The 144,179-nt window shown below is 39.3% G+C and overlaps 6 protein-coding genes across 6 annotated transcripts; 1 reads left to right on the top strand and 5 right to left on the bottom strand.

Annotated features, from left to right (window-relative positions):
- The first annotated feature begins 24,736 nt into the window (after positions 1-24,736).
- On the top strand, positions 24,737-33,244 carry LOC139126417 (QRFP-like peptide receptor). Its single transcript, XM_070692481.1, has 2 exons — positions 24,737-24,851; positions 31,203-33,244. The coding sequence occupies exon 2, from the start codon at positions 31,210-31,212 to the stop codon at positions 32,443-32,445; it is 1,236 nt and encodes a 411-aa protein (XP_070548582.1). The 5' UTR covers positions 24,737-24,851; positions 31,203-31,209; the 3' UTR covers positions 32,446-33,244.
- Positions 33,245-34,692: 1,448 nt separating this feature from the next.
- On the bottom strand, positions 34,693-38,391 carry LOC139129933 (solute carrier family 35 member G1-like). The gene has a single exon (XM_070695627.1). It carries the CDS (start codon positions 38,009-38,011, stop codon positions 36,983-36,985), a length of 1,029 nt encoding a protein of 342 aa, XP_070551728.1. The 5' UTR covers positions 38,012-38,391; the 3' UTR covers positions 34,693-36,982.
- A 3,829-nt stretch (positions 38,392-42,220) lies between these two features.
- LOC139129266 (solute carrier family 35 member G2-like) lies at positions 42,221-43,255 on the bottom strand. Its single transcript, XM_070694908.1, has one exon. It carries the CDS (start codon positions 43,253-43,255, stop codon positions 42,221-42,223), a length of 1,035 nt encoding a protein of 344 aa, XP_070551009.1.
- Positions 43,256-47,587: 4,332 nt separating this feature from the next.
- LOC139129265 (uncharacterized) lies at positions 47,588-64,657 on the bottom strand. The gene is made up of 13 exons (XM_070694906.1): positions 64,398-64,657; positions 63,114-63,181; positions 62,527-62,637; positions 61,260-61,418; positions 59,645-59,829; positions 59,241-59,291; positions 58,685-58,844; positions 58,119-58,224; positions 56,614-56,776; positions 55,794-55,938; positions 50,663-50,828; positions 49,957-50,144; positions 47,588-47,652 (listed from the first exon to the last, which is right to left on the bottom strand). The coding sequence occupies exons 1-13, from the start codon at positions 64,655-64,657 to the stop codon at positions 47,588-47,590; spliced, it is 1,827 nt and encodes a 608-aa protein (XP_070551007.1).
- LOC139129932 (uncharacterized) lies at positions 48,806-108,669 on the bottom strand. The gene is made up of 49 exons (XM_070695626.1): positions 108,381-108,669; positions 107,959-108,023; positions 107,714-107,821; positions 106,910-107,186; positions 106,025-106,098; positions 105,588-105,698; positions 104,472-104,766; positions 102,953-103,026; positions 102,261-102,365; positions 101,272-101,548; positions 99,645-99,715; positions 98,921-99,025; positions 96,100-96,394; positions 95,144-95,217; positions 94,759-94,869; positions 93,320-93,617; positions 92,631-92,704; positions 92,192-92,299; positions 90,998-91,274; positions 84,629-84,699; positions 84,048-84,152; positions 83,472-83,500; positions 82,512-82,659; positions 81,164-81,280; positions 80,201-80,373; positions 79,433-79,574; positions 78,081-78,316; positions 77,218-77,316; positions 73,183-73,316; positions 72,323-72,457; positions 71,023-71,169; positions 69,896-70,058; positions 68,793-68,906; positions 67,836-67,900; positions 66,907-67,204; positions 65,828-65,895; positions 65,272-65,379; positions 64,398-64,689; positions 63,114-63,181; positions 62,527-62,637; positions 61,260-61,418; positions 59,645-59,829; positions 58,685-58,844; positions 58,119-58,224; positions 56,614-56,776; positions 55,794-55,938; positions 50,663-50,828; positions 49,957-50,144; positions 48,806-49,081 (listed from the first exon to the last, which is right to left on the bottom strand). Exons 1-35 carry the CDS (start codon positions 108,554-108,556, stop codon positions 67,093-67,095), a joined length of 4,965 nt encoding a protein of 1,654 aa, XP_070551727.1. The 5' UTR covers positions 108,557-108,669; the 3' UTR covers positions 48,806-49,081; positions 49,957-50,144; positions 50,663-50,828; positions 55,794-55,938; positions 56,614-56,776; positions 58,119-58,224; positions 58,685-58,844; positions 59,645-59,829; positions 61,260-61,418; positions 62,527-62,637; positions 63,114-63,181; positions 64,398-64,689; positions 65,272-65,379; positions 65,828-65,895; positions 66,907-67,092.
- Positions 108,670-113,545: 4,876 nt separating this feature from the next.
- Positions 113,546-136,237, bottom strand: LOC139129931 (coagulation factor X-activating enzyme heavy chain-like). Its single transcript, XM_070695624.1, has 22 exons — positions 136,093-136,237; positions 134,213-134,280; positions 131,685-131,804; positions 131,232-131,404; positions 129,647-129,785; positions 128,372-128,520; positions 127,485-127,583; positions 126,990-127,129; positions 124,651-124,788; positions 123,799-123,915; positions 123,383-123,547; positions 122,864-122,974; positions 122,379-122,442; positions 121,208-121,502; positions 119,167-119,234; positions 118,173-118,467; positions 117,073-117,143; positions 116,674-116,778; positions 115,968-116,253; positions 115,607-115,677; positions 114,918-115,025; positions 113,546-113,720 (listed from the first exon to the last, which is right to left on the bottom strand). Exons 3-11 carry the CDS (start codon positions 131,698-131,700, stop codon positions 123,448-123,450), a joined length of 1,071 nt encoding a protein of 356 aa, XP_070551725.1. The 5' UTR covers positions 131,701-131,804; positions 134,213-134,280; positions 136,093-136,237; the 3' UTR covers positions 113,546-113,720; positions 114,918-115,025; positions 115,607-115,677; positions 115,968-116,253; positions 116,674-116,778; positions 117,073-117,143; positions 118,173-118,467; positions 119,167-119,234; positions 121,208-121,502; positions 122,379-122,442; positions 122,864-122,974; positions 123,383-123,447.
- Between the last annotated feature and the right edge of the window lie 7,942 nt (positions 136,238-144,179).

Raw genomic sequence — 144,179 nt, 5'->3', positions numbered from 1 at the left:
AAGAGTACATTAAACTTTTATCACAATCGACGTTTAGCTGATGTTAATGGGCCAGCTTTTCCAAGAATCGACACAGTTATCCGAAAACGTAGCCTTTATATTCCAATGTCACTGAGAGTCACTAGCTGTCCTTGGTGCATATATCTCTTAACTTTTTTCTTTCACTTGGAGGGGGAAAAGGTTTATTGTTTATTTGCATTAAAGTTTAAACGAAAAATGAATCCGATTACCTTGCGGACAAAAACGTCGATGACTTGTCAAAGAGAAATGTTGACCAGCCACAAGTACGCAAACAAAAAAGCACTCGGTTTCAGCGTCTCTCTTGTTACGGAAGGTAGATATGGTGGTCAGTGATCTATTTGGTAGAATTACAAGTAAACTTCAAAACGCCAAAGATACATAAACGACCAATTGCCATACTTTCTGCAATACGCGGTATGTCCTGTCAAATCTCGGAAGGTTGTTGCCAATGATTGCTGACGATTTTCGTTGAGTTACGTATTCGTGTATCTATGCTGTTCATATCGTTAAGGCATTTCCAACAACAAATTGATGGCCAAATATAAGTCACCTTGGCCAATTCCAGAGAATGAGCCGAGCGAAACGCTCAAACATAAACACGTTCCTATCTTCACACTGTTTCCCGCCAAGCGTACATTTCTATCTCCTCAGTTTATCGGTTACCCATTTTATAAAACTGATCGTTGACCATGAATTATAAACGTGTTGTCGCGTTACAAGTAAGAAACGCGTATACCTGCAGACAACATGTGTAAATTCCGTGTCTACAACGTGTCATCAACTACAACACCATAGTGATTCTGGGTAACTCATATTAGTTCATTGAGTAGTTTGTGTTAACTTTTCCACCAGTTTCACAGATACCTGACCGCGAAATGACCAAAATAAACAAAAACAAAAAACAAACAAACAAACAGACAGACAGACAAACAAACAAACAAACAGACAAAAAAACAAACCAAGAGAGACGACACATACTCTTCGATTTTATCCGTTCTGTACAGAATGGGGAAGACAGATACCCATGATAGAATTTTGTTTTCGCTTAATATTTGTGGGGAAGAAATGCGTGTTTTGAGTAAATATGACATCAAATCGATTCCAGCATTCATTATCATTCAAGGCAAATAAAATTACCAGGTCCAATAAACAGTAAAAACAAACACACAAAGAAACATAAGATCACTGACAAAATCGGTAGTACAATCTTGAACCACTATATAAGTGGTGGTACCAGGTGTCCGGATGGGTAAGCGTACCCTGCTAGCATGCTACACCCGTCAAGATTGAACTAGTGTGACAAAGTTATTGTACGGTAATTCAGCTATCTGCTAAATTACCGTTCTGAGTCAAAGTCGGGAAAAACATGTCTTTTAGCAATTTAAGACGTGAAGATACAAAGGTACACATAGAAGCCACACAGGTGTGCTTGAACGGTAATTTAACATCATTGGCCTTTGCAAATCAAAGAAGAAATCATATGTTTTCGTAAACACCCTTAAGAAAGGCAAATGTATGCGGAAAAGTCTTCGCCGCTTTATAAGCGGAAAATATTATGAAGCGAAAGTATACGTTGTAAATGTATGAAAATACACAACAGCAATTCAAATATTCATCATTGATCAGAAAGATTGTGGGTATTGGTGAAAGGTTATAAGCCTCATTTAGAATTACACACAGTTAATGCCACTGGTATAGTGTACAGATGCTTCGGAAACCTTACACCAGATAACATTTTCAGCTATTCAGTATAACATACACCGTCGCCAGTACATTAAATTTTCAAACCAACTCGATGTTCAGCTGATTTTTTTATTGGAGGTTTCAAAAAGATTTTTATACACGTCTTACTAATCTTAGAAAATAATTACATTCCAGGATTCAAGAAAGTATTGAACATTAATCATACATTATCATGTGTCATTTCTGTTTTGCATGGGTGTCAGTGGATTCCCCACTTCTCATTATGTACAAACATTTTTTCCCTAAAGGTAATGTGAAACTCACTTTTTTGTACAGAGTTGACGTTTATGAGCCAGCATAACACGCTGTGTCCTGTCAAAAAAAGTTGTTGCCAATGGTTGCTGTCTATTGTCGATTTCGTTGAGCTACGTATTCGTGTACCTATGCTGTTCATGTCATTATGGCATTTCTCAGTGACAAAATAAATCACCTTGGCCATTCCCTGAGAATAAGCCTGGCGGAACGCCCGACCATAAACGCCTGCCTATCTTCACACTGTTTCCCGCCATGCGTACATTTCTATCTCCTCAGTTTATCGGTTACCCGTATATAAAACCTGATCGTTAACCATGAATTATAATCGTGTTGTCGCGTCTCAAGTAAAAAACGTATGCATGCAGACAACATGTGTGAATTCCTTGTGTACAAATTGTCGCCAACTACAACACCAAAGTGATTTTGAGTAACTCACATTAGTTCACTGAGTAGTTTGTCTTAACTTTCCTACTAGGTTCAAAGATGCCTGACCATGTGAGGATGAAAAATAAGGAAAAACATAACAAAACAAAAAAACAAACAAATAAAACACCAACAAACAGAGACGACACAGACACTTCCTCTTTATTCGTTCTGTTTACAATGGAAAGACACAGATACCCTTGATATAATTTTGTTTCTCTCAATGTTTGTGAAGAAGAATGCCTGCGTGAGTAAAAACATGCCTTCAAGCAATGTGAGTCGTGAAGGTACAAAGGTAGAGAGAGAAAGCCACACAGGTGTGCTTGAAAGGTAATTTAACATCTTTGGCCTTTGCAAATCAAGAGAAGAAGACATGTTTTGTAAACACACTTAAGAAAGGATACTTTATGCGGGAAAAGTCTTCCCACGTTTTAAGTGGAAAATCTTATGAAGTGAAAAGTATACGTAGAAAATGTATGAAAATGAACAAAAGCAATTGAAATATTCATCATCGATAAGAAGATTGTTGGGATTAGTGAAAGGTTATAGGGCACGTTTTTGAATTACTTAATTGGGTTAAATTTGATGCCACTGGTTACAGTGTAACGATGCTTAGGAAAACTTAAACCCAGATAACATTTTCAGTTGTTCAGTGTAACATACACCGTCGCCAGTACATTAAATTTTCAAACATACTCGATGATTAGCTGATGTTTACGAGCCATCATAACACGTTTTGTCCTTTCAAATCTCGGAAGATTGTTGCCAATGGTTGCTGACTATTTTCGTTGAACTACGTATTCCTGTACCTAAGCTTTTCATGGCATTATTGCGTTTCTCAACGACAAAGTAAATCACCTTGGCCGTTCCCTGAGAGTAAGCCAGGTGAAACGCTGACCATAAAAGCGTGCCTGTCTTCACACTGTTTCCCGCCATGCGAACATCTCTAGCTCCTCAGTCAATCGATTACCCGTAATAAAACCTGATCGTTGACCATGAATTATAAACGTGTTGACGGGTCACAAGTAAAAAAACGTATGCCTGCAGACAGCAGGTGTGAATATATTCAAGCAATGTAGGACGTAAAGATACAAAGGTACATATAGAAGCCACACAGATGTGCTTGAACGGTAAATGTAACATCATTGGCCTTTGCAAATCAAAAAGCAGAAGACATATGTTTTCGCAAACACCCTTAAGAAAGGACAATGTATGCTGAAAAGTCTTCGCCGCTTTATAATCGGAAAATATTTTGAAGTGAAAGTGTACGTTGAAAATGTATGAAAATACAGAAACAGCAATTGAAATATTCATCATCGATCAGAAAGATTGTGGGATTAGTGAAAGGTTATAAGTCACATTTTAGAATTACTTACAATTTATGTCACTGGGTACATTGTACAGATACTTAAACCCAGATATTAAACTTAAATCTTAAACCCAGATATATTTTCAGCTGTTCAGTGTAACATACACCGTCGCCAGTACATTAAAATTTCAAACATACCCGATGTTTAGCTGATATTTGTGCGCCGGCTTGTTCCCTGAATCGACATATTGTCCGAACATTACCTTGAAATTGCAATACCAATGAGAGTCACTGGTTTCCCCTGGTTCATATGTCCCCTAACTTTATTTGGTCTGTCAGTGGAAGGGAAACAGTCTAATTGTCTACTCAAATCTGATTACCTAGAGGACAAAAACGTCGGTGATTTGTTAACGCCTGTTTTGTCCAGAGATTTGTTTTGACAGACCCTCCTTATAAAAAATCGCTTTTTGGCTAGTGATAATGACCAGCCACAAGAACACAGACAGAACATATCATTCGGTCTCGGTGTCTCTCTTTGTTACAGAAGGTAAATACGGTGTCAATAATCTGTCTTTTTCAATTATAAGTAAACTTCAAAACTCCAAAGATATCTAAACTGTCAATTACTATACTTTCTGTTGTACACATTGTGTCTTGTCAATTCTCGGAAGGTTGTTGCCAATGTTTGCTGACTTTTTTCGTTGAGTTACGTATTCATTTATCTACGCTGTTGATGTTATTATTGCATTTCTCAACGTCAAAATAAGCCACCTTGACCATTCCTTAGAGTAAGCCAAGCGAAACGATCAAGCATGGACGCGTGCCTATGTTCACACTGTTTCCCGCCACTGTTACTCATATATAAAACCTGATCTTTGACCATGAATTATAAACACGTTGTCGTATTACAAGTAAAAAAGTGTACCTGCAGACAACAAGTGTGAATTCCATGTGTACAAAGTATCGTCAACTACAACACCAAAGCGATTTTGAGTAACTCATATAAGTTCACTGTTTATTCTAACTTTCCCACTAGTTTCAAAGACACCTGACCATGTGAGGACCAAAAGAAACAAAAACAAAAAACAAACAAACAAACAAAAAACAAACAAACAAACGTAAACCATCAGAGACGACACGTACTCTTCGGTTTTATAAGTTCTTTATATAATGGGGAAGACACAGATGCCTTTGATAGAATTTTGTTTTCGCTTAATGTTTGTGCAGAATAAATGCGTGTGTGAGTAAAATAACATGTCTTCAAGCAATTTAAGGCGTGAAGATACAAAGGTACATAGAAGCCACACAGGTGTGCTTGAACGGTAAATCTAACATGCTTTGGGCTGTACAAATCAAAAGAAGAAGAAACGTTTTATGGAATCACCTTTAAGAAAGGATAATGTAAGTGAGAAAGTCTTCACCCCTTTGTGAGTTCGAACCCGATTGAAACCATCGTATTCTCTACCCTGGGTTGATAGTTCTGCTGGTGGACAGAATTGTCCCCGAGGCTGTCTTCCGCCAGTTTAAGCGATGTATTCATTGCTTTGCTTCGATAAAGTTTGTGTGCGATGTATGATAGTGTGTGTACGAGCGTGAGTGCTTCACGAACTCTACAGCGTGTGGAGAGGACGCAGTCAGAATTGTAACATCTTAGCTCGGTTATTGAACCAATCTTTTTGAGATTGGGGATTTGGCAGAGCGGTTTTGTCTGTGGCTTCTCCGCTAGGTGATTGGGTACCGTACGTTGTGAGTTCGAACCCGATTGAAACCATCGTATTTTTAAGTGGAAAATATTATGAAGTGAAAGTATATGCTGAATATGTCTGAAATTCAAAATATACAACAGCGACTGAACTATTCATTATTGATCAGAAAGACTTCAGAATTTCAGAATTATTTCGAGGGTTACAGTTGATCCCATCGGGTACAGTGTACCGATGCTTCGGAAACCTTAAACCCAGATAACATTTTCAGTTGTACAGTGTAATATTCTGTACACCGTCGCCAGTACATTAAAATTTCAAACATATTCGATGCTAAGCTGATGTTTATGCGCCGGCTTATCCCTAAATCAACGCATAATCCGAACGTAACCTTTAAATTTCAATACCACTGAGAGTCACTGGATTTTCTCGGTTCACATATCCGCTAAAATTGTTAATTTTTTTCAGTGGGAGGGAAACAGTGTCATTGTCTACTCAAATTAAGTAATAAACGAAAATAAATCCGGTTACCTCGGTGACAAGAACGTCGATGATTTGTCAACACCTGTTTATGTAGAAAGTTTGTTTTGACAGACCCTTCGTATGAAAAATGATTTTGACCAGAGATATCAACCAACCACAAGAACACAAACAAAAACATGACTCTTTGTTTGCCTTGTTACAGAAGGTCTAGAAAATGTCAGTTATCTATATGCCATCATATGGTAAAACAGACCTGAAAATTGAGAAGATTTCAAAAACATTTTGTAAACTACCTGCAGAAGAATTTAGGTTTGACATTAAAAGTTTTACCCTACAGTAATTAGTATCCTCTTTTTTCCGAAGAAAGTTAGGATACACTATATAATCTGAATGCGTGTTCTATAAATCGAAAATAAAAGCGCGGGGAAAAACATGCACCGACTTGTGAAATGTTAGGGCGTAATACAGTGATGTGGATTCATCGTGATTGTTGACATAAAGGCTTGCCCAACACTGGCCAAAGTGCATCATGTTTAGTTTTAGTTTCTACAAATCCTATAAGGGAGGGAACCTCGTCCATTGTACTCTTTGGATGACCTTGCCTGACCGATGAAATTTTAAGAGTTCTTGTCTTAAGGTAGAAAGTGCCTCGGGGACACAAATATGGACTCTCAAACTTTTTCAATTCTTTTATGATCTACCACTTAAAGCCTTGTTGTAAGAAAACTTTTCAACCGACTTAGTTTTTCGAAATTAAAAGATTGTATTATTCTCCATAGAGTTAACAACGGATGGTGGCCATTTTGAATTTTTAATATTGATAAATTTGCACGATGACCCCCCCCCATTTTTATTCTTGATTTTGAAAGACAGTTGTTGAAAAAATCCTCAAGAAAAGTTTGAGCAAAAGTTTAAGTATTTCACTTTCGAGGCGCGAACTACCTTAAACTGAAAACTGACATATTCATTAAACACGCACTGTGACTAGAAATTAGGACGACGTTGAGATAATGTTTTCACTTTCAAAAGCAATGCTTTAAACATTAATGAAGTTTTATGGCTGCTTGTGATTAACATCGGTGCCCCAGAGAATATTATTTGCAAATCTTGATGATGTAAAGATAACCTTCAATCGAGACCTTTGAGGACGGGAATCGCTGTTTGACGTCACAGTGTAGCTATGGAAGTGCGTTTGGAGATTTGAATTGTGCATCAGTTGGTCAGGTGAAAGGCAATGGGATTATTCTCAAAACAGAGTGTGTAAACATAATATAATAAATGTTTCATGAAGGTAACGTCGAAATAGTCCCCTCTGAGGAGCTCAACGCGCAAAAGTAACATTTCAAGAGTGCTCTGTGACAGGTGTGCCTGTATATTGTTTGTGCGATGTTGTTCACCTATCAAAGCTGGTTCGACCCTGTGTTCCAGCTGCGTAAGATTAAATGAATTCATTGCCAGGAACTACATCGATAAAAACCAAGTTGTATAGCAGTGTGAAGCAGAATGGAGATCTCACAACTACATGCAATTGCTTGGCCAAGTCCGTCTGCCCTCTCAAAGAAGACTGCCAATCTAAACGTGTCGCTTACACGAACAAAATCTCTACAGGATTCAATATAGAGATATCGCACTTTGGACTCGCCAATGCTTCTTTCACGTTTTGATCATAATAATAAGGAAAGTTTTCAGCAAATGGCATTCACAAATTTACTGAATAATCAAAGTTTGTCAGGACATTCAGGCCAATGGCCGGGCAATTGGTCACTTGTTCGATTACGTCCACGGCAACGAGCCACTCCAACACGATTGGATACATATATTTTATTTATAGATAAGTATACCTATTATAAAGATACCTATTTTATATTCATAGATTAGTATATAACTAATCACAATGCTCTAAATTTTCACTATAAAATACATGCTTTGAGCTTTGCTAAAATCTGCCGCCTCAGAACTGTGCAGAGACAATTAATCGTACGATCAAGCCGTTTATATTGAGCAGCCTTATTCATTTCTGGAGTATCTGTCGTATGTATGTATGTATGTATGTATGTATGTATGTATGTATGTATGTATGTATGTATGTGTGTATGTGTGTATGTGTGTATGTGTGTATGTGTGTATGTATGTATGTATGTATGTATGTATGTATGTATGTATGTATGTATGTATGTATGTATGTATGTATGTATGTTATATATATATATATATATATATATATATATATATATATATATATATATATATATATATATATATATATATATATATATATATATATATATATATATATATATATATATATATATATATATATATATATACAACAGCAAAATACAAAATCTCTATTACTCGAGTTAGGCACTTCAACGGTTTTTGGACGAAATGCGAAATCGATAAACCTGGCTGGAAGACATTGTGATAGCTTTAATTTCTAATAGTTGCCCATTTAAATGTGCGCAAAAGGTCAATGCAGACGGTGACTTTATCGAGAAAGCATGTCGTTTACAAGATACCATGACCACGCCATGACGTGTTGTGTAAAAGGGATACCTTTTGGCGTAAATAATGTCGAGAGATAATCATGAAGTTGCAGTATTTTTAAAAAAAAAGTCGACCAGCCGACAGACAAAGGACTAAAGTAGTCAACGAAAAATGAGTGTCTACATGTAATGGAAAAATCGTTTTTCATACTTGCGTTTGTAATCTAAGCAACAACGATAGTAATGAAAGATCGAGTGCACTATTAGGTCCGATAGTGTTCTAGAACATAATCCGTGTTTTCATGGCTAAGGTAAAATCACATTTAGGCTATCAAATACACTCCATTTGTCATTGGAGTACACAAACAGGCATCATCGCTCTTCAATCTTTCTAACGCTATCGTATAATGTGTAAAATATAGCCAAGAGTCAAAACGTAGTTTGCCAAGAGTAGAGACTGCGCGATAAAAGACGTAAGAGACTGCGGTCATAGGCTGGCATTAATCACTCATCCGAGTGATTTCACGCAAGCAAAATTAGTTCGGCTATCATCACAGCAATCATCGCCTCCTTAGGGCATTTATGAAATTCGATACGCTCTATTTACTTTCAGCGCAGCGACCAACGAAGGAAATTGCTCGTTTTAAGCCGCAGACGCCCGAGAGTAAAGCTATGACCGTACTTCGTTAAGATATTCTCCCAACTTTAATTCGAATATCAAATTCACAGGTGTCCCTGATGGATAGGATAAAACGCATATCCAAATGTTTCTCGCTCTGTTTCAAAAATGATCGATCATTAATATAGTACTCGCCTCAACGAAGTTAAAAAGACATAAACTTATGCTCAAAGTTTCCCCAGTGGAACTTTACCAATATTTTTAAGTGAAGAATAGAAATCAGTGGTCATATTTGAAATTCAAAATGGCCGCCATCCCTGTGTTACTCTATAGAAAAAAAATAAAGTTTTCGATTCGTGGCACATCCTACCTTAAACAAGAGGTCTCTTACACAAACACGTATACCATAACAACACACTCGTCGTGTCTCTATAATTTGCAACCTCAACTAAAGTATTTTCATACGTATTTCTCAGCAGTTAAAATTATAACTGTCGATATTTGAGACAGTAAGAAAACGATCCATGTGATTTTCTTTTACATAAACACGGCCATTATTACCGAGAACGCGAGGGTGATTGGCAGACCGAATCCACAATATACTTCGTGTATGTACTTATTTAAACTTTCCCTCCATATTTACTGTGGTCAGCCAAAATAAAATCCCGCTGATTGCAATGCAAATCCAAAATCACTAAAAAGGAATGCAGCTAATTCAAAGTGTTTTACAGTATGGGTTGTTTCTCTGTACAACTCATGGCGCTTTCATCAACATTGCTTGTGACGTTTTAGGAGACGCCCGTACAGCGCATTCGCAAGCTGCACTGGAGGACATACCATACAGACATGACTACTTTCATTGTTTGGCTTCGCTGCATTTAAAAAAAATCGGAATTCCTGTGACCTTCGAAGAGAATATTTTCGTGTAACGCCATTTAATATGATGCACGAAAGCGCCTCGCTGTTTGGGGACTACATGTATTGATGTGAATATTCAGTAAATCAATATGGCAGCATGTTTCTCAGCCACTGAACTTTTGTTTCTTAAACGTTTTAGAAGGGGCGGCAAATAACAATAAATGAAAAGTTGCCCCACAAGCAGGATACACTTACAGTGCGACCTTCATGTGCACAATGTCGATTTCCATTCATTTTTTCAAAATATTTTTTTTCTTTGCAGCGATTCAAATTGCCATCCAAATTATTCCGTACAGTGGACAACAATTTTTATAACGTTTCTCTTTAACTTCAATTGCCACCATATTTTTCGATAGTCAATACGACCTTTGATGGAGTGACCGACGAATTTGGCAGTTTGAACTAAGTAACGCTTTCACTGGATGGATCCTTGCACTTTAATTTTAAACATGTGTTCAGACTAGGGTCGACTTTTGTTGTTGTTTATGGTGTTTCCATTCGCCTTGTCCTAACAAAGTCGAGTGGCAGCTTTACATCGTGCAAACAAACCCGGGAAGCAGTAGAGTCGTGTTAAATGTTATATGGGGTATTAAGTTCTTTGATTCCTACATTGTAAGCTACATCATGACGTTTACTGTTACTAACGTCAATGCAATTCAGATTTTATTTTTGCCGACAGCTACACTCTAATAGAAAAATGAGACGATATATCTCCTTACAGTTCGTTTGAAAACTGTCATCATCTGATAAGGTAGTGGTGGACGTTGCATTAGAGAGGTCGCATAAAGAAAAAAGGATTCAACTAAAAGGGGTTTAATAAGTGAAAACAGGCCCTTGAATAACAGCAAAATGTGTGTTGTCATTTCACGTCTTCGTCCGCCTTGCTAGGATGCTCGCATAACTGACCTTGACATTTCTTGCTAATTTCTTGCTCATTGGCATCAAAATTACTGAGACAAGGATACACAACAAAAAGACTCGTTAGGACTTTTAAAAAGTTCTACGGTCGATATGACAACATTGTGGCCAAATATGACATCTCGGTCACCCAAATGATTAGCGACAGCATATTCCAAGCTTTGACTTATTACAGTGATTCATATCCTGTACCGTATATATTTCATACAATAGATAATTTTGGGACCAATCCTGATGGGTGTACTATGTAGCATGCTAGCAGGGTACGCTTACCCATTCCGGACACCTGGTACGATCCACTAACTATCAGTGGTTCAGGATGGTCCTACTTAAATTTGTAAATCACAAATATCCCATGGACCTGGTAATAATTACCTTGAATGGAAATGATTGTTCGACCAGTTTAAAGTCATATTGCTAAAAAACACAATGTTAGTGGTACCTGTCAAGTAATGTATGTGCATTTCGCACTTGAAGTTCGGCAGTGTAGCTCAACTCAGAAATAACCATGATTATATCTTTATATATATATATATATATTATATATATATATATATATATATATATATATATATATATATATATATATATATATAGATATATATATATATATATATATATATATATATATCAAGCATTACAGATGTCTTTTTGGGAAATTATATGCTCTACGCGATTATAAAGCTCATTCATCCATCCAAACATCCATCATCTATCCATCCCTCCATCGATCCCTCCATCCCTCCTTCCCTCTCTCCCTCCCTCCCTCCATCCCTCCCTCCATCCATCTATCCATCCGTACATACATATAACATACATAGATACATAAATACATACATACATAGATACATAGATCCATCCCTCCATCCATAGATTGTTACATATGTACATAGATAGATACATTGATAGATACATACATAGATACATAGATACATAGATAGATACATACATAGATACATACATAGATACATACATAGATAGATAGATAGATACATACATACATACATACATACATACATACATACATACATACATACATACATACATACATACATACATACATACATACATACATACATACATACATACATACATACATACATACATACATACATACATACATACATACATACATACATACATACATACATACATACATACATACATACATACATACATACATACATACATACATACATACATACATACATACATACATACATACATACATACACACATACATACTTACATACATACATACATACATACATACATACATACATACATACATACATACATACATAGATACATAGATACATAGATACATAGATACATACATACATACATGCATGCATGCATGCATGCATGCATGCATGCATGCATGCATGCATGCATGCATGCATGCATGCATACATACATACATACATACATACATACATACCTACATACATACATACATACATACATACATACATACATACATACATACATACATACATACATACATACATACATACATACATACATACATACATACATACATACATACATACATACATACATACATACATACATACATACATACATACATACATACATACATACATACATACATACATACATACATACATACATACACGTGTACATATAAACATTTACTATAATACTATTTACCTATGGCGTCGAAGCGATATGCGGGGCTAAAGGTTTGTAAGTGCTTTGCTTTGTCATATCTGTCCGAACGCTTTTTGACAGAAACACCGTATCCAGAAGCCATAGACGATTTATTCGGTGATTCACAGAGTAGTTCAACACTGGGAAATAAATCTACGAAGAGAATACCCGCAGTTTGTCTCTCTCGATCAAATATGATCGAATATTGAGTATTCAATTCCATGGAAAGGGCCCTTTTGTGACGTCAAACATATCGCGATTCATCCGTTCCTTTGACATCATCCTAAATCATTCCCATTCTCGACGATGCATTTTTCATAGCTGAAGCCATCCCTGAGAAAAAAATGACTAAAACAGCTTTCGTCGCACTAAACAGGCGACCTATCTATTCGATATACTCTAAAAATTGCATTTTTTTTGTTATTATGATGGATATCATAGTGCGGAGTGATGGTACATCGCTTATATTTATACATTATTTATTCATCCTGACACACACAGAATCAATTCGGTTGTAGAATTCACCGTAAACTTTGTTCATTTTCTCAAAGCAGCTTCTTCTTATAAATAATTTAATCGTCAGCCGGAGTTGAATTTCATTTTTAATCGTAATGATCCCTGAAACAATAAAGAAATTGCACAGAGGCCCAGGTAATTCCAACCAATCTAAAACCTTTCATCACTATCAAGGTACGGTTCTCCGGTCATTTGAAGCGGACTAGGGCAATCTTCCTGGCTTTTCCTTAGGATTGTGATTGATTCCATTTGGCAATGCCTGAAACTAGAAACCTCCTTTCCCCGTTTTAGATTCCCTAGACGGCGTGACAAGATAGAAGTTACAATGTTTTCAGCATGTCGTTGATCTGTTGCTACTAAACTAATCTTCTGAGAGGCTTGGTTCGTTCTCCTCAGGGATCGATGAGATTGAAGATTTCTTTTCGGAAGCAGACTCCGAGTGACTTTAAAATGAAAAACCGAAGGACAATTGAATCAATACTAGTTAGGCAAATGTTTGCGCAAATATCTGTAATGATGTAGGACATTTTCGAGGTATGCAATTTCGAAATATGTGGGTCTTTATTTTTAAAAAAGTCAAAAGGTGTTTCTTATGTTAGATAAGCTTTAGTTTGAATAGCCCACGTGCTTTTTTATCTTAATTAATTTGAATATGATGTGAAAATATGATAAATACAATTCACATATCTTGCAGTTTAGCTCCTTTTGACCTGAGGGACAGAGGCACCTGTACGTTTACTAATGTTTTTTGCAATTGTCAGATTCAATTAAAATGAATGATATATGATATAAACTGAAAAAGTACGGTTGATTTAATGTCATAAATGATTACCATGACTTGTTTTAGCATTTGCATTTTATCAAAGAGTTGTAATAATGAATGAAATATGTAGGAAATACTTTAAAAAACAATTATTTATTTCTTGGAAAAAAAACTCCTCAATAACGGTTGATTTTAGTTAGATCAATGACGGTTGATTATAGATAGATTTAACTTCTGATATGAAACTGCACAATGTAGGATATTAAGTATTTACCTAGTTACAGCGAAAACGTGTTATTTCAGTTAAGTTTCTTTACCCTAGATTTCAAAACCAATTGACCAGAAAATAGAGATTTTGTAAACTGCAATGGGTGTGTGAATTAATCCTGCTGTGTGAATCACATTCTGAAGATAACTCCTTCATTTTCCTTACTCTAAATATTCAATTCTAATGTTTGCATGCACCTGTAAAGATTCAAAAACAGCAAATAAATGTCGGCAATCTTAAATGCAAGGCAATCCTCGCATTCGTGTCCAATCTTTGATCTATAGCCATCCCTCGTGATTAATTTTTGAAACTCTGAACATATGGAAAGTACTGAAATCGAAAGGTAAATTTGGCTCGCCGGCTCTTTGAGTTAATGACTTGCAGATTGCATAGGGCCATTAATCTGCCATGAATCACTCTCCCCTTGTCGTTTACAGATAAGTCTGCTCTTAAACCCATGCATGGTTTGTGAGAGAAACAGATAGCCGAGATCTTCTATGAACGCCTAGCCTGCGGGCAACTGCTCGATGTCTTTGTTCGAAGAACACACAGTCTTCTGGAGTTCGTTTTTGCATTTTAGTATTGGTTTTCAGAGGGTCATCGGAAAAATAGAGGCAATGTAAAGAAAATAATTTATATTGACAAGAGTGCCATGGCGAACAGAGTTTACTACGGAAAATGAGCTTTTGAAGGGTAATAGTGAATGACTTCAACTCTAGGTCGGGAGCGAGTGCTTTTATGTTGCTCCTCATCACTCATTCAACAGGGTCAGGAGAAATGCACTCGGCAGCGATGGAAATTAGCGGAAACTGTCCCTGAATGTTCCGAGGAGCTTACAATGGAGCTACAGAGACACAAATGTAAGTGTTAATAGCATGCTGTATATGAGACAAATTTGGTTCAGTGGGGTGTTGTGTAATCTAGTGTAATGTGCGGAGAATGTTGAGTGCAGTGTGTACTGGTGTAATGTAGTAAGGATTGATGTGGCATATCAAGTTAATGGAGTTGCTTTGAAGTTCGGGGTAATTCAGTGTAAGACATGCAATACTGTCGTGTATCGTTGCGTTCTGTGGTTTGGTTGAGTGTGGTGTGGGTTTGATGGGGTACTGCTGTGGAAGCGATGTGTAGTGTAGTGTAGTGTAGTGTAGTGCAGCGCAAGCGCAGCGCAGTGCAGTGTAGCGTAGTATAGTATAGCATAGTGTAGTGCAGTGTAGCGCAGCACAGTGTAGTGTAGTATAGTAAACACCAATTGCCTGGTCATGAGGGCAATAGCGCCCGTCTATTACACCGAGGGGCCGTGTGTGACCAGAAACACATCGCTATTCCCTGAGGCCGTAGGCCGAGGGGTTATAGCGATGTGTTTCTGGAAACACACGGTACGAGGGATAATAGACGGGCGCTATAGCCCGAATAAAGACCAGGCTATAGGTGTTTTATAACACACCACATGCTCATGTTGTATTGTTATATAGTTTTTAATGTGTTTTGATATTTTGTACCGCAACAATCCATTGTGACAAGTTTACTGGGCGATGTTTCCACAGCGGTTTCAGTTGTACGTGGTACCACTTTCTTTCAAAAAATATTCTAAGCATACATAGCGACATCCTTAGTTGCACTTTAATCTTTTCCGTCGATGAGCTGTTCAAGTTCCTACGCTGTTGGAATGTTGGAAAATGTTGGAAAATCTGTTTTAGAGAATGTGTCGTAACCTATCCCGGACGCACATCACGTTCTAGTCACCCGCCATTGTTGCAAAGCCGCAGACGACACTACGGTCACCTGACCGGGCACTTTTGACCGGGTACTTTTCCAAAATTGGTCAAAAATATTCCCTAGGGAAATAGTTTTTTTTTAAAATACCCTCTGACGTCACTTTTGTCGATCCGCTGGGGACTAGACGTGTCTATTTCTCGTCAACGTGACGTATTCTGGCCAATCACGACACGGAATGAGCAGTGTGGCGTGTTATAATATGGCATATAGTGTAGCACAGTGTAGCGCATCACAGTGTAGTTTAGTGTAGTGTAGTGTAGTGTGTAGTGTAGTGTAGTGTAGTGTAGTGTAGTGTAGTGTAGTGTAGTGTAGTGTAGTGTAGTGTAGTGTAGTGTAGTGTAGTGTAGTGTAGTGTAGTGTAGTGTAGTGTAGTGTAGTGTAGTGTAGTGTAGTTAGTGTAGTGTAGTGTAGTGTAGTGTAGTGTAGTGTAGTGTAGTGTAGTGTAGTGTAGTGTAGTGTAGTGTAGTGTAGTGTAGTGTAGTGTAGTGTAGTGCTGTGTGTCCTGTGCTTCCAAGTCAGTCGTTAAACACGCAGGAGTTTACACAGTCGTGGGAGTGTAGTATTTATGTGCCATGCATGATATCTGAAGAGTATGTTACCCGTTGTTATGCGTTTGACTTCAGAATTGGTCCCAGTCCGCATTGAATAGTTTTTTATAAAAAAATTCTGATGGAGAAGATGCTTAGATTGTGCTGCTCATATTCCGTCTGACAAAGACAAATCGAATAGCAAGTTTCTTGCGAGTTTAAGGTTTACCCTAGAAGGCATATTACTTTGTAGGATGAAGCGGCTTTTTAGCCACAGCTAAAGGTTATACGATGTCACGTTGGAGACAGCGATACGCTTTATTTCGTGCAGGAAAGATACAATCAGTCTTCCAAATATGTTTAGGATACAGTTACTCCTGCCATTGAAGTGGGACGCCTTCGCGTTGCAAGCAGACTTACATATGTTGGAAGTAATTCCATGGCGAGGTCATTGAATTCAAGAGGAAGCCTGGAGCGTGTGAAGATGAGTTCTCATGTCCCTATACTTGCAAAACACACATTAAAGAATGAAGTGTCTAGTTTTATGTTACATTCTGGTTAGCAGAGACCGTCTGGCAATTGTCCACAGTAGATGAGATTGGATTCTTTGATAGAAAGAACTCTCAAGCCCCAGGTTTAAACCCGTGTATTCAGTGTATTCAATTTTGTGAAATAGCTTGCCCATTAAAGAAACCTTCAACGGTAGGAACAGATGTTAGTTTGTGTCCCTTATTCAGTTTTATATATATATATATATATATATATATATATATATATATATATATATATATATATATATATATATATATATATATATATATATATATATATATATATATATATAGAGATACTGGAAAGGAAGATAATTCAAGATACCTGTCGCTGTTAGAATCATTGACCTACAGCTGCACGACGCATACGTTATCTGCGGTAGTATAGGGTCTGGGGGGAATGTAGAACTATTAGTGTGACGATATAAATCCCAGATCCCAAATAAATCGCGCCTTAATACTTTTTGCTAAAAAGTTTTATGTCACAATTCAAGCATTTATTGAAAGGGGGGAGAAGATTTATTCTTTCAGGCATAATCTTAATACCACACTTGTCGCCCCCGGAGAAAACTGCATGAGACTTTAATTTAAAATTGGAAGATTTCAGCAGCAGCAGTAGCATCAAATGACGACATCCTTCTCGTCTGATCGGATCTTAGCGGGAACCTAACGCGTGGACTACTCCCGCCATTAAACATGATTTACATGCATTTTGACAGGTGATCGGTTATTTACACACTCAATCCATTTACAGCTCGGGTTACCTTTATCCTGTACGCCACGGGAAGCGGAGAGACCCCTCTGGGCAGTGTGTGGTCGGGTGTCATTAGTGAAAAGCATCGAATTCCTCGTGGCCCCGGAGAGCCCCGCACAGTGAAATTTAACGGGCAGCTAATAGGAACGCCGGCATTGTTGTTATTGACTATTGGCGGCGATTTGGTGATCCGGTAATTAGCAGATAGGATACTAAACACTTAGAGCTACTGCTGACTTGACTCGAAATTAAAAACATTATCGTGTTTCAAGGTTGAGCTGAGATCTCACTGTCGTCACCCTAACTTTTCGCCATTGAAATATCTCCATTTTGGTTGCCAGGCGACGGTCCGATTAATGAGCGTAAGTCTTACAGAAGTTCAAAGTCATTCATACTGACAAGGCTTCTTAACGTGCGCGAGAGTGAATAATCAATTACCTTTATCACTTGCTTTGATTCGTCACGTCAGGTTCCTCTTATGTAATATTTGCAGATGTTTGCAATTTATTTTGCAAAGTGGCCACAAATATGCCGTTTTATGTCACTCAAACCTACAATGAGACTTGCAAACATCTGCCTCAACTTTAAAGAAACGTTTCACTTGTCTCTCCCATAAGCATAAACAAAATCAAATGTTACCTCGAAAATCCCCTTAATTAGATAATCAAATACAAAACATATATTACCGATATTTCACATTGAAAATATCCCCAATCAGTGTTTATTTAATGAATATCAAAAATACAACAGACGTTTTCGCCGAATTATTGTGATGAAACTGTTGATATCAGTTTTTTAAAAATGAATTCACAAAATCGTCGGCGGCGGATAAAAAAGTCTAGTTAACTGTTAGAGTCCGAAAATCAGCAGCTATCTTTTGGACAATCAAATTATACAGATTAACATCCATGGTGCGTATTTAATGGTACACTGTCCAAAACAAAACAAGGTACTACTAAAATCGAGAAAAGTTCGAGCATTTGGAAATGTCACCTCTCGCAGAATGTGGCAGCTGAAACCCACTACCGGAGGTCATTTCGCGGCATATGACGTATATTCTGTTTCTTATACGTATAATATACAATATTGAAATTCTCAAGAAAATGTCACTTTCGTGACTATCAAACAGTTTGCAGATAGTTTGCTTTGCCTTCTTAAGGGAAGCAAAAAACAATCCTTGAATTACCGGCTATGGCAACATTCCGTTATGTCTCAGGGGCTGAACTGATAGCATGCTTTTAAATGATTAAGCAATAATTTATTCATGATTTTCTTTACTGACAGAATATGTGTTCTGGACACTATTGGAACTTTAAGTAGGTTAAGTATCCAGTTTCTATTTTTGAGCTAATTTTCACGACAAAATCGCGCCATGAAAAAGGGTGTGCCACGAATTCAAATTGGCACAAAGAACAATCTCCTGAAATCTGAAAAGGGCGAAGCAGACGACAATAATAATCGCCAGAACATCAAAATATCATTAGTTACATACTAGCTAGATGTACACGACCTATAAAACTAATAGTACATACAGGAAATGTTTCAAAGCCACTAACATCATTAGCTTCGCTACACTTCGCTACACTTGTTCTCATTTCCATATAACTTCCCACCTCGCTTCTCAGATTAGACGTTATGTCAAAGGCACAGAGACATATTTAGGACCGACAGACAAGGAAATGGTAATTGCATTGCCATTAAAGTAAAACCGGATCAATTTAGACAGCATTATTCTCTATTTCAGTCACGGATTACATCTTACCGTCGCCAATCCCTGCTTCCGGTGTTTGAGAAGAGGGATTTCGAGTCGACACTCGACATCACATATGCTCTCATCCTCTACTTTCAGCCTGTGATATATGTCTGGCTATGCTGCATGACTATAGTTCAGGTGCCAGAGCAGAATACAGTCCGTTGGTAATACAGGGTTTGCTCAATTTGTTGGTTTAACTTCTTCCAGCAAAGACCAAAACAGTGAAAAGACAAGCTATCCAAAAAGTATTTCGAAACGATGTAGTCATTCTTGATGTCAAAGTAAAAAGGGTGGAATATATTTCCTGATAATCTCCTTTGAGAAAACCTCCGATTTAGCAACGTTTTTTTGAAATATGCGATTTTGTAATTTCTACATTGGTCAAGTGTCTGCATATACAAAAATCAAGAGTGGATTAAATGCTAGACAATTTTGAGCGGCAAGCAAATTATGCCGATACAATTATTAACATACTTCAGTCGTAACTAAGTTCCCTACTTCTGTTTAAGACTGAGATTTGCCATTATTTATCGTTAGGCTTATGAAACTAAAGATTTAGATGTATTTCCATACGATGAATCTAACAGGCTGGCTAGAATAAAAAGCTTTGCCTCAATTTTCGTAGTTATTTACTTCGACCTACACGAAGTGAAAATTTAAAGAACTCGGCTGTATATTGGGTTGTTGGTAGGATTCCTATTAACAGAAATATATGAACACAGTATAGAGGACTATCTGATTGGCTGCAATTCTGACAGTGGTCGGCGCGCACTACTGAGTAATGCTTCACTAGAATTTCGAGGCAAAATCACGTAAACATTGGAATCACAAAAACGGCACTATGATCAGTCTGTCCCAGCAACAAGCTCTTCTGAACCCAGGCTGCCGTTTCGATTCATGCCGCTTGAGTTGCTACATATTTTGATCCGACATCGTCGGGGTAAATTCAGCATCCCCTATATCGCCGACTGATTGGGGCAATTTTTGTAAAGACGCGGTCGTTCCCAAATTACCCAGAAGCACATGAGGAACGTCAGCGCGAAATGTTTCTTGGTAACGAAATATTGAATATGCCAGGGGGCCCCTCGGGTCGTGTTTTGACAAGACGACCGCCAATACCCTACTTTTCTCTCAAAACACATTTTATCGATAACGCTTTTACTGCTCTAAATGCTAACTATTTTCGGTTTATCAATGTCGCCACTAGCAAAGGACAGAAAGAAGGCATTCGAAATCGAAGTAAACCATGTTGTATACACTCAGCGTTTTCAATTTATCTGTCAAAGCATGACTGTTGTATCCGCCTGTTTTTGATCTGTTGCAGATAATTTTCCCATTCAAAATGAAGCACAAATATCTTTTCTGGTAACATCTGCACCGTAAATGTTTTTCTTCGATTAAGTACGCTAACAGCATGGACTTTTCGAGAGAACAATCAAAATTTTAAGGTTACACTTTCCGTAAATCCGCAAATTGTTCAAAATTTCAATTTTGATGATTCGTTCCTTTCATGAGAATGGCGATCTTTGTTTTCCTTTTTGTTCAGTGTAGCGACTGACGTCATTGCGACCGTCGCACGCGCATGATATGAGGCCGCTACAGAAATGTCAAGTATAGCGAGTATAGTACGAACAATTATCCATGTGGCTTTCTAAAGTGTTTGGTGAGAGTTCATCTGTATCACGGCATATTGAGTCAGCGCATTTCAGATTAAGATCAGTAAACAAATCCAATGTCTGCCCTGGGAACTAACGTAAGTTGGCCGAATACTTTGGCATTTGCACGGATCACGCAGCTGTACTCAACTCAACTCAACACACTGCTTCGTCATTGCGGACAATGGAATCGATTCGTGCCGCATGTTCTCACATGGCCACCTTTGGCAATTCCTTGTCCATTACTGTAATATCTGCCAACTCCTTTCATGAGTATTACATTTTAAGGAGAGTTGCATAGTGGACGATGATGAAACTTTCAATGCGTGAATTTTGTATCTGTCCAGACAAAAAGCTGCTGACCACTCTTGGCGCGTTCAGTAATGTTTGACGAGGTCGATCTTCCCTTTTATTCAGCCAAAAATGTAACGCGAATTTATTGACAAACTAAATAAAAACCTGCACTGCCGAAGTATCATTCTTTAAATCACAGTTTACCAACTGAAAGGCTTGCAGACAGTAATCAAAAATGATAAAACGTATTAATGCAAGCATAACGAAATTCACTTTCTCCGTCATTAGTCCAATCCGAAAACCCTGGGATTTACTGCCTAACTACATAAATAATAAATCGACTCGACGGAGTGACATTTCACTGAAAAGAATAGTGACATTTTATCAAAGCTGTCTACATGTAGTTATAAAGCCGTGTTGACAAAAGCCGTACAGACAACAGAATGAAAATTGACGAGCACTGTTATGAATAATTCTTTATACTTATAAAATGCCTAATTTTTTGTGTATATTTTGGTCTTTAGAACTGTTCGTCACGTGACCACATTTTCTTTATATACTGTCTATATGTAGAACAATAAAGCCGTGGTGACAAGCACTGTAATGAATGTTTATTAGATGTTTAATATTCTGAGTATATTTTGGTCTTTAGAACTGTTCGTCTCGTGATCATATTTTCTCTATCTTATATTTACCCGTGTCCTTTTCCCATAGAGTTAACTCAGGGATGGCGGCCATTATAAATTTCATACATAGGTAAACGTTTGGTAACCTGCTTCTCTTGTAGCTAAGGCTGCACGGCTTCGTACCCTGCTGATTTTATTCGTGATTTGGTGACAGAATGGTTTTAAACTTCGTTTGGGAAAGTTTGAGCCAAAGTTAACGTCCTTCACTTTCGAGGCGCATACTACAACTAAGCCGAGATAGTCGAGGTCCAGGTAGGCTGGATATTGACACGCAGCCAGTTTGTGTAGTAATGCGCCATCGCACTTCACTACCCGATGTGCGTGGGTGAGCAAGAACAACACTGTTTCCTGGGAAATGATCATATTAGGGTTGGAATGGAAGCAAACGTGACTTCTCAATTATTGGGTTTTTTTCCTTTCTTTCCGTGGGTCTATTATCACGCAGGTTAGAACAACAACTCGAGTCATAAATGTCCAAACATGACAAAAACACTCGCGCCAAAACAATAAAAGTTATTGCTCAACTGCTGATAAGTTCAGGTGCGTATCAGAGGTCTCGCTACAGTTGCAGTCAACGTCAAAAATAGTAAATGGCACATTTGACGTCGCGAAGTAGCCTATATTACTTTATCCCGCAAGAAGGCTGAAGGACGAGTTCATCTAGACTGCTACGTCATCGCTACCCTTTTCTAAATCAGCCCTTGAATGCGTCTCAATGTTTTCTCATCGACGAGATACTGCATTTGAAGTTAAACTGTCAATCTTAAGGTAGTATGCGCCTCGTAAGTGCAAGACTTGAAATTTTGCTCAAACTTTCCTCATTGAAACTGTAAACCATTATTATGCCAAAAAAAGAATAAAAAATACGGGGTCATCGAGCAACGTTTGGTAATACAAGAAACAAATTACCTTACATTTGACATTCAAAATGGGCCCGCCATCCTGTATTATTTCTGTGGGGAAAATAAAATTATCGATTTTCTGAGAAACTAAAATGCTGAAATTTTTCTTACCCCAAGAGCTATAAAATTAGCCCCAACACGTGGTTATTATCATAGATTAGAAAAGTATTGTGAAAATTTGAGATAGTCCGAGTATCTATCCCAGTGGTGCATTCTATCTGGAAGCGAGGACCTGACAGACCGGGTTGTACACGATGTTGAGAAAATTAGTTTTTTATACAAACGTTACAGCATTTCGTCTCCAAACAAAAGCTGTTTAAAATATCGCCGACCCTTGACGAGGATTATTGCATTGCTCCCCAATTACGGGCACCGTGATGCTGCATGTCGTGCTCATAGGATCTGAAATCTGTAAAAACTTTGATTAACATATTAAGCTTCTCTTAACATTCCGGGGGGCTTAATCTTTATTCAAACTACCTCGCTGCAACGCCAGTCGTGATAAGAATATCGTGCAAAATGTATTAGTGTATTTCAAAATGAAGTGAATTGAAAAGGACGAACAAGTGTGCAGCCTATAATCAAGGAGTTTACAATGCGATTTTGCAGGATAACATGATTAGCCTTATTTAAATATCTGTCGAGATTTCATTCTTGATTTTTAACCAATATCTATCACGTCCAATCATTTTCATCATTTTCCGATAGCAATCTATTTTGGGCTCTTTAAAAAGTTTCATTTTAACATTATGTCTGATTTACCTCTAGCTTGACATAATGATTACTTTCCACCTGTGTTATTTTATTGTGTCTCTGTCCCTATCTCTCTGTCTACATGTCGCTGTATGTATGTATGTATGTATGTATGTATGTATGTATGTATGTATGTATGTATGTATGTGTATGTATGTATGTATGTATGTATGTATGTATGTATGTATGTATGTATGTATGTATGTATGTATGTATGTATGTATGTATGTATGTAGTATGTATGTATGTATGTATGTATGTATGTAGTATGTATGTATGTATGTATGTATGTATGTATGTATGTTATGTATGTATGTATGTATGTATGTATGTATGTATGTATGTATGTATGTATGTATGTATGTAGTAGTATGTATGTATGTATGTATGTATGTATGTATGTATGTATGTATGTATGTATGTATGTGTGTGTGTGTGTGTGTGTATGTATGTATGTAGTAGTATGTATGTTGTATGTATGTATGTATTTATATGTGTGTGCGCGCGTGCGTGTGTGCGTGCGTGCGTGCGTATGTGTAGGAAGGTAGGTAGGTAGGTAGGTAGGTGTGTCCTTCAATTTTTATCTGGCTCCGTTACTGTCTCTCGTCGATATTTGAAAACTTATTGTGATGTGATACAGCTACAAAGTGTGTCTTGGAAATCAACAGAGGGAATCCTCCATTCACAGGAGTGTATTAATCAGGGCACATTAGAGCAAGTGATCGATAGGCACCAATATGCGAGTGACGTTGCTCAATATTATGTATAATTTCAATCTTAAAAGTGCACCTATTTTGCATTAAACTCAAATCAACGGGATGATATGAGCTATAGAGGTAGGCCACTGGGCGTGTATATTCGCATTTCTTACAAAAGAAATGATGGGCAACATCTTGTAGGATCAAACTGCGCATGCCTGGATATCATTACCCGAGCGCGCGAATAAATGATGCCAGTGCGTGTGCAAAGAGTAGAAAACATACTCTTTTGGGAATCAGCAGCTCAGAGTCTCCGTTGAGCTGAGCGCTGAACCAGGGATTGCAACTGCCGAGATGTGACACTTAGCGTAGTCGTTTCGCATGCAGCATTGCAGCCTTCGAGGTAGGAACAAATATTTCACTGTAGTTTTTTTGAGTAATTTGAAGGCACCGTGACTTCGCAAGAAAATTTATTGTTCTTTTAATGCGGCGAGAAACTAACACTTGTCAACGATTTTGTTGCTTTAATTTACTGTAGGTGGGTTCCCATAGGATGCGCTAGCCTCATTTAATTAACTGCACCGAGTCATGTGTACCAGTCAGTCTTATATCAAGATGACAGTGAAAATCAAAGCAAATAATGTGCAACCCTTTTATAAATGTCATCATTCCATCGAGTCATTAAGAAGTAAACACGCCCTGATCTTAAAAACGTGTGTAAATAACGTGGAGGGAAGCTATTACAATATAATTGCAAATTTTTAAATTTCTTTAAATGTTGTGGTGGGTAAATGAAATTTTGTCTGTAATGTTTACTTGCATCTCCGTCACTGCTCCTCCGCTTTCAACAATTATGTTATCACTACACGGAAAGTTATGCTGCGTACAACTACTCGTAAAATTCAACTACCTGAAAATAAGATGTGTAACCATATCACTCACTCAGATGCAACAGAATCAATATGAGCCTGTCACGAAGTTAAGATGAGACAAATCTGACATATATAGTGAATTACATAATTCATGCGAGAAAACATACAAAGAGACATACATAGATACATACATACCTACGTATGTATGTCTGTGCATACATGCAAACATAGATACATACGTGGTACGTACGTACACATATATATGCATGCATGCATGAATTCAAGCATACATACATACATACATACATACATACATACATACATACATACATACATACATACATACCATACATACATACATACATACATACATACATACATACATACATACATACATACATACATACATACATACATACATACATACATACATACATACATACATACATACATACATACATACATACATACATACATACATACATACATACATACATACATACATACATACATACATACAGTAGAAATACTGGTTGTTGAAGGATTCTACTCTTTTTTTCTTTCAAGCTGTTTTTAAAAAAAATTGATATATCGCCCCTGGAATTTGTGAACATCATGCCGGCTAATCCCATTTACCTTACTGTTATTGGTTGAACTCTCAAATGTACGGTTTTCCTCCGAGGAAAGATGTATACTGTAATTATTAAATGACTCCAAGGTGTTATTTATTTTGGTTTAGAAGGAGACATTTAGATTTCTCGTCGATGGAAATGGAGAATCGTGAATAAAATATGCAACATGATATATCGCCATATCAGATGGGATGACTGGGTCCATTTGTGAAACACGTTGCAATATTTAGACTCGGGCACAGCGTATTTTCATTGTCGTAACGATCGATCCTGAGATACACTAATGATGATAGCGTACAAAAGGGAAAACGCTGTTTTAGAGAGTCGAAAGAGCAAATATGAATCTGGTGAACTTTTGATTATTTGAGCTAGCCAGGATGATAAATGCTCTGAGATGCGTCGCTGACACCGTCATACCATGTAGGCTTTCACAGACCTGTCGACTTGGGGCTAATGGGGCAAGCCTGGAGAAGACATAATTGTAGGTGGCATTTTAACGAGAACGCAAGTACCAAGCCCCGCGGGTCTTGTCGTCGAGCGAGTACCGGCCATGTCATTATCCGTTTTGTCGTCCACAGACTGAGAGCGGTGTTACATGAACGTATTTTCTTGTCGCCTCTTTTCGCGCTGATAATTCCCTAAGGTTGTTACGACTGTGACCTCGCCGTCAGAGCACTAGTGACGTCTCAGGCTGACGCGCCTATCTCTATAACAACAGAAAAACACGGTCAAAATAGTGATATCAATAAAGTGGTTAAAGCCTGTTTGAGTTTACTTTACAAGAAAACTGAACTTGCATAAATTTTATGCCAAGCTATGCAAAATTTTACCATGATAAAATTAAATACAGCTTTAGGTATAAAAGGTTGGTAGAGGCACATTTTTAAAACATTATCTAATTTCATAAACTGTGATTAGATTTACAAACAAAGCGCCCTACATCTACGGCCAATGATGTCGGAGCCATACATTTCAGAAAATTACATTATCCCGGATGGATGATCTTTTATTCTGTTTAAAAGTGTGCCCTCGTAACCTCATTTATCAAACCGAGTCAAAAATAAATCACTCGTAACGGCAACCTGCAAGAAATTAAATGTTTTGATAATCCCTTTGATAGATTATCATACAGAAACGTGACAAATGGTCGTGTTTTACATCTGCTGTAGATCTGACTTACAGTCTGACAATTTGATTCGAAATTGAATCATAATATAAAGAATGCCTCTGAAGTCCCTATGGTTTTCATGCTATCTGATTTTGCTCAAATCCATTATATGTGGCGACGGCAAGCTAGCAATTAACGATATTTGCTCAGCTGAACAAATAGGTCAGGTGATTTATAGTCCTTTGTAATACAATACAGGGTGTTCTCTCTTTCAGTACGTTTGGATATGCACTTTGCGGAATAGAGGTACTGCTGCCTCGCCTCGCTCAGTATTTTGAATGTATTTGTCGCTCCACTTGTTCCTCTGAGGTTAGTTGTTCCACCTCATCAGCAAATATGGCCGTGATACGTCCTATATGTGGGTAAGAAAATTTGGTAACGGTAATACGATTAATCTGCCATTCTAAAAAACGCTAGCAATTACTTATACGCATGTTAACCAAATACTTATTCGCATGTTAATTAAAGGGACCCCGATCATTCAACCAACAACCTGTCTAGTCATCAGAGGCAAGATAATATATTCTACCCAGCATTACAAGACGCTACATCTCATTCTGCACACAGTCAATTTTTTGTCCTTTTCTCGTTTTGAAGAGGAGTGTTATTCTTGCTAGACACGTAGCATTATACATATTCTCTAATAGAATAAATTCAGATACAAGATACCACATTCTGCCAGGACCTTATCGGACGCCGTTCATCTTTCTGCAAATAGTTATGTATTGTCCCCTTTGGAAGAGAAACATAATTTTAATCAAGATTCAGTGACATAGAGGTGTATTCATTTTTCAATCATTAGGATTTAGACCAGTCAACAAAACCAATAGGGTCTCACGCAAATATTTCTTCATTTTCGCTGATGATCGAAGAGCCAGGTAAATCATACTTGCGGGATAATAAATAAAGCTGGCCGAACAGCTAGAGCTCTCGTCCAGTTCCATCACTTGATTTTTAAAGTAAACATCATGTCGCATAAAAATGTACTTGCCCAGTACTTTGTGAATGTACTAATAAAGGGACTGGACGTGTATGAAAAACCTTCAAGGTTAAATAGAAAGTCTGTGCCGTACTTAAATATTGTTGCATTCATGAAAATATGTAAAAATATGAATAAGTTTATAAATACGTCACGATCGCAAAAAGAAACAAGTAACTTTCGTCCTCTTGAACTAATAACACACAATGTCCCCGTTGTTGATATCGTATTTCCCGTTAAAATGAAGTAAAGAACCATAACATTACTTACCCTTGTGGTCTAAAACTTGTGTAGTTGAATTGCAGTAAAGGGGAAGTATGAAGGGAAGCAAACTCATGATAATGGGCCTTTAAAGAACACTAATAGCAACTCGATGACATGGAGCTACCTGTTTCATCAAAGAATGGATAATATCAGTTTTTCTTTTATCCTGTCTAGAGACATTTGAATGAGTTATGCTCAACTGATGTTGTCGTACATGAAACAAATTGTGTTTTATTTTTAGTTTTAGTTTTTCATTTTCACTTTTCGTACAATGTACAGTCCCTGTACCATATTGAAAGGCGGGGGGAGGGTTCTTACATGCCAGGATATTTTTGCAACTGACTCCAGACATATGATCTATCGCAATGTATATCGGTCTCTTTAACACATTCACATAATTTTGCCAGTAGGTGTCGAAAGACCGTAAGGAGGTGTAACATGATGAACGATGACTGCAGCTTCGAATAACTTTCCAGGTCGGTTCAAGCAGAGTGTGTCTCAGGAACAGACATTCGGACTCAAATTTTACAAAGTCTTTTCTGATCTTCCACGTGTTTTGGCTCATTTTAAAGCTCTTCGAAGAAATAAATATTTTCAAAGTCCTAGTTTTTTTTTTCGAAAATCGGATTGGATGTGGGCATCTTGAATTCAAAATATCGTTAAATGTTTTGATTGTAACTAATTTGTTTCTCTTGTGCCAAACTTTGCGCGATGTCCCCTGATTTGTATTCTTGATTAGTCGAGAGAATGGTTGAAAGTTTCGTTGAGGAAAGCTTGAGCCAAAAGTCTAAGACTTTCATTTTCTAGACAGATACGACCTTTTACATGTCCAAAGGCACCTTTAGCCGATGAGAGCACATCACTTAGGTACCAGAGAAGATGATATCGGCGCTACCGTTCACTAATCGCGGGAAGGAGGCAGCGATTGCGGATAACCAGTGGCACAGATTAGTGTGCAAAGTCCTTTCACAATCTTGTATATCACTCGCACAAATCTCTGCTCTATTAAATGACACAAAGGCCAGATGTTGTTGAAACATCAGTGGATTGGTTTCATTCGTCTGCTTACTGTAGTATACGCCTTGAAAGGGACAGACTTACACTTTTGCTCAAACTATCCTCACTGAAACTTTCTACCATTCGTAGATCGGAAAAGAATTGTAAAAATTTTAGAGTCAAATATCTCTTTCCGATTTGCGTTCTACATTATTAAGCCTTGGCTTGAGAGTAATCCTTAAATTAACTATTCATTTATAATTCTGCGCACAGAATTTGCTGTACCTCCGATTTTATAAATAAATTTTCAAAGTATATCATACATATTTCGCACTTATAAACTATTAGAAGCCACTCCTTAAGAATAGGTATTTACAAACGATTAATCAATCAATCCCCCTTCTCTTCGCCATTACACTTCTGTGCGAACGAGGTTCGACAACGCGACACACGGATATTTGTTGTGCAAATTTCCTACCCCTACCGTTGTAGCTGCAGAGTATTAAATGAACGGATTCGAAAGTATGCCAAGGCCAAAGCCTGACGACTCTCCTTCACAAAACCTGACCTTGCTGCCGAAAGGGAAATTCACGCTTAATAAACATTGCTCATGTATAAGTGTAGGATGTGTCATCTTTATAGGCGACAGCCTGTAACTTCATTTCTGAATTTCGAAAAGCGATCGGGAAAATTGACTGTCCTATAGCATGTATAGCAACGCCACGTGCAAAACCATGAAGCACAGAATTATTAACGGTCTAGCTGATCGCGTGAATCGGCAGTCTAGCTTAAAATGACACATTAGAAACCTGTCAGTTTGCCTTTAAGTTAATAACGTCCATTCATTTCCGTACTCACGAAGGTAAGTGCCATGAAAAAGCGCAATTTGTTCAGTTAACTATGCTCGCCTGAACACAGTCAAGAATTTAATTACATCATTCACATCACTTGTCGAATGAAAGGACACTTCCTGAAAGCATCTATATCTTTTTCATTACCGAGTACCGCGCTGCATATTATCTGTTTAGTTAGTTTAAGTTTTTGATTTGCTGAGAGGCAGTAATCTGAGCGCCACAAGAAAGAGAAAAAAAACTAGTACGTAGTATCATGTTTATTTGTGTGATCTGTTCGCCGCTAAACCCCCAGGAGTAGAGTGTTTGTTTTACCGGACGAGGAGAGATACAGACCCTATCAAAGTGGCAGGTACTATTCAGATTCGCGTTGACATTTAAAAAATCGCCCTAAAGCCTCGGATTGCTGAATGATTAGTGACGACCTAGTTACAAGTGTTTACTCACTACCGTCCTTCTGAAGACAACTTTGCCGAGTGGTTTTTTAACAGTTTTCTTTGTTTTTTTTAAAACAAATTCAATCAAGTTACACTTCCAGAGAGAGAGAGAGAGAGAGAGAGAGAGAGAGAGAGAGAGAGAGAGAGAGAGAGAGAGAGAGAGAGAGAGAGACCGGCAGACAGAGACAGACAGACTATTACTGAGTTTAAAAATTATGATGAAAGGTAGATCATGTATATTTATGATTAATTAATTCAATATCAAATGAAATGTTTTCCGTTTCCATTTATGTATTTGTTCACGCGTTGATCTCTCTCTCTCTCTCTCTCTCTCTCTCTCTCTCTCTCTCTCTCTCTCTCTCTCTCTCTCTCTCTCTCTCTCTCTTCTCTCTCTCTCTCTCTCAGTGTAATATATAGCTCATAAACATATGGCATACACGTTTCTGTTTGTCAAAAAGACAGTTTTATGTATGTGTGTATGTGTGCATGTATCTATCTATCTATCTATCTATCTATCTATCTATCATTTCAATATTGCATTTTCTTCCATTTTAGGGTAAGAATGGAAACCAACTTGACCGAAAGATTCTCGACAATCGGGTGGATGGTACGGGGAAATGATTCGGCCGATGTATTTCACATGCCCAGTCATTGGTACGTTCACAAGTCTGTTGTTTACTCTATGTACGGTTTTTGTATGATACTGATCGTCACGGGTAACCTCATGGTCATAATCGCTGTGCTGATGGAACCAAAGCTGCGGCGGGCGCCCACCAACATCCTGATAGCATCTTTGGCCGTGTCGGACCTCTTGGTCGGTTCATACTACATACCTTCGGTGATCATGTGGGACGAAGCTCTGCATCTGATGCTGAATCCGACGATTTGTAACATCGATGGTTTTATCCAGCTAACCAGCACCGGGGCGAGCGTTTTCAGTCTCATTGCCATCGCTTCCGATCGATTCCGAGCCATAGTAACGCCACTGAAGCCGAAGATAACGCGTGGCCAAGCTTGCATAATGGCGGCCATGGCCTGGGCATGCGCGATGAGTTACGCGTCTTACCTGCCGATCACGTGGGGATATCAGTTTGAAGTAAAAAGCTCTGGAAACGAAACCTACTTGACGCCATACTGCTTCATTCTGCCACACGTCCCGTTCAAATTAATCCGCACGATGGATTTCTTCGTTTTATTTCTGGTTCCGTTTTTGATTCTCAGTTGCCTGTATGCGCCCATGGTGTACAAACTCTGGTTTGACAAGCAGCCCGCAAGTTCAACAGGACACAAGAAGAAAAACGCGGTGAAGACCCTGTCAATGGTTGTGATACTATTTTTCACGATGTGGTTGCCGCACTACACTCTTTACCTCTACGTAAATTACGGGGACTTCAAGAACACTCGAGCGAATCTCCGAGCGGTGGCGCTGTTCGCCATTTTTCTGAACTTCTCGAACAGTTGGGTCAACCCGATCATATACGCCTGCTTCAACGAGAACTTCCGGAGCGCCTTCAAGAACACCTTGCTCTGCAAGATCTGGAGGATATCCCGAAGGGTTTACCCGATATCCGACCCCGAGTCCGACCATGGGGAAAGAAAGTGCATCGCCAGCCAACAGCAAGTCATTTCCTCCAGGAATACTTTGCTGACGACGGTGAACACGACATCTGCGCATAGCTTCGTCTCAACTACACCATCTGGCATGGCCTACATACAACCAGGCAAGTCCCCAACTGCACAGAATCAGCACTTGCTGTCGCCAAACATTTACATCACACGCAAGCCCAGTCTACAGTAGGACCAACACATTCCACGCCGCAGGCAGATGTACAGGTACAATTTTCGAAAATGAACTCACAGGCGAGTGTCAAGATGTAGAACAAAATGGCACGCTCGCAAAATCCTACATATAAGCAAACTCTCCTGTGGCGGAGGCTGCTGCTTATATATTACATCAGATTTTTTTACATTACATTACATTTTCTACATTACATCTACATTTTTATTTTTTCGGTAGTTTCAGTAGTTAAATATGAGAACTCAGATTTCACAATGAAGCAGATGTTATTATCATGCGGAATTTTACAGCCCTTACCGGTGCAATGAATATTCAACGCGCGAACTCGGCAAAGGTAGACGGTCTGCGTAACAGACGACAAAAAGTGACAAGTCTTGTTTTCCCTAACCTCATGCCAAGTTAACAGTGGTACGATAATGGAAAGGTTAAGTTTTTGTGATCATCATAATTTATTTAATCATTGAATTTTATTATAACCTTGAATGTTCATTTTTAGCTGTCCTTCATTTTGACATTCACATTTTATCATTAAGTGTACTGCAGTAGTATTGGCACTGTATACAACTATTTTCTCGTCATGACGTAAGTTCTCCTCCAATCAGAACGTCTCGCCGGCGTATTTAATACACGACACAACAATTTACAATTCACCAAATCATGATATATAAACCGCATTTACATAATCGTGTTTTTATTATTGAGAGTGTTTCGAATAGACTTTATGATGGAATGTACAATGTATGTAAATATTCTACCATTTATATCTGAGATTTTTCATGACGATTAAATCGAGATGTATAAAATCTATCAGAGTTATGATGTCTTGCTTCTTACAACAAGGTTTTGCGCCCTCACTTCGAACACTTTATCGAGAAACGCAGACGAGGCATATTACGATAATCGTACACGTTCACATGGTTTACGCTTTGCAACAGCTTCTCTGTTATACTTAGTGAAGGACGTGAGTCAATATCAGATCAAATAATGGCGAATTTCATCAAAGGACTGAAATATTGCATGGTACGTATCATTTCGTTGTAAACTATGGATTAAGAGACGTTTTGAATATCCCACAAAAAACCCGCGTGACTTAATAAACCATTGATCGTATAGATTACGTCATCGGAAACTGTGCGGCTAAGGATGAGACGCCATCAACAATCCTACTTTCCACTCTGGTATATCGATGAACTTGGGAAAACTCTGTGAACAAGCAAAAAAATGTCTCAGCAAAAAGATTTTGAGTGTTGATCAGAGCTTGAACTTGAAATCGTGAGTTTGAGACTTAGATTTTACATTGGCAATATGCCAACAGTATGGAATGAAAATCTAAAATTAAACCTAAAACAAGTGCATTTTGAAACTTAGTGTGGTAGGAAAAAAATTTTCTTGTAACGCAAATGTCACCTTTGGATATCACGACGAGATACTGCACACTAGTAATCAGTATACACGCACGATCACTCCACAAATACAGTGGAAAATAACGTTAGCCTGGAGTAATAGGCGGATCGTGGGGCGTGCTGGTTTAACGCTCGGGCGCCCGTTTCCATAGCGATGGAGTTAATATCACTATCAGCCAAATATATGCAAAGTACCATTAGAATTCTAGCTATTGTCAAAGGCGTTCAACAAAAGGCTAGTGTCAAGGATCCATTCCCCAAATAACTTTAAACTAGCGTCTGAATTTTATCAGTCTATTACACTGAGTCTATTACAACCACCTGACGAAAGTAGCCAGCTTTGCAGACAATATTACGAATCAAATTTTTTGTGGGAACGGAAACTGGTTTAAACTGGTAATATAGTAGTATAATTTAATATATATATATATATATATATATATATATATATATATATAATATATATATATATATATATCAAAATTGTACAAATGATATATTCGAACTGCTGAACGTTTCCGGATGGTGTCTAGTATTTTTAATGATTTATCTATTAATAGATTAATAGTTACATACGATGACGACGCACTGAGATTAAATTGACAGGGATGATGCGGGTAAGGTTTTAAGATGACATTTCGTGAAAAAGCTGGTAGCAAATTCATTTTCGAGATGAACTTGCCACTCGCTTAATTTGTACAATTAAAAACTAAAAAGAAATATGGGTATATAGAGTGGAATGACTTGACAAAAGATATTTTGCAGCTCAACACTTCAATTTATTATTCATATTTAACTTAACGACTTTCACGATGCAGGATACATCATTGAAAGGACGCAACCGAAGTTGATTATACGTGCTTCATAAATTAAATGCTACAAAGTCATAGCTACATTGAAAGGTGAGTAACTATAAGATGTCAAATAACTGTTGGCTTGCGTGTTTAACGAGCATTCACAGGTACGCGGATGGGAAAACTGGAGCAGCTCCGGTTATCTGGTTCACACGAGTTCACAAAGCTCCATTAATGATTGCAATTAATATCTGCACCAAATTAGTTAAAGGGTTGAATAGAAGTCGCAGTAACTTGTACCGACAAGATTCCGTGCAATGCGTGCACGAACTATTTAGAGATGTCCGGTGACGTTGCCGATTAACTTCCTGTCACTGATCACAAACACGGGAATGACGTGTCAAAATGACGTGTTTCACAAAAATACCTAAGTGTTGAGTCAAACTCGCTTTTAGCTCAGTGTAATGGAGTCTACGTCGAATACACTGCGACCGCGCATGCCTGTCCTTGCTCCTGGAATAAAGGCGTCGGATATCAGTAAACAAACATGGTCTGAATATATTTTTTGTTGGTAAAACCAAAGATACGCCCTTATAGGATTTTTAAAAGCTTACTACAACCAGAAGTACCTTTCCCTGAACTATAATCGTAAATGTATCCAAGCATTTGCACTTTTTCTTCACTCTTCTCCTGATCTGGCAATCGAGGAAGGTAGACGTGAAGACGCAGACCAACACCTCAGACTATGTCAGATTTTTTAACACAGGTGACGTTGAGGACGAGGACCACTGTCTCTTTATTTGTCTAATGTACAATCTTCTCAGAACATAGTTTTCTACCATGATTTGCATAATGTTGAGCCAAACCATACTAAACTTTGAGCATTAATGTCTGTGTCAGATAATAAGATACGCATCGATCTTTGCAAATGTGTATTTAAAGCCATAGAGCTGAGATCTTCAGTTTACCATATCTGCGTAAGTGTCTGTGTTTTCAAATGTAATTTCTTTCGCACACCTGGAATTAATTTCCCATCGGAAGATGGTCTCTGCCATATCACGTGATAAAAACGCCAAGCTTGGCGCTTTTTTCCCCATGATTCAAAATACATTGAGTTGATGAAGCCCCAAAATGCAACTTCCGCTGTTATTTTTATCTTTTTTGTAAAACAAATCGCCAAGTTATAACTGCCGAAAACAGCCGTTCCGGGATAAGTGACCCAAAAGCTAACACATATGTAAAAATCAGCCTTAGTGAACTTCTACAATTTCATATGCTACACAATGTGTCGTGAATTAAATGTATATGGTGGTATTGTTCGAGAGAGGAAAGCGAAAACTATATTTTTTAACAAACAAACTCACTAAAAATGTTGAAAAGCAATAGAAGCAGTGTAACATTAAAATTGTTCTTGTAATATATATCCAAAGAACAGTTCAGCGAAGTGCGAGTTCAGTCCGAATGGATGGCAATTTTGGGAAAAAACTATAAAAAGACTACAGAAGTGAAATGGGTAAACTATAGGACGCGTTTTTTAACCATTATATGACTCGATGTAATACACGTTTAGCTGATCGGAGAATGGAAAGGTGAAATGCATCTGAACGAACCAGAAAACAGGGAGACTTAGAATCTATCTCACAGAAAACACTATGAGAGCAAATGAAGTTGGTCGGGGTTTTCTGTAAGTATTGACATACTATATTTCGTACTCTTTAATCGTAAATGAGGACCAGACAAAATAAAAAAATATAGTATATGATATGGATCGTTATTGAATCATTAAAAGTTGCATATTCTTTCAACTGTGGAACAGACACATGACAAGACAAAGATTAATAATTCCAAAACGAGTGAAGTCACAAAGATGAAGACTGCGCCTGAACAATAGGAATAGTCAAGTTTTTATCTATGAATTATGACTGCGGATGGAATGAGCACGTACAAATACTCGTAAATGGTGCTCTTCGATGAAAATGATTATGATGGAGGCAATGTATTGGCAAGAAAATATCATGTAATTGACTTAAAATATGTCAGTTTGTCCTTTTGGGGTTCGCGTACTGTGCACAGTTGTCTGTCATATTTGCCAGTCGGTCTGCTGTCGTTGTCTGTCTGTCTGTCTGTCTGTCTGTCTGTCTGTCTCATCTACCTCTCTCTCTCTCTCTCTCTCTCTCTCTCTCTCTCTCTCTCTCTCTCTCTCTCTCTCTCTCTCTCTCTCTCTCTCTCTCTCTCTCTCTCCCCCCCCCAAATGATGTCTCAAGGAAATGGTTCAAAATTCCTCCACCCAACATGAACAACATTGAATGATGTACTGAGGTCTGACAAAGTCGTACGCCCTCATCCTCCGTCAGGTTGTTCTCCTTTCATATTGCTATACGCCGTTGCAATGACGATGATTACCGAACAGAATATGATTGCTATGGCACCGATGATATCGTATAGATTTGGCGTGTGGCGAAAGACGATGTACTCAGCAAGGTATGCAACAACAATCTGGATGTTAGCTAGCAAGACACATGTGCTTGGAGACTCCAACTGCAGGCTGCGAAAACGACATAAGAAAGTCAGCAAATAGGAGACGACCAATCCCGATAATAGCCAGATTGTTTCAAACTCAAGATTCCAGCTTAAAGAACCCAAAGAGAGGGCGAGTACGAGACTGATAATCGAACCTGCTACATTTTCATAAAAATTGATAACCAGTGTGTTGACGTCATCTCCGAGGGCAGAACACGACACGTAAGTTATCGAGAACGCCACTCCACCAATTCCACTGAGAAGGTAGCCAATCCATGCGTTTGGGGTTCCAATATTTCCATTCCTAAAGATGATGTCAGGTTGCGCGGTCAGAAGTATCCCGGCCAAGCATAAAACTGTGCCGATCAGATGGACCTTGGTAAAGGGTTTCTTCAGGAAGATCCTGGCAAACGCAGGTGTAATTATCGGTATTATGCCACGACAGATCGCCGTCATGTTACCAATCGGTATCATGGTCAGAGCGAAAACCTCACAAAAATCCGCAACCGTGTACCACACACCGATATTCACCAGGATCGCGCGCTGTTTCCAAGTCTCAGCAGCGATTGCTTTCAGACCATGTAGGCACAAGACCGCCGGGGTCATCGCGACAAGACTGCCTGCAAACATGATCAACAGCATTTGATACGGTTTGACGCCGAAAAATCGAGCCAAAACTGCGAATAGTGTGTTTTCGCAGGTGCTAAAAATCCCAGCTAGAAGAGCGAGTGAGATTCCAAGCATAGAATGGCAGAAACCAACCTTCGCTTTATCTGGAGGGATTTCTTTCTCTCGTTTTATGGCTTGTCCGTTCACCAGTCGTTCGAGTTCTCCGATGTCATTCGCCATTTGGTTTGTGCTAGGACGAACTGAGCAGAGGCTAAACGAGCTTGCTTAATAGCTTTTTGTCCGTTGTTACACAAACAACTGCAACTTTTCTCCAATAAGAGTATTCAATTCAACGTCTTACCTATCAAATTAGACCGCTGAATCAAGTGTCATCGATATCATTACAGAAGACCTTTCTCTGGTCAGAGCAACTGAATTCTGATGGGCTGTTTGGAATATTCCTCCAGCCAGATCACTTCGAGTCGGGTGAAATGTATAGCTCTTCCACGTCAAAGAATCTCGTATCAGAGTATCGGCGCCAAAGGAGTTGACTTGTTTTCCATCCATCAATAGCAGCAAATATATGTAACCTCATGAACTTATAGTTAAATACAAAAAGAATGCATTGAAATGTAAATGTAACTGGTACACTAAATAAATTGACTGTTGGTTTTCTTTATTGTTTCTATCATATATTTTAGGATATGTTTAACAGAGACTTGTAAAGACAGGTTTTCAACGAGGTCACCAAGTTGTTTCTTTGAAATATTGACGTGTTGCCGCTGAGTAAGCTCATCCACTCAAAATAGATAATTAATTTCCTCTGTAAAGAGATGTTTACGATTCACAATGACCATTTGCACAGTTGTTCAGAGTTGACTCAAATGCCAATAAACTTTACACTGTAGGCAAAACCGACCACGAGCCAATCGATGATCACCTTTTCAATATATTTATAGCTGACAGTTCAAGCTTTAAATTTGAATTCGTCGTCATCGATTGTCGATGTCATCATCCAGCAGCTAGCTGGCTGGCTGATACACATACTGGAAATCAAGCGAACGGCCCTTGGGGTGCACCGAGGATGTTTTAACCATGGCGTTTGTGGTTACTGTTATTATCTGTTGAGTATAGTGAATGAGTACTGTGGGTTACTTTTTTAAGGTAGAACGCACCGCGGGGACTGATGTTCGTACTCTCAAACTTTTGCCATTCTTTTCTGACCTACCAGTTGTGATGGTTTCATTTTAAAGCTCTTGGTGTAAAAATAATTTTCACCGTCTTAGTTTTTCGAAATCGAATAATTTATTTTACCTCAACAGTCAACACGGGATGGCGGCCATTTGAATTTCAAATATCGGTAAATCTTCGCGATGTGTTTCTCTACCACCAAAATTTGCGCGGTGACCTCTAATTTTATTCTTGATTTGATAGAAAGTGATTGAAAAATTCACTGGGGAAAGTTTGAGCAGAAGTTTAAGTCTTTCACTTTCGAGGCGCATACTGCATTAACTGATGATTTGGTAAGTTGATATCTTCATCCTAGATAATGTGTGAAAAAACCTTTAATTTAAATCACAACCCGAGACGATGTAATGTTTACGATGTAATGTTTACGTGTGAACTCATTTGAAGCATTTAGCATGATAACCTTTTTACCGTCTTGTTTTGTAAAAATTGAAAGTTTATTTTTTGCCCGTACAGCTAACACAGGGTGCCATAGATATGGTTGGGAGCCAGAGTAACAATATTTATCCTACGAAGTCAGCATTGGCAGTTATTGTCCTCGTTCAAAGGAAATGATAACCAACAAAAGATTATACGACAAGAATGACTGTATATTTCAGCACAAACTTCGGCGACATCTAAGAAATCATTTTACTTCTAAAATTACATTTTCAAACATGCAGAATACTCGCAGCATGAAGCAATTGAGCTAACAGGAATTTATCGATGCACTTGGAAAATAAATTCTGAAATTTTATTGTATTTAACAATATTATGATTTTTGGATTGAGTTCGATAGGGCAGAGCTATTTACTGACCTTTGGCTATGAGGCAAATGGGATTCAGGCCAATTGACCTCATACATTTACGATCCATAATAATCCTTACGTAAAAATGACACCTTTTTTCTTCCGTATGAGCCGGATGAAAATTAATGACGAATTCAGTGTTAGTGGTAAAAGGCAGTTCAGTACAATATTATTGAACCTCTCTTTCTTTCTTATTATATGACGTCTACCTTGTCTAACGTTTTTGCTTTTGTGTTTAATTTTTGTGTTGTTGTTGTTTTTTGTTCTTTTATTTTGGTTTTCACTGGGCACGGGTAGGAAAGTGGGAATGTTTTGTCATCCGCTTAATTGCCCATTCATTTCACGAAGCCAATGTTGTGAAGTATTCACAGTGAGGAAACTCAGCTCTAACTTTCTTTATACAAATTATATACTTTGGTCAAATTAAAAAAAGTGTGTTGCGTTAATTCCATGCTCCCTCGCTTTTCAATATAGGATAGCTAGGTCTGGATGTGTTTTTGTTTTGCCTATTTTTTACACCTTTATACCTAAGTCTTGTACATGAAATAATGATTCGCTCATGTTTGAGTTGGATTGTGCACATAGTTCAGCTTCAAGTTTGTTCTCATAAAACATCGCATGCGTTCGAACATAACCTGTTGCTTGTGTATAAACCACTTCACTATAATTCAAAGTTTTCGAAAATGCTTTACATCCATGCATAACCCTCACCCTAATGTAACTCACATGTGGAATTCAAAATGTGGGCGATAGTATAGACTGTAGCTGGCTGGCGTGGATATTTGAAGCTCGGCCGATTGACAAGCTATTTCTTTTTATGATATCTTCTCTTGGCCGCATTTCAATGCGCCACCATTAGATTGACGCAGCGACGGCAGAGGTGGTAATACTGGTGAGTGTAAAGCAAGGGCAGCTGCGCCTGCTTTCAGATAATATTTCTTATGAGGGTTGGTCCAGGGTTAGAGAGGTGTTAGGCCGAACAAAAAAATGTGCTGTTCCGATAACCCGACCTACCCTATTTTTAACCTGCCGACCCTAAACTTTTTAGAGCTACGTAAAAGCGGAAGTAAAAAAAGGAAAGAAAAACCCGTAAAATCACGCGTTCGTTACTTGGCATTTGATTTTTGCTTGAACGAGGATGTCTTTTATAGGTTTTTTCCCTTTTATACGTATGACGCATTTTTCTGGAAGTGTTGTGGTCAGTGTTTCACCGCCCTGAACCCTAGAAAAATGTGTTTTAAAATAAAATATTTTGGAAAAAATAAATTCCTGGCGACCTACCCACCCTATTTTTGAAAACCATGTTATCGGAACAGCACAATTTTTTTTTGGCCTTATGAATCATCGTAGTTGATAAATTAATTTTTTTAGAAATGTGTAACTAGCAAAAGATGTTAAATTTATGCAATATTTAAGTATGTATTTGTTCCCTTTCAAATTTCATTACCGAAGTGGACTTTGTGACAATGAGCATGTATCCCATACATTGTTATGAGCGTGTATCAGTGTACAGTACCCGGGTACAGTACTACTCACTGGAGCAGAAACGTTGAACACTTCCTTTTCACTGTATTTTTTTATTTTTTTGAATTTCCATGTTTACTGACCTCAAAACCAATCTGGTAGTTTGAATATGATAGCAACCACCCTTTTTAACAATTAAGGGCATAGTACAGTGGTGTGAACTTTATCATCCTAGAGTCATCGGAATATGCGTTCTTCTTCTGTCTACCCGTTTTGCTATGTGAGCATTTCCTGACCAAGCCGTTGAGAGCGCATTTCCGTATAAAATGAGATACATGTGTTTACAACTCACAGCATTTACTGATATTTAGGCTTCCAGAAAACATATACTTTAATATTCGTACGAGGGTGATTTGTATCTCTAGTACCAATATTTGCACGGTGACCCCCGATTTTTATTCTTAATTTTGAAAGAGTTACAGTTGAAAGATACACTGAGGAAAAAATGAGCAAAAGTTTAAGTCTTTCACTTTCGAGGCGCATATTGCCTTAATCCTATACGATAACAGTTTAATGTCATATGTAATTGGAAAGTGAAAGACTTAAACTTTTGCTCAAACTTCCTCAATGGAACTTTATTTTCAACCGTTCGTTTACTAAATCAGTCATGAAAATCTGGGGTCATTGTACAAAGTTTGGTACTGGAGAACCAAATCACCTGACATTTACTGATATTTGAAATTCAAAATGGCCGCCACCCTGTGTTAAGTCTATGGGAAAAATTAAAATTTTCTATTTTCGGAAAGCTAAAGACTATGAAACGTTTTCCTTTCTCAAAGAGCTTTGAAATGAGCCCTCACAAGTGGTCGATCAAAAAAGAAGTGTAAAAGTTTGAGAGTCCGGATATTTGTCCCCAAGACGCATTCTTCCTTAACCGTGCACGTGATAATCATTTCGTGTGCTCCTTGACGTTGAAATATGACGTGGATATTGCAACAATCAAAGAGCTGACGATAATCGAGGTGGCGCCGAGGATGTCGAACAAGTTCAACGTGTAACCAAAGAACAGGTAGTCCGCTAAATAGGCGATGACTATCTGGATGTTGACCAGTAACACTACCGTCGTCGGCGGCTCCAACTGCAGGCTTCGAAATCGACACAGAAAGTTCAGGCAAAAAGTGGCCACCAGGCCGAAGAGGAAACCGATGGCCGCCCCCGAAAGCTGCCATATTGGTGTACCTACAGTGAACGTCAGAACGAGGGTGATCATCGAACCGATGAAGTTTTCATAAAAATTTACAACCAAGACGCTGACATTGCAACCCAGCGCTGATCCGGTGACGTATGTTATGGAAAAACCGATTCCACAGACAACGCTCAAGACATAACCAAGCCAGTCGTCTGATGTGTTTTCCGCCGTGGCCTCGGTTTCGTCGCCGAAGACGGTTTCCGGTTGCGCGGTAAACACGATTCCCAATAGGCAGAGGAGAGTGCTGACGAGGTGGATCTTAGTGAACGGTTCCTTGAGGAAAATCCGGGCCAGTATCGGGGTGATAATCGGCATTGTACCTCTGTAGATGGCCGTGACGTTGCCTATCGGGATGAATTCAAGCGCCAGGATTTGACAGATGTCCGATAGGGTGTACGTAACCCCGATAGCCACCAACAGAATACGCTCCTTGCGTGTTTCTGCTAGAAGAGCCCTGGGTCCGTACAGACACAGTATCGCGATAGTCATCAAAATCAGACTCCCGGCGTACATCAACAACAGCAGTTGATACGGCGTCAGGTGCAGATTTTCCAAGAAAACAGTTACCGTGTTATTGAGAGCTGCAAACAGCCCGGCCAGGAGAGCCAGGCACACTCCCCTGAGTGAATGAAAAATGCCCTTTTGGTTGGAATCGGCGCCATTCTCGATATCACCGTCTGCCGCTGGACTTCTACTGCCTACCAACCGATCACTTTCTGTACTTTCCTTCGCCATCGTCACACTGACCGATCCGTTCTGGTCCAAATTTCTCCTAGGTGTTTTCGTCCTCTCTGTCACGGTTTCTTCTGAAAATCCTAATATTCACGCCGATAAGATTTGCAAACGTCGCTGCCTTAAAGGCCAGAGGTAGGTTGTCACGTGAACGTTTGGCCCGAGTATGCCCCGGTCTCTTGTGGGCAGTATGGGCAGGCAGATCAGAGCTAAGTCCGGAGGCAGATCCTCTGCAAAGACATTTCGCTCTGTTCACGTTCACATTTCGTAAGAGCCTGGATAAGGTACGAGGAGCTTTAGTCCTTGCTATATTCGATGTGCATCAGCTCTCCCTGTCCAGTACTAAACATTCCCCAGCGCCTTTCTCACGTCCTGTGCAAAGAGTGTAGCAAATGTGATGGTACGCATTTGCCGCTACTTGTTTACACCGACAAACTGTTGCTGGTAGGCAGTGGCGACTGTCTCAGCCAAAGTTCATTAGAACAGCTTTCAATCCTATGCACATTATTACGTCATTAGGTGAATCATAACAAACGTTATTATAATAACATAAAATGTGACTTCTAATTACATTGCTGATTCTGACGGATTGTCCTTATGACCATATTGTATATTATATCATACCAGTATATTGATGCGCAAATACAGCGATCTGATTGGTCGAGACGCGAAAAGAACCGTGGTACATTTGTGATATACTACGGCTGGCTCACGCTCTAGCTCTCAGCTTGAGCAAAAATCTTTTATTTGACGTTTCATGCCTGAATATCCGGTGTTATGATACACTAACAATAAATCAGACCCAGCGACGGTATACCACTCGGTTTTGACTTGTTCACGTCATATGCACTCGCTATCGCTCGTGCATATATCTCGTGAACTGGTAAAAATCTCGTCGTGTATTGTCGCTAGGTGTGCTTTATTTTTCAGATATTTTCTAACTGGAGAGCTCTTTGTTACTGGGCCCACCACTGATGTGAAGAAATATGACGACGTCTGTCGGGAATGAAACAACACTGGCGCTCACTAAGAATAAACTTTGTTTAATTATGGATTTCGGAAATATCGCTCATGCGGACTGATCTGCCTAAAATCCACCTACCGAGTCCGGGGAAGAAGTGAACTTGCTATCTGCGAGGACATATCATATTATAAGAGGGCGCTTGTAAGTCATTTTATGTCGGTACCAACATAAGGCCAAATAAAAAATGCTTTTGTTTTCGCTAACCCGATATACCCTGGCGATAAATTTCCCGTATTTGATGGGGGCCCAGCCAACGAAAAGAAAAACAGAAAAACAGTTTTTCTACCTACCTCCCACAATTTTCAGCAGCATGCTAAAGGAAACAATTGTTTTGGCATATTTTTATTTTTTATTTTGTACTCAATGACAAAGATGTTAAATAAATCGCCACGACACTAAATAGTATCGTTTCATATACTTTTTGATAGTTACGATTTTCTGTATCGTTTCCAATTTCTAGAAACATGTTGTACGCCCATACCAAGACGATGACGACAAGTGGTCTGGAAACTCCGAATGACGGTTCCCTAGGCGTTTCTGGTTATATCAAAGGAGGTAAAAGGTCGAATATGCGAAGTCGAACATATTGTGACCTGCACATGTCTGTTCGTGTGTATCGGGATATGCCGGGGTTGCGGTCGTCGACGGTATTATTGTTCATCAATATGTCGCTGGTAAGGTGCTGGAAACTGAGCTCCTCAGTTGTTACTGAAGGTAATTCTCTATCACTAGTGATGCTGTGTTATCATACATGTTATGCCTATATTGCCGTTCTTCTGTTGTACTGGCAGCGCTAGTATGAATTGATATTTTATTTACAGCACGGCGGCGCTTGGTAGGCGAACTGGGCTTGTTAATCTCCGAAACCTCGGAGTATATTCATAATTGTTGATTTTCAGGTTTTGGCATTTGCCATTGTTTAAATGCCTTTGTTTAAAACAATATTTTATCCATTTTATATATATATATATATATATATATAATATATATATATATATATATATATATATATTATACATAATGTCAGAGAGAGAGACACACAGAGAGACACAGACACAGACACAGACAGAGAGAATACCAAGTTTACATACATGCGTGGTACCGCGTACTTTGAATTCATATCGATAGTTACAAAACATGCTTCTGATTAGTATTCATGCCACATTCCTTCGTCACGTGTCTCAGTTCAATAATGGCAGTTTACACATGTCGTGCTAAGTCTTGTGGTTTGTATTTCCGCCGATGATTTCTGTAACTACCACGTATTTTTCCCATGTCATCATTTGAACAATTGACTTTTAAGCAGCGTTTGTGAGTGAACATTATGGTGTCCTTTTTATCATTCTTCTCTGATGCCAGTATTTTGTTCTTCATTAATCATGTAAATTTTAGATGTTGATAACAACAGATCCTGCGTTTCGAAACAAAGAGAGGTGTTACTTTGCATGACACGCTTTTTGCGAAAAGATAAGGGAGCGTTCAGTTATTATGGCCGGGCAGCAGTGAGTTTCTATCTGGTGTGGGCCGTCGCGTTCACCCAACGATCTATGCGACAGCCTGCTTCTAATGTGACAGTCTGCTAAAGGGTGTTCTGCTTCGATATTTATATGCCCACAGACGTGGTGCAAGTCTAGTATTTGTTCAGTTCTTGTACATATATTGTACGTAATACGTACTTCACAACAGGCTATGAACCAAAACCTACATGACCATTTCCGTGGTCCCTTCTGATATACATCCTGGTATTTCTGTTAACCCTTTGAGCGCCACAGTCAATTTTTGTCGCCTTTGTAAAATATACCTCTGTCAATTTTTTCAGATTTTTGCCAAAACTTGGTAAAACAACTATAGCCAATGAAATGTGATGTCTATTTGGTCCAAAATTATCCAAAAAAATGCAGCAAAAATTCATAAAATTGGTAAAATGTTGCTGTAAAATTTTGGCGGGAAAAATTACAGCACTCAAAGGCAGGGTTAATGTACATCCATTAGGTTGATTGAAAACTCTGTAACATTCAACCACATTTCCACCGGGCCTCACTGTGACCTTGTGCATTTTCACATAGATGCATTTTTAGGGGAAAAAGTTGCATTTGGAATTCCCTCATATCACCAAAAATGCCAGGATATAAGGTCATGAAGGGTCAAATAGCCAATTTACAGGCCCAGGTATCCACCTGGGTTAAGGAGACGTAAAGTGACCTACAGTAAAAGAAGGACATGCTCCTCAGTGGAATACTCATGCCACAATACAAGAGTGCTACATGAAAGCCAAGGATACATTACTGTATGGTATATACACATCTTATATTTCTTTTAAGAGTTATAATACAAAAAGGTATATTTATGTATTTCTTCGTTATTGGTAATTCAAATAAAAACAAAGTCATTGAAACTTTTCATTTATGTTCCAGCCTTTGCGTTTACCCAGATAAGTTTATACATCTCTTTCCTTAAAAACTGGTCAGATATCAACAGTAGAGCATTGCAACAGCATAAGGGGAGCCTTTCAATGTATGCCAGGTTTCAGTTTAACATATAGCTTGCACCGAATCATTACCTTACCTCAGCCAAAGGCTTTAGGAATTGTTCGTTGCCCTAAGTGAGCTTAAAGGTATGCTGTCACCTGTTCCAATTTTGCTACAGTTACCATGGAAAGAAAAATCTAACCAATCACAGATTTAAGCGGGTGACCGCTTTTTAAAAACACCCCCTCAAATGGGCATTTTGAATACCAAGGAACGCCCCGTTGACCATATATGGGCATATTTAGATTACAGGTGACTGTATACCTTTAATTAAAGAATACAAGCCTGACAGAGTTGCCGAGGCAAGATGTTCATGTGACAGACAGTACATATACTTTTATTCACAATTATTACAGTGAAATGATTTAAAAGAGTGAAATCATGCAGCGAATTATTTTTATTTCCCAGAATATTTTTGAACACTAAAACTGCTTTTTGACGGGATGGATAACTATGAAAATCAAGTGAAACCCCCTCTCTGTGCTGTTTGAAAACCACTTACGCCTCCCCAACCTTTGCAGTTTTCAAATTTAAGGTGACCCCCGTCCCCGATGGTAATAGCTGAACGCTCCAAAGTACGTATAGCTATGTGACATTTCGCAAATAGTGTTTTCGTGGCTCTTTGAACATTCCAAACCTTGCCAAATCATGCAGATACATTCTGGTTTGCTAAAGATGACAGGAAAACTGATGAAGGAAAATGCATTCTCCCCGATGAGGAAATAATTAAAACAAGTGCAAAAAAGCAATATAAGACAGCAGTGTCTAAATCCTGTACTGGACTCATGGACTGGACACAACAAGTTTAATGATACTGCTGCTGTTGTCGTGTTGGTAGATGTAACGGTCTGTAGGAAGTAATGATTTTATCTTGCGTGTGATATTGACTCTTTGTTCAATTTGCCGCCGCCCCCCCCCCCCCCGGTCGCTTGGCTTTCTGGGCAGCAGTTACTGGCTGGCCAACACGTTGACCCCACGATCTACGCAACACCCTTCCAATGAATGCAGGTAGTGTCTAAAACCAGGACTGGACTCATGGACTGGACTCAGCCAGTTAAATAATAACATTAATTCATACCACTGTTGTTTTTGTGTTGGTAGATATGGTGGTTGGTAGGAAATGATGAAAACGATTTTCAGACCCAGAATCTTGCATGTTATATCGACTCTTTGTTAGCAACAATAGACAATCTAGGATATTGGTAGAATTGATTGATTAATTGATTGGATATTGGTAGAAAACTAACAGAATGACAGTGAGGTGAAAGGCATTTTGTGTGGTATTAAATTGACAATTTATTGAGCACTGGCACGATATCTTTTGACTTTGAACTTTGAACTGCACTGCAGATTGCTATCTTATTATTTGATTTGTTATAATAATACATGAGATCCTACAAATTTATTTGTAATCGATGGAAACCAAACACTACATTCAGAGATATTTCACTCAAGCTTGAGTATTCTTCTTGTCTTATAATTTTACATTAACACACGTCATACACCTCACTGTGTACGGGCATCCCTATCGTGCCACAAAGAGTAGACTTGCAGAAAGTCTGTGAGCATATAAATATCAAAAGTCATACAGTAGACTTTTGATCGGATTTGAACTCACAACGTACGGCACCCATAAATTTGAGGAATAAACTTCAGCAAACAGTCGCGTTTAGTGGTAGGCTGTTGCCTAAATTAATCGTAGGGTCAACGTGTTGGCCAGCCGAGCAAAGCCAAGTGACCGGGGAGGGGGCGCTAGTCTTAACAAACAGTCAATATCACATGCAAGATACTGAGTCTGAAAACTCGTTTTCAATACAATCATTACTTCCAACCGACCATTACATCTACCAACACAACAACACCATGAATTAATGTTATCATAAAACTTGTGGAGTCCAGTCCATGAGTCCACGTCCATGAGTCCAGTCCAGGTTTTGGACACTGCCACACAAGACGACAGCAAACTTTCATTACCGGGGATTAAATAGAAACAGATAAACGTTTTCATTTGCCTCAGTGGTTTATTAAACAGAAGTTATATGTTGATACGGGAGTGTGTACAATGTAAATCAACAGAACCGAGAACTCGAACTAATCTAGAACGGGGGGGAAATATATGCACTGGAGAAAAGAAATGAAAATGATCAAGATACTGAAAAAAATGTGATTGTCAAGGATTCTTCCATCGTGGCTGGTCGACCTAAGCCGGCTCGGTTCCTCGGTTCAATGCCGTTTAGTAGGTTGATAGCAGCCCATGGTCTTTCAAATACTTCAATCCTGCAAATAATTCAAAATCGTAAATAAGCAACAGGATGTGTTAATGTTTGGAGGGGAGATACTATGACGTCTAATGTAATGGTTGAAAAATCGAAGTTTGTGTGTGTGTGTGTGTGTGTGTGTATATATATATATAATATATATATATATATATATATATATATATATATATATTATATATATATATATATATAATTTCCCAGATTTCAATGCGAAATTAACATGTATTATTGACTTGGATTTACAAGAGAGTCACAGCATCACATTAGGATGTGCCTTAGTTTACTCTCCTGATATTGCAGGCCCGCAGTTGCTTCGGGTTGCTTCTTATTGACAGAATGTCTGAGACAATACAGAAATTATTTCAGTCTGTGAACAGAAATGATTGGATTGCCCGATCCGAACTAGGTGTGAGTCATTTGCGTTATCTCATCAAACCATATGCATATATATCGACAAACGTTCATAATGCGATAACAGTACATGATAAACATGAGATATGTTCTGAACCCTATCGGCTGAGGTGTCGCCACTCATTTAAATCTATAGGTAACTTTGTAGTGGCGACGCGTTTTATCTCGCAATGTAGCTTTGATATGAATTGCGACACCAAGTTCCGAACAAAAGGAATATTTGACTTTGGATGTGGTTTATGGTAACTTGGTTTCGCCGAAATTGGTTTCATGCTGAAATGGGAACACTAAGACAAAATTTTACGAAGCATGGACTCAGAGGACCATATTTTATATTTTGCATTTAATGCAATTATATCAAATAGCTGGCTTACAGTTGATGTCCTATGTAATCAACACTACAACCTCTTGCAAGGTCATATCAGCCGAAGTGCAATTCGCGATTTACACAAACACACATACCTGCAACAGCACTTTGAAAACCCGATCCATAAATTCCAGCCTCGTTCTGGACCCAGTTGGCTCGTTTGTCGTCGTAGTTGTCTTTTTTGTCAGGTCCGCCTACCAGTGCTCCGTAGAGTATCTGGGGATTGGGCGCATCCTCGTGCAGTGCGTCCCAATTGCAAAGTTTAGGTAGGTTTGGACAGGAACTGGATTGTGTTTTTATGCGCACCGAAGATACATCAAAATGAGAGAGAGAGAGAAAGTTATTAATAGAAAAGTGTTCTACGAAAACGTAAATATTTCAGGCTAGAAAATGGTCTAAAATTTTCACGTTGGAAGAGTTTGATTACAAATGAGATTAATCGAGCAAAAATTTGTGATAGGCTAACCAACTTGTTGTGAGGCATTTCTCTTTAATTTCGCCGGCGGACGTATACTGTGGTATCAACCTGTCGTCAACTGTTCGTGCCAGTCTGCTGAAGTTTACTCCTTCAAATTACCCTTCTGTGACGTCACTGAGGCCAAATACTTTGGAAAGTCTAAATGTGTGGTACTCTCAAATAAATTTTCACTCGACTATGCATGGCCGCTTTGGAACATGTGTCATGACAAAATTACGAATTCCGGCCCGAGCTTCATGCCACCGTCCCAATAGTAACTGTGGCTGCAGTTTGTTCACGGCTCCAGGATTACCATAACGCATTGCAAGCTTAAAAAAAATTACCTTCCTCTATGGTGGATTTGTTGAGGTGGATTCTTGCCGAAGCCGCCAACGTAACTCCTGCCAGAATCGCCGAGGATGTAATGGATCTGACTCCGTGCCCACGCGGCATAGGACTCGGTGTTGATGCCATATTTCGCAAGGACTGTGGCCAGGAACGCCGTGTTAGCTGCATTGGGCAGAGAACACACAATTTCAGAAAAGAATGAAGCCATACACAATTGTTGATAGAAGGAGGATGAACAGGACGATATGTCAGGTAAAACTTATTCTCATACGCATTTTTCGACCAATTATGGTGCTAATCAGGTTTGCTTTCTCAGTAATACGATTTGTTTGTTTCTCTGTCAGACAAAGGCGCCGTGTTAAAAAGAAAGTGCGAGTAAACAAGCTGCTTTTGATAGAATCGACCATACCATGTCGCATGGATTGTGTTGATGTTTTGCAGTCCAAGGCGTTTTCAAATGAGTGCCCTGGCGTTGTTTCCGAACGTTTGAAGAAGTAGCTTGTCGTGTTTTTAAAGGCATTGCCGGTTATTTTGACGTAAGTACTGCTGGTACTGGTAGGTTTAAAATTTCTCAAGTCACTTCGTAAAGAAATCGACCAACGTGGTGTGAGCATTCCTAGTACCTGTCTGGATTTTCACGTCGAAGTATAGTTCAGATATTATGACAAGTATTGTGTGCGACGCCTGCCTTACCGACATAACTATTCGATCAAGAATTTATCAGTGCTTATACTGTGTGGACTTCTTTCTCTGCGAGCCTTGTTTTTTATAAAACTTCAACATCGAAAGACGACTCAGAATATGGTTATGGCGGCCAGGTAGTGACGACTACAAAGAGCGGACACTGCGGCTTCAATCATCAGTTTCGTATTATTGAAGTACTGATCTTCTCTTCGTCATCAAAGAAACCTCTCAAATTTGACTTCTTTGGAACTTGCTCTTCTAATTTGTAAAAATGACATACTGTTCCGGTATCTTTTCTTTCATTCCAACACTGTTTGTTGTTTTGAGCATTATCTTTTTCGAATTTCATTCTGTTCATGGTTTTCCAATCAGCAATGTCAGATTCAAAGTATTTCAGTCAATAGTCAACGTAGAAACTTCTCTGAATTTATCATTGAAGATTCTCATAAGTATTTGTCATTGAATTGCTTAGATTTTCTGATACCGCCGACAGCGGCAAGCAAGGTACGCACAATTAATTCAAACAACCTTCAAAAGAATTCTACAGGTGGTGTTTTGTGCATAATTATTTTGATATTGGCAGGTGATATTGAATTGAATCCAGGGCCTAATTTTAATTGCAAATTTCCTTGCGGTGATTGCCAAAAACCTGTCAAATCAAACCAGTATGGATTGTTATGCTCTTCCTGTGAGAAATGGTTCCACACAAAATGTGAAGGAGTTTCTTCGATTGAATACACGAGACTTTATGAAAATCCATTAGAGCACTGGTATTGTTCACTATGCTCTCTCCCACCTTTCACTGATTCATTTATTGATGAGTGTCTTCAGGGTAACGTCGAAATGACACACAATATTTCTGAAGTCCGCGATTCAAGTGCGAATAACAAGCCTGACAAAAATTTGTCAAATACCCCTCTTATAGACAAAGGCTCATACGATTGTTTCAGAGAAAGGGGCTCCATATTATCCACATCAATGCTCGTAGCTTACTACCAAAGATTGAAGAAATTAAGATTTTAGCCAGGGAATCTAAGGCAGCAATAATTGGCGTGAGTGAAACATGGTTAGATAACTCCATAACGGATAGTGAGATTGATGTACCTGGGTATGAAATACAGAGGAATGACCGTAATAGAGAAGGTGGGGGAGTTTGCATGTACATTCGTTCCAATTTTGCTTTCCGACAGCGCTCGGATTTACAAAATGATACCTTAGAGGCCATATGGATTGATTTGCTCCTGCCAAAGTCAAAGCCAATTTTAATTGGTACTTTATATAGACCTCCAAAATTTTCCAACTTTTTTTCGAATTTGGAAGATTTACTCACGACACATTGCATTTCCGACCAAGAATCAATATTTATTGGTGACTTTAATTGTAATGTAACGTTCGATGACAACTGTCTAACTAGACATTTTTATAATTTTTGTAATATTTTTGCTTTACAACAATTGATATGTGAACCTACTAGAGTCACTAAACATAGTTCTACTATCATTGACCTTATCTTGACCTCAGATCATGACAAAATTTGCCAGTCTGGCGTTTTACCAATCGGTATCAGCGATCACTATGTTACTTACTGTACCAGGAAGGTTAGTAAAATTCAATTTGAGTCTCACAAAACGGTCAGGATAAGATCAATGAAAGGTTATTCCACAGGTTTATTCACTGAAATGCTTAAAAAGGTCGATTGGTATCAGGTCATTGACTGTGACCAGGCCGAAGAAGCGTGGATTACATTTAAATCCTTGTTTCTATCTGTTGTAGACAAAATTGCCCCTATCAAAGAGATTCGTTTGAAACAAAGGTCGGAACCGTGGATTAACTCTGATATTTTAGACGGAATTAAAGAGAGAGATCGCTTATTTAGGAAATTAAAAAAACACGGGGAGGACAGCCTATTTAGGCAGTTTCGCCTTCAGAGAAATAGGGTTTCCAGACTTATCAAACGAGCAAAATCCGAATTCTTCAAGACAAAATTAGTCAATTGTGGAAATAACAGCAAAGAGATTTGGAAAATCTTGAAAAGCTTGGGAGCTCCCCTTAAAAAAGTTGGTTCTACTTTCACAAATATTGGCTTGGTTATAGGCAATGAGGTTTGTTTTGATAAAACAAAAGTTGCTCAAAGATTTAATCACTTCTTCAGCACAATAGCATCTTCACTTGTTGACAAACTACCTCCTATGTCAGGTAAGTTTGGCATAGACCACGTCAAACATTTTTACTCTAGCAAAGGAGTTGTAGAAAACGGTTTCAAACTGTCCGTTGTTAGTGATTATGTTGTCTATAAGCATCTTTCCTCTCTTGACAGCACTAAATCGACAGGTTTAGACAATATTCCAGCCAAATTTATTAAAGACGGCGCTGAGCAAATTGCTGCTCCTCTAACTCATGTTATTAATTTATCAATTCATCAACAAGTTGTTCCGAATGATTTAAAAAATGCCAAAGTTGTCCCAGTTTACAAAAAGAATGACAAAACTTTTGAAGGTAATTATCGGCCAGTTTCGATTACAAGCATTGTTTCTAAAGTTCTGGAGAGAATAATTTATGACCAGCTAGAAGAGTACCTTTTGAAAAACAACTTACTGTATGAATTTCAATCAGGATTTCGACCAGGGTACTCTACTGATACATGCTTGATTTACATCACTGATCACATTAAACACCAGATTGACCAGGGTAAACGAACAGGGATGGTGCTTATCGACCTTCAGAAGGCATTTGATACCGTGGATCATACGATCTTATTAGATAAGCTTAAAGCGTTAGGCCTTAGTCAAAAAGCTGTTCGTTGGTTCAGTTCTTATCTGACTGGCAGACAGCAAGTGGTCACCGTAAATAATCATATGTCATCATTTAATCAGATTAATTGTGGGGTGCCTCAAGGATCGATACTGGGTCCGATTCTATTTTCAATATATGTTAATGACATGTGTTCTGCTGTAAATTGTAAACTTCTTTTGTATGCTGATGACTCAGCACTGATGGTCTCTGACAAGGATATTGGTAAAATACAAACGAACTAAGCTTAGAATTGCAAAGTTTGAATGAATGGTTAGTGGATAACAAATTGACTTTACATCTTGGTAAAACTGAGTCAATTCTTTTTGGCTCGAATCATTTCTTAAAAGAACAGTCTAAGCTGGAAATAGTCTGTAACGATACCAATGTCATCGCCAAGGACATCGTTAATTATTTGGGTGCCGATCTGGATCAAACACTATCAGGAGAGAGTATGGCCACACAAATAATTCAGAAGGCAAACATTCGTCTTAAGTTTTTGTTTCGCAACGTCACTTTTTGGATAGGAAAACACGTATACTTCTTGCCAACAGTCTCATTAATTGTCATTTTGATTATGCCTGTGCCTACTGGTATCAAGGTTTGAAGGTTGGCAGTAAACATAGACTACAAACAACACAAAATAAAATAATAAGGTTTGTTCTAGATATGCACCCCAGGGAACATATTGGGCCAGCTCACTTTGAAAAACTTGGATGGCTGTGTGTAGAGCAAAGAGTGTCGTATCTGAAACTGAATCTCATGCATAAAATAATAAGGGTAAAGCTCCATCCTACCTAGCGTCAAATTTTATTACCAGACAAAATGTACACAATTATAATACACGTTCTGGCAATAACTCAGTTTTTATCCCAGGAGGAGCTAAATTATTTCAAACAAGTTTTCAGTACTCAGCTTCGCAGTTATGGAATTGCCTTCCACGTAGTATAAGGAATATTGATTCCAATTACAATTTTAAAAAAAAGTTAAAACGTCATTTGCAAGATTCTTATGTCGAACGTGTCAGGAGAGATTTCATTTAATCTTTGGTGTGATTTGCAGAGGGTTTTAGTCCGTTTAACTTATTTTTGGAAGTGCTTTTTTACTCTCTGTTGTCGGATTTCTCACTTTGTACTTTTTCCATTTTTTGTTAGTCTTTTGTTAATATGGACCACAGTGGAAATAAGTCTTTCGACTTTTCTGTGTAATCCATGCACAATTTTGTTCATTTTGTGGTGTTTTTATGTATCATTTTGTGCAATAAATAAATAAATAATAAATAACTTAGGTTAGTATTGTCACCACTTTTGTAACTCTGGCCTCATACGAAACATCTTTGGACTGTTGAGCACAGTAGAGTGAAGAAATCGACCTATCTCGGCATTTACATCCCAGCTATCCGTGTACTTTCTTTCTTTCATGTACGTACGGATACATCAAGAAGTAAAATTCCAAAAAATAGCCAACAAAAATATGTTAATTTCCAATGTCCTGGGTCAGCAAATAAGGTCTATCGGTCGATCTAGTACTTTTCTATCGTTAAATACGACACAACAAAGAAACTGGCAAAAGTTGTAAAACAAACACACTTTTTCATTTAACCTTAATTGCCAACACGACAATTCTGCTGGTGGTTTTAATGGTGAAGAATACCTGTGTGTTTAAGAGGCTGGAATTGATTCTTCCATGCCAGTCCCTTAGGCGTATAGTAAGTTCCACCCCCGGGAAACCAGTGTTTGAAGAAGCTTTCCACGGGTTCCAGATACGTTGCATTACCTGTGGCCAGGTACATGGTTACCTGAAACACATCATATTTGTTAAATTATTTATTTCATAATTTATTTACTCAATATTTCCTTATCTATCTTTTATTTGTTTGCTTTTTATTTCTCAATATGTATTTATCCATGTATTTATTTATATACTCACTTTATGAATTTATCTATTAATTAATGTTTCTTTGTTTGTTTGTTTGTTTATTCTATTGCATATTTGGTTATTTTTTTACACGGTGCCACAGACCCAACATGCACACTAGACCAATCCAATACGCACACACAACATCAACTCAGACTTCAATGCATTGCTAAGACAGAGGACGCTAATTTTTAATTCTTGGCTTCCTGAAAATAGAGATATTAGCTGCTATTCAAAGGAAGACCCATTGACCCTTTTCATAAGTCTCTTACCCTCCTGTGGCCACTGTGAATATGAAGTCAAAGCGAGGCCACTGGGGAAAAATCTGGGCAGCGGCCGGAGGGTTTTCCCAAGTGGCCTCGCTTTGACTTCAAATTCCCAGTGGCCACAGGAGGGCGCTAGACTTATGAAAAGGGTCTATGGTCAATCATTTTTTCTCACTAACAGCAACGCAGCTATAGACATCAAATACGAGTCAATGTGACTTAAATGTTACTGCAAAACTTGACCTTCCTATCTTGGGATGACGATATTTAAGCCCCGGGGATAGAATTACCTGCATTCCGGAAGTGATCGTGCTCCAGCTGAACTGGACATTGGTTCTGTCGAGACCGAATTCGTTGTAGTGCTTCTCGGCGTCAGTCAGGTACTTTTGCTCACCAGTTGCTCGGTACAGCGTTATCGCAGCGTTGGTCAGCTCGTCGTAATATGACGAACTCCTGCACGGCCATCGGAGGAAAACAAATGTACTATTTATCACTTTTGATTTCTAATATATGACTATTTTCTTGCGCGACAAGATAACGTTTGCCAAACGATCAGCCTATCCTATCAGATATAAGTGACATCACTTTTAGGAGTACTTAACAGACAATTGATCCTGCTTTTCGGCACTTAAGATAGAACGTGCCACGGGACAGAAATTCGGGCTTTCAAATTCTATCAATTCCCTTCTGACCTATCACTTGTGGAGATTCATTTTAAAACTGTTGACGAAAGAAATGTTTTCACCCTCTTACTTCTTCCAAAAATTTATTTTTATCCATAGATGTAACACAGGGATGGTGGCGGCCATTTTGAATTTCGAATATCTGGAATTCTTAGGTAACTTGTCTCTCTGGTACCAAAGTTTGCACGGTGACCCCTGATTTTTGTTCTTGCTCTGGTAAGAGAATTTTCGAAAGTTTCATTGAGGAAAGTTTGAGTAAAGGTTTAAGTCTTTCACTTTCGAGGCGCATACTACCTTAATGTTCTGCGCCAAGTTTTTGCATAGGTGCATATAATGTGGTTGCTACTAAGATTTTGGGGCTTCCGAATGGTTTTTCTATGGTTAATATTTGTCTCATACATAATTTGAATTATTAAAGGTATACTGTCACCTGTTCCGATTTTGCCACAGTTACAATGGGAAGAGAAAATCTAACCAATCACAGATTTTAAGCGGGTGGCTGCTTTTAAAAAAATCAGCGCCCTCTCATGGGCATTTTGAAAACCAAGGAACGCCCCTTTGACCATATATGGGCATATGTAGATTACAGGTGACTGTATACCTTTAAAGCGACAAATACAAAAGCGTGAGACATAGTAACAGATAATTCAGAACTTAAAACTGAAACCAACAATATGATCAGGCAAGATTAAAAAGTGTTTGTTTTCGGTTAAACTTGCACCGGAAAATTAGTGAAGATACATCGAATGGATTTTTTTGTTTGCCTTTTTGTTTGCTGGGAGCCCAAAAATACTGTGAAATGTAGAAACTTTGCTCAAAATTTTCGAAAATGCGAAAAAATTATCTAGGATTGGCGGGGTTTTTTTTGTAGGGTATGGTCGGATTACCTGAAACACAGGTATTTTTTATTTGGCCTCATGGCACATTTTTATGCTCTCTTAACATGACGACACTGTTGTAATTAGGCATTCTTAATAGAACGTATAAAAGAAGCTCATGGCTAGACGTTTATAAAACTGACGCACACGAGAAAAGTACATACGAACAAATCCACGGTTACACAAAGCAATGACGTATACACGCATACGTAAGTGAACACTGTGTCGACTCACACGTAATGATCGGTGTACACACTGTCTGACCACTTCCCCTGATACAAATTCGCGAAGTCGTAAAGTTCCCTTGCATGTGACAATAGCTTATTGGCATAAATTGGGTCTGTAGACGCAATAGAAGAGAAAAAGTAACATTTAAAAGAGCAATAGTCATGAGAATTCCGAGCATGTCCTGTTTTCGAGTTCACTGCGAGCTGTACCACTCTAAAATGTTTGCCGAGGAAAGTTAAACTTCAGTGTTATGCGACGACAACAACGAAAGATTTTAGTTCGTACAAAAATCCTCGAACTTTGTTTTAAGTTGTAGATAACATGCGAAGGTATTTCTTATAACTGCAAGTAATCATATGCATTCGGGTCTGTATCGCTTGGGCGAGTGAATCATTCGTTTTTTATTATTATCCGTTTAAAAGACGAGTATGCCATACTAGTGGCCAGCTAATATACGTCTTATGATGACATTTAATGAACCTTGCAGCCATATTTGAACAGTCCATGAACAAATTAAACTGTGATCATGCACCATAGTTCGCGCTGCTGAAATGCTTCGCTAACAAACCAACCCGTTTCGATAAACACCATATAGGAGATAGCCAAGGCTGCCGCAGCATTGCCAACGATGTCGCTTCCAGGATGATCGACATCTAGTAACGTCACATTTCGAATCGGATCCATCTCTTCCGGTCTTCCCCAGTAACCATGATCGATATGTGGGTCACCAATCTTGTGCGAAGAGATACAGAAAAGACGAGTGAAGACGCGTTTTCTTTTGGTGAACTGACCTTTTAAACGATAACATAACCTCCAAAACAGAAGGTGAAGGTTATATATATATATTATATATATTATATATATATAATATATATATATATATATATATATATATATATATTATATATATATATATCAATGCCGCAATGTAGGTGAGAAGATTATATTTATATATATATATATATATAATATATATATATATATATATATATATATATATATATATATATATATCAATGCCGCAATGTAGGTGAGAAGATTATATATATATATATATATATATATATATATATATATATATAATATATATATATATATATATATATATATATATATATATTTACTCACCTTGAGACCTTGTATTGTAAATGACACCACCAGCTTGGCACTCATCGTCATCTTTCAATGGGAATATATAGCCTTATGACGGCAATTAAAGACAGCTGATTCATCTTAATGCTTGTTCCCAGTGATCAATCTCTTATTTTGCGATTTAATTATACATACGCTATTCTCCGTGCAAATGTTCCAACAAACAAAGAAACAAACAAACATACATACATACATACATACATACATACATACATACATACATACATACATACATACATACATACATACATACATACATACATACATACATACATACATACATACATACATACATACATACATACATACATACATACAGACATACAGACAGACAGACAGACAGACAGACATACATGGAATTTTGAAGCTCTTTTACTCACTACGGCATAGAACTCATTCGGCTTGGTGTGGCATTTCACTACAAAATCAATTCCCCATCGGACACAGTCGTACATGTTGTCCAGTTCCCCCGTGCTGACGTAGGCGTCCTTGAACTCATAGAGGCCCCACATCAACTTCCACAGGTTATTCGTTTGTGCCAACATAAATTTGACGTGATCGCCCGCTGCACAGATAAACAACATTATGTTAGTGCAATCTAAAAGTACGATGAGATCTTGTGATGCTGAACAATCTGAATATTGTTACATCCAGCAGAATCATTTCCTCCTACAAACTTCTGAAATTTGACAATGGGTTTTGCTCGAAAAACGCTACTCTTCAATTTTATAATTGTTTACTTCATTAATTTTGTGCCGTACTTTGTCGACCTTCACGAGCATTCTGTGTTTGTCTGTTTGCTGGTGTATCATTATCGACTTTGTCATGATGACCTCGAGCCATGCGCGGATGTTGGTGTTTTTGCCAAATAATGAACGCAAGTTCTATATGGTCAAATATTTTATGCTTTTTGTTTCATGCTTGGTCTTTAACAAAAATGATGTGGCGACGAGATTCGTTTATGTTTTGTATTATGAGCTTATTACGAAAATAAAGCACGGGATACACAGAGACATAACCTTATTATTGTACATCTTACATTCGCGACTGCGGCGTCAACTGGGCTGGCTATTGACTGTTTTAATGAAAATTCAACCATTTTTCTTCTGATTTATGGCGCAGATATCAGAGTATGGAACGCCATCTTGTACGCGTTTCTGGATAGCTTGTGAACTACACGCAGAGGGCGCGAGACGTATTCTGGCAATGGTTCTACTCCGGAATAAAAAGGACGCGATGCGTTCTACAGACTCAGTATGCCCAAATAATCACGTGATGCCGGTACAAACAAGCCCACATGTGTACTAACGCGTATGGAAATACACGTACGTCTATGCGTGTTTGCGCACATGGCTTTGTTTGTACCGTGGTCGATTCGAATTCCGGGTTTGGCCTATTTTCAATGGGTGGGTCCCTTTGCAACCGTTCAACAGTGAACGCGCACATGCAAGCGCAGAGCGAACTACATACAGGATCTGCTAGGGGAGGCCTTGAAACAGTAGATGATACAGAAAATGTCCGAGAGACTTTAAAGGGCACACAAAATTATATTGTTCTCGATGGCAGATGTATAAAATTGTTTTATATGTTTAATTGTTTATTTCTATATTTCTAACGACTAACCTGACAAACAAAGACAAGGAATGATTAACTGTGGCGGTAATTTTGACACAAGGCAAGATAACGATCATAAGGTCAAATTAAGTTTTCAGCTTCCCACAGTGCGTATGTGTGATCCTACAAACACTAACATTGCTACCGTTAGCGGCGCACTGCCAGTGTTAAAATATTTTGCCTCGGGTGATAAACGATACAAATATGAGACATAGCAATAACCATACAAAACGGACTAAATGGTGTGGTTTGAGAATGCTTTTCAATCGACCCTGATGTGATGAGGGGATGAAAATAATCAAATGGTAAAGAAACGAAGAAATTGACATGTACGTGGGAGATATCTGCGCACGCGCAAGTGCAATGACTGTCGAAACTCACCATCATACCATCCACCCGTCAGGTCTTCGCCGTTCAAACCCATATCCAACAGCGCCGAGTCTCCCCGCCATGGGATTCTGTTAGTCAAGGGTAGGAAACCCGAACGTTGTGCCTCATAGAATAGTATTGACTTATGCAATACCTCTTTGTAGTTGTATTCTTGATGTGAAAAAATAAAAATACTGACAGCGTCACTAAAAAGATATTAAGATGTTATGTAGGTAATTTTCCCCCACACTCATCATGACCTGAGTTTAATTAATCTAGAACATAATTGAGGTCACTGTCCTTCATGACCTTGAAGTCAATTAGTGATGTTTACAACTTTCTTGAAATTCAATTTGTCACAAGTGGAGATCGTTTTAGAGCAGTAATTAGCATATCAATAGACGTTATCGATTGTTCTTTTGTTCTTTTATATAACAATTTGTGTATGAATACTGGAGAGGCATGATTTTCTATCAGACATTTTGGATCTTGTCTCTGACGCGTTACTTCAAGACTTTGGAAACTCCAGCAGTATTAATTTCAAGACTTTTCAAGACCTTCACAGCAACGCTGAATTTATTCTGTGGACTCTGTGCAACCTCAAGCCTGCAAGCAAGCCAAAAGACAGTCTGACTCAACTCTGGAGCTGAGTCAAGTAGCTTGTAAACTTTTAAACTTTGTACTTTATCCCTTGACTAAGTGATTAGTTTTATTTATTTTCGCAAATTTTCTTTAAAAGGATATTGCTGAGTTCGCCGGGTTTTTTTTTTCGTTTCCTCTCACGTAACAAAGATAAGTCAGTTCAAAAACATAGAGTTCAAATGATGTTTTGTATCCATGCATAAAACATGTATTTAAGATAGCAAGTTGACGAGCAAACTTCTACTTCTGTTGTTCACATGAGCGACGCTTCAACGAGTGGTAACGCTTTCTGTCGCTCAGCCCACATAAACAAGGAAAACCCTTTCGTTCATCAGACAAAACAGCTTGTGAGAGAATAAATATTGTAGTTGGATATATTTCACTCGCGATAAGCAATGTTTGCGTCCCCGAATATCAGATAAGCCCCTGCTTTCAAATAAGTTCCCATTGTTCTTGTTGCACCTACAATATTTCGTCTCTTATCTCCGCCAAATAATTTCTGTTATTATTTGAATCAAAATTGCAAGATTTTCCCGACAAGTATCTGTCGTGTATCCCGCCAAGCGTAGGGTGATATATAGTTTTTGAAGGGGTGGGCAAGTTGCTACGCCTTCGGGAATAAAAAACAACAACTTACGTTCACAAAATTGACCGAATGACCCCGGCCAACAGATGCACTCGCAGACGCCATTGCCGTTATCGACCAAATCCCCCTGTTTGCACCATTTTTCTTTGCTTTTCTTGCATGCTGCAAAATAAAGTAAAAATGATTCCAAAAATGTCTCGTCTTTGATCGGATGAGTCTGGTTACAGGTAATATCATTATAAGTGAACGTGAGTAATAAATACAATCACAAAAATGTTCCCAAATAGTTGCATCAACTTCACAGATATGACCTCAAAAAGACGTCCACGATAGGCAAGCCTCTACAAGGCCAAGCATAATACAACAGGAATGGTCTACCAACATTAAAAGTATCCATTAAATATTTTTTTAACAAATACTAGACTTGCAAAAACAACTGTACATGTGCTGTATACAGTGAGAAATGGAATTACGGGTTGATGACTTTCTTTTCTGTGGAAAAAGATGTTAAATCTGAAAGATGTAAAATTGTAGGTTGTCATTTCGACCACCCATTCAGGATATAATGGTGCAGACTCAAATGCCATTACTTAAAAAAACATTACTATTGTTACTGAATGAAAAATGCCTTGACTTACGGAATTCACAGACAACCTGCTTCTTTTCAGTACAATCCGACGATATCCATAGGTAAGAATTTGCGCCACTGTGAAATTTAATTTCATAAATAGATTTTTGGAACTCTTCAATATAGCAGTAGTCAAAATTTATAATTATATCAAGAAATGGGTATTGCTTAAATATGAGTTGAAGTTTCACGTTCCGATTTCTGGAAAAAACCCTGCGGTTATGGTAGTATGCGCCTCGAACGTAAAAAATTAACTTTCCCTCAAGATTTCCTCTAGGAATCTTCAAGAATTAAACTCAGGGGGTTGTCGTGCAAATTTTGGAACTACAAAAACAAATAATACCTAGATTTTACGAACTTTTAAATTCAAAATGGCCGCCATCCCTGTGTTAACTCTACGGAGAAAAATAAAATTTCGATTTCAATAAATTAAGACGGTGAAAGTTTGTCTTACGCAAAGGGCTTCAAAATGAACCCCAACACGTGGTAGATCAGAGAAGAATTGTATAAGTTAACGTCGATAATGTCAGTAATTTCATCCCGACATATAAACCACTAACACTTCTCATAATTAACTTGAGGAATCATTTTTGAACTTCTACCTTTCAAAAGTGTAGCATTGAAATCGAGGGTCAACGTGCAACTTCATTGATAAGATTAGCAATAACACGATTGAGACTAATTTGGGATAATTGGATCGTGAAGTAATGACGATTCAATCCGCACATGTGATCTTATGGTTTTTCCTTTTTATGTTACACACTTGTTTTTATGAGTAATTTGTAAAATGGCAACATTTAGCTATAGGGCACCTAACACTTTTGAGAAATTTGAAAAATATGAAGATTCAATTATCCCAAATTAGTTCCAATTGTGTTCAATGTTCATCAGTCACATTTAAAATTTTAGCGTGATCGTATGTGTGTGAACTCCTCTGTTGAATATTAGATCATCGGTTTTTGCACAACAAAACACAAAAACTTTATTTAAACTTAACAGTATCTACATGTTTGCAAAACGAACTAAAACAAGGTCTTGGTTGCAGAAAAGAACAACAAAGTTTTCACGCCGTCTCTGCTTATGGTTTTTCGCCTTGTAAGACATTCTTAGGGGTCGACAGAGAGAGAGAGAGAGAGAGAGAGAGAGGAGAGAGAGAGAGAGAGAGAGAGAGAGACTAACATACCGATCCCAGTTGAAAAAATGCGTCAAATACTGACTTCGCTATCTAGCTGTACAAACAAAACTAAAAGTACACGACAAACAACCATCATCATAATCATCACCACAACATTACCTTGCTACAACACACACGTGTCCATTCCTAGGCTCCTCTGCCATCCATTTTGTTATATGGGGGGCTTTTGAATGACTGTCCCTCCACAGGTGCTCCACAAGTTCAAGGTCGAGGTAGAAGTTCTCCGAGGCGTGCTCCGAGGACTGCAGGAATACGACGAAATCGTTGTATCTGGTCTCCTCCAGAGCACTGGGGAGGTATCCATGTCTTACCTCGCAGTATTCCTTCGCCTTGGTCCGGTTCATCGTCCTTCCCGGCATGTAAAACCTCGAGACGAGGGGATTGACGAATTCTGTGGAGACATTTTGCTGTGTTTTAAGGCAGTAGGCGCATCGAATGTCAAAGACTTAAGGGGAAGCAGTCGACGGAACTGCGCATGTGCGACTATCTATCTTGTTTTCAAACAATGCATCAAGTCACATAGCTGCAACATTTAAATTTTACAATGTTCATTGCCAACAAACTTTACTCAATCGCCAACGTACCCTAGATACAGTGTTTACATCGACCACACGTAACGACAGGTTGTTGCCCTGGCAACCTTTGAGTAGAATTCCGACGATTGCCTCCGTTTAATATTTTGCTCTAACTTTCTGTAAAGAGACTTGCACCCTTTCCCTTTCGAAATAAAAAAACAAAACCTGGGGTAACCATGCAATTGGTACTAGAGACACAAATAACCTACTTTTTACCGGCATTTGAAATTCAAAATGACCGCCATCTGTGTGCTTACTCTACCGGCGGATTGATATATCGGTTTTCAAAAAAATAGTCCTATGAAACGCTATTTATTCAACAAGCTTCAAATTGAGCCCCCAACAGCGACAAGCGGTTGCCCAAAAGAATATTGTCCGAAGGTTTTAACTTCACTCACCGTCACAAAATTCTCCTTTCCATTCTGGCTGGCAAGTGCATGTGCAAGTAGCATTACCGCCGATCATGGTTATGTCACCATGGATACACCAGGAATCGTCCGAGCAATCTGAATATCAAACACACGAAAGTTCTTCAACTGATCCTTTAAAGAGGCAGATGCGAGGATGCGTTTACCTCCAATCACAGAGTCTCATCGAAAGCCATCATGCAGCCAATCATATGCAGTGTTATTAGAATGCACCTCAAAAAAGGTGAGCACACTCTCTATGGTACTAAAATGCAGATACCTGGAAAATGTCTGCAGTTTGTGGCACCGTTTCAATTATCGGTGCTAAAGGAAGGTGTCCCACTCTGAGATAGCTGACCGATCTAAACCGGTCTGAGACACAGGCACTTGACTCAATGCAAGCGAAATCGTCACTGATGCAACTAGTAATTTGCATCAGTGACGGTTTCGCTTGCATTGAGTCGACCGAGTGCCTGTGGTCTGAGACGGTCAGCTATCTACGAGCGGAACACTTTCTTCTTCTGAATATTTGTGTTTCTATACTTACTGAATGCACACACGGATGAAGCGCCGCCAGCACACGTGTGATCAACCCACTTGTAGTCGTGTTGTCGACTGAGACGAGAGAAAGGAAAAACACTTCATTCCGTATTTATCTATGAAAAACGTGTTGCCATGGAAATACTCAAAACAATGCACAAACGAAGACAAAACAGCTAATAGACACATTGCACATTAGGAAAGGTGTCAGTATTCGTCAGCCATTAACGCCTGTGGATCATATGCGACTAGTGCACTGAGTTTTTCACCGTGTTCTGATGAACTACAGTCATGGGACACACAGACAATCCCGCGCAGTATGTATACTACCCAGCGCAATAACATGAGAACTTTGATCTTCAACAGAATATTTCGAATATTGCAGTGCTGTTTACTTTATTTGTGATTTCGTGTTCTTATAATACGGCTTCTTTGCCAACACAGTGATTATGTTTACTGCTAGGGTCATATTGGAGTTACACGCACAATATTGCCAGTTTGCGTTCGAATTTTAATGTACTCTTCAGGTTTAGTGTGCGCCTAAAAAGTGCAAGACTTAAAACTTTTGCTCAAACTTTCCTCAATGAAACTGTCAACAATTCTCTTACCAAATCATCAATAAAATTCGGGGTCACAGTGCAAAGTTTGGAACAAGCCAAATAAATCGCTAAACATCTTGTGATATTTGAAATTCAAAATGGCCGCCATTCCTGTGTTAACTCTATGGGGAAAAATTAAATTTTGGATTTTCGAAAAACTAGGTCGGTGAAACTTTTCTTATTCCAAGAGCTAAAAATGAGCCCCCACAAGTAATAGATCGAAAAAGTAAAATATTGAGAGTCCGAATATCTGTCCCCGAGGCGCGTTCTACCTTAAAGCCCCCCACTCAATTATCAGATTTATCTAATATAAATATGATTTCGTTGATAAAATATTCAATGGAAAACAAAAGAATGACAAACTGTTAATGGGCTGTTGACACATTCGCTAATGTGAGAACCAGGGATTGAGAAGGGCGCTACAATAGCGGACTGCATAGGCGATACAGCAAAACAAAGTGGACATCGTCGGGCAGACAATCTATACCTCATGACAGCACATTCTTTATCATTTTCGTTTGGTTCTCCCTCCACCCAATCGAAGAACGATATCGTTTCCTCGAACACGTTCAACCACTCGTTGCTGTCCGAGCTGTTCCGACGGAAGCCGAGGAAGAACTTGTCGTACGCAGGTCTAGCCCGGACTACATTCTCTACCGCCAGACGGGTTGCCTCATTGGCGATGGACGCAGGCTCCCCGTTCATTTCCAAGCATAAGCCGACGGCGTCTTGCCAATTTAGATGAGTTGTATGGATGACCTTGTATTTTGTCGGAGGTGCGCTTTCTGTAAAAAATATAACCATGATGATTAGTTTAAACAACCTTAAGGCAGTATGCACCCCGAATAGAAAGACTTAAACTTTGACGCAACTTTCCTCAAAAAAAATTCAACCAATTCTGTTTCAAAATCAAAAACAAAATGAAGGTAATCGTACAATTTTCGTACCAGAGAATCAAATTAACATCAATTGACCGATATTTGAAATTCGCAATGGCAACCGTCTCATTGTCACCGCGGGGGAATTAATTATTGATTTTGACCAAAATTTGTCTGTAAAAACTTTATTTACTTCGTGAGCTTCAAAATGACCCCCTAAAAGTAGTCGTCCAAAACAGTCTCGTAAAATTTTGAGAGCCTGAATATATGTCCCCGAGTTGTATTCTACACTAAATAACCCAACTCAATCTGTTTTTCCCGCCATCCATGTGAAACTAGGGAAACCAGAAATCGAAGTTTCATGCCACGCTTGATATTAGAAATCCATCGCCCTCGCCACAGATCTGTGCTTCTAAGAGTTCGAACAGAAAAGATGGCCGCATCCGTTTCAAAGGGAAGTATATATCTTTTATTCCACTTTCTTGCAGTTCAATAGTATAGAAAGTATGTCTGAATGTAGCAATCATATTGTCTTTACCTTCTCTCGCGCTTGGAAAGGCAGCTCACCCCTTCTTCGCATACACACCGATCAGCATCACAGACCTGGACAGACATAAACAAAAAAAGTGAAACAGTGCACCTGTTAGCTTATTCGACCAGTCATGATAATCATTACAACAATTTATTCCATATCAATAAAACTCGCATTACTTACGAGAAATGGTGTTTGAAAGTAACTGCTTGAAAAACAACTGACTTATCACACTCACAAATAAATATTAACAAATCATACAACAAAGAGGTCTGATTCTCTCCACAAAGAACAGTTTGTGTGTATTCAAATATTTTCTCTCTCTAATACAGCTGTAACACCCGTTGAGCTGGTTCCGACAAGTGATTTGTCTGATATTTGCAAAATATTATTAAACGATATGGCTCCTGAAATCTTGATAGCAAATTATCCTGGCAAAGGGTTTTATCTTTGGTATGATATATATATATATATATATATATATATATATATATATATATATATATATATATATATATATATATATATATATATTATATATATATATATTGGTTATCGTTCTAAAATTTATTGTGACATGTGTATCAAGATCGTGGTGTGCTGTTTCCAGTCGAGTAGGGTGGAAGCAATCTTGATGGAAAATTATCCTGGCATAGGGTTTTATCTTTGGTATGATATATATATATATATATATATATATATATATATATATATATATATATATATATATATATATATATATATATATTGGTTATCGTTCTAAAATGTATTGTGACATGTGTATCAAGATCGTGGTGTGCTGTTTCCAGTCGAGTAGGGTGGAAGCAGTCGTATACTGCATACTGCAGGGAAAATATATATATATTTCAAAGAAGCACAATGTTGTTGTTGTTGTTGTTGTTGTTGTTGTTGTTGTTGTTGTTGTTGTTTTGCACGTGTATCGTAGTTGTTGACTCCCCTGACCTTATTGGAGCCGCACTCTATCTTGCTGTTGGGCGGAATAGCACCGTAGTGAGCTTTGCACTTTTTGATTCCAGTTGACATTTCCACGTACTCGCACCATAGCTCGCAGCGGCCCTAAAAACACGGACAAACAAACCAAAACGTTACCATCAACGCAAATGTAAATGTCAGCATTTCGAAACATGTAGTACCATAGTGCAGTATTTAAGCAATAAAGCACACCCAGCGACGGTATACCACGAGATTTTGACCAGTTCACGACATATATGCACGAGCAATAGCGAGTGCATATATGAAGTGAACTGGTCAAAATCGAGTGGTATACCGTTGCTGGGTGTGATTTATTGCTATTATACCATAACAGTATATTGAAATTCTGGCATGGAACGTCAAAAACGGGTTTTTTGCTCAAGCTGAGAGCTCGCGCGTATGCCAGCCATGGTATATCGCCAATATACCACGGTTCTTATCGCGCCTCGACCAATCAGATCGCTGCATTTGCGCCATCAATATACTGGTATGATATAATATATATTGGTTTATGTACCCGAGAGCCGGTGACAATTTGTCCGACGTCAGGAGGGCTAATTGTCTCCTGCTGTGAGGGCACACAAACCCATATATTAAGGCAATAATATTTTTATTACATGCCTCTTCACAATTAATGCTATATTACATGCAGGGCATTTTCAAACAATTTTACCATTATCGACCAGCATCAAATAGACTTCAACGAAAGTTAAAATAGCAGAGCGCGCATGGATATTTTACATCTAGCGTTAAGCGTCTACTTTGACGTCGAAAACGTTGAAAGGCTTCACTGGACCGAGTAACCATGGAAACCGGTCAATACATCGTTCACCGGCCCGCTTACATCCCGGATGTTCCTATTCAAATCAATGCACTGATTTGCACTCACATCGAGGTATGTAATAAAAGATCTTACCTTGGACACGCAGATTCTTGTTTGGACTGACGTTCTGTTGCCAACGCAATCATGCAACATAACACCCAACAATGGATATTTAAACCTATGCATCAAACATCTATTGACCGCCCTACTACCAAAAGACAATAGCAAATGTCCCTCAACGCCAACTCACCGTCATTTCCGGTTTATCCCAGGGACAACTTCTGTCGCTGTAATACCAGGGGTTGTTTTTGTAGAGAGTCTTGCAAATGATGTCAGCTTGTGAGGGATACGTCGCTATCGTCTGCCAGTTTCCGGGAACGGGTGCGTCATCAAAACACGTGATGTACGGTTTGCTAGTAGATAGGAAACATACCAGTTGCGATTTGATAGACAGCTTATTATTACCGGAAGTGCACATAGCTTACATATGCGCCCTTTAATTTTTGACTTCGGTATTACTGAGCGCATTGTGGAATGTTTATTCGGTAAACCACGCCAAGCGATGGATGAACCACTAAATTTTGATTAGTTTACGACATGGATGAACGGGAAATAGCGAGTGCAAATATGGAGTGGACAAGTCAAAACCCAGCGGTATCCCCGTTGGTGAGGCGGTTTGTTGCTATTATATCACATAAGTATATTGCGATTCTGGTATGATGGTTTAAAATAGGGGGCGCTATTTTACAAGTGGTATAGCCACAAACTGATGACGTCAAATCGCCGTACACAATACACAGTGCCATAATTACAGGGCTGTGTTTTGTGTACGGCGATTTGACGTCATCAGTTTGCAGCTATACCACTTGTAAAATGATGCCAAAAAGGGACTTTGTATGGACTTCGCGCGTGTTCCAACTGTGCTATATCGCAAATTTAGCACCGTGACCAACCATCACTTTCTGGTCTCCACCAATCATGAAGATCACTGTATTTGCACCATCTATACACAAGTATGATATCGATTTTGCAATATTCACAAAACACATGAATGCAGCCACCGACTACATTTTGCATCAGTTCCGACTAAGTGACGACATGTGATATTCGTCCACAAAAAACACCTGTTATGCCACGGTCTCTCCACAAAGAAGGGGGCTGTGGTTATGCGCATTGCTGAGTTCTCGATGTCTGCAGACGGCAAGTCATTTACGTAAACCTGGAGAGGTTCGGCTTGGAGGCCAGGCACGGGTATAAAGACTCCGGGCAGAACCTCGCGGTTCACACAAATGGTCTTGACTTTCACCGGCGATCAAAGTAGAGTGACAAGGGATTGTGCCGCATCTAGTATGTTACATTGAATAATTATGTACTTACTTGACATAATTTAGAAGATCCTGTCTGTTGCATTCCGTGAAGTGCACTCTGTCGGCGTTCAACATAATTCCCTCGGCATCAGCATCGTTACTCGGGGGGAGGAGGTCATGACAGTTGGGGTCAAGCTGGTCGTAGTACATACCCAGCCTGCAATGCATGGAAGGGCAGCATACACGGGTAAGTCAGTTTTTCTAGTCTTTACTATAGACCCTCGAGAAAAACGTTTTTCTCGACGGCCTATATCTTTGCGGACGTCTACTCTGTTCTTTGGAATTAGCTTACTCCTCTTCCGGCGGTTTAAATATGATCCGCGATTTCTAATTGCCGGGGAGAGGGAGGGGGCTCAACCCCAACTTTGGTACTATTGTACCCTTGATGTTTCAAACTACGAAGCAAAAACTCACTCTACAATTGTCCGTTAAATGGTGTTCATTCTATATGTTTTGGCAAAATATTTTCGTCACAACTACATTTGCCACAAAAGCATAGGTCAATAACGCTTACGGATCAAAAGTTGTGCAAGAGAAAAAAAAAACACAATCAAAAGTATACATTTTATTGATATTGTTTATCAGTCTTTGGTGACAAAATCAGGGTAAATATGTGTATACTCGTCGTATGGTAGTAGCCCCGGGCGGGCTTGCCTTTGTGTCCCGTCACTATTCGATCCTCTGCCGCGTTACGGGGTACATAGACCTGAAATCATAGTATGCCTTTTTACGCACGCAAGAAAGAAAAATATACGCGAGAATTATTTTACTGCAGGGATGCGGTAGGAATTGCACATATAGTGTTTTTGGGGGCACTTTCAAGTACCACCATCGCATATCATCCGAAACTGTTTGCGGATGTCAAACTCATCCTTGCCCGAAACACGGTCCTACTAGAGAGACCGTGCCCAAAATTAATAAACGAGTTTGAGTAATGCTAAACATACAGTGTGGAATTGAAGTCTCTGAAATGAGACACGTTTGAGTGTTACACACATAAAATATACATGCGGTAGAATGCGCCTCGGGCACAGACTCGGGTACTCAGGCTATCAAATTTTTACAATTCTTTTTTGATCTACCCCATTCGTTGGGGTTCATTTTAAAGCTTGTGGTTTAAGAAAACTTTCACCGGTTTAGTTTATCGAAAATCGAAAATGTATTTTTCCCCATCGAGTTTACACAGGGATGCGGCCATTTTGAATTTCAAATATCGGTAAATGTCAGGTCATTTGTTTGAAAGTTAAAGTCTTTCACTTTGGAGGCGCATACTACCTTAATCGTTTAAAGTCACACTGCAACATACTCACATAAGGCCAATTTCATGGGCGATGGTGCCCCTAGCGCCCTCAAACGACGACAACTTCACCACGGAGCAAGGTTCTGTATTACAAGACTGGAAGTTGCTGAGTCCGGTATCGTCCTTGGTGTCAACTACCGAAGGCCTTCATTCAAAACAATTGCAAAAAAAAAATATTTGGTAAAGGTAGTGTTCATTTCTTGATGATCTACATGCACAACCTACACCCACTTCGGACTATTCTCACTCCGCTTGAAGGCCAAGGAAATTCCCTTCATGATCATTTCTTTGCCTATTTAATTTGATTTCAACAGATTCCCGCGCGACGGATGACCAAAAATTGTATACTTGTAACTACAGATAGAGAGGGCGATGAGCAGCTCACGAGTAGACGTGTCAATCAATTTTTGGGTAACATTAAGAATCTGATATATACGTTCACGTGAAGTAAACAGGATTCGCACATCAATTGTCAGGACTAAGAGCTAAGATAGCAGATCTTGTTAACTATATTGTTTCTGCAGATGAATGTAAATGCACACCCAAACATACATACATAGATATATACATACATACATACATACATACATACATACATACATACATACATACATACATACATACATACATACATACATACATACATACATACATACATACATACATACATACATACATACATACATACATACATACATACATACATACATACATACATACATACATACATACATACATACATACATACAGACATACAGACATACAGACATACATACATACATACATACATACATACATACATACATACATACATACATACATACATACAGACATTGGCACAGGAGTACACTAACAACCTACCATACCTACCCAGCTAGGAGTATTGCAACATCATAGTGGTAGGGATGTTCGTCGTTTTCGATCCAAAAAGTGGGTTCCCAGTTGCATTTGTAAGCCATGTATAAGTCGCTGATATCTGCCCATCTCTGAACATTATAGGCATCCTGGTTAGCACGGTATAGACATTGATAATAGAACAACATCATTGCTTTCGGTAAACACTCCAATAATCAATCAACGAGAAATTGGAGAGACTTCAAAACTAAGAAAAAATAACTTCATGCAATAGCATGTAAGTTTTAATATATATTACAGCCAAACATGGGACTATGTGCACGAGGGTAGGTGACCATTTGGCCGTCGTAAGGAGGGCAAATTGTCTCCTGCCCTGAGGGTACATAGTCCCTTGTTTGGGCTATAATGTTTTTATTACATGCCTATCTTACAGAGTTTTCAATCTAAATATTTAGATTTATTTGCAAATGATAATCAAAGCTTTATTTCCATCTTAGACGAAAATCCGTTAAAATGGAACGATTTTCATCATCCAGCGGCGCATTGATATATTTAAATCACTGTTATGCGGTTTATCATTTTCTTTTTTTGCTAAATTTTCTTTTCAAAAATCCGGATTTCCGATGCAAAACTAAGGTCAGCATCAAACAACGTGACTTGTACACTGCTGTCTTAGACAGACTTCTTGCTGATATTAATATTCCTACTGTACTGATTCACTATGCTGTAAAGATACTCACTGTAAAGACAAGAATCATGCTGACAGTATTTCTGATTTTTATGACAATATCATTAATAGTTTACATTTTGCTGGCACTCGAATAAGCTCAAGTACAGAAAATAGTAAAGGATGTGCAGTTGTTGGTTGGAATGACCATCTAAAAGAGATTCATGAAATTGCCCGTGACGCATTTAAATTATGGCGTGAGTCTGGTAAACCCAAGCATGGTCCACTGTATGATTTTAAACGTTGTACTCATGCTCGCTTTAAGTATGCGTTACGGGCGTGTCGAGCTAATGAAGAGCAAATGAAAGCAGATGCTATGGCCAAAAATCTTTTTGGTGGAAATCACAAAAAATTTTGGCACTCCATTAATAGTAAAAAGTGTTCGTCCAGGCCAAACAATGTGGGTGGCTGTACTGGCGAAGCTAATATTGCTGATATGTGGCGTAACCATTACTATGGCGTTTACAACTCAGTGAATACGACACATGACCAGAAGTTTGTGTTAGATGCTGTTGAAAAGTGTACTCTCGAAAATGATTTCATTGTTTACCCCAGTGACATTAGTGATGCCATAGTGAAACTACAGGCTGGTAAATCTGTGGCCCTGACTATCTCTCAGCTGAGCATTTTATGTATGCTAGCAGTAAAGTTTCCATTTTACTCAGTATGTGTTTTACGGCGATGTTTGTGCATAATGTTTGCCCTAGTCGCCTATCCGATACTGTTTTAGTTCCCATCATAAAGGACAAAAACAACAATATCAATGACAAAAGTAACTATCGTCCGATTGCAGTTTCGACAGTTGCTTCTAAGCTTATGGAATTAATTTTACTTAGAAATATTGAATGTTATCTTGAAACGTCACATTACCAGTTTGGTTTCAAATCTGGTCACTCGACCGATATGTGTGTCTTTGTACTTAAAGAAGTAATCAATTACTATAGAAAGCATGGTAGTAATGTCATTGTCACTTTCATGGACGCCTCCAAGGCATTTGACAGAGTCAACCACTGGGTTCTCTTCAAAAAGTTGATTGATCGCAAAGTACCAGTGTATTTTGTCAGATTTCTCCTGAGATGGTATCGAACTCAACAGACTTTTATTCGCTGGGGTGCATGTACCTCCAGTGGTTTTACTGTCTCCAATGGTGTAAAGCAAGGTGGGATCTTGTCACCAAAGCTTTTTAATATCTATATTGATAATTTGAGCTTTATGCTGTCTAATTCCAAAACAGGTTGTAACATTGGAGGACTTTTCGTCAATCATTTAATGTATGTTGATGGTATTTGTCTGATTAGTCCTTCTGTCAAGGGAACTCAGAAGTTGGTCAATATTTGTAGTGACTATGGTGATACTCATGATATTTTGTTTAATAACAAAAAGACCAAATGTATGTGTGTGAGATGCGATTCATCTATGATTCGTCACATTCCTTCTGTGTATCTCAATAGAGTTAAATTAGTATTTGTCACAAAGAAGACACATTTGGTTTTGTTCTCAACGATCACTTTCGTGATGATGACGATATCGAGCGACAGATGAGATGCTTTTATATATCAGCTAATATGCTTATAGAGAAATTTTCTCGATGTACTTTTGAAGTCAAGAGTGTTCTTTTCAAAACATATTGTTATCAATTGTATGGCGGTCCAATTTGGATGAAATATTCTGTTAATATTATGAGGAAATTGAAAGTTGCTTACAATAATGCTGCTCGTCTTTTATTGGGTTATGATAACGTAGTAGTGCAAGCGCTATGTTTATATCTAACAGAATCAATAACTTTGATGCCTTGCTAAGAAGGCAAATTTATGGTCTAAAGCAAGACTTCTGAGAAGCAGTAATGATATTGTACGATGTGTGTATGACTCATTATATTTAAACTCCGAAATGATAAAGTTATGGAACAAGCTTCTTTTGTATAACTTAACCAAGCTGTGTATATTTATCACCAGATTTTCTTTTGTTGTTATATGGACAATGAGTCCGAAATAAAGTCTATAATAATAATAATAATAAAAACATGCAATTTCCATATGTTTGTATCAAAAAGTTGTCAATTGAAAATAGCTCCGTTCACTTTCAGTCCAATGATGACTATGTGGCCCGCGACGTCATCGACGGGTTACCATTGAATCCTATGGAGCGCGCGACGTTCGATACGCGAAGCATGTAATAATTGACCTTTCAGTATGTTCAGGCAGACGTTTTTCAAACTTGGAGCAAAATATTACGTTTGAAACAAGCAAACGTTCCTGTTGAAAAGGATCAGTGCCGAAGACAATGTTCGCATTAATACGAGAAAGTCTACTGTTGTTTGTTATGATTTTCCTGCAACCCTGAAAGAGGGTACGCAATTTATCCTAACAGATGTCCGGGAACAATTTCATCCCGAAAACTAAATAACACCAGATGTGACTGAAATGCTCACGTGTATCATATATATATTGCAGTTATGTGTAAATTTGAACCTTTGCCACACGTTTGCAACTTCATTGAAAGTATAATGATCAACACAACAATCAATATTCACCGCAGATTAATTCTAAAAGGCCATGAAGTATGTAATTAGCTGAAATAGAAATATTAAATTTCTTTGACTGCTGTCATTGTATCATCACTTTATATAGCAAGTTTAATTACCTTTGGCCAAGTCTTTCAAGCCATATATGCCAAACTGTGAAAGCTCATTAGATATGCAAATTATAAATTAGTTGAAATGAAAATGTGAAATGATTTTCAATTTTGTTTTAACCTGGTATAATCATCAATGTACATAGCATGTTTTACCAACTTTGATCAAGTAAATCCCAGTATATATCCGTAATTAGAAAAGATCATTGAAAATGCAAATTGGGAATTGGCTGAAAAAAGTGCTTAATGACTTTCAATAATGTTGTATTATAGTATCTTTAATTTATATAGCAAACTGCGTCAACTTTGGTCTAGTCAATTCAGATAAATATCCCGAATTAAGAAAGTTCATTAAATATGCAAATAAGGAATTGGCTGAAGTAAAAATGCTTAATGATTTTCAATAATGTTTCATCATAGCATCTTCAATATATGTAGCAAGTTTCATCAACTTTTCATCAACTAAGCCGTTTTGGGGATATCAAGCGCACAGACAGACGGACAGACAGACACAGACAGACAGACATCGATATCGATGCGACATTAGCCCACGTGTGTGAACACGTGAGCTAAAAATGCTGTCGCATAGCAGAATTGCGGAAAACCTTCGGTCCATGTAATACAGACCAGCAACAGGCTTGATCATTCACGAGGCAAGGCAAGCGCCCAGCGAGACGACGAGATCTTACCTCCAAGATAGGTTCTTCCAGGATTTGTACGTTCATGACGTGCAGAATGACGTGTATGCCGTATTCATAGAGCGATTCGTGCCGGTAAATGGCTTGCACCTGCAGAGAACCAAATGAATCCAGTGTCAATCATTTTCTGGGCAACTGTACGCACCGGCGACTTGCATAACACCTGCTTCTATTTAAGGTAGTATGCGCCTCGAAAGCGAAAGACTCAAACTTATTCTCAAACTTGCCTCAAGGAACCTTTCAACCATTCTTTTTCAAAATCAAGAATAAAAATCAGGGGGGTCACCGTGCAAAGTTTCGTAATAGAGAAACAGATTACCTAAGATTGACCAATATTTAAAATTTAAAATGGCCACCCTCCCTGTATTAACTCAATGGAGAAAAATATAATTTATCGACTTTTGAAAAAACTAATAGGTGATTTTTTCTTACACCAGGAACTTTAAACAAGCCCCAACAAGTGTATGATCAGAAAACAATTTTGAATGTTTGAGAGTCCGATTATCTGTCCACGAGGCGCAATCTCTCTTAATCCGACCGACTAGAACGAGTATAAACATCCCCCAGAGTGACTTTGACTGACCGAGCTAGAGCGACAAATACGCATACACCGACATTCATTCGGGCGGCACACCCTCTTCCCTCCCGTAAAGAAATTATTTGGAGCCCCAATCAAAATCGGTTGGATCAATCTTAAAGTTATACTGACTCTATGTAGAAACCGTTGATGGAGTGTTGATAAAACAATGTTCGTACGTGATTAATTCACTAGGCCAGTTAAAAGTAATGTATGTGCATAACCTGAAATCCACGGGAAACTTTTGAACGCAATAAGAAGTGGGTGTCCTGCTTACGTTATTAATTAAAGTCAGCGCAAACATGGCCGACTCGTCGCCGTATTCCTTGTAGACGTCATAATTGACCGTCAGCATCATTTCGAGGTGCACCGTTCGCCTTCCGTCCACTTCCGGCTTCTTCTTGCGCAACACCTGTCGCCGCTGCAACCTGGGCTTTGTGAACTGCTTGCTGAGATGGGTAGTGGAGAGTGGGGGGTGATGTGGACGGGTAGGGGGTCCCGCTTCTTGCAGATCTGAACGCCAAGAAAATTGTTGATAGTCCTGAACGTGTAAGACTACATGTGTACACTTAACCCTTTGAGTGCTGTAATTTTTCCCATCAAATTTTAGCTTAACATTTTACCAATTTTTATGTATTTTTCTGTAATTTTTTCTGGACCAAATGCACATAACGTTTCAATGACCACAGTTTTTGACCAAAATTTCCAAAGAAAATCTGAAAAAATTGTCTAAATCTAAAAAAAGTTGCTGGCTATGTTATATTCTGAAAGGCAACAAAAGTTGACTTTGGCACTCAAAGGGTTAAGTGCGGTAAATATGGCTGACAAGGACGAACGTCGTAATCAAAATTTGCTTATAAGGAACAAGGCACATTTATCAGATCTTTACAGTGAAAGTGGACTCTTAATAGTTTGTGATGGCCAATGTTTATTCTACGAATTAACGAGATATATATATTTATATCTGACATGGTCGTTATGCTCTCAAAGAGGTCCACGACGCTGCCGAAACTTTCCTGAACGTGATCACTTACTGTGGAAAAAGCGCTGCCTGGGAAGGATACACATGTGTCCACAGTGGTTTTGCCCTGCCTTTACGCCCCATAAAAATTATGACCAGACAATGTTAATAGGATATAGGCTTAACCATATCGACTAGAAATAGACACTTTTGAACTTTCATTTCGTAGAAAATGCAGAAATTTGACTCAAGTATTTTGACAAAAATGTAGATTCCCCCACCGAAATAACGGAAAATCCGAGTTTGATATTTGTAGTTTGAATAGTCCAAGGTACCCTGTACCTGTACCAAATTCAGCGGTGAGTCCCAAAGTTAATTAATCATACGTTCATGATATGCAGGTTGTGGCATAAAAGATAAAATTCACGCCTATAGTCACTTAATATTGAAAACAATATGTTTTGAGTGCGACATGTATTATGATTTGTAGAAAAATTGTGGACCAAGGTTTGGTAAGTCAGCTGAGGTGAAAGTCTTTTCTGAAGCGCCCTGACTGCTTAGACTTCCAAGAGAAGAGATTCCAACGACTGCTTCTGAGCTCCAGTCATCTGCGCGCATTTCATCTTTCAGTCATGTACGACTGGCATTGCAATGTTCATTGTCCTCACCTTCAGAACGGAAGATGTCGATTAAGAGCGGGTTGTCTTCCTCCGGATTCTCCACCAGCATGTACGTTCCTCTGAACTCCCTGGAGTTGCTCTCCACCGGAAGTATGTTGTATCGCATATCTTTGAAGAAGAGCGTTCCTCCCTGAGATGGGTGTGTGTGTGAGTGTGAGAGAGAGAGAGAGAGAGAGAGAGAGAGAGAGAGAGAGAGAGAGACACTTTGATAATGTATGAGAATCATTTCTAAAATGTACAGTCGATTATTAATGTTACACATCCCATAATCATTATCGATACTGCCCTCATCGTTATCACCATGCCATTATTTTAAAGAAGCCTTCAAGTTGTTACAAGTCGAACAACAACGATCACTACGATGTCTACCTCGCCTCCTAAACGCATTCATAAACAAATTCAAAGCATGGCGCCTTTTTATTTTCGCCCAGAAGTAAACAACATTAATGCACATTTGTTGCCATTGGTGATAAGAAGGTATGTTACATTATATTTATGGATGGACGGATGGACGGATGGATGGAGGGATGGATGGATGGATAGCTGGATGGATGGATGGATGGACGGATGGATGGAGGGATGGATGGATGGATAGCTGTTATGGATGGATTGATGGGTGGTTGGTTGATCATCTGATTGACCGAATAAGTGGTTGGTAGGTTGGTTTGTAGATGGTATAGTCGGTTGGACGTTAACTTGTTAGATGATTGACAGCATACGGGAACCGGCAATGCAACGAGCGTCAAGTTCACATACCATAGTCCCACAGGGACTGACTGCAGCGCATCCATGCGACACCTTCACCTGGGCTATGCCGCAGCGTCTGGTGACGGGTCCCATGAAATGACAGCTCCTAGGCTTGATGAACTCCGAGGTGTGAATGTGGTCAGATTTGAAGTGGATTATCTTGGCAGTCGGCGCTATTAATTCTGCAGAATTGTAGGCGTGGTTAGTATGAATATACACAAAAAATGTTGCCTAATGCATAGTTGTATTTAGTTATACTACTTACATGAAACAGATTTTATACGTTTAAAGGGCCGGTCATGCTAACTTTTGATATTTTTTATTATTTTATGTTGTGTGTCTATTGAAAATTCTTATGTGGAAACACCCACTATTTAGCCTGTCAACATGGCATCTATATGTGCTTTTACTATTAACACTTGAATTCTAGTCCGGACTTAAATTCACATGTCAACAATAACAACGCCGTTTACACAAGTACAAGCTGAGTTGACGAGCTTAATTCTGTGTATCTCAGCATGCTTTGACAAGAAATCATGGTAGACATGAAAAACAAACTGTAAAAAAAAATCATCAAAAGTTAGCATTACTGCCCTTTAAAGGTATACTGTCACCTGTTCCAATTTCGCCACAGTACCATGGAAAGTGAAAATCTAATCAATCACAGATTTTAAGCGGGTGGCCGCTTTTTAAAAACAGCGCCCTCACATGGGCATTTTGAATACCAAGAACGCCCCTTTGACTATATATGGGCATATTTAAATAACAGGTGACTGTATACCTTTAATGATTAAACCATAAATGCATCCATCGACTGAAATTTAAGATTTTCGGACAGTGGTCGTTTTACAATATATAGATGGTGACTGGCCAGAATAAAATACTAAAAGCGTTTTCTTGATCAAATGATCAATGATTCCGGAAGAACACTAAAGCCCGCTGCTCGCAGAACGTCGGGTAAATAACACTTACCTATGTTTTCAGTCAGGTTGAAGTAAAATTCACAACCGAAGGCCTTCATGAGACAGTTCTTATGAATCCCTGAGTCATATGTCTCGCATTCGGGGTACACGTAGTCGTACTTGTGGGCTGGACGACAAAATATAACAGACAGAGGACAAAACAGAGAGATACCGTGATGGGTTACGTCAAAGTGGATGCAACGCTGGAGGTAGCGCCGTGAGCCAAGCGATTTTAGGAATGGGACAATGTCGCTGTTCATGGTTACACTTCTGTTACTAAATATAGCTGCTTGCGCGTAACGTCGGACACTGCTTCTTAAGATGTGGACAAATTCTGTCATTGTTCTATGCCTGAATGCTGTTGCGGCTTGTAGTCTGAGCAGTTAATATGTCTTTCAGTGTTCACTCTGACATTAGTAGTCCCTTATTAAGTTGTATTTTCATCGTTCTCAAAAGAGTTAATCTACAAAAATGCAATCTATATTTGCGGACTAATATCGGTTTTTGCATATTAACGAAAGAACAATGACGTCATCGCCAAGATGAATTTCCAGCAAATGTGAAGCAAATTCAGCATTTGATGCATGTTCAAAGTTGACCAGATTTGTAGCTTTCCAATCACTGCAAGACTTTGCCAAATAAACTTCGATTGCGTCCCTTCGTTTTTATGAAGCTTCTTCAGCGGCGTTTTAAAAAGCTCGAATTTGCGCAAAGGATGTTGGGATATGTTGTGCACAGCAACAAACCAGTTATATGGCACAAGCCCACTAATTCACTTCCGGGTTGGTTACCCACGAAGATAGTTCGGAAGAAAAAACGTGCAGAGCTTGAAGTTTTGATATCTGTATGGATGCTTGTTTAGTTTGAACTTTAACGTCAAGAATTTTTGTAAAGATATTTTTCTGCCTGAATCAAAATGCAGACTGTTGTGCATAATGGCTGAAGCATTTGGTGGTAATATGAGGAGTTCTGGGGCTAATAGAAATCATAACAATAGCCTGAAATTTGTCAAAAACACCACTGAGGGCGCTATTTTCATCGCTATCTCAAAATTTCGTGGACTTGCCCACACGAAAAATTAATCAGTAGTCAAGCTGACATTGACCTAACACCTGTTAAGAGGATTCGTGCCGCTGAATGTTTTAAAATAGGAAAATCGAGCTCAACGCTACTGTGGTGGCCTATGGGAATTTAATTAGTGGTCTTGTGCCATATGGATCCCACACGAGCAGCCGCAGAGGACTGGATGATCCTTCCTTTTACTCTTTGATTTCTAATAATGATCACGTGCTTTGTCCCGTTCTGTTTTACAGCTACTCTGGCGAATCTGAGCAAATTTTGTGATCTATCTGTCTCACCTTCTTTGCTTCTGTAAATGCCATAATAGTACTGTCCTTCCTCCTCCGCATTGTTGCCGCTGTCCACACTACTTCCGCCAGTCCCTCCTGGGCTGCTGCTCCCAGCATTCCCAGAGTTTCCGGTTTGTGCTGGGTTGCCCACGGGGTCCTGTACAATTGCGAAAATTAAGTTTGACAATGGCTTTCTGAACGTATCAATGTCTTCTCTATACAAGTACTTTATTCATATTTTATTAGTGATTTTTCATTCTAAAGAACCACAGTTTTCTTATATTTCACATAGGCGAGTCATGACAATATTCCTATTCTGTTTTTATTATTTTATTCGCGCGGCATCCAAAACGCAAAGCTCAGTAAAAGGATGAGTTAATAAAATCTGAAAATAAGCGCCACAAAGTAAAAGTCAGTTACAAGATACAATGCCCTGCACATGACATTCGATTACAAGAACGGGAACAACACACTGCAATGACACAGTGGAACTAACGGGATAATGCAAAAACGAGCAGACAACAGCGACCCCAGGGCATGGCACCATGCATATTTCAAGCTCAGTGCTCAGCTATGAGGTCAATGTCATAAGTTGTCGTCCAATCAGGACGACATATTGACGTAATTGACATACTGATACGATATAATCTAATAAATTCAATCATAACATTGCTGGCAGTACACCTCATGTCTGTACAAAGGTAGGTCTTGGTCCTCCAATTGACAAACAAATCTTCTTGTCTCATGGTGCTTTTCACAACAAGTACACAAATACATATCCCATCGGAGATTCTTGAACGGTAATGTAGTTTAACATGGCCTTATAACCTGCGGCCTTAACCACTGCTCATAAGCAAACCAAGGGTTCTAGTTTTAACAGTAAGGAAGACAATGTGTCATGAGATCCATTATATTTCGTTCATAATTGGCTGTTAGCTTTCATTTTTCCCTCCCTCCATGTCCACTCACCTCTAATGAACGTTTCTTTCTTGCAGCAACTGAAATGGAGAACCAATGTCATTCATTAGATGTAAGACACATTACTATGTAGGCCTACTGGGAAATGCAATCAAAGAAAAAACATGCGTTGCGCAGGCAACTACCATGTATCAAAACAAACATGATCTCACATCAGGGTTGCATACACCTCGGAGACAAATATTGTAACTATAAAGACTATTATAATGATACGTTTTTGGTCTACCACCAGGGAGTCATTTTGAAGTTCAAAAAGTAAATAACGTTTTCGACAGCTTATTTTTGTGAAAATCGAAAATTGAATTTCCCGGTAGAAAGATTGCACAGGGGTGGTGGCCATTACGATTTCCAAATATCAGTAAATAAAGGGTAATTTGATTCCATTTTACCAAAGTTTGCACGATAACCCCACTTTTTCATTCTTGATTTGAAAAGAGAATGGTTCGGTTTCGTTATAAGGAATTCGAAAGTTTAATCAAAGTTAAGTCTTTCGCTTTCGAGGCGCGTGCTATCTTCTACAACTAAACTGCAACTGTCGAGCAAACAAGCTGCCACTGTTGAACTCACCGTTACAGAATTTCCCCGTCCAGCCAGCGTCGCAGGTGCATTCACATCCCACTGTGAACGTCGTCACCACGCCGTTCACACACCAGTCGGTATTGGTTAAGCATTCTGTACAGCAAACGAATAAAAAAGCTGGTTACAAACAAAGTCATGATTGTCACTGCCCAATATGGCGGAGGTTTTTTACCTGATGATTTGAACAAACAATCCCAAAAACTATACATGATATTTTTGTTAATGTCTTTTTTTTTCAAGGAAGCTATACGCTTTCCACTTCCTGGCAATGAAATGTGTTGAAATACACAATACTCTTGCAAGCATTTCAAATTGCACATGCTTGCTTGCAACCACGAGGGTTCTATAAATCTGTAGTTGAACGCAGTTTTCCAAAAATATCTCCAAAGGATGTATAAGGGAACTTCGGAAACAAGAAGAAAGTTATAGCATTGTTGGAGAGGTTATGCGCCATGCAAATTTGATCTCATGTACAAATAACATCTATTTTAGAAATTCAGATCAGTTCTATTTCCAGCTAACTAGTAAGATATTTTGAATGGTTGATGGTTACTCGACCAAAAACGTACCGAATTCACAGATGCTTAGACTGTTGGCATTTTTGCAGGGTCTTGGGTGCCATTTGTAGTGGCGATCGACCCTGGAATGGAAACGAGTATACGTTCAAGAATTTGCCCCTACATGGCACGTCAAATGCTCACACAGCAGTAGACATTCGGACTGACAACTTTAAGGCAATGCGTACCTAAAAACAAAAAGTTTTTAAACATTCGCCGAAACTCTCCTCAATTACATTTTAAATCATGACAATAAAAAAGGATCAGGGGTTATGTTGCAAAGTTGGGATAGGAGAAACAAATTTCATGAAAAATTATCTGATGTTTGATATTCAAAATAGCCACTTCATCCTGTGTGTTACCTCTATTGAGAAAGAATTAAATTTTCAATTTTCAAAAGAATATGAATTATGTTCGCTCCACAAGCTTCAAGATTTTCAACGCCAACAGTTGACCAGTACAGAAGGGGAAAGATTGGAAAGACAGAAACAAATGACCCCGAACTCATGCTGATATAACTTGAAGGTAAACATATGGATGGCGGCGGCCATGTTGAATTTCAAATATCCGTAAATGTTAGGCAATTTGTTTCTGTACCACCAAACTTTACACGGTGGCCCTCTATTTTCATTCTTGATTGTGAAATAGGAAAGAACAACCATTGTTCAGGAAAATTTGAGCAAATAAATTACTTTCAGTTGCGAGGCTCGTATGGCCTCACATATTGTGCCAGCGTTACTGTCATCACGCACGGTCAGAGGGACCGTGCTCTCACCTCTAAATTCACTCGTAACAAGACATGATAAACGTATCGAGTAAAACTATCGGCGATGAGAAAATTGTGGGGTACACACTTGGGGATAGGTTCGGTTAGAGAGAGACAGAATAGGCCGGAGACAGCTTTGTATTGTGTCTTAGTATGACCAAGTTCAAATCTTGACCTTTATTACTATCACAGGTCCATATATACAGTGTAGTATGAATAATCATTAGAATCAATGAATGACACGACTAACTAATGACACGCCCAATGCATAATCTACATAATTAGTAAAGGAAAGGGTGGGCGGAGCTACACCATACACGTGATTCCCAACATCCTCCCGCCAGCAAGATAAAGAGTTTCAAAAATCTTACACAACTGAATTCAAAATGCAAAAACAACACGAAATAAATCTCAAGAGTAAAGTGTCTATGATAAGCGTAAGATTGGAAAGAATAATCTGAAAGATCAATGGCGGTTGGTGTCTAATCATGCTTGATAAGAAAGTACGCCTGGTACGGATTAAATCACAATCTGCTTCTGTTTGTGGCGCGTGATACAAACTTCAAAGAAAACTCTAATGCAAATCCTTATATAAACTATACTTAATTAAATCCTTCTTACAGTAAAGGTTCGTTATAAGCTTTAACAGAAAGAAACTACAAATAAGATGACGGAAATACTTTGTGTAAACGTTACATTAATCTCTAATTCAAAAAATAACTGTAAGTTACAATCTAACGGATGTTCATAGCGAACGTCAAAATGAAATCACAACTGAAATTAGTTCAAAGTTACAAATATCACAAACTAAAGTAAACTCTAAAACTACAAAGCAGTCACTGAAGATAGTGAATGCGAGTCTGAAACAAAACTTACTAATACAGAATTGATGACATTTCCTTTAGTCGTTGACGGGCTTTCATAGCCGCTTCACGAACTGGTCGTGAACTAATCACGCTACTATTTGTAGTATGTGCACCTTCGTCAGCAGCGTCGGCGCACGTTTCATTATTTTCAACTTCTGAATTAACTTCTAATGGATACAATTTAGTGATAGGTCTACTAGTTTTGCCGGTACGCGTTCTGATGCAAGCGGAACGCACTAAACCATCATTTCCTGTGTTAAGTTTTTCAACAATGGCAAGAGACCACCTTATCCGTGGGACAGATTTGTCTTCCACTAGAACAACATCACCCACCCTTATCTGATTCTGAATGGCTCCCTTCCCTGAAATTCGATCTCTTTCACGCAATGTGTTGAGGTAATCTTGAGACCATCTTTTCCAGAAATGAGTGTGAATTTTGCCTAAATACTCTGATCTCCTCTGGAGACGTTCTTGGCTACCAAATGTTGGGTCATTTAGCTCATCTTCATCGATTGAGTAATATGGCAAAGTTGTGATAAGACGACCATGCAACAAGTGTGAAGGGGTCAAGGGTGAAAGATCGTTGGGATCGTTGGAAAGATAAGTCAGTGGACGATCGTTCAACGTAGCTTCAATTTCAGCAAGAACTGTTTGTAACTCATCGACTGATACGAACGATCGACCGAGAACTTTTTTGAGGGCAGTTTTAGTCAAGCCGATAAGTCGTTCCCAAAAGCCACCAAACCACGGCGCACGTTTTGGAATGAAAGTCCATTCCACGCGACAGTTTGCAAAATAGTTCCGTACTGGTACTGATTTCATCATGTTTTCTATTTCCGTCGCGGCTGATAAATATGTGGATCCGTTATCCGACATAATTTTGCGCGGCAGGGAGCGTCTGGCGGCGAACCTCCTGAAGGCTCGTAAAAATGTCTCGCTACTGAGGTTTGCGACTAATTCTAAATGTATGGCTCGAGTAACGGCACACGTGAATAAACAAATGTACGCTTTTTGCTCAGACTTTCCTACTGAGACATACACTGCACCAGTAAAATCCACGCCAGTAACAGTAAAGGGTGGAGCATCACTCAATCTACAACTCTGTAGGGGTGCGGGGATTGGTTTTCTGTAGGATTTGCCGCACACTATCCGACAGACAACGCATCTTCTCAATATTGATTTTACAAACGGTCGAATTTGTGGAATCCAAAATCTCTGCCGAATGTGTGTGATTGTTGTCTGTGATCCGGAGTGTTTTATTTGCCAATGAGCGGCGATCACTATCAATTTTGTGAAGTGATTTTCTCGGGGAAGGAGAAGCGGAAATTTAGTTTCCCAACTTAACGGTGCATTGTGGAGCCTACCACCAACACGAACGAAGCCTTCTTTGTCAATAAAGAAGCGAAGTTGGTGGGTTAATGAGCCAGCTGATTTCTGTTTATCGTTCAGCGCCTGAATTTCAGTTGAAAAAGCGTGGCTTTGAGTGTCACAGATTCGTAAATTTTAAGCGGCGTTGATTTCTTGTGCGGTCAAGGGATCAAGTTTACGGTCCTTTTCCTCGCTCTTCAGATTGTTCACAAATCGTAGAACATAAGCACTTACGCGTAATAGTCTAGTCAAGGAGCTATAGTCAGTAGAATCTATGATTTCGGAGATACCGACATGAGTAGCAACAGGTTGTTCACGCGTACTTTTGCAAGCTTCTGCTGCGTTAATTTCATCAGTGACGTGTAACACTTGACTATCAAAGACTTCGCAAACTGGCCAATCTCCCAATTTTAGCCATTGTGGTCCACGCCACCATAGCGTGCTTTCAGCTAGTTGTGACGTCAGAATGCCGCGAGACAATAGATCGGCTGGATTATCAGCTGTAGGACAATATTTGTACTCGCCAATGAGTTCATTGGCCTTGATTTCAGTAATTCGATTGCTAACGAAACATGGCAACTTCTTATTGTTTTGCAACCAGTATAGGACGGCCTGACTATCAGACCACAAATAACACTTGTCAATACTAATTTGTTCGTTGAGACTGGAGTGAACAAATTTCAGAAGACGAGATCCTAACAAAACTCCCATGAGTTCTGCGCGTGGTATTGTCAAAGGTTTGACTGGAGTTACTCTACTTTTGGAAAGTACAAGGGCAGTTTCGCGCGTCTGCGGATTGCGTAAATAAACTGCTGCGCCGTAGGCCTTCTTGCTAGCGTCAGAAAACGCATGTAATTCAAATTTGCTTTCATTGATATCTGAGTTGAATGGGTAACGTGGGATTTGTATTTCGGAGACTGTTTGTAATTCGTGGCATATCTTAACCCTTCGTTTCGGAGATCGCTCTGTAGCGGTTCGTCCCACTGAAGTTGTGCTTTCCACAATTTCTGGACGAAAATCCTGGTCTCGGCACCAACAAATGTGGGTCCCTGTCCACGGATAACGTGATCTCCAACAAATGAATAATAGAAATCTGCTCCTACCAAAATTGAAACTTCGAAATCATACGCATCAGATACAGGGTGTGCTAAATCCAACTCTCGCAAATATGATAATCTGACAATACTAGCACTAGACTTCAAATGGTTTCTAAGTGGTGTAGTTATCTGAGGTACAATTAAAGCACGTATATTAACATTACAACCATTAGGTATAATTACCGTAATTTCTGCAATCTTCATTGATCGTAAACCAGTGGATTTCGCTCCAAGTGTGGAGACGTTTATGAGTTCAGAGTCACAGTTATTAAAGTCTATACCGATTGCTCTGGCGGTACGTTCAGTGATGAAACTTCTCTGCGATCCGTCGTCAAAGAGCAGCGTTGCCGATTCAGACATCGTTGATCCTCTAGCCTTGATGTCTGCGATGGCGGTCTTCAGTAGCACCGATGAATTTCGGCTGACATCGGACGATACCAAGGTACGAACGTCATCCCTCGTTGCGGCTGGGTGTTTTGGTGTCTCTCCGGTGCATATTGCTGTGTGGTGTTTGCGCTTGCAGACCTGGCACTTGAATCTCGATTTGCAGTCTGAAACGCGATGAGTACCACTAAGGCAGTTGAAGCACAGTTTGTCTCGTTTGACGATCTCTAGTCGTTTTGTCTTGTCGGTGACAACCGTGCAATCTGTAGGTTTATGCCCTGTCTTCTTACAAAACGCACAGTGCTGTGGTTTTGATGCTTTCTGACGAGTCGTTGTCAGAAAGGCGGCGGTAGCAGGTGGTTGATCGGTAAGATCGAGTTCAAAGTCAATAGTAGTCTCACCTGCTCTGTTGGCTTCTATTTCTCGTTGAATTGATTCTCTTAGACTTGTTAATGTCCAAGCTTCATCTCCCTTGTCTCTGGAGATCTGTTTTCGGACGTTCGCAGGCAATTTCTCTAGGATTATCGGAATCAGCAGATCTCCGAAAGTGTCATCTGATTTGCCGAGTGCGTTCAGTCCGCGAATGTAGCCTTCCATATTGTCGTGAAATGTTACTAAACTGTTCAGAGTTCCGGTTGGCTTCTCGAGTTGCCATAACGCCTTCATGTAAGCGTTGATTATAGTCTGAGGTTTACCATACCTTTTCGTGAGTACGTCGACTGCTTGCAGGTAGTGGTCGTTGGTCAGTGGTAACCTTTGGATGGCTCGTTCTGCTTCGTCACGGAGATGTGCCCGCAAATATTGGAATTTTTGGACACCACTTAAACTTGTATCGTTGTGGACGGCAGCATCAAATCCATCTTTGAAACTTTGCCAGGTGAGAATGTCACCACTGAAAGGAGTCAGCGTCAGCTTCGGCAAGTTGACTTTCCTTGTCGTTTGTTGACTGGAATCTGGGGGTTGACTTACGTGAGTGCTCTCTGGTGTGGGACTGCTGGTGTTGGCTGGGGTTGAAGGATTTGCTAGGCGTTGTAGAAATCCCTCGAATCTCACCACGTCCTCGTTGACTTTAATCACGTAGTCGTCTGCTTCTTCGAATTCTCTGTTGTAATCGTCGTCATTTTCGATCTCGTTGAGGATTTGTTCATCTAAGGCTTTGATCTTCTGGATTTTCGTCGCCATACTCGCAATGGTAGCTTTCAGCGAATCGATCTTGCTGGGTTGTAGTGGAGTATTGGAGGTGACGATTTCTTCAGCCTTTTTGGTAAGTTTGGTCATCTGCGAGCGGTGGCCCCTTCTGCAACGTTTGTCTCTCTCTGCGTTGGACATCTTCGTATCCTGGTCTCGGCACCAACAAATGTGGGGTACACACTTGGGGATAGGTTCGGTTAGAGAGAGACAGAATAGGCCGGAGACAGCTTTGTATTGTGTCTTAGTATGACCAAGTTCAAATCTTGACCTTTATTACTATCACAGGTCCATATATACAGTGTAGTATGAATAATCATTAGAATCAATGAATGACACGACTAACTAATGACACGCCCAATGCATAATCTACATAATTAGTAAAGGAAAGGGTGGGCGGAGCTACACCATACACGTGATTCCCAACAAAAATCGAGCCCTTCCCGACGAACACGACATTTCTGAAATAATCATGGAAAGATCCCGTTGGAAGGCATATGATAATCCTAGTCACAATGAAGAAAACTGCATTTAGATACCCACACATTTTCTCATACGTGGTCAGAATTTTTAAATCTTGTGCAGGGAGGAAGATGGCGGAAGATTGCAACATCGTTCAAGCAATGTTTTTATTGTGATATGATCACTTTAGCCCTCATATGGATTTGTAAAACACTCTCATACCATTTAATTTCATACAAAATTTTCTCACCTAATCGATGCACAAGTGTCGTTTATCTCGGCGTCCCACAGCCAATTGAAATACACTTGTTGGCCGTCATCGTTTACCCACACCAGATTTTCCCGCCTTACTCCGAAATAGATCCTGGCGTTAGAGGGGTTTTGTGTCTCCAGAAAGTCCTTGATGGCTCGCTGAGTGCCCGGATTGTTGTTGATCGCCAGCCGTCCGCCAACGGCGTGGCATTCTTCTTGTGCGTATATTCCTTTCACAACCATAGGATTTAGCCAGTAGGTGATATCACTGCGAACTTGACAGGGATAGATAAAAAGAAGTAATGCGTCGCTTTTCGTGTGTCATTGACGATAGAAATAATAGGTGCACAGGGCCACCACGACTCAGCGCATACCGCAAGCTGTAACATTTGTAGAATGCGCCCCGTGGTGGCAGATATTTGGACTCTCAGACGTTCACAGTACATTGCCGGCCTCTTGTGGGGGCTAACTTTCAAGCTCAATGAGTGCAATCTCTTCACCAGCTACGTTTGTGGGCACAGAAAATTCAATTTTTCACCATAGAACTAAGAAGGGTTGGCGGCCATTTTGAATTCCAAATGTTGGGGAAAACCGGGCAATACGTTTCTCTGGTACCACATTTTGCACGGTGGCTCCTGTCCTTTTTATAATTTCGAAATGCAGAGGTTTAACGTTCGTGGGCGGAAAGATTCAGCAAAAGTTCTATAATATGTGAATTATTCTCGAATCGCGGTATCGCGCTAAGCGAATTAAATTGTATTTAGGAATATATGGTACATTGTGGACTGATGAAATAATATATAAAGCTGCTAAGCTAGCTCTGACTTGTTACGATGAAACGTTTCCAAAATTGAGCGAAGAGAATATAGAAAGAATATAGTAAAATTAGCTTCAAATGCTCATGATGTAGGAGTGGACCACTTCGTGTCCTTGAGTCAAAGAATGTCACTTTTATAGCATTTTATGAATAGTTTCAAAGCTTTTTTCCCATATTTGACATTCTTTTACGATCTTAGCAGATTGTTTTTTCACACTTGTCTTCTAGGAATCTTATTGTTTCTTAAAACCTTTCGAACTGACTCATGGAGGTGTCATATGTTCAGCCTTGTAAAAATATTGTTCGCGACTTTGTGAGTGTGCGTTAACCGTATTTTACAACGAAACAGTTACTGCGCTTGCGCTGCCTACTCACCTTCACAGAATTCCCCAGTCCATCCCGCGTCACAGGTGCACTTACAGCCATTCGTCGGATCCGACTCCATCACCCCGTTCTTGCACCACGTGGCAGACTGGTCGCAATCTGAATACGAAAATATTGGGAACGTCACTACAATCAGGCTTTCCCATAAAAATATTTTATGCAGCTGTTAGATTCCTTGCAAAAGCAATTGTTCTTATTCTAACGCAATGTATACATAAATTATTATAATAAACTACTACAATTGGGCAATTTTACTTTTTGAATTGAATAGCTCTCAAAAATTAACAATGGAAAATCGACCCTCCATCAGATTTGATATTGATACACAGCGCCCTCTACAATTCGTTTACGCGACAGATAACAACCACGCGAATGCATGTGTACCTCAGAAGAACGTATGATTTGCAAGAAGAGGGAAATCGTAGCTTACCGAACTCACACAGATGTTTCCTACCAGAAGACTTACAACTCACCATGTACCAATTCCATTCACCAGAGACTAGGCTGAAAATTGAATCATGTATGACATTGAAACAGTTGACGTTTCCCACGTTTCCCGCGCACATTGGCTAAAGATCCTGTCAGAGAAAGCGATGTCTATTTCTGTCCAATGGTAATCATGGCTACACTGAGCCAACCTATCAAAATGGTTCAGTGAGGTCACTATGGCGGCTCTGAGAGGTCACACTATTAGATGGCAAGGAATAGGTTAACCGTACGCAGCGACCGATAAATATTTTGCGCGCTCTGACTATAGTGTCATGTCATACATCGTGTGATCTGTACTGTATTCAGTGATGTTGTTGTAAAAATGTAATATTTAGACCAACTATGTTAGCATGCCAGTTGTATCGTACATTAAAGTAGCTAAAATTAATTTATTACTTGCCAAACTTTGTTTAACTTGTTCAAAAGACCTGTCTATAAATGTATGAATGTGCTGTCCTTTTGAACTCTCTCTCTCTCTCTCTCTCTCTCTCTCTCTCTCTCTCTCTCTCTCTCTCTCTCTCTCTCTCTCTCTCTCTCTCTCTCTCTCTCTCTCTCTCTCTCTCTCTCTCCTCTCTCTCTCTCTCTCTCTCCTCTCTCTCTCTCTCTCTCTCTCTCTCTCTCTCTCTGTACCTGATATAAGCGCAATCTCTCCCTATGTTTGCAGAGGTGCCAATGTTCTTCTGCCAGTCTGTATATGCACCCATCTGGGTGTTGTCGTCAACCATCCAGACGCCATTGACTTTCTGCAGACTGAACAGAACGTCTGTCTCTGACGTAGTGCCCAGATACGTCTCTGCGTTCTTCTGCATCTGTGGGGACAGCATCCGGGCAAGTCTGCCACCGTATTCGCTGCAGGAGATCTTTGATGTAGCGTAGTTTTCTGAGTCGGTTGACAGTCGAAAGCGAAGGGTAGGTGCCGCCACAGGCTCTGTTGACGTCAAACGACAGATAATTCTTTAAAGAGCCAGTAGCCTAACTCATCGATAATTTATTCACTATACTTTTGTTAACTTCTCAATGGTTACTACAGTTTCTTGTTCTACTCTCTCCATAAAGTACGTTCAGATGCATGGTACTCAGCTTGTCAACTCAGTCTGTACATCCATATTGCAATATATTGTTGACAAGTGAATCGTGGTCTGGGTTATTCTGGGTTATAATTAAAATGGAAACAATAACAGACTGGTGCATTCTACACGTAAAGGCACCGATTTGAAAAACGCAATTGTTGGTATTAGGGTGTAGAACAATAATATGAAATGGATATAAAGAACAAATTTGTGGAAAAAAATCATCTAACGTGTTACAGCTAATGGCCCTTAAAGAACTGCTAATGTAACATGTTACATGTCTTGTACTAGAATAGCCTCCAAGACAGACAAACAGACAGACAGAAAGCGTAGGGTAGGTGCCGCCACAGGCTCTGTTGACGTCAAACGACAGATAATTCTTTAAAGAGACAGTAGCTTAACTCATCGATAATTTATTCACTATACTTTTGTTAACTTCTCAATGGTTACTACAGTTTCTTGTTCTACTCTCTCCATAAAGCACGTTCAGATGCATGGTACTCAGCTTGTCAACTCAGTCTGTACATCCATATTGCAATATTATTGTTGACAAGTGAATCGTGGTCTGGGTTATTCTGGGTTATAATTAAAATGTAAACAATAACAGACTGGTGCATTCTACACGTAAAGGCACCGATTTGAAAAACGCAATTGTTGGTATTAGGGTGTAGAACAATAATATGAAATGGATATAAAGAAGAAATTTGTGGAAAAAAATCATCTAACGTGTTACAGCTAATGGCCCTTAAAGAACTGCTAATGTAACATGTTACATGTCTTGTACTAGAATAGCCTCCCAGACAGACAAACAGACGGACAGACAGACGGACAGACAGACAGAATGGGAAACTTTGGCTAGGTTTGACATAAATGTTTGTTACTCAGTAATCGTCTAAAATTGTCTTGTGATGTAGGATCCTTTCAGAATCTCAAACCTAAGGCGACAAAAAGATTTCACGCCATTGATTGTAAAAATACAGGATTCTTCGAGTTACATACCAAGACAAAACGTTCCTTGCCAGCCGGCGTGGCACTCACAGAAGCACGTACCACTCTCGTCGTCCATGACTACGTCGCCATTTTTACACCAAGGAGCGCCCTCAAAGCAGTCTGCGAGAATAATAGAAGTGTCACGTCAATGTCACAAATGAAAGGTAGACTTTAACGTGAGTGACAACAGCGAAACCTGAACAGTCCTAAATTAGTGACAGACTGAAATTCACCAGTACAATTTACTGGCTGTACGGATTAAAGGCGCCCTCTCATACTCTACTTACAGTGAGTGAAAGAACGCCGTTATGCCAGTCAACCTGTGAACAGTATAAGGAATTATGAGAGTCCATCGACTTCTCGCTCTATGTTGAGTCTCGTTCGTTATACTCACCAAATTCGCACGCATGCGCGTTGCCCCAATTTTTAGCACAATCCTCGGTGACCCATCCGTATTCTTTAGTCGTCCTGTCGAAAAAGTTGATGGCTCGTTATAAACGTATGCAAATATCTCAAACATAGACAGCGCCCCCTCATTTGAGTCAAATATCATTATACTCGTAGTTGTCGTTGTGTTGGATGGGTGACATAAAAACGTATGCAAATATCTCAAACATAGACAGCGCCCCCTCATTTGAGTCAAAATCATTATACTCGTAGTTGTCGTTGTGTTGGATGGGTGACATTAAAGCTTGTTCATTACCAACAACCGTATTTTTCTGCAGTCTGTTCGTTGTCTTTGTCCTTGAATTAAAGTCCTAAACCAGAGCAATGTTCTTGATACCATCATATAACGGAGTGTTGATTGGAAAATATTATACAGATTGCCACAATAAAGCTGTGTTATCCTTCAGCAGGATTCACATGCCCTATAAACATAGTTTTTGTAATGGCGCTCGCACATAGACTGAAATAATATATTATTCATAACACCTGCAAGCATATGGTCTGTTTTCGATTTCTATCATTGAACTAGTTTCATCAAAGCAGATATACATTGATTGTGGCTAATTTCATGAGTACTTTGTCAGGAGATTTCGATCGGAGAGGCGAGTCGTTTTGTGCGAAGCGAAGCAATACCAAAGTGCTCCTGCCACACAAAATATGTTTGTTGTTTGTCGTACGTTTTGCGGTTCTATTGGATGTTATTTTGGTAGATACAGTAGAACAGTTTTGGTAGAACAGTTGCTTGGTTGAAAGCCCAGTTGGTTAGTTGGATGGTTGAATGATTGGTCACGGTCAATTTATGTATCAATCAATGTGTGAAAAGATGAATTGAGCGGTGACTAGATCGATTTAGCGACTTTCTTAATGTCAGCTGAGCTAACTGTATACAAAACAAGAACTTACTTCAGGGCTGCACAATTTTTGCCACTAGCGGGCTCTCCATCCGCCCAAGCACTGTACTGTATCGGTTTGTTGGTTTCGTAGTAAACCCACGTTTTGTTCACTTTGTGGACACCGATGAAGACGTCTCCCGATGCTGGGTCTGCGCCCACACTCTCCAGGTACACCCGGGCGCGTGTCTGAGCGTTTTCGCTGTTGACGTTCAGAAGCCTGCCGCCGTACATTTGGCAGTTTTCTTTAGCCTCGTTCCAGGCAAAAAGAGGCTCGGGCATCCAGAGAGCCAGGGCGCTGATAGGTGCTAAAATTGTACGAAAAATTCTTTTTTTCAATAAGAAATCGTACGTAGAAATATGAAGAATTAATATCTGGGTTATGAATATGCATGACTAAAACTCTCTATATCCTGGCCTAGACAATGGAATACGTTGTATTTTTGTACAAAGCATATCCATCGTTCAATAATACTGCATTCGACATCCATACGGCCCTTTCGTCTGATTATGGGTATACACTGCTTTAAGAATTTTGACTTATATTCTGGTGTACTATCAAAAATCATTTTATTCATTATCGCAAATGGTGAATATACACACCATATATTACAAGAATAGATAAACACGTTCTCACGTGTCTACATTTTTTTAAATTTAAAGCCAAAATGGGGCATTCTTCACCAGCTTCTTTGGAAGACTTGTTTTATTTTATAACTGCACCGTCATTTTGACATTCTATGATACTTACGGCCAAAACGGAGTCAGCGTGGACTCTCTCTCGTGCCGCGCAACAAAATAAACGCAGCCACTGACGTTTATTACAGACAAAACATACAGACAATGTAGCAAATATCATGAAATCTTTTTCATTGAAAAGGCGTGCTGGCGTTACCAGGACTGTTTTGAACGTGCTGATTTCATCATGGGTGTTAGATAAATATATCCATGTCTAGAACAAAAACTACTGAAAAAAGTTAAATTTCAATATTTCAACGATTTTATCCAACTCAGAAACGAAGGCTCTCCGTCTTTGGGGAAAAATTGACCCTAAACATGGATAGGGTCTATGGAAACACTAACATTTTAAAACAAGAACATGCAAGAAAATGTCAACAAGTTCGTAAGCCTGGCAATACTAGTCGTGTTCCTTGTCATTCAAGGTGTTTGTGGATACGATGGTGGAGGTTCTTTGGGAATGGGTGGAAACCATTCATCGGTACGGATACTATTCGCTGATGTGTTTAGCGGGAGAGGGGTGGAGGAGTCGGTCACAGTCACAGTCGCTGACGGTGTGCTCGCTGTTGTCGGAATTTCACCTGGACGTTGATAATAGACGTACGGCACAGTCCCCTGTGATCTATTCCGCTCTTGGACTATGCGCCCCATAGACGTGTGTACATATGCTTTTCTCGCTTATGTACACACGTCTATGGGGCGAATAGTCCCAGAGCTGAATAGCTCACGAGTGACTGTGCGTACGGTGATGAAGGTGGCATCGCATAATACGGATAAGGTGTGTAGTACTGGCAATACGAAGGCAGCAATCTAAATTGAGCTGCGTGCTGCGGAGTTTGCTCGGTTGACGCTATCCCACTTTCGCTGAAGCTAACACCACCTTCTCGATCGGGCGTTATGTAGATTCGGGCGCAGAAAAACGTGATACCGCGCCGTTCAAGCTCTTTCTGTACAGGATTGACCGTATTTTTTGTTTTATTCTCGAACGCATCGTATTTTTTCACCATCGACTCAATAATTGAATGCCATCTCTTACTCGCTCTTTTTTGACGAATCAGGATTTAGTTATCCGGGAGTTTGTAATAGGCTGTACGGACATACAGCTATAGTATCGGCACTCGCTGTGTTGAAATACAGCGGTACGCTAAACAGCAAAATGTAACGCTGAATCTACTTGTCGGCATTTGTCATGCAAACGTAGTGGATGGGGCGTCTGACACTGATTCGTTCAAGCATTCTTTAACGAGGCAGCAAATTCGGTAATGGACGATGGTACTCCTTCGCTCATGGTAGGCGACGTCGTCATTGTTGACAATTGTCCAACTCATCACAATCGTGAAGTTGAACTTTTGGCACAATGCTTAGATCACATGGGAATACAGTACATTTTCACGCCAACTTACTCGCCTGACTTCAACGCAGCTGAGTATGTTTTCGGACACTTAAAGACACTATGTAAAAGACCGATATTCAGGCATTTGTTTGAGGACAATAAACAATATGCTGTCCTTCGCGCAGTAATGGAAATTACGCCATCTTGCCCCGGCTTTTATCGCAGAGTTGGCTATTTGACCATGTAGTTTTTCCTTGGAAATAGGTCCTTTTCCTGAGAACGAACCAGGTAACCCTAGAAAGACGGTTGCGGTTTTTCTGTCATTTCATTTTACAGTCTGCAGTATATATCTCGCTGGAATGATGAATGTTTTCAGTGTGTTTCCAATTAAAATATTAATCCGTCTGTAGAGAAATTCTGCACACGTAATTATTTGTTACAAAAAGGATACAAATTGAATATTTTGTTTGATTTGTGCGATTGTTTGATGGCGTTTAGTTTGGGTGTTCTGTCTGAAAAAACGTCAGTGAATGCGTTTACTTTGTTGCGCGGCACAACAGAGAGTCCAAGCTGACTCCGTCTTGGCTATATTGTCAACCGCTAGTAATCCTGATTCACCAACCAAAATCCAGATCTTACAAAGTTTACATCCTCGTGGTTTCAAAGGTAGTACTAGATCTTATCCATAATAATTTCCAAGGATGCAAACGGGCGAAAAAACTTAGGAGTTTTGTGACAGGGGAGGAGGGGGTGGGGTACTTACCGTCGCAGAAGTCTCCTGTCCAAGCATACGTACATTCACAGACACATCCTACGCTCAGCATCTTAACAGTTCCGTGTAGACACCACGATGTGTTGCTGACGCACTCTTCGCAAATAAAAAAGGAGACAATATGATAATGAAGTCAATGTGCGGTGTTTAATTTTCGGCTGTCGATGATTTTGGTCTACCGCGCCCTCGTGCGGTCAGTCGGATAGGTTTCGTTAGCTGTGGAAACCCAGCTATCTGTTGGCGGGGTAGCGTGCGTCGACAGATAGCTGCGTTTCCACAGCTCAGGTTTCCTCTGCCCGGCAGCGTCCTCTGAGTACCCGTGTGTAATTTTGATGACTTTATTATAACATGACCTTATGCGCATCTATATATAACAAATTTGGCACAGAATTCCGATCAAACGGCCTGGACAATGCAAAAAAACTGTGGGCCACTCAAACAGTTTTAAACTTAGAACGTTAGATAGAACATGTACACTAAGAGATGCATGAAATTGATGGTTAGGATTTTGTTCGGTAAGTGAATTTAAACGGTTTCCAGTTTGAAAGCTAAATAAAACCATTGAGCGGAATTAATGCATTCCTTGATGGGTACAGAAAAATTAAAACAAATGCTTAACAGGAATCCTGTCAAAACTACATGTACTGTATATGCAGAAGTGCCCCGGGTCACACATTGACGTCATAAACTCCCTAGAGACGCGGCCGTGACTTACCAAATTCACAAACGCCAAGTCTGTTGGCCCAAGAGCACGGCACAGCGTCCCATTTGAAGTCAGCGTCGCTTCTGAAAGGAAAAAACCAAAGTAATTCGCAACACATTTCAAAGACGGATATCACAAAATAATTCGTCATAAATGTATGCCCTAGCAGGAGTTGATATTGTCGACAATTACTGATACGTAAACTAAAACGAGCTAGAAGGTTAGGGGACTATCAATAGGTCATTGATACTGGAAAAGTCAAAGACAAGGCTCAGATATTACATGCATTATACACAGATGTTGTCGATAATTCTGTTGAAGGATTTTGTAATTAGCTGTTCCTCAATCAGTCAGGGCCGCTTGGTATCTCTCCTCAAACGAAGAATTCGGAGATAAAAAACCTCTGCTGATCTACAGGCATGATATCGTGTAAAGCTGATCCACAGCGCATAAGAGGCAGGTCAGAAAATTGAATCTGATGTCTCATCAGTTACCTGATCACTGATGGACTGGCCAACCAAACGCTGGTAAACAACGTATGATTGAAAGTCGTGAAAACACGGGGACTGAAGTGGACTTTACGGAGAGTGGGCGGACATGAGCAAAATTCATACCTTTGCCCGGTGTATTCTATGTGGCGTGGCGCTTACGTGACTTTCAGCAATTTTTGTCTTCCAGTTTTATAATTTCTGCGGATTGCATTTAATACTGCCTATCAGAGCATCGTCCATTTTGTTTCACAATGACGCAAACGGTTTTGGTCACATCACAGGCGCTTGGCACATTGCCGGGATAATAATCGTATTTAATATGTAGAATGTCTATATACGACTTGATATTCAATAAAAGAAAATGATGTGATATTAGTGTAGGCCTACAGGCCTACATGTTGACTGGGGCGAATGGCTATGGCTGCCTGGCTCGGGCCCGGCGAACGCACTGCATAATCATCAATGTGTAGAATGTCTACATGACTTGATTATTTAATAAAGAATAACGGTACGTGATATTACTGTACATGTCGGCTAGCTTAACCGAGCGGCTGTAGAGCTCTGCAGGGCTTGGGCCCGGCTTGGGCACGTTGTCCACTGCTGCACAGACAGGATGGAAAGGTAAGAAAGCTTTTCACCGCCCGATTTCATAAATCAGCGAAATTCACGAACTCTGAGCGTTTCCGGTGATAAAAACTGGTCAACGGTCAGATGGTTGCATAAACAATCGATCGACTGGTCTCTTTTGCCTAAAATAATACCTTACCCTATGCTACTGGCGAGAAATCGTCCTGAAATCGGCTGGGCACACCAACCCAGCGCCGGCCATTTTGAATCAGCTGCATGCAATGACGTACTGCATACAACCCTTGGCAGATGACGTATTGTCTTTCAATATTGCTCTTCTCTCATTGGACACGTACATGTAGACATTCTACACATTGATGATTATGCAGTGCGTTCGCCGGGCCCGAGCCAGGCAGCCATAGCCATTCGCCCCAGTCAACATGTAGGCCTGTAGGCCTACACTAATATCACGTATGGTGATTCTTTTATTGAATAATCAAGTCGTATATAGACATTCTACATATTAAATACGATTATTATCCCAGCAATGTGCCAAGCGCCTGTGGGTCACATGTACTTACCGCAGCGTTGCGCAGCCATCGGAATCTTCAACCTTATACCCCCAGTTGAAGTACTCCTGCTCGCCATCCTGGTTCACCCAGACGCCGTCCACCTTTGTCAGGTCGAAAAAAAACTTGGTAAAGGAAGTGCTGTGCTCGCTGAGATACGCGGCGATCATCTGGTTGGTCCCCGAGTTGGATGACACGGCCAGTCGGCCACCCCTGATTGCGCACCCTTCTGCGGCGGTGGTTCCGCTGACCGGGGACGGGTTCACCCAATAGCGTACGTCGGTTCGTACTGTGCACGGTTATACGGAGACAAAAAAGGAGCCCATAACATGAGCACGATGGTATTGAATGCAGTATTGGATTAGTTTTGAATCTCTATAAGGACATAATTTTCTTTTATTGGACTGCTGAAAGGCACGTTCATTTTTCAACATAAATACCACATCTGTAATGTCGCTACAGACGTCTCTCAAGTGATCAGGGGTAAACGCAATCTTACAAAAAGGGAGGACTGGCTTTCAGGTGTCATCTTTTTTATTCCGTCCATCATCCAATAGGCAAATGCCCAATTACAGGATGAGGTACACATAACCCACTACCTAACGGAGCAAAGTGCCTTGCTCAGGGCCCATAACACCCTGTCAAAGTCTCGATCTCATCATCCTGCGTCAGTGAGTCGGTTACTCGGCTCTTCCCGGGTCTGCAACTCACCATGCCCTGGTTGTGAGACTGGTACCCTAACAACTCCCCCACGGTGCCTTGAAGCGTTTATCATGTGATCGACGATCAGCTGCTTATCAACGTAATTTTTCACCCTCACATATTGTAATCGACAATAGAATTCAATACTCTACAGGTGCATTCGATATCCTTTAAAGTGTAAATGTTCTGTCCCTTGGCGTGAGGCAAAATATCCACGAGAATTGGCGAAGTGATGCCGAATCGGATATCACTTCTATCGAAATAGTGATAATTTGGTTTTCAACGATAAAACTCCTCACCTTCGCAGAACTCGCCTGTCCATCCCGCAGAGCACACGCACATACAGCCGTCCTCAGCGTCTGGGACAACCTGACCGTTGATGCACCACTCGCCGGAGGTACAATCTGTCAAGAAGACATGTGAATGAAGATCAAGGACACAGAAACAGTGGACAGAGCTGGGCGACTACATCTTGCCAGGTACTTAGTGATGGCCAATATTACAACAACATTTCCAATGGTTTGTTGATTAGTCACTTGTAGGACGATCTGCTTGGCTTGCAAGATATCTTCAAACTTAAGACTTAACATTCCTTAAAGTACAAAATCTGTCATACATATTTCGTATTAAGTTGCAGAACTAGAACTTTTATTTCAGCATCTTAAGCAGCAAGTTTTGAAGACGAATAGTAATACGTTAATTCAAAGTCGATTTGTTTTCAAATATTGTTCCTTTAGCTGTATCATTTTTACGCTTTCAATCTCCAGAGAAAGATCTGGATTCCCGTTATTAAGCAATGTTGTCTTTCACTATTTCAATCCTTGGTATTTTATGCCGTCTTATTGGGGAAATATGTCAAACGAGACAGCTAATGAGACTTTAAGGATATGTTCGTGAGACAATTAAGCATGGAGGGTTGCACACTGTCCTTAGTAGTCTTGCTGGACTGAATACGCGTGTATCTCGATAGCTAAATGTGACCATGACCTACCGAATTCGCAAACGTGTTTTCGCGATGTAGAGTCACAATCTACCATGTACCATTCATCAGCACCATTCAATGTACTAAAACAGAAAATAGTTTGAATGTCAATTACGTTAGTGCGCGCGGCAAAATTAAAGGACAAACTTTTGCTTAAACTTGCCTTTGAGAAACTTTGAACAATCCCCATTCGAAATAAACAATAAAAATCAGGGGCTACCTTGCAAACTTTGTACTACCGAAGCGGAATACCCAATATTTATTGACCCTTGAAATTGCAAATGGCCGCCACCAATGTTTCAACTGTATGTATAAGCATAAAATTTTCGATGTTATAAAAATACACCGCTGGGAATTTGATTGGCTCAATGAGGAAAGTAAACCCCCTAATATCTATCCCAAGGCGCACGTTACCCTGAACTGAGTTATAATTCGGGTGTAAGGGGTCGATCATTAGATGGTACAAAGAAAATGGTAGAAAATTTGCAAACCAAACATTACTACAGGTAATTTGCAGTTTTTCTCCATTTACCATGAAAATTCATTCAAAAAACTCAGAAAAAATTTGGAATTCTGAAGAAAGTTATGTATGCAATACCAAAACAAAAATGTCGAAGCCCCAAAAAATCTACAATTGTATGCCGGAAAGCTTACAGAGTACCCCTAAACATTCCAATGGGTTCGCGCCTTTTTTTGAAATAGAAGGATACTTGCTGGCAATGCTGTTCAAACTTTTTACAGCAATAATTGTACGCATATTGGTACGAGTCGTCGCATTGTGAGATTTCTAACCATCAAGGTTGTCTTGGATGTCACATTGATAAAGTGAGCGAAAATGTACGGATTTTTCCCGCCAACATCTGTTCGTTTGGTTGTTTGTCACGCTTTCGTTTTGTTTTGCTTTCAATTTTAAATTCCAAATGGAGTATTAATATACCAAATGATGCTGTTTCTCTGTATCATATTGAGAAGCATATCTGCAAAAAATATGCTATATCTTCCTGTCATTTTAGTCATGGAGAGACTGTTCCCGCCACCTTACATGGTTTGAATTAGTCTGGCAGAGACCGTGCGATTCGCGTTCTTCCCTGTTGGAACACGCGCGCGCCCTTCAGAGACGCGACGCGAATCCCAGGGTCTGGACGTTCTTGCAAGCGACCGGTCGGATTTCTGCCTGATCCGGGTACTTTACAGAACTCCACACATCCGTCACACAAACAAAAAATGGCAAGTACCATAGCCAAATAAAATTAAAAATGATAAATAAAAACATACAGCGTATATAAGTCTACCAGCTACTAGTATATATTCTCTCCGCCCAGTTAGATAGGTGTTTCTTTTGACGTCACTACCCTTATGAATATTCATATCCTTGCAAGAACTGACAGTCGCTGTGTCTGGCAGCGCGTGCTTACAGCTGCACAGCTTTCGAATGCAGGCCCATCGCGCACAAAACAAGGCACAGCGACTGTGGAGAGTCTAGGTTTGAATATACATGTACACGTATCACTACGCCCACCGAAATTACCTGACGTAGGCGCACTCCCTTCCGGCGTCAGAGTTTGCTACATATTTGTTCCACGCGCCGTAGCCGCCCTGCTGTGTGACGTCATCAGCCATCCACACCCCGGCATTCTTGCGTAAGCCGACCAAAATCTCCGTTTCGGAAGTTGTGCCCGTGAAGGCGAGGAGATTCTGAAACATGCCTTCGGATTGCATTCGCGCCAAATCACCGCCGAGGGCTTCGCAGCTAGACTTTGCCGCGGAGTAATTTTCCTTCTGCGATGAAAGTCGATAACGTACCGTTGGTGGCGTGTCAGGTTCTGAAATGACAATTGTTGGCGAAATGAAAGCGTTTTATTTGCTTCACATTTTAACGTATGGCACTGGTTTCGCTTGGTACAACACTGCTGAGATAAGTGAAGGATATTTGTCATTCCCTGATCCATCTGATATTCACTTTTGTAGCGATTAACGAAACGTTACGATACAAAAATTACTGAATTCACAAAAAAGTTTCTTTTTGTGAAACTGCAAGATAAAGATTAACGGTAAGCTCCACTAGTTGATAGACTAACTTAAAAAAAAACTAAATTTCTTATATTCAATTTTTGAAAGATTCGATCTATCAGGAAAGCAGTCAAGGACGCCATTAAGGTAGTATGCGCCTTGAAAGTGAATTCTTTAACTTTTGCTCAAACTTTCCTCAATGAAACTTTCAACCATTCTCTTACTAAATGAGGTATAAAAATCAGGGGTTACCGTGCAAAGTTTGGTACTAGAGAAACAAATTAGCTAACATTAATGGATTTTTGAAATTCAAAATGGCCACCACCCCTGTGTTAAGTCTATGGGGAAAAGCACATTTTCGATTTTTGAAAAAATGCTTAGGCTGCAAAAATATTTGAATTCTTACTCTAAGAGCTTTAAAATGAGCCCCGCAAGTGGTAGATCAGAAAAGAATTGTACGAATTTGAGTGTCCGAATATCTGTCTCCGAGGTCCATCTTCGTCAATTGTTGTATCTTACATCAGTGGTAATTCTTCCAATTCTTCCACGTCGACACGGCAAAATAACTCGGGCTTTTAACAGAAGATGTCACCAAGAGCTATTGTCAAAGGTGGATTAAATCAAAAGTACTTACGTAGACAGAAAGGTCCTTTCCAACCAGCCGAGCAGTCGCATGAACAGTATCCGTTGACTGGATCTGCTACTACCACGCCGTTCCTGCACCACTGCACGCCGTTCGAGCAGTCTGTTACATGATAATGAGACACGAACGGTGTGGACAGTTACGGAAAATGTACCGAACACGGACTGACTTTTGACATGTTAACAAATTATATCGATTCCTTAGGTCACTTGACTCACAGTTGATTACCAAAAAACGTATCTGATGTTAATTGTCTGGCTGTATCACGATCGTCGCTGATCATGGGTATCTGGATGGACCCAAAAGCTGTAGCTATGCTGGTTTTTCTACTCATTGAGTGCAAATGTTTTTGTTTTTTTCATTGCGACTATCTATCAGTTAAATCAGAGAGCGGTCAACGAAGCAATTACAAAGACAGTAAGACTTACCGAATTCGCAGACACTTATTCTGCCCCCAGCTGTTGTACAAGAAACCGATTGGAAACCATAAGCCTTGTCTTTTCTGCAAGGAACAGACATTCATTCAAAGGATGGTTTTTAAAATATATAAATGAAACAAGAGAAAATCATGGATCTAATATCTCGTTCGATGCATTTTATGCAAAGACTTATCTGTTAACTTTTATGGATGTTTACGTGAAAGGCAATCCACGACACGGACTGTGGGTACAAGATAATTAAAGATCGATGAATAATACATACTATAGATGCAATGATACATACATACATACATACATACATACATACATACATACATACATACATACATACATACATACATACATACATACATACATACATACATACATACATACATACATACATACATACATACATACATACATACATACATACATACATACATACATACATACAATTATGCATACAATTATGCATACAATTTTACATACATACATACATACATACATACATACATACATACATACATATATACATACGTACATACATACATACATACATACATACATACATACATACATACATACATACATACATACATACATACATACATACATACATACATACATACATACATACATCCATCCATAAATACATCCATACATACATACATACATACATACATACATACATACAATTATATATACATGGATGGTCAGATAAACATGTGACAGTATTACGTAAAAATAACTATATATATATATATATATATATATATTAATATATATTAGAATAGAATGCATACTCGCTTAATATGTAGATAACTGTGTATGTAAAACACAACAATACGTTATTGATGTCACTTTCATTCTAATGCAATTTAAATCAATTACCTCAGAGTAGCGCAATCGTGGCTAGGATCAGCAACAAACGCCCAATCAAAGTATTCTTGTTGGCCAACGCTATTCATCCACACACTGTTTTCCATACGCAGATCGAAGTACAGTTTGTTGTCTGACGTCGCCTGCGTTGAAATGAATGCACCAATGGCCTGCTGCGTACCAAAATTTGGCACAAGAGCGAGCCTACCACCCATGGCTGCACACTGGCCATTGGCTGAGAGTCCACTGACAGGCAAGGGATTTACCCAGTACATGATGTCACTGAACACTGGAAGAAATCGAAAGGAAAATTACACTGTAGCAAAATCGAATGTTCCAATCATACATGGCGAGAAAATAATCCATGAAGTAAAAAAGGACAGTCCTGAGTCATGGTTATCGGAAAAACAAAAATGGCAAACGACCCTTCAGGGTCAGAATACTGCTCTTTTGTATTCAGTATATCGATATCGATCGACTTAATGAGTCATCGTTTCTGAGCATGCTCCTTGACCCCGCCCCTTCTGAATGAGGTCCTCTGTGACAATGTCTCGGTCTAGCACTGGTTAACGTCATTTTTTGGATTGTTGCTGTACATATCGAGTTAAGGGTGAATTGTCTATTCAAAGAGCCTGCAAAGTTTCTCAATAATATGTAAGTATAAAATGTAACGTGCATTATTTAGCAAAGAAACAAGTATTCCAAGCCCTATATTGTTCCAACAAAAGTCAATGGATCACAAAAACACCTTCCCTGATTAAGGATGGGAAAAATATTGTTAATGTAACTTTAAATACAGCATAATACTTCACACACCTTCACAATATTCCCCGCTCCATCCAGTGTTGCACTCGCAGTGACAACCCTCCTGCTCATGCGCAGTAATGACCCCATTTTTGCACCAGTCGCTACCCGGAACACAATCTAATGGGGAAAATCACAAATACTCTGATCATACTGTTTTTTTTTCTCTTCTTTTCTATCTTTGTTCTGATATCAAGTTTCATGATGCAAATATAGACCAATGTCATATGCCCATATTTTTGGGGTCTTAAACTTACCATATTCGCATACGTATCTTCTTGACGAAATACTACAATCCACCGGGAACCAGTCGTTGTCAACGCTGTGTTTCGTTGCATAGAGAAGAGAAGAAAGGCGAAATATCAACATTTATTGAAGAGTTTCGCTGTCAGCCCCAGGGTACTCTTGACTTGGTGATTTTTTTTTAAATATTGATTTGTCGTGGGATTTTTAACCTATTGACACAATGCTTCCATTTCTAGTAAGTTTCAAGGAAAACTCTAGAGAAATCCAAGAGGACATTGGTCTGTTTGTACAGTGTAAAAACAAATAAGTGACTTTATCAATACTTCTGAGAGGGATAGCCATAGAGTTGCCTTTATCTTCAAAGCATAAGGGTTTCGGGCATATAATTTGTTTTCGTTTGATTGTGCATAACGACAAATCTCTGCCTGCATACCCGATGTATACACATTCCCTGCCAGCTGGACTATATCCCACGTTGTAGACCCAGTTGTTGTACCCTCCCTGCTGATTGGTGTCGTCGGCCATCCATACGCCATTAACCTTGTGCAGGCCAATCAGAACTTCCGTCTCTAAAGTGGGCAAAACGTAGTTGACGAGATTCTGAAACATCTTGTCTGATTGGACCCGAGCGAGAGAACCGCCAGAGGTCGCGCATGCGTCCCTGGCATTGGTGAAACTGGCCAACTCTCGTGAGAGTTTGTAGCGTACCGTCGGTATAGGGTCTGGTTCTGTAAATAGTCAATGTGTACACTTTATTACGTTAATGTCTCGTCGCCATGAACGGGCGTCTGTAGCCTGATCTGTTCGCTATAGATCGAACAGATTAACAGAGAATCATTAGACGAAAAAGGGTTATCTTGTTAATGCCGACGACTGGGCAACAGTTGTTAGTTTGGTCGTCACTCTTTCCGATTAAGCTTTTCACGACATGTTGCAAGTAAGTTGCATAGACAACTTATTCTTTTCGCAAGATCATTATTAGTACAACATTTTACCAATTTTTATAATTTTTGTGTAATCATTTTGATAATTTTGGACCAAATGGACATCACTTTTCATTGGTTACAATTTTTGATAAAAATTTTGAAAAATGTGAAAACAATTGTCGGGGTTACATTTCATAAAGGTGAAAAAATTGACTTCGGCACTCAAAGGATTAATAACTTACCGAGGCAAAAAAATCCCGCCCAACCTGCCGAACACTCACACGTACATAATGCGCTCGCACTGTCAATATTGACGATACCTTCGTTATGACACCAAGATGAATCAAAGCAATCTGAAAAAAACCCACACACACATTGGCAAATGTCAGAGTAATTGCCAACGTCGAGTTTTGAAATTTTTTGATTGACATTTATCGCAAGTGGGAGCCCAAAAAACCGAAAGCCATGGTGCATGCAAAACAAACAGAAAATAGATCGAATTTAATTAACGTAAAGGTAAAATGCACCTTTGGTCAGATATTCTGACTCACAAATATTTACAATCTCTAGCCTACTATTTATGTGGAATAATACAATCGATTGATTTTGTGAAAGGTTAAGACTTGGATAGCGGCCATTTTGAATTTAAATTTTGGGTAAATTGGTTGAATATCTAGTCCCCAAATTTGCAGAGTGACCCCAGACTTTTTATTGTTGACTTTGGGAAGAGAATTAAACATAATTGGAACTAATTTGGGGAATAGGATATTGTAGTAATGTTGGTTTAATCAGCAAATTTAAACTCTTCTACTTTCTTTTTTGTAATTTACATGTTTTTATGGGTAATTTATAATATTGCAACTTTCAGCTATAAGGCATTTAACACTTTTGATAAATTTGAACACTTAAAAGATCCTATTCTCCCAAGTTAGTCCCAGTATTGTTATGATATAATTTTTCCATGTGGAAAAGTTTACTTTTTTGGTAAAAGTCTTGAGTGCAAAGTGCAATAAAGGGGAGTTTGTTTAAACCCTTTTCAACATGATAAAACAAGTATCGACTTACCAAATTCGCACAAATGATTTCGGCCGATGGTTTTGGTACAATTTTCTGCATACCATTCAAAATTTTTATCAGTCCTGGAGAACAATGAAAATGTAAATTGCTGTCGTCTGCACATTTTACGCCATGCAATCACGTTCATTTCAATGACATTATGTTACAGACTGCATAAATATCCAGCGATTTACCAGTGCAATTCTAATTAGCATATTGCAAACTACAGCGAAATCAATTGCGCTAGAGTTACACGGCTTAGTTTGAAAATAATTAAGAGGGACTCCCTGTTTATGAAGTAGGGAGTGAGAATGTTTAATTTGACTGATTTTTTTCTGAATAACCTGAATAAGTATAAAATAATTTGCATTAGCGAAAAAAATTGATGTATCTAGATTGAAATACATGGAAAAGGCTCTTACAATTTAATTTCACAACATCATCCTGTCCAGTTGACACACGCAACTTTCTTTTCAGCCGACGATTGTGAGAATATACACTCTCATGACAATCTGTTCATGCGCTAGATTTGTGATACAATGTACCTACCTGATCGCAGCACATTCCCAGCCTTCAACAGCAGGCTCCCCAGCTGCCCAGTTATCGTACCCGGTAATTGCCTCGCCATCCTCGTACCGCCACACACCGTTGTCCAAGTGCAGGCCGAAGTAGAATCGGTCTTCGAATGGGATGTCTTTAGAAGCATTGATAAAACTGACAGCGCGCGCCTGGGTGCTTTTCGTGTTGATTTTTGCCAGGCTGCCTCCGTACACCTCGCAGTTTGCCTTAGCGTCAGGTCTGGAATACTGAACCTTGGGAATCCAGAGGGCGCTTGCGTCGATGGGTTCTGGGCAGGATATAAACAAAACATTCATGCACGAGAAGAGAGCATAGTCTCCTTAGAAATGTTGTCAATTTAATTGCCTCAATCAATCTGTCGTTTACCACACACGTAGGCTTCAGATTCTGTTCAAAAGATGAATAGATAGGACATAACATTTATTGTAAGGCCATTTAAAAAAATTATTTTTTTGCCGTCCTTGGATTTTTAAAAAACCCACCAGCCAGCCAGGGGAAAAAAACACAGACAAAAACACAAGTGTATGACGTATGCTCAATTTTATTTGGTTTCCTTTGGAAAAATAATATTTTTATTTTTAGCAGTGTTAACATTGTGTATGTTTTCTTAATTTTCTCTGAAAACCTACCAGCACGCGAACGGCAAATAAATAATTTTATTTAAAGTGCCTAATGCATTCATAAGCACGAATCCGAAAAAGAACCAACTTACCTGGTGTAGTTGTTGGCGGTTGAGTGGTCGTAGTCGAGACTGTGGGCGAGGAAAGGTTCAGTCAGAAGATGTGAGTTTCATCATATTCTATTTAACATTTCAATCCTATCAATGTCATGCAAATTAGTATGACAGCGTATCATATCGCATTGCCTCGTATCGTGTGCTATCACACTGCATTGTAAAATATGACATTCATGTGACAGAAACTGCCGGTAGATGTTGTCAGTTCTGTGCAGGAATTACAACCTGGTGTTGTGATGTAAACAAGAACAACAATATTTTTTTTTGGGGGGGGGGATGTTGTTTGGGGGCGTCTTCTATAGAGGAAAGACAGCGCTAGCTGTAAGAAGAAAGCCCTGATCACATAAAGGCATACTCATCTATATCGCCATGCACATTTTCTGTGTCCAGGCAAACAAACTCTAGCGACCATGCTTGGCATGTAAAATCGTTGGAAAAAGCCCATCGAGTAGGAAAGCAATCTCAAAAACCCCGATGCAAGATAAGTTCCTTTTAGTCCTGTCGCATCACACAGAGAACAAAACACAAATCGGTGTAAAAATCATTGACTGCAGGTAGTATGCACTTCGAAAGTGAAAGACTAAATTCTTACTCAAACTTTCCTCAAGGAAACTTAAAATCATTCCCTTTAGAAATCAAGAATGAAATGATTGGCCAGCGCGCAAAACATCGTATTCGAGAAAAAATTGCGCGATATTTTCCGAACTTCAAAATGGACGCTATCTCTGTGTTAACTCGATGGAGGATTTTTTTTTTCATTTTGACAAAAAATTGACTATATACATTTTACTTGTCCCATGAGCTTTATAATGAGCCCAACAAGTGGGGACCAAAAAATATTGTCAAACGTTTAAAGCCTGCATATCTGGCGCCGAGGCGTGTACTACCTTTATGGTAGGTAATTCGGTAATCAGCTGTTGCTATAGTAACACCGTAACCACGGTTATTTACGACTAACCTTCACAGAATGTGCCATTCCAGAATTCATCGCAAGCACAGAAGCACGTACCATCTTGGTCGACCACGGCACCGTGCTGACACCAGACGTGATCTGTACAGTCTAAAAACCACATTTGAAATCTTGTGAATGTGTCGATAAAAGGTGCTTTGGGTACTGTTTAAACTTAGTATACAACGTGCAAGGAAAGATCGATTAATCTGAAGCTTGCGACCAAATGATCTTGACGTCATTAAGTCTAATTAGTACATCAATTTCTGCAGCAGGCATATTTTTTGTTTGATCACAAATTTCGCATCTCCTTAAAACTTAATACTTCTCCATAGACATTATTTGTGCACAGGTTTGTTAATTTATCTATAACCTACGTTATCGTTCATTAGTTGAAGAAATGCTTTAAAATTTCTCACCGAATTCGCAGACGCTGAGCCGTCCGTTTCCCCAGGTGCAAACACCTGGTTGCCAAGAGTATTCCTTGTCTTTGCTACAAAAAATAAAAAGGGCGTTAAACAGATGCACAAATATGATGAAAAATGATCAACTTGACACATTTTTCGTGCATAGGCTAACTTTACTTTCGAGGCAGTGCGTACATGAGAAACCTACGTATGGCCGTTGCCAGCTAGTGGCGCGGGTTATGCAAAGTTGATATTTTTCAAAAGTTTCCGTAACGACTCAGCGGTATTTGTCTTTGTTTCTGTAAAGACAAAAATGGGTCCGAGCATCAAAAGTCGTCCCTTTGCTCAAGGAGTCGCTGGAGACAAAAAGTACGAAGTCACAAGATCATCAAGGCAGTGAAGACAAAAGAAACACTACATCGATTTGCTATCCAAAAGGTTAACTTTCAAAATGCTATCACACTTTCGGAAAGATTGTTGCAAAAATATTAAAAGATTTGGTAATTCCTAAAGAAGGACCAAATAAGAAATACCAAAAAAGGGGGTGATGAAAATTATGTATACTACTAAGTTGAATCAATAAAATGGATAAACTTTGATCTGTTCTGCCAGTGCAATTGCGGCCGCTTTGTGGGCGGTAGTATCATTGAATCTCGTAATCTAAGTTTCTATGTTCAAACTCTGTCACACAATTTTGTGGATTTCATTGAAATAATTTTGAGAGAACTACACTGCTCCAATATTTTATAACCAACACCCCCAGCCCCATTTATTATCTGTGTAGTTCATATTGTAACGAAAAGTACAGTGTATGGCATCGCTGTCGCGTAAAACTCACTTCAGCGTTGCACAGTCGTGTTCGTCCTGGACGGAGAACATCCAATTCTCGAACACCTGCTCCCCGTCGGCGTTGATCCAGGTGCCGTTGACCTTGTGCATGTCGAAGTACACCCCTTCTCGTCGCTCAGTGTCAGGTTGTCCAGTAAGAGGCCGATGGCGCTCTGCGCAGCCGCGTTCGGAACCGGGGCCAGTCTACCGTACCTGGAGGCGCACTTGCTCACCGCGTCGTCAAAGTTTTCCACGGGCACGGGGTTCAACCAGTACAAGATGTCGCGACGCTCTGTTGCCCATGAGATGTAGAGACGGTCGGATTTTTAAATGAAATGAGTCATCGACATTTTAGTGAACAGATTACATGGCAAAGATGGTAAAACGGAATAGTTTCTTGCGGGTTTTGAACTTCGTTTACATAGTTTATCACGTGCTTGTGTTTGAGAAATGCATGGAACGTTACGCATCTACCAATTGTCAGTCTGACGAAAGCCAGATGCATGAAACGTATGTGTGTATGTATGTATGTATGTATGTATGTATGTATGTATGTATGTATGTATGTATGTATGTATGTATGTATGTATGTATGTATGCATGCATGCATGCATGTATGCATGTATGTATGTATGTATGTATGTATGTATGTATGTATGTATGTATGTATGTATGTATGTATGTATGTATGTATGTATGTATGTATGTATGTATGTATGTATGTATGTATGTATGTATGTATGTATGTATGTATGTATGTATGTATGTATGTATGTATGTATGTATGTATGTATGTATGTATGTATGTATGTATGCATGCATGCATGCATGTATGTATTTAGGTAGGTAGGTAGGTACATGTAGGTAGGTAGGTAGGTAGGTATGTATGTATGTGGGTATCTATCTATGTATCTGTGTATGTATGTATGTATGTATGTATCTATGTATCTGTGTATGTATCTATGTATTATGTAATTATGTTTGTGTTTGTGTGTATTAATATGTTGCAATATAGTAGGAGATCTGATTTCTAGGATTCATAGGATTGAAAGTACTGTTGGAGAGTACCATAGCATAGCTGTCTACTACGACAACAATTTCATCGTCACCTTTGTCGCCGTCGTCAATGAATCTAACCATCATTGTGACGATTACATATTCGATACCATCTTTCCTGAAGTCGAGAAGCACTGGACGATGAGAATGTTTTGGGATGAACGAGTAAGAAGAAGACGTACGACAGTGAAAAAAGAGGATCAATATAGTTAAAAGAGTAATCATGACAATGTTTGGCAGGAGAACATTTCGGGAGATGAGAGTCGGAAGATGAAAGAACTTCAACGTTAAAATGCTGACTATAGACATCTTTAATCTAAACAGTGTAAAACAAATATAAAATATGTTTATATTACAATTGTGAATGATACATTAATAAATTATATGCATTCATAAGTTATGAATAATAAATTCAAATATCTGACTGAAATACCTGAACAGAATTCCCCGGTCCAGGTGTAGTAACACTGGCAAAAACATCCTTCCTCGGGATCCATGATGACGTCACCGTTGACACACCAAGAAGTGTCGGTAGTACAATCTGCCGATGTCGCATATTTTTAATAGTAAGTTCTCTGATACAACACGCATAATTTTATCTGGTAATTCTGATGAGTTTTGGATGGGTGAGTTTTTTCAAGTTGTGAAGTACAGTGGCCTTTAAACGCATTCAAACAATTTTTCATTGAGCAAAACCTTTTAATGACGATCCAACTTTAAGAGACTGGTTTCGTATTATTTTGATTCTTATATTTACAACGGAAACCTTAGCTCTAATGTGACAGACGAAAGTTTGGTACCAGGGGCACAGCTCTCAAATCAGGCTACCCGACTCTTGACTTGAACCGACGCAATTACATTTTGTCGGAGGACGCCATTGGCGAGCAGCCTTCAAAGTCACACTTCAAAATTATGCAGGGGATGTTTCTTGCGTACAAAACACAACTCCGATTCGGCAAAACAACATTGGTTTCTATTTGGACAGGTACATCTCTATTTTCCAGAAATACTTATTTTAATTCCAAATGACAAACTTCCTTCTTTCGAACAACGTTGGACGTTTTATAAAGAGCGTGTATCCCATGATAACTTTCGCACTAAAAGTACTGAAAGCTCACTTACCAAATTCACAGACGAACTTTGCAATGTCGTCATCACAGTCTGCACCTAGCCACATCCAATCAGTTCCATAGCTGATATGAATAAAACAATTGACGATCTGTCAGATTTTTGTCGAATTTACAAAGCCACATGTTTTTTAATACACATCGTACATTCCGAGAATACGGTCAGATCGTATCAAAAGAGTAAAACAGGTTGGAATTTCATTACTTTTGTTAAATAGTGGAATAATAGTTGCTGTTATATGCAAACTGAACTTCCTCGGCCATTTGTCTACCGGGCAGGAGAAATGCCGGACGTCGAGTCTTTGCCGCCCTCTAGCGATAACAGAGTGAGAATATTTTTGAGAAGTTTTTCGTACCTCATTTTCGCACATTCATTAGAGCCCGGATTATTTCCCGACCACATTGAGTATGCGCCAAGTTGCGTGCCATCTTCCGAAAGCCACCAATCACCTTCCTTGTGCAACCCGATCAACGCTTCCGTCTGTCCCTTGGCGATCATAAAATCTCCTATGCTCTGGAACATGGCCGCGGTAGGCAGCTTTCGCTAATCTACCACCGAGGGCGCTACAGTCATACGATGCATTCTGGAACACGTTGCAATGTCGGATATCATGTATCGTACAGTGGGGGGTTGTTCAGGCTCTGGTTGTGAAAGAATGGACATTTTACTCGCAAGCAAATCTGACCAGCGCGGTTCTATTATAAGAAGTTGATACGTGAGCACTGTTATTTAACAACCGAAATAACTTTACAAGAGCAGCCTGATTAACAAAGTTTTCATTCCTGTTTAAACTGAACTTTTAGTTGTTAAACAGAACTTTTATATGAAGAATACAGCAAAAAATATGAATGTTTGGTAAGGTGTGGAAAGAGTTCCGATTTTATCCTGTCACGGTCTGCACCATGCTGTCCATCAAGTCCTACGCATGCAAAAATTTGAATATGTTAATCTGTTGGGTCTCATACAAATCTGACATCTGAACCACACTTAAAATTATTGATGATTAAACGTTTTCATGATGTTGAATGATTATATGATTTGAATAATCTGAATTGACTTACGCATGCAAAATATCCCCTTCCAACCGGCGTTGCACTCACAGGAGCATGACCCATCTGATTCGGTCACGACGCCATTTTTGCACCAGGCAGCGCCCTCAATGCAGTCTAGGAGAAAAGGATGTGTAGGGCCTAAAGTTACGTATGCTTCAAGGGTAGAGTCGTATGACTATTCAGTAACATTAAAAACTGATAATTTTAATTAAATACGTGAAAGTTTTTTGTTTGTTTGTATGTATGTTTATTTGTTTGTGTCTAAATTTTCTTTTTATCCTTAAAACAACAGAAATTCCAGTGCCGGTGAATGGAGAACATTTTCAATACCGCAGCTATACTTTCATTTTACCGCAATGATGTCGTCTGCTGGGGAACTACACACGTACCCAATATTAACAAACTTACCGAACTCACAGAGATGTAGCCTTTGAGATTCGTCGCAGTTTTCTGTCGCCCACCGATACGAATCACTGGGTCTGAAATCAAATAAAATAGATAATTATAGCAACATTAAAGTCGCTATCTCTTTTCAAGATTTTTCCCGATAATGTAACATCTTTTGTACTGATTGAAACGTTCGCGTTAAAGGTATACTCTCACCTGTTCCAATTTTGCCACAGTTACCATGGAAAGATAAAATCTAACCAATAAAAAGCGGCCACCCGCTTAAAATCTGTGGCACAGATTTTAAGCGGGTGGCCGCTTTTTAAAAACAACGCCCTCACATGGGCATTTTGAATACAAAAGAACGCCCCTTTGACCATATATGGGCATATTTAGATTACAGGTGACTGTATACCTTTAAGGGAGTGCACAACTCTTTACCCAAACTTTCTACAAGGGAACTTTGAGCCAGATTTTTTTCGAAATCAAGAATAAACACTAGGAGTCACCATTCAAATTTTGGTACTAATGAAACAAATTACCGAATATTTCGTCTCGACGGAAGATTGAGATCTCGATTCTGGTCATTACACTGCCTGATTTTATAACATGGAGCACGGAAAGTTCTGAAGATATAGGCGGTGGAATGGTGTTGTATTTGTTCGCCGTTCTTGGGATTTTGGCGACACGAAAAACCTCTGCAACCATTTTCCTACTGATGGCGACAAACGACAAATTGGCCGGGGACTTTGCTGAACATGGATAACTACGCAACCCCAAAACCATTGTCATGTAATATGTAGCCGTGATTAAGTAAGAAAGGTGATGAGAAAAAGTGGTTTTCCCGTCTTACTCCGTGCGATGCGTGAAGTTCACACTACTTTATGACAAATATCAGCACTCAAATATGCAAAGATGTGAGGAGATCATTATCCCTAAAGCGTTGCCATTTCCTGCGAGGTAGAGCTGTAAAACATTCCTGAACAATTGAATTCTAGACTGTATGAAAAAAATGTGTATGACTGAATATATAGCGTTTATGCGTCAACAACTGCATGGATAGTAACAATTTTGACATTGACCCCTCGACTTTCGGGTGCTAACGTAAGCAGGATACGTACCTCAGCACAGAGCAGGAAGAGCTTCCATCAGGTTGTCCTGATTTCCAGTCGTTCCACAGCCGCAGTTCATGGCCGTCCTCGTACTTCCAGACGCCCTCCACCTTCTGCAGGCCGAAGTATATCCCGGTTGCGGCTTGTGCGGCGGGGACTCCGCTCAAGTAATCTTCAACGTCGGTCTTGGTGCCATGGTCTGCTATTTTGGCGAGGCGGCCACCGTACAAGCGGCAGTTGGCCTCTGCTTCTGAACGTGCTCTGGTTGGCTGCGGCAGCCAGTAGGTAACCGGTGTCTTTGTTCCTGGGGCCAGACGTATGGACAATTTATACTTACAGTCTACATATCACGTAAATTGATTTTTTACGCATGTCTGATTGGCTTACTCTATGAGTATTTTCATACTTTGAGACCGGGCGACAATACTGTAACCATGACGCTGAGACTTGCGTGGAAAAACTTTAAACTTATAACTATTATAAGAGGACATTTATCATGGTATGTCAATTCGAAGGTCTGAAAATGTGTTCAAGGATTGCAAAATTCATGTTTCTGAGCATTGAGTGAGGCTTTTTAATAGAAGAACAGAATTCACAGTAGCCATATTAAAGTCGATCAATACACCTGTCATGTCATGAGTCATTTTTCATTGTGTTTGTTTGTGTGTTTTGACGGTTTCAGACCTACGTATAACCACAGTTCCTCCACCAACACGTGGTTGGAAGGACTGTGGTATAACTCTCGTTTGCAGACCTTCTGTGAGAAATGCTTTGACCAAGTCACAAGTCAATCGATATTAATCCACTTCTACATGTTGCCGATTACTTTGAGGGCACAGACCACGCTATACAGCCCCTTCAAGGTGCGAGTTGCGAACGATCTGATGCAAAGCGCGTGCGCACTTGTACATTTCTTAAAAAACGGATACAGAATTTCGTGCTGCAAATTTTGGTGTTTTGTGGACTTTGGAAACGTAGATGGCAGCAAGTACATTGCTCTTACCAATTTCACACACCGAACCAGTGGCTTCCCAGCATCCGTAATCAATCCATTTGTAACCGTACTCACGACTGAAAAATATTAATAATCCATTAAAAACAAACGTCGCTTTGTGTTCATTAATAACTTCCCAATAACCTAAATCGCGATACATAGGATAAATGATGAGGAGATGTGTCTTGTAAGATCTAGGTATACTTGGATCTGAACGTTTGTCATACTCTTTAAATGTGACTGATGAAGAGAGCGAAATTTCAGAGTGACATCCAGACATCCAGATACGTCGCTCGAGGGCGCTCTCTACGCTCCCGCTCGCCCTCGATCGACGGATCTTCCAGTCTAAGTGACAGCGTGTTTCTTTTCAGCGGATTTTTTTTTTATTCATAAACCCACAGTCGCAGACTCCACTTGGGATTACACAAATACCTATTAACAATTGTAAGTTAACTAGATATATGCATTCCAGGTAGGAAAACATCACAAAACGAAGTGTTGGTCACAAGTGGGGGCCACTAGTCACAATGTAAATGTATTTCATCAAATATAAATACTATTTCGTGAATGTTTTGACAAAAAATACCAAAACCATCGTTTCATAGAGCAAACACTACAGTAATGTTATTCCAGGCGTGTCGTCCGCAGTGTGAAGTGAAACAACAAATATTTTGCGACCAATTTACGGACAGCCTGAGGGAAATGTACAAAAGGGGTCGCAGTATTTCTATTTTCCTTTAACTCACATCGGATTCGATTTGTATTTCTGCCGTTATCTTTACATCAGTTAGCTGAGTATTGGAATTTGATACATTTTGGGGTTTTTGTCCTTTATTTCTGCTTTTCATGAAATATTCGCATAGCTGCACAAAAAAATACATTCTCTGCCTGTCCCGAAATATAATGCCATTTATCTCGTAGGGAAAATTAGTTTAAGACAATGTGGCAATTCGGGATGCAATCTTAATCAGTCCGGGTCAGCTCCAAAATTGGAGACTCATTATGATAATGTATTCCGGCATTCAGCCAATCATCGACCAGATTACATCATTAATAAAGTACAGGTCACGCTGGGTCACAAATTACCCACCAAGTGTGATCGGCAGTTTTGGGCCGCTTATTAAGCCCCTGTCTTGTGAATTTCGACGAATTTCGACAGTCAACATAATCCACGTGTTCTGCAGAAGGTCATGTCCAACAAGGAGTCCGATTAGTGAACAAATATTCGAAATATTGACGATTCATTTCTACCCCCAGTTTATCGATTTCGCTCAAGTACCGAGAATCATTTTGTGGATGTTCGTCATCTCTATTAGAAATACTGTTATAAAGGTTATTTGTGTAGGTACGCGTATAACATTTTGCAAGGAAGAAGAGCAATGTCAGAGCTTTAAAACGATACCTGTTTTGTAGTTGTCAAACGCAGACTAAAAATGGTGTACGCGATTTTGAAAATGTGTTGACAGAGTGGCCACACAACTGCTGTTCCCCATACGGTAGAATTTGTATCGCTGCCATCACCGATACAAATGGGGTATTCTGAACGATCTGTGTAGATACACGATTTATATTTCGCAGGACTTCAAGCCAGAGTCTAGGAATCACAGCGATATATGGGGTTTGGTTGTCTTAGCCAGAATAAAATTGGTACGCGCTTTTGAAATTGTGTTTTGACAGAGTGGCCACACAACTGTTCGACATTATGACAGAATACGGCGCGGGAGTTCGACACAGTATGGCGTACGTAACGAAGGACGCATGTGGAGGTTGCCAGGAAATACAATTTTTACTGATGGCGCGCTGGCCGCTGATTGGCTAATGAGAGTGGGGAAATATATGGTATAGCGCTCCAATTTTGGAGCTGACCCGGACTGTTAATAGCTTTAGCGCTCTCTCTCTCTCTCTCTCTCTCTCTCTCTCTCTCTCTCTGCATGAACTACTTCACAACTTTTATGGTTCGACAACCTTTCTGATGCAATCTCATAAGCTCATCTTTTAACAGAACATTAACTTTTACAAGATGGAGTAGACTAAGTATACCGTATCTCACCTCAAGACGACACAGCCGTTGCCCATTTCGTTCGGTTCCCCCGTAACCCAGTTGAAGTACTCGGGAATTTCTCCGTTGGCCTGTAGGATGTAGCCAGCCGATTCGTTTTGATGCAAGGCGAAGTAGAAGTTGTCGTGTTCCGGATGGCCGTCCAGGAAGTTGGCAAGGTGGTTCTGGATGTCCACGTTTCGGATGTTTGCCAAGGTTCCGCCGTAAGCCACGCATTCGGGTTGGGCGCCCTCGTACGTTTGCGTCGTGACAACTCGATAGTGGTCGATGCCATCGAGGGCTTTGCCTGTTTTGAAAGTGATAGATGTCATTTATGAGACTGTGTCTGCCCTCGTGTGCCTCGTTTCAATTCAATTCAATTCAATTCAATTCAATTACTTTATTATCCACAAAAAATGTAGAAATTTGCCTTCAGGCTCATCATATACAAATTAAAATAGTACATCTAGCAAAAGATTCTATAAAGAGGGACGCTATTACACATTGAAATGCTTAAAAACACACACAAGGTAGCGACATAGATACAAAAATTGAAACATAGACGGAAACAACAAAGGACCAACTGGAGGTTTAAAACAACTACATCGAGTTTGAGTTTAAAATTGAAACTGCTGAGGAAGAAATGACTTTTTGAAGAGGTTTTTCTTTGCACGAGGAACCCGAAAACGTCTCCCTGACGGGAGTTTCTGGAAGTAACCATGGAGAGGGTGATGAGAATCATTGACAATATTCTGCGCTTTCCTTTTCACTGCCAGCTGGTAAAGGTTTACAAGGGAATTTTGACGACAGCCAATAATTTTCGCTGAATTTTAAAAGATTCTACAATATCGATTTTTATAATGGTTTGTTTAAAGGGTGTTTTACCTGCTCCAATGAAATCCTCGTTATATCATAGAAAAGCTCGATTAGTCTGAGAGGATTTAGAATCAGCCCATGGAGCTTGCCCGCAGAACTCAACTTCGTGCGCGCACATGCGTGCTTCGTTATCATCAAACCCACAGCTAAACATCACAGAATAACTAATAAACGGAAAAACCTTTCAAATGTCTAATTGAGTGTATAATGACGTTGCAATAACAGTTGTCCTTCTATAACTGCGCACTGCAATGAATGCGATAATATGAAGTGTTGACGAGTAGTCACGTACGCGGTCACCACTTACCGTCACCATCAGTGTTACAGATTTCCCCTTCGGGGCACACGCATCCTTGAACTTGGTCACACACCTTACATAAGAATAAACATTGAATCATGTAAGCTTCCTTGGTTCTTGAAAACAAATTTGAAAATCTCTTATGGACCTTAATATTAATAATATCCGCCGAGAATTCTCTCTCTCTCTCTCTCTCTCTCTCTCTCTCTCTCTCTCTCTCTTCTCTCTCTCTCTCTCTCTCTCTCTCTCTCTCCTCTCTCTCTCTCTCTCTCTCTCTCTCTCTCAAACAGAGTCGTTTCGTACTCAGTCTGTCTATCTCCTATGCTGTATGCTAACCGATTCTTTCCGCTACTTTATGTTTCCTTCGTGGCGATCACTTCTATTCATCGTTTCCTTCAACAAGATTCACCTGTATTTTGTGTCATCAAAGCTGTCAAGTTTCAATGAAAACCCACTCAGTTATCAGACAACTTGATGATAAGTGTAAAAATTACCCGATTGTGACCACACCCGGCATTGGCAAAGAGAGGCATCTCTCCCTCGTCGACACAACTGTCGATCATCAGTTCTTGGTCGATCACGCTGCACCAAATATTGCAATCACCCTGAAAAGAAAAAAAAAATTGATCAGAACAGAAGCCTCCAGGAAATCTGTCTTGCCGCGGTTACTCTACCTCAGAGTTGAGTATCTGTATTTTCACTGTGGTGCGCAGCCGCATACTAGTATGTCCCTTCCAGACACCACCAGAGGGCCTTCACAAACAATGGAATTTACCGAAGCTATTGTCCGAAGCGAGACCGGTCTATTGTACAAAATGTTCAAATATGTACATGAGATGACAAAGACTAATTATCAATGGTTAATATTCATAGATAAATCAGAGTCACTGGATAGAGGTACTGTGGATAAATGGACATGAAATTTTTTCAGATGATGGAAAACAATACTCGTGACAGAAAAAAAAATAATCACCCCTCCCCGATTGACATATCACGTGACTAGGAAGCCATACCGTTTGGTAGGTTTTTCGCCACGGACAGACTTCATCGCTGTAGTAGCCGCTATTGGCGGCATATCTCAGGTAGCAGTCGTAGTCGAGACGCTCGTCTTCGGTCTCAGAGCCTCGAATATCACGGTGTCGTCGGGAACGTCAGAGAAACACGCTCCTTCTTGAGAACTGTGGAATGAACACCAAGAAGTATCTCGATAATAATATGGACTTGTGTATCCGTTCCTTGACTTCACTGCATTCTTCTTGTGTGCGCGCTCTTCAGTTTCCAATTTCTCTCTCTCTCTCTCTCTCTCTCTCTCTCTCTCTCTCTCTCTCTCTCTCTCTCTCTCTCTCTCTCTCTCTCTCTCTCTCTCTCTCTCTCTCTCTCTCTCTCTCTCTCTCTCTCTCTCTCTCTCATCACACGACAGTTGACTGACCTCAAGTACGCCATTGCATCATATCTGTTACAGCTGGTAAATGTTAGCACATTGACGTCGGACATGATTCCAACTTCATAGCATTCCTGTGTCGGTTCATCGTTGTCCATTCCCACTCTGAAGTGAAATTTAAAGTCTATATTACGGTTCAACGCATGAAGAATTCTATGCCTGATGCGCAGAACCAAAATCTGACAAGGAGCAGTTTTCCTTCTTGCAGCTTATCACCAAATGTAACAATTACTTATACAGACGACTGATCAGTCTATGTTGAGGTAGTAAATACCTCGAAAGCGAAATGCTTAAACTTTTGCTCAAACTTTCCTTAAGGAATCTTTCAACCATTCTCTTACTGAATCAAGAATAAAAATCGGCGGTCACCGAGCAAATTTTGGTACTAGAGAAACAGACAACCAAAGATGAACCCACAGTTAAAAGTCAAAATGGCTGCCAACCCTGTGTTAACTCTATGTAGAAAATATACAATTTTCGATTTTCGAAAAAACTAAGCCGCTAAAAAGTTTTCTTACACCAAGAGCTTTAAAATAAACCCCCACAAGTGGTAGATCAGAAAAGAATTGTAAAAGTTTGAGGGTCCGAATATATGTCCCCAAGGTGCGTTCTACCTTAAACATGCATATAGAATTTGATATGAATGGGGTACAACCAGCTCAACATCAAGATTTTATTTTATTTATGCATCATGACTCCGTCGAAATTCTGTTGCAGTTTTATTTTCTTGTGTGATTTTTAAGACATCAGATGACATTGATATTTAATTTCAGTGAGTTGAATGATAAATAGTAATCGTTGATGGAACAGACATGCGCATTACAAAACATAAAAACTTACACGTGACCAAGTTGACGGGCAAGAATGCGGGCTGTGTGGTCGTTTGTGTAGTATTTGATCGCGATGTAGTGGTTGTTGACATCGCATCCCTGGAACGAGGACAGACCGACGTCATTTCCGTTGTCGAAAACGGAAGTCCTGGTGGTAAAAAAGAAACGGACGTTTGTATGAATATTGATTGTTCAGGATCAATGGTACAGCTTATAATTCAAAACAGTCGTACAGGTGTTACGGTAATATACGCCTTGGAACAGAAAATAACAATTCCTTAATAGTAAACGTTCCTCAAGAAGACCTCCTATCATTTCTTTTATAATTCATAATGAAAGTCAAGGAAGGACACCGCACAAATTGGAAATTCAAAATGGCCGCTGTATCCTTGTTAAAGCCTCTGTAGCTGTAACTCTTGAAATTTGTTGACCTGAAAAAAGGCTTTCTATTTTCTCTGGTTTTCTTTAAATTCTACAAATTTGAAGGATATAGTCTTTTACTACTGAAAAATTGGACAGGTAAATTTAAATTTTAACCGTTATTTTGATTTCCCGCCATTTTTAAAAACTGGTATTATTACAAAGAAAACAAAGCATATGATGTCCCAGTGGAAAACATTCAGTACTATGCGTTATATTGGACTACTCTGTTGTTTCTGTGAAGATTCCAATGCATATATGCACGACGTGCAGTGTTTTTGCTTTATTTGCCTGAGGGCGCCATTTTATGTTTGGGCAAACGTTTATTATTTATCTTGCTCAAAATTGCACATGCAGTCCCAGTGAACAATTTATTATACTTGTATAAACACCCCTCAATGAGCATATTCCAACGAACTTGGTTTAGTTTGGAAATAAAATAAAATCACAAAAATAATACTAAAAAGATACAGCTATTGGGCCTTTAATTCTACACTAGGGAAGAACTATTTTCGATTTTCACAAAAAAGAAGAAATTACTAGCTCCGAGGCGCATTATACCTTTAAGTGTAACTTACGATCAATGGAGCATGTTAGTTAAAATATGCGCACAAGACTAGAATAAGTAATTCTACAACTAATGTCAGCTTTATAATTGTCAATACACGTACACATTGGCTTGGAATTTCATACAGCTATGATAGAATAAACTCTGAACTTGTTTTATTTAAAGTAAAACAAGTTCAGAGTTTATTCGATTACTTGAACATGAGAAAAATGCAAGGAGTAGAGTTTTACTACAAGAATCAAAGTGTTTTGTGACGGTGAATGTTATCTGAAGAATCTGTGATCGTTCATTCAGTGAACCCAATTTCAGTGTTGATCTTTTCACAAGTTGCAACGGCTTTGTATGTCTCTCTATCAATCAAAACAAAATGACCATTGAACTGCGGAAAATTGGCCACGGTGGCCACCCGCCGTAAATGATAGAGATTGTTTGAACGTGCAATAATATATCGCAGCGAAGTCCCCAGCTACCCTCAGGGGGCTGGCAGGCGATGATCGCATTCCCAATTGCCCATCGAAGTGCCGATGCAAACGAGGACCTCGATACTACATTGCTCGCCTTCATTTTGCGATTTAATCATCGTCATTTTTCTTCTCCGTTTGCAAAAAGTAATGTAACAGCTGAATTTGTGCATTTCAAGTATTGAATAACTCATTGTGTGAATGTTTGAATAACGTATTGACGATTAAAGACTACATACGGCGATTTGAATCACATGCCTGCTCATACTGTTAGCGTTAAAGCTGTTTTTACTATTTCACAAGATTTCTTATTCAATGCCGCACGTTTTTTTTTGTTATTAAACATAGTTTTCAGTTGTTAAATTGACATTTTATGCTCGAAGGATCTAGAATTTCAGTCCTGAAATTACAATTCAAACCATTTTCCCTGATGTGTCGATGGACGATGTACTTATTTTATCTCGTTGCATCCAGTTTTTTGCATCAATTCCGATTCATACAACGAATTCGGATCCGTGTCTTTGTTCGTTCGTTATGATTCCATCTGGCAGACAGTATGTTACTGACCGACTGATATGTATTGTGTTGCTTTCAAACTTCCTATACCTTATACATATCATAAAAGGCTTCGAGACTTTTGGTTTAACGTTCAAGGCAAAGTAAAACAAAACAAGATTAACCCTTCGAGCGCTGAAATTTTCTCCTGCCAAAATTTTAGTTCAAAATTCTACCAATTTTTGTGAATTTTTCTGTAATTTTTGATAATTTTAGACCAAATGGATATCACATTTTATTGGCTACAGTTTTTTTTTTCAAAATTGACAGGGGTTTAGTTTATGAAGAGGACAAAAATAGACTTTGGCGCTCAAAAGTTTAAACAAGTAGCTGTGACACACTCACCCGCCGACGACTACGGCGACATCGTAGTATTTCAAGTCTTCCTCGCCGCCGTCACGCCAGGTTTGCTGCCGTTCAAAGCTGAACGCAAAAGTCGCGAAGAGGTCTGTGATATCGCCGTAAGAACGCTGACCTGTCAGGGACTGGAAATAAAGGAAAAAAGACAGATAGATAGATAGATAGATAGATACAAGAGCTGACTTATAGAAGGAGTCGTCGTTGGCCAAGTGTGAAAGGTATGTGCGGGGTATGTGCTAAAAGAAGACACTGATTAGTATTACTCGATTTACAAAGAAGATTTCTTGCACAGGTTTTCATACAGAGCGACTCATATTGCAATTTATGATGGCACCGTAACACAGATCAACTTGTCTATAGGTGTTTGTTTGATAAGAAACTTGTCAGAATATGTAGGTCAAGAATCCAATCCAAATTAAATATTCATTGTATTCACTGTCAAAGCGCTCTGAATCGTAATCTGAATACATTGCAACCCACCAGAAGTTCGTCTGATTCCAGCAGGACCATTTTGACGACGGTGAATTTTATTTTGATTCCGTGTGCGAGAAGACTGTCGTCCATAAAGATGGCTTGGGCCTGAAATTAGGAAAGAAATAGTAAACAAACACGTTTCAATCAAATAGGTAAGGTGTTTAATGCACGACGCTGTTTGAAATTTCTCGGAGCACGACGGCCTCGTTTGGCGCAAGTCACCATGGGACTAGAATATCTCAAGTTGTATCAATCAAAGTAGGAATGCATTGGACACTTTGAACTTGTAAACGAATTTTTTGCTTTCTCTACAGTGTCAGAACAAAATAAGCTTACTGCAACTTAAGTTATGGCTGAGATGTCAAATTCAGTTGGACACTAATAGTGAGAAATGCAAATAGTTAGAGTGGCTCCGTTGCCATTCTGCTGTAGTATTTGGATCTGTTACAAGGTGCGAGCTTTTGATTCTATGAATGTATGGATGGAGCAAACAATACCTTTGTTGTCTACCACTTGTGATGGCTCCTTTTTGAAGATCACGGAGAAAACACAGTTTTCATCGCCTTATTTTTGTGAAAATCGAAAATTTAATTTTCCCTATTAGGGTTAACATAGAGATGGCAGCCATTTTGATTTTCAAATGTTTGGCCTCTCTATTGCAAAATATGCACTTCGGCCCTAGTTTGTGTTTAGCGTTTTTATTGTTCCTTCGAAAGGGAATTAATAATGTTCCCTTAGTGTTGGCGCAAAAAATCCGAGTCTTTCAATTCCGAGGCGTGTACTACTTGAATGTTGTCTCGACTCGAAGTTGATATCCAAAAGCTGAAAAGGTGATGGAACTTTGTATTTGGAATGTCAAGGTCACAACCATCTTCATAGAATTGAATACTCACAAAATTCACGCATGACAGCATGTAGTCGACGGCGCCGTATCCAAGTTCCTCGTAGACGTCGTGTTCCACGGTAACCATTAGCTCAACTGTTTGTTCGGCAATGGCGAGATCTCGTTTCTTACGAGACGAGAACGCACTTGTATCAATAGCTTGAAAGGAAATAAGAATACAAAGATATCACAGTATCGTTAAAGGTGATATAGTTGTCGGAACTGGGCTCAAAGGTTGTATGGGACCCCTAAGATCAATGGCAACACTGTTATCAACGTACGATGGTGATTGATGAAAGTGAAAACTTGTCTGTCATAATCTACATCGTATAGTTTAAATGTTGCAGCTATGATGATGAGGTGCATCTAGAGATCGTACACGAAATACATTTATTGTAAACAAGAAACTCGCACAGGCGCAGTTGTGACGACTACTTCCCTTTAAATGTCATAGAGAGGCTGGCTTTCTGTGTTAAAGACACAAAAAACTATACTTCGAAAGTGAAAGACTTAAACTTTTGCTCAAACTTTCCTCAAGGAATCATTCAACTATTCTCTTTCAAAATCAAGAATAAAATTTGGGGTTACCGTGCAAATTTTGGTACCCGAGAAACAAATTACCCAAGATATACCGATATTTGGAATGCAAAATTGCCGCCAGTCCTGTGTTAACTCTATCGAGAAATAGAATATGTTCGATTTTCAAAAACAAAGACGGTGAAAGTTTTTCTTTTAGCAAGGTCTTCAAAATCAACCCCCACAAGTGGTGGATTAGCAAAGAATTGGAAAAGTTTGAGAGTTCAAATATCTGTCCCAAGGCGCGTTCTACCTTATATATGAAAGGAACAAAAGCAAATGGGAAAATGTCAGGCTTAACTGCTATTGTACACTAAGAAATTTGATTTTTTTTTATTCATATCCTTTGATTAAAGGACCATTACGTGTAAGTCGTGATGATTTTTTCACTACTTTTGTTTCAATGTAAGCGACAGTTTGTTTTCTACTGAACCAAAAAGCATATTTAGATGCAAAGCATCCAAGCTTGTCAACTCCGCCCGAGCGTATGTAAATGGCATCGTTATTGTTGACAAGTGAATTTTATCCTGACAAGAATTCAAATTTAGGGGGATTGTTGCCAGGCAAAATAGTGTTTCAACATGCTTCGGGGTGAAATAATAACTTGCATTTGACATAGTCAATAAAAATTGTGGGAAAAAATCATCAAAAGTTTACAGCTACTGGCCCCTTAATGTACTCTTGCGTTGTTTTATTTTTCACCACATACCTTCTATCCTGATCATATCATTGGTCAAGTCGCCCCTCTCCTCCTCTGCCATGTAAATGATATGCAAATCATGTACACTTGATTCAGCCTTGAATGGCGTCAACTTGATTTCCTTGCCGTCAATGTAGAGCGAGCCGTCCTGTATGGCGACAACAAAATGTTAATGAAGGTTGCGCCCGCGGGCAGATATTCGTTCTGACCTCTAAACTTTTACAGTAGCATTTTGTTTCTACCATTTGCGGGGAGGGCGGCATTTTTGGGACCTTGTCAAGTATGCTGCCACAGAAGTACCTAGCGGGCTGCACCATTATATTTTAGGGATGACCGACGGGTATGAGATGGGATTCTATTCCCTAAATAATAATGGTACAGTCAGCTGGGTGCTTCTGTGGCAGCATACGTTTTTGAATCTCGTCGAGTAAATAAAGTTTATACTTATTTTTGTGAAAATCGAAAAATTGGATTTCCCCTAAAGAGTTAAAAACAGGGATGGCGGCCATGTTGAATTTAAAGCTCTAGTAAATATTTGGCAATTTCTTTTCTTTGAGAAAATGAATCCTAATAATTAACTGGTTAGCGGATTGATGACATAAACCAACCGACGCCGCTTATCTGCCTTTGTGTAAAAGACTATCTACCAAATGTTGGCAGCTTACCATTTACATGTATGTGACGCAGTAAAGTAAAATTATATTCAAGTATGCACACAGCGGATTGCATTGAAATACTACTTTGGTTGTATAAAGACTTCAGAAAGACAACTTTCTCTCATGTGATTTAACTTGACACGTTCAATGATGAACGATAAGAGTTGTTATAACATTATATTTTTTTTTAATATTCCTGTTCAAATATTATTTGACACGTCATGTATGGATTCTTTTAGCTGGTTCCGGTTGTAATGTTGACTTTGACACAACAAATCACACAGTGCACACTTCACGGCTCGCCATGAACAACTTCCATAAACCACTTTGGCTGTTTTGCGCCGCACCACCAACCGAGCGCAGTTTCCGGTGCTTTTCCCCACGAATACGTTGAGTCGCTGTTTTCAGTGTCTATGTCTATCAATTTGTTGAATAGCACGTTCCAGTGTTTGCTTCTACGTCATCTAGTATTTATTGCATCACTCGCATCAGAGTCGCAGCGACCAAAAAAGTGGCATTTGGACTCGTGTCGAGCTGATGCGAAACTTTCCGTTTTGCGAATCGGCATGGTATCTGCCGTTGATTGGCTGTGAGCGCAAAAGCCATCACTGCACACCGTATCCATGTGTATGCCGGAAATATATTCCGGACGAATTTTGCCATCACGACTGACGTCTTTCGGTTTCTAATCGACGAGTAGATGAAGGAAATGGGCGTTTGTCCTATAACATGACCATCTGCCGCTCACTTTCCCAAATAAACGCATTCACATGCAACCCAAACGACAACGACGAATTTTTAAAAGGAAAAATGTTCACTGGCACTGTCTAACAGTTTGTAAAACAAATCTGACCCAAACCATATTTTATCATATATTCTACGAGGAAGAAGTCCGACCTACAATCGTTGTTCTGCGTTTACATAGACCTCGTACTTACCAGTCCTTTTGTCTGGGTGAAAGCGGCGATTCCGCGCGCCAGCTCCGCGCCCGTCGACAAGTCCCTTTTGATCACGTGACCGATGAAATGTTTGTGCGAGTCGAACGGTAGGCGTTCGGTCACGTTCTGCGTGCCTTGTCTGCGTAGCAGTTCAGCTTTTGGACGGATAAGTTCTATAAGGAATCAGATTTGAATTCCGTCAAAACCAAACCAATTATAGTTGTTTTTGAACATGGTTTCTCACGTGAAGTTGATATCAGAAAGTCCCAGTAGACAGATTACTCATTCAGAAACGGCAGACAAAACAGAAAAAATAGATTTTATAAAATGTTGGCCAACTTCTACGAAAAAAATGTCTGACATCGTAATGAATATTGTTTAGTCAAGTAATGTTATCAGCAAGCACAAATTACGGTTAAAGTCTAGACTGGCATGAAATTTCTCCTTCCGTACCTCTGTTTCTTGTCATGGTGACAGAGTATGTTGCCCCGAGACCGTCCAATTCCACCGAGCTGACTTCGTCATTCCAGTTGATGGCAAGGATAACTGGAGTGATAATGTCGTATGTGAATTCTGCGAAAAAAAAGAGCCGAAGTTTGTTGTATACATTAGACTCCTTGTCCAGAACAACAGCGGGCATGGCTACTTTGTGAAATGGCGAATAACGAAGTTGGAATACGGATGTGAGTTTATTGAATTGGCGGCTCCGAAATGACAAGAGGAAACGGGCTAGCCGGATCGCCATATGATTCAGAAAATAAGCAAATAAAAACAAAACTGTGAAAAGTAATATAATCTCTTTTAAAAGTTTTACAACCCTGCGATATCCGTAAGAAACCAGGTTGAGGAAGATGAGCTTTGAAAACAGTTTTTGCAGATTAAGAAATACCCTCGAGAGTTTCATTGTCGAGAAACTTTCAGATTCATTGCCATATGTTTCGTTAAAATCAAAATTGTTTTTTTCCGCCCACCAATATTTTTGAATATGCGTTTCTCAAATGAAAAATTGCACGACGAACGCTGATCATAACTTTTACATTTTTAGAGCTTCTCCGGGTATAGAAGGTGTTAAAGTTTATGAAATTTCGAGTACATAGTAGTACACATAACATGAATTACTTTCAGTACAAATAATTACTGTTACTTAAGTTTGGAGGATCGCAGGATGCATGAAAACGTATTAAAGGGACCGGACAAAGTCGCCCATTTTTCATGAATTTGTTTTGATACGATATTGTTTGACATGTTGAAAGATACTGCATGAATGGGTGACCATGCATATATTCGACCCCAGTTTGAGACACGATACATGAAACCATCGCGAAAATGAATTAATGGTCATGACCATTAATTCATTTTTGCGCTTGTTTCATTTAATTTGTCTAAAACTGGGGTTGAATATATGCATGGTCACCCATTCATTCAGTATCTTTCAACATGTCAAACAATATAAGTAGTATCTCGTATCAAACAAAATTCATGAAAAATGGGCGACTTTGTCCCTTCAAGTAACTGATATAAGTACGTTGTAATTGAAGTAATTTGTATTATTATTTATAACGCTCTGCTTTAACATCGAGCACTGTGATTTCCAACAAGGACAACTGTAAACTTATATATATATATATATATATATATATATCTATATATATATATATATATTATATTATATATATATATAATATATATATATATATATATATATATATATAAACTATATAACTAAAACTATCTTAGCCATAGATTGATTAATTCTAAGGTTGGTTGCAACATCGGTGGTGTTTTTGTTAACCATCTGATGTATGCAGATGATATATGTCTGATAAGCCCGTCAGTGAAAGGAACTCAGATACTTTTAAATATATGTAGCAATTATGGCAATATTCATGATATTGTTTTCAATACAGAGAAAACTGTATGTATGTGTATAATTCTCAAGCGATGTATGATGGAACATATTCCGGCTGTTTATCTCAATGGAGTTAAACTGCGATTTGTTGAAAAGAAAAAGCACCTCGGCTATATGTTGGCAAATACCTTCAGTGACAATTCTGATATCGAGCGTCAGAGGAGATCTTTTTATATCTCTGCTAACATGCTTTTGAGAAAATTTTCTATGTGTTCTCAGAGTGTTAAATGTAAACTCTTTAAAGCATATTGCTATCAATTGTATGGTGGTAACTTATGGGTCAGCTATAATAAAAGCGCCCTGAAACAATTGAAAGTTGCTTACAATAATGCTGGTCGCATACTTCTACGATATGACAGACGCAGCAGTGCTAGTACTATGTTTGTATATAATAGGATTGACACTTTTGATGCTTTGCTAGAAAGCAAATCAATAGTTTGATGAAAAGGGTTTCTATGAGTGAGAACCTAATTATACGTAAGGTGTATGATGTTGTGTACTTCACTTCTGACTTGAGGAAAAGATGGATAAATTCAGTCTTCTAATCTGTGTTCAGAAATATGTCTTTATGGTCTAACCCATAAATGAATATTTCTTGATGTAACCTTTTTTGTATCATTCTTTTTGCCAATCCTGTAACCATTTATATATATGGACATGCTCATTGTCCGAAATAAAGAATTAATAATAATAATAATATATATATATATATATATATATATATATAACTATATAAATATATATAACTATATAACTATATATAACTATTATAACTATATAACTATATATATATATATATATATATATATATATATATATATATATATATATATATATATATCATACAACTTTTCAAGAAAGAACTTTAGAGTCCTACATTTAAGAATGTTAATGAGCTAAGTTTACGTATGACAACAAATTAAGCGTGATCACACGCACTCTGAAAGAACCGAAAAGGAAGAAGGGAATCGTTTTGAATCGCAAAAATGATCTATGCGTCTTTATCGATGGTGTGATTATAATTTCGGCCACGTATACCGCCTTCTGGCATGGAATGTTATGCTTTACTTACCCGCTTGACCGTTTGGCACGTGATCCAGAGTTACGTCTAATTCTTGAGATTATTTCTTCTTTATCCGGCTGTAAACAAAGCGACGGATGGAAAATATTTGAGAAGAAAGATAATAGGGATTCTACGAGTGTCTTTTGAAAACTTTGATACAATCTAAATATATTTATCCCATTCAAATGTTAAGATTATACCTATTGAAAGATTTAATGGGATGTATATAGAGAATCATGAATATATTGATTAGAATTAATTTTACATTTCTCGCCAGTGTTCACTGTCAACGAATGCGGACACTCTTAAATCAGGATTAGTTGTTTGGATATTTTACATTCTGATATTTTGGCAATTTTTCCAGTTTTGATTTCAACGTCTACATGTAGGTTTATACATGTGTAAGTTATTTATATTGTGAAAAAATATCTCGTTCTTTTTCGCTCATTTTGTCACACTAGGAATACCGTTACGGACTGCACCAATGCAATACAAAAGTGATATCTGAAATGCATTAGAAGTGATAAATTTTGGTGTCAACTGTTCTGTTTTGTGCTTAGCGGTATCTGCTTCTGAATCGAGGGTTTCTGTGTTCAGCGTACTGAAAAAAATATAAAGCGCCCGATGGACGTCCCACAAAATTCGTAATTGAAAGGTTAGTGGGCTGTAGCCTTTGATGATTTTATACTATTTTGTGATCGGTATGTCAATTGCAAGTTCTGTTCTACTCCATGTACATCATGTTGAAATACGAACTATTTAGCTTGTCAACGTGGCGTATATATCTGTAAAAACACTATTATTGTTTGCATTCGAATTCTAGTCCGGACCCAGAATTCACCTTGTCAACAATAACAATGCAGTTAACACATGTGCAGGTCGGATTAACAAGCTCAACATTGTGTACACCAGCAAACCGTTGAGCATATTCTCTGTCGTGGATGTGAAATTCGGGCCCTTACAAAGGTCCTTTCCTTATCTCTCATGGCTGTTACACAAAGTGATGTTAGCTGCACTGAACATCAGCTGGGAAGGCCGTGTTACATACAGTTAGAGCTACATGAATATGACAATGAGATCCGGGCCAGACATGCTTGCAGGTCATTGCCACAGACATCCGAATCGCCTGCAGACGCGGTCATCTTATTGAAACCAACCCATGGACACACGCGGAAGGACCCATAAAACTATGCACAATAGCTTGACGTGGATACTCAACGTGCATCAACTGAAGAGCTGGCCAAGGTCACGAGTGACAACGAAGTCTGGCGTGCTATCTACTGTCCCTGACTCGATAAAGCATCCTACAAACCTTGGTCGACATAGTTAGTTGTTTGGTTGGTTGGTTGGTTGGTTGGTTTGTTATTATTTATTTAGTTAGTTAATTATTTAGTTATTTAGTATAGTCATTTATTTAAACTCTGAAACGATAAAACTATGGAATAAGCTTCTCCTTGTTTTACTTAATCAAACTGTGTATATTATCACCAGATTTTCTTTCGCAATTATATGGACAATGAGTCCGAAATAAAGTCTATAATAATAACATTAGTTAGTTAGTCAATTAGTTAATTAACTTACTGAGTCAGTCAGTCAGTCAGTCAGTCAGTCAGTCAGTCAGTCAGTCAGTCAGTCAGTCAGTTAGTTAGTTAGTTTAATAGTTAGTTAGTTAGTTACTTACTTACTTATTAGCTAATCAGCCAATTAGTTACTTACTTACTTAGTTACTCAGTTTATTAGTTAAACCATGGAAGCATATCATCCATGGTTAGAAGTACCCTGAAAGAAATCTCGTAACTGGATTAGGATAACATACATATACGAATACGGTGTACACCCCGCATTATCAGGAAGCAACTTTGTAACACTGAAAAGAAAAATAGCCTAACCTGTGAATGATCAATTGCAGCGAAACTTCCGCAGGCGAAAATGAAAAGCAGACCTAGGAAAGTTAACCCTGGTCCAGACTTGAAAGTAGTCATCCTAATACGTTGGTGCCCCGGCATTGCGATCTAGCCGAGTACCTGAGCGACCGTTCGCTTTCAACTACCGGGAGTATTTATACCCCAGCTTCGTCACAGTTTGGGACAAAAAACTTCAATCGCTTGCGTTTGCATTTTGCGGGGTTTTTTTCTGTAAAAAATCTACAATGAGATTTGCTGAAAGTTTATTTTTTTCAATTTCCGGGTTTAATATTTCCACTGTCGGTTACCATCCTGCGCTCTGTTTGTACAGAGCATTGTATTTGCCGATCGTTATCTCTGGCTGCGAGCTCGATGGAGTCTCGTAGGACACCGACCGCTAGCGTTGGGGTTTTTTTCACGAGCGGCAGGCCGCCTGCAAAGTCCTTGCGGGCGAAATCGATTTCCTCAAAACGCTTTCGCTGAATCCCTGAAAAGCCTTACTGCTGCAAAAACACTGGTCCTTTTGTCACGAACACAAACATAGGACAAAAAAATTATTGAAATTCGCTCTCAGCTGCCTGATGTGAACAGTATGGTGTTAAGGCCCCCTTTAAAAGCTCCAATATACGTCACAGCATGATTCTCGCTTTTGCCGTATTTTCCGAGTAAATAGTTCTAAAGTGGTCGATTTTGCTATCAAAAGGACAGAAATCTAACTTTTTTTTCTGAAAGAGATAAAGTAAATATGAGTTTTTGACAAAGAAACAAGTGGAAGGACGGTAGGTAGCGTCCGCATTTCTGCGCGTTTTTTCTACCATCCGTTCTTGATTCACTCTAAAAATTATGTGAGTTGGTTTATTTTGAGCGATATCAGAAATTCATTTCGACTCATCTGCTGCGTTTATAAAACATAAAACAGGCCTGACGACATTATTATATTCCACTGATGAAAAAAAATCAGATTGCTTTTTTTCGTTTCGGAACGTGGACGTATGTTGAAGGAAGGGTTCTGCTGTTCGTCATTCTGGCTGCAGCCGAAACCGGAGACTGATATTGTTGCGACTATGTATACCGACACTTGTCACACAACCTTACTCTAAAGAAGGAATTTTACACTTCCTTTCAGTTTGTGGGTGATGTGCCTGACAAAAGCATTTGTTTGCGTTCTGAATGTTTTCATGTACTAGCAGATTGCTATATCTGTCTGATATTTTTAACGAGCCAGACGTTGTTCCTCATGATTTTTTTTGGCACTATCATTGTTTTCAACGTCAATTACAATTCCGTATTCTGCTCCCGAAGCAAGCTGAAATACCAGTATTCACCATGTCCACTCAACCTCTGCATGCGTAGACTGCGTCGTTATTGTTGACAGGAGAATGAGGTCCGGACTAGAATTCAAACAAAAACAATGACTGTTGTATAGATGCTGCGTTGAGTAACTCAATGCAAGGTGTGTAAACATGGTATTGAGAGGGAACAAGAAACTGTAGTTGGCATTAACAACAGAAATTTTGAAAAAAAAAAATCATCAAAAGTTACAGTTACTGGCCCTAAATCTGTTTCCAAAAATCTGCTTCCCATTATATGGGGTCCCCCGAAAGGGGTACCGTAACATGTAAACGTACCCCAGACTCCCTGAAAAGATTTCCCATGGCACTCCCCCCTTCAGAATTATTCCCCAAACCAAATTCAAATAGTCGACATTTTTCATATACTAAGTAAAGAAAGCCTGTCAGAGTGGCGTTGTGTAATATAGCTAGAAAACGAAAGTAATCAAATTAAAGATCGTTCGAGACGCTGTAGGCGTCATGGCGTTTTGATGTGCCAGGGATCATCACCCTCCGTGCTACTATAATAATAATTGTAGACTGGTCATTAGATCAGATTATTTCTAAAGTATTTAAAATGTATGTCATTTGACTCTTTCTACCGACTGCAGAGAGTTTATCTTGCCGAGGACCCTTTGATAGGCTTCGACTCGGAGGGCAGCGCCCTCTGATGCCGGCATAAGCAACCGAATCGAGATTGCTGTTCATTACTTTAATTCAAGCTTCTGCAGCTTGCAAGACCGTTGCACAATGTTTTTCCTTTCACCAGCTGAGTAGTGTGACCGATGCCTGTGATGGGCGTAATAGCAATAAGAATCCGGTGAACGCACGGATTGTATTTACAGAAGCAGAACATTTCTGAACGCGCTGACTGGCCTTGGGGGACAGTGGATAAGTAAAAGACCTCGGTAATTCATTGCGTTATAGGGGACGGATGTTTAGCTCTGTTTACGTCACTCTGCGCAAATTCGCACTGACTATAGGCTACGGTCAGGTCAAAGAACCCTGCATATTCGTGACAGTCAATAACCGTTCCGATTTTGCTACGAACTGTTTATCTTGTTAAACAACTGCTATTTCAGAAGTTTAACATTTTAGCATTTTATTTAAGCAGTTTATCGCTTCCATTTCGTTTAGGAAGGGATGTGGTGGTTAAGTTCCAATTCAATGTGGTTCCAATGGCCGTGCGCGTTTGTAATTGACAACGTTGAGTGAAAAAACTGCTCAGCGGTACTGCATATAATTATGAACGAAAATGTCGCGCGAGAGAAAAGAGCCACCTTGCGCGCCAACAACCAAAGACGGACAATGAATGCGCAACGACAGAGAATCTCTGCTTCTGTGCGCTTCCGTCCTCACACTTTCACACATTTCACACATCCATATGAAACTTGTTCTCGATTCCAGACGCATTATATGCTGATATATAGCGCCTTGATTTGGGTGTCCACTGTTCCCCCACATGTTCCACCCCTCTCTGAATATTAGAAATGTCCGTTATTACAGATGTCAGTTCATATGAACAAAGGATGGTTTTAGGCACGACGTTCGTAGTATAGTGATCGTTTCTGTTAAGGTAGATCGCGCCCCGGGGACAGATATTCGGACTCTCAAATTTCTACAATTCTTTTCTGATCTACCACTTGTGAGGGCTCATTTTGAAGCTTTTCGAGAAAAAAAAACTTGTACCGGCTTAGTTTTACGAAAATCCAAAATTTAATTTCCGCCCATAGAGTTAACACAGGAATGGCGGTCATTTTGAATATCAAACATCGCAAAATGTTGGGTAATTTGTTTCGCCAGTTCCAAACTTTGCACAGTGATCCCCTAGTTTATTGTTGATTTGGAAGAGAATGGTTGCAAGTTTCATCCAGGAATGTTTGAGCCAAAAGTTTAAGTCTTTCACTTTCGAGGCGCATACTACCTTTGGAATTAGGTTATACAGGGGAGATATCCTTTATTTGATGAAGGTAGATGGACATTCGAACTATCAAATTTTTCCAATACTTTTCTGTTCTACCGTCTGTAGGTCCTCATTTTAAAGCTCTCGGAGTAAGAAAATATGTCACCGTCACAGTTTTTTGAAAATCGAAAAACTCCATTTTCCCTATGGAGTTAAAAAAGGGATGGCGGCCATTTTGAATTCCAAATATAAGTTGTAAGTGATTTATTTCTCTGGTACACGACTTGTTCACGATGACCCCTAATTTTTATTCTTAATTTGGCAAGATGGTGCCATTGATATTAGAAAGTTTTAATAAAAGCTTAACAAGACTGAAGTTGGAGGTGCGTAAGTACCTTAAAAGCGACACTCTTAGCCAAAGGTACAGCTTATGAAAGCTGGGTATGACATGGTGAATTGAATGCCAATTTTCACTGCTTCTAATTTGATAACTAACTGGATAGTGTTCAGCCTCGCTGCGGAGAATCCGCTCGGATATGTTCGCCTCAAACTGAAGGTCACTTGTGCTCACATGCGGCAAACGCCCTTGCATGAAACTAATGAGACATTTTCAAACAATTTACTTTCCATTCGTCGACTTTGACATTGGTCTGCGTTGGTTGTTGTTGTGTAGCTTCAAGAATTATAACAGCAGTGCCGATGCAACCCAAAAAAAAACCCTGCTTGGTTGGAACAGCGCCCTCAACGACCTCAAGCTGACAGTCACAAAGCGACAGGTCAGAGTGTTGCATACCAGTGCAGGAGAGTTCGAACTTTCTATGACCATATTTAAAATCACAACTCCCTCCGTGCCCGACTAAAAAAAGCCTGAAGTACAAAAAACACGTCACAGATGGCTAATTGCCTTCGGGAGATATATATATAAACATGTAGTTAACAGGAAATTGCTTTTAATCGCTAGTGACGCAATGCCTGACATTTGGAAGCTAAGAATTCAAGCCATTGGGTGAAGCAAGGCTGACCTTTTCAGCGACAGTAGCTGTGCTTTCTTTGGCGGCTACGTAAGTTGTCGTAAGGTCACCCACATCCCTGTACACCCACGGAGCCATAGCATCCGTAGAGCCGTGCATGATCGCCCTGGTGGGGATTTTTATTTTCGGAACCCCAACTGTTAGCAAAGTTTCGTCTGAGAAAGTCTGAAAAATAATTAAAATCAAATAAATATTCTGAAAATCTGAAGCAAAACCGAACGGAATCGGCGCTACTAGGTCAAAAGACCTTTTTAGTTCGCCATGTGAAGTATTTTTGAATTTCTCGTTTCAGTTAAAGCTTTTGTAATCTCTTTTAGTTTGTTATCGATTCTTGCATTCTCACATGTACGGTAACAATATAAACGACGTGGAGATTTATTTCTTCTTTACCAAAATACTATTCCAAAATGGTTCTGATCGTTTTGAAACATACTACTTGCCTTGGCACATCAATGCAACATTTGTAAGAAACTCTTGCTGCATGCTGTCGCATTCTATTGGCTCTCTCTCTCTCAACTCTCTCTCTCTCTCTCTCTCTCTCTCTCTCTCTCTCTCTCTCTCTCTCTCTCTCTCTCTCTCTCTCTCTCTCTCTCTCTCACCGCACATCGTCGAAATTGACCTCTTCAATCTTCACTGAAACGCACTATAGGTCACTCTTGAAGAGGAAAAAAATTGTAACATGCCCAAAATCATTTCTTAAAATTCGTCAATCAGTAACCAATCTGCAGTAAACGCCACACATTACATACTTCATGACATCATCCAGGGCAACACTTCAAATAGGTTTTATGTATAGGGACGCAGTTTATAGACGGGGTTATTGGAGATAAGAACCACGCTATAGAATGAATAGCGAAGAGTAACTAGCTGTCAAAACTGTGACAAACAGGTTGAAGAAAGACATGGATGTTTTGCACGGCTAGTCATCAGAAATCATCGCAAGCACAATGTTGTTTCCCAGAGGATTTTATTTTGTTTTTGTTTTGTTTTGTTTTGTTTTGTTATCGATAATGATCGACTGCTTTCGTCATGCTCTGTGTGCGCATGAAACTGCACGGAAAAAAAACACAGCGGAGCAACTGTCTGGCTTCGCCAACGTTTGCTTGCAGAAGACGGCGGGCCTTTTTTGACAAGATTTTGCTGATAATTTTAGAATAATTTACATTCTATTGATTAATGCAATTAAACACATTGGCAGCATTATGATCTAATCATAGATAGGCACAAAAGATTATATAAGTCATGATAATTATATTTAATTTTCATATCATTTGCTCTCTGGTATAGTATTTCATAATAGCCTTTGTCCGGGTTTAAAATGAACCCCCACAAGTGGTACATCAGAAAAAGAATTGAGAAAGTTTGAGTCTGAATATCTGTCCCCGAGGCGCGTTCTACCCTAATGATTGAATGAAAACCCAGACTTAAACTTATATATGAACGATGCAAATGCGAAGGAAACATTCACAGACTGTTAGTATGTAGAATAATGAATATCTCAATGTGATATTATCAATAATATTTATTGCATTACACAATAATTATACTAAAACTTGCCATTCGGAATCGTCTCTGACAAAAGTTATCAGAAAGTTTTCAAAATTACTCTTAAAAGTTACAAAAAAATTAACTCTTGAAATGCATAAAATTCTTTTCTTATCGGTATATCGTAGGAATCACTCAATTGGCATTGCATGAGAGAGAAAGGTGTGTACTCAGTCTGTATCAAAGGGATATAAACAGACAACGATTGAGAAGATTCGTCTCAAACTTTCTAAACCACTCCACAATGTCACGGATAAGCTTGCAGTGCAGCTGTGAGGGACGAACTGGGACAATATCCTCGTCTACTCGGAAGTTAAACTTAACATTATTAAAATATTGGTCGAACAGTCTACAACCCTATCAAATAATCTTGCCAAAAAAAATCTTACACGGAGCAATTGCTGAACAAAACTAACAGTAGATCCTGGAAATACTTTTATTAAAGAAAATGTAATTAACTTTGTCCTGAATGAAACTCCATCACTGAAACACACAAAAGTTATAATTATAAGGAGACGTCTCCTTTAATTGTATTTCTGATAATTGTAGCGCTCAGTAGTGGTAAAAAAATCCGTGACATTTGCTCTTTGACGTGAAATGTCAACTATTTAAAATATTTCTATTTTTGGTGCTGGACGGATCGTTCAGTAGTGATCGCAACTACGATTTGGAAGAGAAAAAAATCGACACCTTCACGTTTTGCCTCTTAGTGCTTCGGAAAAACTTCGCCCATTACCGTCATACACATATATGCTATAATATACTAGGTTAACAGCTCAAAAAACGTACGGCAACAATCCATAGACTCACTGACCCATGGTTCGCACGACTCAACCAGAGCGCCACCTACCGACCGATTCTGTCTATTCGCTTTTGCAACTTTCAATTGATTGGAAATCACGACTCGTTCCCCGTGATGACGTCAAACAGCCTGGCAACGTGGCATGACCCACGTTGAGGAAGGTAATACAGCGGACTTATGAAAACATACAATTAGGACCACCGTGGACTTTTTTCTTTGTCATTCGCCATGCGAGCAAACCAGCGTGCAACCAAACCGGCAAAAGAGAAAAGCATTGGTGGTCCCAATACCAATGTTTATCACACGTGCACGATTCATAAAAACCTGAGCTGAATACAAATGGAAGATCTTTTCTAGCTGCTCACAATTCTAGTCTGTATTTTAATCACCTATGCAACGAGATGTTGGCGAGTCCCGGTCTGCGCAAGTTCTGACGTAAACTGCACATTTCGTTGTGTCATTTAAGACACAGCGCATTTTTATGCATAATTAAGTAAACCAGGTAATAAACGGTGCATTTATGCAGCCATTCAAAAACGAGGTAGAAAGGAAATCTCACTCAAAATGAGGAACGCTTTCGAATAGAACCATAATTCTGAGGTGTAAGAGGTTTCCGCATGTTAAGAATTCAACTTCCCTGTCAAATAGCTGGCAGGCGAATATATACAACATATTTATCATTTCTTTACACCGTCTGACACCCGCAGAATGTGCGAAAGCGTTTTGAGATGGCAAACTCCGAAGGGAATTGGCTTGCGAAAGAAACTTGTCATTTTGCCAAGTGCAGTGACCTGACTCGCAATTTGTGGTGCACATACCAATCACACCTGTCAAGGTGGCGGGAAATGTGGGACATTCCCATCGTCCTTTCAAGCACCGTTGTTGTCGTTTTAAAACTCTTTGGACGCGACAGCCGCTCGTAAATAGATGTAGTCAACAAGAACTGAACCACAACGCTGCATGATGACAAAGGCTTCCATTCAAATGAACCGGGTTTCATTTACCGCTGTTCAAGTGTTCGCAAAGGTGTACTAAACCCGTTCACAGAGAATGCGACAAGGCGGTGCGATCGAGAGCATTGGAGAAAAGCGGACGCAAACGCCGTGATATGCTGAAGATTGGGAAAGGTGACAGCAGTTCAAATTAGACGGTCGCTGAGTGGCAAAGATCAGCAGTAAAATGCCTTCATTGAAATGACATAGTTGTGCTGTCGTACAATAGTTTTATTTAAATCACTTTATTCGAGAAAACCCGCGGAGGCGCTGTGGCCCTTGCAGCCGATGTTTGCTGCCACGCTATAGGGATATTTTGTTCTCAGCGAAGATTTCGTATTCATAAAATATACTCTAAAAAACGTCTGTCTGCCTATCTATCTGCCTGCCTGGCTACCTACGTATCTCTCTATATGTCCACTTATAGATCTATATCTACTACCTATCAAACTGTCGGTCTTTCATCTA

The sequence above is a fragment of the Ptychodera flava genome, chromosome 3 (assembly GCF_041260155.1).
Source record: "Ptychodera flava strain L36383 chromosome 3, AS_Pfla_20210202, whole genome shotgun sequence".
NCBI lineage: Eukaryota > Metazoa > Hemichordata > Enteropneusta > Ptychoderidae > Ptychodera > Ptychodera flava.
This window is presented reverse-complemented; position numbering and strand designations above follow the sequence as displayed.

Excerpts from the sequence above, each read along its gene's own strand:
- LOC139129265 (XM_070694906.1), bottom strand. The coding sequence starts at position 64,657 with ATGCCGGGAAGGACGATGAACCGGACCAAGGCGAAGGAATACTGCGAG. Across the intron at positions 55,939-56,613 it reads CGATCACTTCCGGAATGCAG|GTAACCATGTACCTGGCCAC; the intron begins GTAATTCTATCC and ends GATGTGTTTCAG. Across the intron at positions 50,145-50,662 it reads CAAATCCACCATAGAGGAAG|TTCCTGTCCAAACCTACCTA; the intron begins GTAATTTTTTTT and ends AACACAATCCAG.
- LOC139126417 (XM_070692481.1), top strand. The coding sequence starts at position 31,210 with ATGGAAACCAACTTGACCGAAAGATTCTCGACAATCGGGTGGATGGTA.
- LOC139129932 (XM_070695626.1), bottom strand. The coding sequence starts at position 108,556 with ATGTTTCAGAATCTCGTCAACTACGTTTTGCCCACTTTAGAGACGGAA. Across the intron at positions 102,366-102,952 it reads AAAACACGTTTGCGAATTCG|ATTGTACCTCCGGCGAGTGG; the intron begins GTAGGTCATGGT and ends TCTTCTTGACAG. Across the intron at positions 68,907-69,895 it reads GGGATAAACCGGAAATGACG|GGCCGCTGCGAGCTATGGTG; the intron begins GTGAGTTGGCGT and ends CCGTGTTTTTAG.
- LOC139129931 (XM_070695624.1), bottom strand. Across the intron at positions 127,130-127,484 it reads TGGAATCAGACGAACTTCTG|TCCCTGACAGGTCAGCGTTC; the intron begins GTGGGTTGCAAT and ends CTTTATTTCCAG. Across the intron at positions 124,789-126,989 it reads GTCGCCGTAGTCGTCGGCGG|GACTTCCGTTTTCGACAACG; the intron begins GTGAGTGTGTCA and ends TTTTACCACCAG.
- LOC139129266 (XM_070694908.1), bottom strand. The coding sequence starts at position 43,255 with ATGGCGAAGGAAAGTACAGAAAGTGATCGGTTGGTAGGCAGTAGAAGT.
- LOC139129933 (XM_070695627.1), bottom strand. The coding sequence starts at position 38,011 with ATGGCGAATGACATCGGAGAACTCGAACGACTGGTGAACGGACAAGCC.